The 141,940-nt window shown below is 36.1% G+C and overlaps 14 protein-coding genes and 1 long non-coding RNA gene across 21 annotated transcripts; 8 read left to right on the top strand and 7 right to left on the bottom strand.

Moving 5' to 3' along the window:
• The first annotated feature begins 8,762 nt into the window (after positions 1-8,762).
• Positions 8,763-12,419, top strand: cuedc2 (CUE domain containing 2). Its single transcript, XM_026261532.1, has 9 exons — positions 8,763-8,945; positions 9,523-9,597; positions 9,689-9,832; positions 9,952-10,013; positions 10,216-10,340; positions 10,426-10,596; positions 11,054-11,118; positions 11,229-11,289; positions 11,564-12,419. The coding sequence occupies exons 2-9, from the start codon at positions 9,524-9,526 to the stop codon at positions 11,708-11,710; spliced, it is 849 nt and encodes a 282-aa protein (XP_026117317.1). The 5' UTR covers positions 8,763-8,945; position 9,523; the 3' UTR covers positions 11,711-12,419.
• Positions 12,420-13,955: 1,536 nt separating this feature from the next.
• Positions 13,956-22,534, bottom strand: hif1an (hypoxia inducible factor 1 subunit alpha inhibitor). 2 transcript variants are annotated; one of them, XM_026261529.1, is made up of 8 exons: positions 22,180-22,534; positions 20,490-20,740; positions 19,776-19,924; positions 19,451-19,596; positions 18,776-18,882; positions 17,136-17,199; positions 16,940-17,050; positions 13,956-14,911 (listed from the first exon to the last, which is right to left on the bottom strand). In XM_026261529.1, the coding sequence occupies exons 1-8, from the start codon at positions 22,366-22,368 to the stop codon at positions 14,855-14,857; spliced, it is 1,074 nt and encodes a 357-aa protein (XP_026117314.1). In that variant the 5' UTR covers positions 22,369-22,534; the 3' UTR covers positions 13,956-14,854. The 2 variants fall into 2 exon arrangements, with proteins under 2 accessions (XP_026117314.1, XP_026117316.1); XM_026261531.1 differs by lacking the exon at positions 22,180-22,534 and adding an exon at positions 20,892-21,058.
• A 101-nt stretch (positions 22,535-22,635) lies between these two features.
• Positions 22,636-28,843, top strand: LOC113096120 (uncharacterized). The gene is made up of 3 exons (XR_003288464.1): positions 22,636-22,774; positions 26,190-26,280; positions 28,707-28,843. It is a non-coding gene; the product is annotated as an uncharacterized LOC113096120 (long non-coding RNA).
• Positions 26,308-32,971, bottom strand: wnt8b (wingless-type MMTV integration site family, member 8b). Its single transcript, XM_026261528.1, has 6 exons — positions 32,363-32,971; positions 31,810-31,843; positions 30,444-30,582; positions 29,644-29,769; positions 28,680-28,822; positions 26,308-27,712 (listed from the first exon to the last, which is right to left on the bottom strand). The coding sequence occupies exons 1-6, from the start codon at positions 32,431-32,433 to the stop codon at positions 27,149-27,151; spliced, it is 1,077 nt and encodes a 358-aa protein (XP_026117313.1). The 5' UTR covers positions 32,434-32,971; the 3' UTR covers positions 26,308-27,148.
• Positions 32,972-34,040: 1,069 nt separating this feature from the next.
• On the bottom strand, positions 34,041-44,008 carry scdb (stearoyl-CoA desaturase b). The gene is made up of 6 exons (XM_026261527.1): positions 43,788-44,008; positions 43,421-43,619; positions 41,483-41,613; positions 37,054-37,259; positions 36,092-36,324; positions 34,041-35,847 (listed from the first exon to the last, which is right to left on the bottom strand). The coding sequence occupies exons 1-6, from the start codon at positions 43,953-43,955 to the stop codon at positions 35,648-35,650; spliced, it is 1,137 nt and encodes a 378-aa protein (XP_026117312.1). The 5' UTR covers positions 43,956-44,008; the 3' UTR covers positions 34,041-35,647.
• A 1,548-nt stretch (positions 44,009-45,556) lies between these two features.
• On the bottom strand, positions 45,557-47,258 carry trmt2b (tRNA methyltransferase 2 homolog B). Its single transcript, XM_026261583.1, has one exon. It carries the CDS (start codon positions 47,050-47,052, stop codon positions 45,628-45,630), a length of 1,425 nt encoding a protein of 474 aa, XP_026117368.1. The 5' UTR covers positions 47,053-47,258; the 3' UTR covers positions 45,557-45,627.
• A 927-nt stretch (positions 47,259-48,185) lies between these two features.
• On the top strand, positions 48,186-52,077 carry LOC113096115 (dnaJ homolog subfamily B member 12-like). Its single transcript, XM_026261526.1, has 9 exons — positions 48,186-48,381; positions 48,767-48,938; positions 49,091-49,236; positions 49,341-49,517; positions 49,640-49,719; positions 50,853-50,962; positions 51,255-51,427; positions 51,556-51,690; positions 51,798-52,077. The coding sequence occupies exons 1-8, from the start codon at positions 48,249-48,251 to the stop codon at positions 51,678-51,680; spliced, it is 1,116 nt and encodes a 371-aa protein (XP_026117311.1). The 5' UTR covers positions 48,186-48,248; the 3' UTR covers positions 51,681-51,690; positions 51,798-52,077.
• A 6,494-nt stretch (positions 52,078-58,571) lies between these two features.
• On the top strand, positions 58,572-89,983 carry LOC113096130 (testican-2-like). 2 transcript variants are annotated; one of them, XM_026261572.1, is made up of 11 exons: positions 58,572-58,880; positions 73,129-73,137; positions 73,935-73,980; positions 78,177-78,291; positions 79,028-79,136; positions 80,461-80,575; positions 81,620-81,739; positions 82,355-82,573; positions 85,760-85,822; positions 87,338-87,475; positions 87,867-89,983. In XM_026261572.1, the coding sequence occupies exons 1-11, from the start codon at positions 58,692-58,694 to the stop codon at positions 88,010-88,012; spliced, it is 1,269 nt and encodes a 422-aa protein (XP_026117357.1). In that variant the 5' UTR covers positions 58,572-58,691; the 3' UTR covers positions 88,013-89,983. The 2 variants fall into 2 exon arrangements, with proteins under 2 accessions (XP_026117357.1, XP_026117358.1); XM_026261573.1 differs by lacking the exon at positions 73,129-73,137.
• On the bottom strand, positions 88,654-94,380 carry LOC113096128 (peroxisomal leader peptide-processing protease-like). The gene is made up of 4 exons (XM_026261571.1): positions 92,772-94,380; positions 92,500-92,630; positions 91,351-91,536; positions 88,654-91,055 (listed from the first exon to the last, which is right to left on the bottom strand). The coding sequence occupies exons 1-4, from the start codon at positions 93,827-93,829 to the stop codon at positions 90,853-90,855; spliced, it is 1,578 nt and encodes a 525-aa protein (XP_026117356.1). The 5' UTR covers positions 93,830-94,380; the 3' UTR covers positions 88,654-90,852.
• Positions 94,381-95,513: 1,133 nt separating this feature from the next.
• Positions 95,514-97,825, bottom strand: LOC113096132 (GTP-binding protein SAR1b-like). Its single transcript, XM_026261576.1, has 7 exons — positions 97,670-97,825; positions 96,900-96,973; positions 96,665-96,784; positions 96,482-96,547; positions 96,203-96,306; positions 95,792-95,923; positions 95,514-95,685 (listed from the first exon to the last, which is right to left on the bottom strand). The coding sequence occupies exons 2-7, from the start codon at positions 96,955-96,957 to the stop codon at positions 95,569-95,571; spliced, it is 597 nt and encodes a 198-aa protein (XP_026117361.1). The 5' UTR covers positions 96,958-96,973; positions 97,670-97,825; the 3' UTR covers positions 95,514-95,568.
• A 794-nt stretch (positions 97,826-98,619) lies between these two features.
• Positions 98,620-103,208, bottom strand: LOC113096131 (inorganic pyrophosphatase-like). Its single transcript, XM_026261574.1, has 11 exons — positions 103,054-103,208; positions 102,024-102,088; positions 101,402-101,455; positions 101,034-101,153; positions 100,186-100,272; positions 99,939-100,065; positions 99,733-99,860; positions 99,562-99,647; positions 99,259-99,334; positions 99,101-99,140; positions 98,620-98,946 (listed from the first exon to the last, which is right to left on the bottom strand). Exons 1-11 carry the CDS (start codon positions 103,112-103,114, stop codon positions 98,915-98,917), a joined length of 876 nt encoding a protein of 291 aa, XP_026117359.1. The 5' UTR covers positions 103,115-103,208; the 3' UTR covers positions 98,620-98,914.
• Positions 103,209-103,961: 753 nt separating this feature from the next.
• On the top strand, positions 103,962-107,753 carry LOC113096125 (eukaryotic translation initiation factor 4E-binding protein 2-like). The gene is made up of 3 exons (XM_026261566.1): positions 103,962-104,271; positions 104,989-105,165; positions 105,363-107,753. The coding sequence occupies exons 1-3, from the start codon at positions 104,139-104,141 to the stop codon at positions 105,392-105,394; spliced, it is 342 nt and encodes a 113-aa protein (XP_026117351.1). The 5' UTR covers positions 103,962-104,138; the 3' UTR covers positions 105,395-107,753.
• Positions 107,754-108,430: 677 nt separating this feature from the next.
• Positions 108,431-120,769, top strand: LOC113096113 (paladin-like). Of its 2 annotated transcripts, XM_026261520.1 has the most exons (21): positions 108,431-108,686; positions 110,076-110,359; positions 110,636-110,821; positions 111,198-111,300; positions 111,470-111,649; positions 111,852-112,016; positions 112,141-112,301; positions 112,759-112,834; positions 113,175-113,326; positions 113,478-113,571; positions 113,779-113,883; positions 114,009-114,104; positions 114,212-114,346; positions 115,091-115,207; positions 115,312-115,491; positions 115,886-116,083; positions 116,151-116,291; positions 116,427-116,498; positions 116,729-116,869; positions 118,086-118,241; positions 120,267-120,769. In XM_026261520.1, exons 2-21 carry the CDS (start codon positions 110,313-110,315, stop codon positions 120,414-120,416), a joined length of 2,655 nt encoding a protein of 884 aa, XP_026117305.1. In that variant the 5' UTR covers positions 108,431-108,686; positions 110,076-110,312; the 3' UTR covers positions 120,417-120,769. The 2 variants fall into 2 exon arrangements, with proteins under 2 accessions (XP_026117305.1, XP_026117306.1); XM_026261521.1 differs by lacking the exon at positions 110,076-110,359.
• Positions 120,770-127,746: 6,977 nt separating this feature from the next.
• On the top strand, positions 127,747-132,670 carry LOC113096126 (pyroglutamylated RFamide peptide receptor-like). Of its 2 annotated transcripts, none has more exons than XM_026261568.1 (6): positions 127,747-128,177; positions 129,108-129,266; positions 131,008-131,069; positions 131,431-131,621; positions 132,176-132,273; positions 132,361-132,670. In XM_026261568.1, exons 1-6 carry the CDS (start codon positions 127,838-127,840, stop codon positions 132,636-132,638), a joined length of 1,128 nt encoding a protein of 375 aa, XP_026117353.1. In that variant the 5' UTR covers positions 127,747-127,837; the 3' UTR covers positions 132,639-132,670. The 2 variants fall into 2 exon arrangements, with proteins under 2 accessions (XP_026117353.1, XP_026117352.1); XM_026261567.1 differs by having other exon boundaries at positions 131,386-131,621.
• Positions 132,671-134,103: 1,433 nt separating this feature from the next.
• Positions 134,104-136,699, top strand: rps24 (ribosomal protein S24). Of its 3 annotated transcripts, XM_026261523.1 has the most exons (7): positions 134,104-134,170; positions 134,827-134,892; positions 134,969-135,178; positions 135,549-135,662; positions 135,783-135,785; positions 136,189-136,217; positions 136,622-136,697. In XM_026261523.1, exons 1-6 carry the CDS (start codon positions 134,168-134,170, stop codon positions 136,192-136,194), a joined length of 402 nt encoding a protein of 133 aa, XP_026117308.1. In that variant the 5' UTR covers positions 134,104-134,167; the 3' UTR covers positions 136,195-136,217; positions 136,622-136,697. The 3 variants fall into 3 exon arrangements, with proteins under 3 accessions (XP_026117308.1, XP_026117309.1, XP_026117310.1); XM_026261524.1 differs by lacking the exon at positions 135,783-135,785; XM_026261525.1 differs by lacking the exons at positions 135,783-135,785; positions 136,189-136,217 and having other exon boundaries at positions 136,622-136,699.
• Positions 136,700-141,940: the final 5,241 nt, after the last annotated feature.

Raw genomic sequence — 141,940 nt, 5'->3', positions numbered from 1 at the left:
AGCTTCAATATTAATTATCTTTGAAAAAACAAAAATGGTAACACTGTGACACAAGAAAAGTTTTTGTTTTGTGTGTGTGTGTGTTTTTTGCACCAAATACAATTTTACATTGCTTACACATTTTTATTGACCTTGTAATGTCAATTTTCTTTTTTTAGAAAAGGTCAATTATAAAAATAAACATAAAGAAATATAATTTTATATATATATATATATATATATATATATATATATATATATATATATATATATATATATATATATATATATATATATATATATAAATTTATATAACAATTCTGTAATAAATACATTATTAATGTTATTTTTATTTAATTATCTGAATAAAATCCACCCTAGTATAAACCAGAAAAGTATCCACCCTATCCACCCTAGTATAAACCTGCTAGTAAATTTCCCAATTAATTACAAAGACAAATAGCAAGTAACATGTACTAAACAAAATTTTCAAGTAGAATTTTCTTGTAGAACATACATTGTTTATTAACTTGAAAAATAATTATATACAGTGTATCCCAGATACAAGTGAAAGCTTTAATTTAACAGAAATAACCTTTTAAAATATACAAAATATAATATATACCCTTGACACAAATGCTGCAAGTAGCAATAAAACTGTAAAGGTTATTGTGAGGCTAAAACTATGGCTCTTAAAACAGCTCGCAGGACAAACACACTTTAGCCTTTAAATTAGAGGTGCTTTTGTTAAAGGGGAAGCTCATTTCAGTAACTGCAAGTAACTGGTGTTGTCTCACTGAGAGTAAAGACAACATTTCTGCACTTTATAGCACAGGTGTGGAATCGTACAAAACCTGGAAAGGTGATCTGGTAATTGGCTGTGGGGAAAAGACTGTGTGTCAAGGGATTGTCTGTGTTAGATAAGAGACAGGAACTTGTCATCACTTTATTATTATTATTATTATGTGCCAATCTACAACAATGCACTTCAACATATGTACAAATAAACTTCAAAACATCCCAAATACACAGTATCATCTTCCTGGAACTAAAATAATTCATATATTATATATTTGGATGAGAAAATCCATTACATCGTTAATTATGGGAGTTAGGATTAAAAGTATTAAGGAATATTCTCTTTAGCATCTTTAGCATTTTCTGACACTTTCATAGTACATTAAAAAAAATCGAATTTTCTGCACCTCTGAGAAAATATACAGAGCTCCACAATGAGTGAAAGGCAAATACAAAATAGACAAACGACTACAGTTGTATCAATTGAAAATGAAAACGCTGGGTTTAGAGTAGAAAGCACCCTGCAATTTTTTTGCACAAAGCGCAGAGCCCAGAGACTACCACCCGTATTTCATGCTGCGAATTGCATCTGGTGGCAGCAAAGCGAAACAGCAAGCTTTATTTTCTTCAGACAGTAATGCTAGCGTACCTTTGGCACAGAAAGCCAGCGTCTCTCATAGCTCACTCGGGGCAACTCAGTCAATGGAACAAAGTTAGAAGAATGGAATACAGTCTCTGAACAAAACACACATACTGGCGAGAGAGCGGGCAGACCGGGGCTGGAATTCCACTCGCTGTGCAAGATGAGCAATATGGTGACAGGCAAGAGTGCAGGCAAAGGGCCCTTACGCTGAAGCCAAGCATGTTTTCGTCCTGAAATAACCTGTATTTTCATAAGCAAGTCAATCTTTACAGAGGGCAGGTGAACCCTTTAACCACCTGTGCATCCAACTGCAAAGGTCTGGCTAAGCTTCATCTAATTGTGAACGGTGTATTTTGCTGTGCACTTCTTGTACTGAAAAAAATAGGTCTCGCATTTACAATGACAATAAACAAAGGGAAAAAAATCAAATCCAATTATGGCAACTCAAACTGTGCAGAGATAGCCACGAGCTATTAATAAAGTAACTGTTAAAGTGTCAATAATAGTTGTAACAATGAAATCCTTGTCAATATCTTATTGAAGTGAAAAAATGTCCCCAACAGAAATCAAATGCTTGTTTGAGCTACAATGTACAAAAGGCTCATTAGCGATATCACACAACTTGACAAAGTGTGAAAGCCCAATTTTGTATTTAAAAAGTAAAATGGGTAATAATAAAAAAGTAGAAAAAAAGTCACTTTGTGAAAATAAGGCCACAACTACCATAACCAGTTGCAATGAGTTTAAAAAGTTGAAATATAAACTTACATTTAGAAGAAATAACCTTGAAAATGTAAAATATATAAAAACAATTGTGATATAAACTCACACTTACACTATAAAATAAACTATAAAGCTATAAAGTTGCAATTATGAAGTCACAATTTTGATATAGTCACATTTACAAAAATTAAAGCTACAATTACGAGATATAAAGTTGGAATTACTAAACATAAAATAAAAAAAAGAAATGAATACAAAAATAAATAAATTTTGTTTTTAAAAAATAAAATTTGAAGAAACAAAGTTGCAAAGTTACAAAAGTCACATTTACATTCAATAATTTAGCAACTTTGAGAAATTAAGTTTCTATAACAAACAGTGAGCCACCACATATAAAAGAAAATAATTATTATAATAATTAAATGATGCAGAGGAATAATTCCAATTCCACGGCTAAATTTTCATGAATGAACTATCCCAAAATGTCACATATTTCATTCTTGTCCTTAGACTTGAACGACTTCAGCATACACAATACACATGGCAGAACCTTAGTGTATTAATAAATGCAGATGAATGTTGAGTTTATTGCTCAGAATCCATTTCCACCTTTATTTATGGATTCCTCCAGTGGCACAGACATCATGTTTTGACGCTGCTCTAATGTCAAGATAAGATGAAGAATCACTTCAAGGTGCTCTCTGACACAAGATAAATGACAGTTGACCTGAAGACACCAGGAGGTGAGGAGCCTTGTGGCACTGTTGTGGTGCTGCTCGAAAAACATTTCCTGTCTGTCTTTAGAGACACCACGCCTTTGGGCCATTTTAGACACAGGTATATCTCATCTATGAAAACTTTGAGATAAGGCTGAATAAATGAGCCTGCCTGTCCATACAAATAGCTTAAGCCTATTGCATCTGTTAGTTTAGAAGTTAATTCCACAACATTAAAAAAAAATCACAGTATAAAATGTAACAAAAAGAGGATTTAAGTCAAAGTCATTAAATAAAAATATAAAGTAGAATGTTAAAACTTGTGACAAATATTTCACAATTTAAAATTCTAAGAAAAAAATACATCTTCTACTCTTCAAATTAGGGTTTTGGTGACAACACCGAATCTGAAGGAGAAAAACTGTATATGCTCAGAGTTACTCAACTGCATGAACGCATGCCCAATTCTGCTACATTATTCTCTGAGCCGCGTAAATGATCAAACCTGATGACAGTCTCAGTCTGAGGAAGAGACAGAGCCTACAAAAGGGAAAGTGACAGGCCCTTCTACAACAGATGTTTCTACCGAGGGGAGTCTACTCTCCACTGAGCAGTCTCACACATGAGAGAAACCCAAAAGCTCTGGAAACAGTCCTAAAAATGTATGTTCTCTGGTAAAAACGCCCCCCCCCCCCCCCCTCAATACGGACTACCCACCATTGAATATTCCAGACTTGTTCAAAAACACAGAGGGGTATTAACACATAAAAAGCAAAGTACCGTTGCCAAAGTTTGTACAAAAGGCAAGAAAGAAACCACTGAAGAGCAATCTTAAAGTGATAGTTCACCCAAAAATGACAATTCTGTCATCATCTACGCACCCTCATGTCATACCAAACCTTTCTAACTTTCTTTCTTACATGGAAAACAAAAGATGATTCTTAGAAAGCATTTTTCTTCAGGAACAGGTATGGTCACCACTGGAAAAGAGAAGCTTGAACATTCTTCTAAGTCACTCATTTTGTGTTTCACATACAAAAGAAAGACCTACAGGTTTGCAATTACACGAGGGGAGTAAATAATGACAGAATTTTCACTTTTGGCTGAACTATCCCTTTAAATTGTACCACACAGAGCGTTTGCTTCTATTGACCCACAATCCTGAGAAGAGCCACACTATTGACGGAAAACAAAACGCATTAGAAAGGCCATTTGTCAAAAACGCTGCTCTCCAGATCTATCATGAAAAGAAAAATTTTCCCACTGTAAACGATAACACACGTCTGTTCTTCATTTCCAACAGATCAATGTTAATATGCAGGGGGTCCTGAAGATGGATGGCGGACACACTTTAACCAGTTAAGTGCTGGGGTCACATCACAGACGGGCTTGATAAGAAGTATGAGCCAGAAACAAGGTCTTCATTTGAGATAAAGCGCTTCATAAATCATAAACCATAAGATGTGTCATATATAGACGCTGTAGCATGCATATACACTGTATGCTCGATTTCAGAGGAGATTTTCAGAAGAGAAGATACGAGGACAAGCTGACCTTTTTAATGATTTATATCTGACGACTACTGCTGGTTTAAGATTGGTCACCACAAAACTGCCATTAATAAGATAATTTCATATGAAACCAAACATGGGGATAAAAGGAAAGCTACTTAATAAAACAGAAAATACGCTGAATTACACATGCTACACGGAAGAGACTTAACTAATAAAAATAATTTCAGAATCAACAAATTCATACTTGCTCATTTAACGAGTTTAGTGGTTTATTCAAGCATTTAAACTCATCTACAATAGACAACGTCCACTGCACAAAACCGCATTATGCCTCTTGTTCGCAGTGGGTCTTAGGGAGCAGTGGCCAGTCTGGTGCCTATTTCCTTGAGACAGGATCTAAGCAGGAGCCAGACGGGAAGGCAAGCATTGCCTTGCAGGAGTCCGGATAAGCCAGCTCTGATGGCTTGATACAGCTCCAGACCCCCAAGCCTGATACCCTGGCCACAGAAGCGGCTCTAAATAATGTTTGCCATGCCTGCAGAATGCATGCTACTGTTTGACATTGAGCTTCCTGCTACTAGTCTTTCATAAAGATAAGAGTCGGAGATCACCACCTGGCAACAAACTACTGAAAATGCACAAAAATAATAAAAATAAATATATATGATTATTATTTTTATCATTAAATAAATACCTCAAATTGTAGTGTAGTTTAAATAGTCTCAGACTATTAAATAGTCTTCAGTTAAGTGAAAGTTGCTTTTGAACTTAAAATTAATTTTAAACTGCATGTGTTTCTAAAACATATATTGAACAATTTAAATTATTTTCCTCTCTTAAGTGATGATGGAAAGCCCAGCTTCATGCAGTATGACTGTGTGATTGAATTCTATTCATTTATTTCACCATTTGAGGTCTAGGAGGCAAAATGTGAAAGCTTGAAAAAGCTCATTAATAAAACTCGGTGGCTTCAATTACACAATAGATTTGTTCAATTTTTAACGATATCTGTGAGACGAAAACAAAAATCTGTTGATTTGATTTTGGCACTTGGGTAATTCAATTCAGATCATCTAATATATGAAAGAATGAATATAATAATACACATTCACTTCAAAGTATAATAAAGTTAATAAAAAAAATGTGAAAATCGCTGTACCTGAACTGTGAATCATACATTAATAAAATAATTAGAGATGTGTTCCGACAGACAGCTTCTGGTATTATTGTCTAAAGTTGAGGAAAAGGTAATTAATTTGGCAGTAAATTTATTCGCACCGTGTTTGGCTCCTCTAACGAAGGAGAGGAAATTGCAAAGCTGAGATCAAGTCTTCCTCCATTGTGTCTGATCAAATGGAAATCTCTCTCTTTTAACACAATATGCACATTGTGTATCCTGGCCTTCCATTGCTGAATGACATGCTTGAGCATACCAGTAACTATGAGTGAAAAGCTTTTAATTACTTTTTAATGTTTTAAATACAAAATGTTTTTGAAATAGTTATTCATTTATAACAGACAAATTAAACAGTAAAATTATAACATATATATACAAAAAAACTAGAAGTGATAGGAGTATTTTTAGGAAGACAAGCTAAAATATATTTATCTGATATACAATAAAATACACAAAAATATAGGCGATATCAAAAGACACTACCACCGTCAAAGAAAACTTCTCTTTAAAACACAGTGTGCGATTTTTATGGAGAAATGTAAATTAAACTTCTGTATAACAGATTTCACAATACAGCTGTAAGTTCTTGATTTCTCATCTGGTTTCTGTACACACAGAGCAACAACCAGGTGTGTCTAACAAACATCAGAGCTGTTCAGAACAATTTAACATATGTAAGTGGATTGTGTTTCATACAGTATGTTAAAGCTCTCTTACGGGATGTGCTTCGTGACACTGTGGTCCCTGCAGGTTCAGTAGAGGGTCTCTGTGGCCCACCTTGAGCTCAAGGGTTCTGGCACGCTGGCAGATGGGACACATCATGCCTTCAACTGGAAAATAGTTCTCCTGTGTCAGTAATGGCAAATGCAAGGCAAGAATAAGTAAAAGTGTCAGTGCCTCTGGTAAAAGTATGAAAGTTTGAAAAAATAAAATCAACATACTGTTTTTTCTTTTGCAAAAATTAAATAGTTTTGTATATCTATAGAGCATTTTCAAATAAAATAAAAATAAAATATATTCATCAAAATACATTATGTCCATTCATTTAAGTATTTACGAAAATATAAACTATATTGTATTAAATAAATTCTTAAATTATTTTTCTGTCTGCCAACAGTAACGATGCAGAAGTGTATCATGACTCAATGCAGCCACCTAGTGTCCATACCGTGAATCTCAAAAACCTTTTCAATATATCTCCAAATTTATATCACAACTTAAAAATAGAAACAGCGTGATATTTTTTTGCTGTAGTTGCTGGATAACAGTAGACCACAATAAAACTTGGTAGATTTCAAATTTGACATTAACCGTTCACACATTTTCATTACAGTTCATGGAAATTTCAAATTGAAGTTGTATTATTTTTTTATATTTCATCCGTTAATTGATTATAATTTCATTGTATGTTACCATTTACATGTTTAGTTTTTTATAAAATGCCATTGTGACAACTTACCCCATTTATAGTGACAATATATATATAGCCTCTCTACACTTACAATAAATAAGAACCTTGACTCTCCTTAACCCAGTAAAAAACACAGAAATGTACTGCTTTAATTCACCTCTAAAATTTGTAAAATATGTCACCTCTGACCTTATGATCTTACCCTATAGCCTTTTTTCTTATGAATAAGTCATATGCATTCATAATTAAGAATGCATATTATCTGATACACATTAAAAGCTAGCTACCTTTCATCCAATTAGGCTGAGTTGTTAGTCAACTTCATTATAAGGTCTAAAAGAACACACTGCCATATTCTTATTATATATCCACTGTGTATATAAAGAATAGGGAAGTTTTTTTTCATGCATTCAGTTTGTAAGAGAATTCTACATGCCACTAACCCAAGAGGGTTAAACAGAGTCCAGCCAACATGAGACGTCTTCTCCTAGACTCATTATCAGCCTCATGTACTGTATTTCCCGTGCTAATAATGAAACAGTGCAGCTGGATAAAACACTCACGCGTGATGAAGCATTAATTATGCAGTGCTAAACATCTATGAAACCAATTTGTAATCAGGAGGCGTGACAGCATACACTAGTGTAATAACACTGGAGCTCTCTTTACCCCTTATATGTGCACTAACAGATGCTGACGTATGTGAGGAAGGGCCTTATAAAAGATCAGTAAAACACTACAGACAGCACCAGTTATTGGAGGCAGATCAACAACAGACATTTTGATTTTTATATATATATATTCTTAATGGGTCTAATGATAAGTGGCATCCTTGGCTTGATCAAATCCAACAGAAAACAACTGCGTTTACAGGTAAAGTAACTAGTTCAGTGTATTATTTGCATAAATTTCCCAATTCACATAACAGCTACTCATTCTCAAGTGTGAAACCCATAGAATTTTGGCCTAAAGAGGTCAAAACAGAAAACATAAATAAAAATAATTTGCAATGTACAACCAAAAGAAAAAATCTAATGACATATATAAAATGATTATTATAGTAGCAGTTCTTTGTGCCAGCAATAAAAACCAATGTAAATAAAAATAAACTATTTCTAATAGTTTATGCACAATAATGATCATGAAAATAATATGATTATTAATATTATTATATTAGTAGGTATGGTAGCAAATAAATGAGTGTTTATTTGTAAATAAAATATTTATAATGTATAGGTTTATTGTTAAATGTATTTCTTCATTTAAAATATTTTTTTATTATGTAAGGTATGTAGTATGTTTTATAATTATTATTATTAGGCCTATTATTACAAAAAATATTCATCAAATATATTTATTACTATATTCAATTGTTAAGAGACAAATGTAGAAATAAAACAATGACCATTTTAATTGTTTTCTGATGCTTAACCTAAAATTACTATGTATCCTTATGCAAAATATTGTTCAATCTACTTGCAATTAGTTGACAAAAAATTGTTTGCTATGGGTGCTATACTTTGGTCTTTGTTTGTGAATCAGAAGATGACCTGAAACAAATGTTCTACTAAAATATCACAACTAAGACTCAGTAATCATAGCAGTCATAATCAAGTAAGGCATCATCTGGTAGAGTCACATTAAACATTTGAACTCCAAGCGTAAATCCGCGCTATGGCACAGCTCTATACATTAAATGCTAAATAAACAGAATTATACATCAGAATAGGCAATAAAGGGAGTATAATGCGTTTGCTCAGCTCTGTAAATGCAATCAAAACAGTGACACGAGGGTGTGTTTACATTAAAGCGGACGTGACGTCAAAGGTTTTGAACCTCAGCGACCGCGCGCAGGGCTAATGGATTAGCTATATATTTTACGATTTATTGCCAGCTTGCCAACACAAGTTATCAGTTTTTACGAGCTGATTTTTTTTTTTTTATTCTTCTTTGTATTCTTTTAGCTGTGCGCTTTGATCCAAAGGTGAGACGAACATCTAAAGGCCTTTGCGCATGTTATAGGACTATGCTAGTTAGCCATCGGCTACCCAACTGAGCACAGATAAACAAACCATGATGTCTTTTTAACTAATGCTTTTATTTGACAGCGGATGAATGCATATAATTTGTCCACCGTGTTTGTTTATGTTAAGCATAAGATTGTCTGTGCAACTGTATGATTATACACTAAAACATTTTGTAGAGATCGCGTGCAAATGCTGCCGTTTTGCAAACATGTTTTCAAACACATTAAATAAAATGATTTAGTAATAAAAAATCTGTGCACTCAGTATGCATCCATGTCGAAGCCCGCAAAACGATCTGTTTTTGGACTAATGGGCCTTGCATAATAAAGTAGTTTGTTGCAACTTTTTGCAAAAAATGTGCAGACTCTTGTTTGTTTAACCTTCAATTCGAGGTGTCCAAGTTACTCGCATATTGATCACAATCTCCAACACGCTGCCAAAGTAATGTCGTTTTTGTGTTTTTTTATACCTTAAAACTCGTATGGTTCTCTAACAAGTTGTCGTTGCTTCTTTTTTTGATTCGACTGCATGTAGGATGGATCTTCAAAAAATAATCCACGACGCGCTGTACGACTTCATTTTGTCATATATTCCTCATGCGGATCTGAGGTGAGGGCGTGTCATACCTTTAATTAAGGTTATTTGTTCTCGTCAACCATTAAAATATACCAATGACGTGTTATTTTTTATTTTTTATCAGTACTCTAGATGATGTGATTTTGTCCTACATCACCGGGGTGCTGGAGGATTTGGGATCTCAAGAAAGTGTGGAGGAAAACTTCGATGTCGAGGTGTTCGTTGAAATGTTGGAAGCATACATTCCTGGTTTTTCAGATATTGACAGGTAGCTGTGGGCATATTTCATGCAAGTTTAATATTTCTGAGATTTACTATTATATTAATACTCTGTAATATTTTCATGTTTTTTGACTGCTGGTATAAATGTATATTTTTTTCTTACAGTGTCAAAGTTTGTGAGATGATGTTTAATCTGGCATCAAAGTTGGCCTCAGCCCGAGACACAGGTAATTTTCCTTTAATGACAGATGTTGCATTTTTTATTAGATTATATTGGTTACATTCAGTTTTGTCATAAAAAGAAAATCAACCAAAAAAAAAACCTGGCCCATTGCGAACCTATTAGCAGGTGCATAGCACAAAGGTACTTATGTGAAGAAACAGGAAAATGTCCACTAATCTGAAATGTGATTTGTGTCTGTGTTTAAGAATCTGAAGAGATGAAAATAGAAGAAGGTAACATTTCCCTCTCAGAAAGCCCTTCATTTACCCACGGAGATTCAAGAGAAAAGACACAAAACCTCACATTACAAGCAGAGGGAGCCACAGCTCAGGTATTGGGCTTTCAAGTACATTCACATGTACCAGTTGCTGGCAAGCTGTTTGCAAATGAATATGTGTATGGGAATGTGTTTTCAGGTTAGTGAATCATCGTGGGACACACAGGAGCAACATCTTCTTGAGATGTTTCCTAAATGCAGTGTGACAGAGGCCAGAAGTGCGCTGTCTATTGCTAAAGGAGACATGGAAGAAGCTGTTCGTCTTATTATTGAGGGAGATGTCCAGCTTAAGTGCCCAACGTCTCTCGATGTAAGTTCATTTGTAGCTCCTTTTACTAAAGTTATTTAATTTCTTAAATCTTAATTATAGAAGGGTCTATAATTAGGATTTTTGCCTTTTATTTCTTTAACTGTTATTCAAGATTAATGGTTTTTATATTTTAAAGATAATATAGTGATATTTTGTTGCAGATCAGTTTCGTGTTGGTAAAACTGTTAAAAACAACTTTTGTTAATTGAAATGAAGCTGAAAATTTTTTTTAAATTTAAGATGGAAAATTTTAAAATAAAAAAATCTTTCATATATTTGCAAAAAGTAAAAAAATAAGTAAAAAAATTAATAAATTGAAGCTAAAAAGAAAAAAATGTAAAACTAAAACTACAATAAAAACTGATCATATAAAATATTAGGATACTCAAAATATTAAATAATACTATAATAGTAATACAAAAATTACAATGATGCCCCAAACATTTTATATTTTTAGGCAAACCAAGGGAAGACTGTTTCTGCTGAAGTTGATCAGAAACTTAAAGCAAGCATTTTAGAAAAGTGAGTTGTCATCTTGATCTCAAATTCTTTTCAATTATTTCACAAACTTGTTATGTTGGATGTCACTGAAAGTTGCAAAAAATGTCTAATCAAATGTTTTGAAACCGCAGGTACATGCTGGTTGATAATGAAGAAGACAAGAAAGTGCACAGACCAGTCACTCCAAAAGATGTACGTATTGTATATACATCAATGGATTTATTTGTCAATTCTTTTTCCTATTCTGTCTGTTTTCTTTTAATTTATTATATTATTTAAAAGCCCTTGCTATGTGTACTGCGTTATGATAACTGATACTTGTTATAGCACTTGTATATCATTGTTCTTTTGTTGATTTTGATTGCTTCCATTGTCCTCGTTTGGATAAAAGCGTCTGCTAAATGACTAAATGTAATGTAATTATGTGGATATTAATTCTTTCCACTTCCTGTATGATCCTCTGCAGGCTCCTAAGAAACTGGTGCGCTATCATGGCAGTCAGGTGGTCACCACAAAGGGAGAGCGATACCACCTAGTCAAGAAAGAAGAACCGGATGACATGAAGAAGACTTACGTTAGTCTCAAACCAGCACGCAAATATCGCTTTCATTGATGTCAGGAATCTTCTTGCTGGACCATTCAAAGTCAACCCTCTTTGTTTTTGAAATCTGTGTCTGGTTATCTGACTGGAAACAAATGATTTAGTTTTTATTTGAATGTATCTCAGTCCAAATGTGTGTCCATTTACATACATTGTGCTGGAGGTTTTGTTTCTTGGGAGTTTTGATGTCTTAATTCATTTGCTGTTCTGTGTAATCTCCCAGCAGGTCTCTTTTTTGGAGCCCTTATACGTTACTGTATTTATTTTTTTAACTACTTTTTGAAACATGAAGGTGTTAACAGCCTAACCCTGTTTTACAGATCATTTTACTGAAAGTTGTTGAATTGTTCCGCTAAGTGGTTGTTTTGTTCTAAAATCAATCAATTTAGCTTGTTTTCGGTAGCAGGAAACAGTTGAACATCAGCGTTTGTATTTTGCACTCTGTGTTTATCTGCATATACAGAAGTAAAAAGACTCCATACAGAGAGTAATATTCCTACAGAGACTAAAGAATAGCAGGGTGTGTTTGACAGTTGAGTTTAGTTGCAGTTCACAAACAAGGTCTGCCTGTTAATTTGGGATTCAGCACCTCATATACACTGGACAAGCTTTGAATAGACCAAAACTTCATCTGAATATTAGCTAGAGTTAGTTAGTCTATATTGTGCAGTTGCATAGTTTTCGTAATGGATGTGCGAAATGGATTTGTGTTCACTGTTAACAGTTGTATTGTCATTTCCATATTACACCAGTATTTGACAGAGTTTGTGCTTGATGTATTCAGTTTACATGTAAACCATGTTGTCCTTGTCATAGAATTGCAGTATCAGCTGTCAATTACTCCACAGTGGCCCTAAAACTGAAGTGCAGTGATTAGATTCGAATATATAAACATTATTTTTCAAAAACTGATTGTTTTTTGAGAGTAACCAGTAAAGAATGAATGTTTTATTAATGTTGTGTCTTACTCAGTGAAATACTTTTAAACTTTTTAAAACTGGTTTGAATATGGATTTTCTATATTTATGTACACAAAAGAGCATGATGTTGTGTTTAAAGGTGAAATACCATGAAAATCTGACTTGAGTAACTTAGCAGACTGTTAATGTAACTTGTGTGTTATTTGACAGTTTAAGCGCAATAAGACGTGAAAGAGAACTTAAGTTTAGTACTTACTGTGACAGCCGCTTCTGTGCACGTGCTTCAGATGTGTGCTCTCAGAAATTCATATAATAGAAGTTTAAACTAATATGGTATAAAACGCATGATACATTTGCATTTAAATAGATGCACGAAAACAGCGCATTTAGGCTTTTTCCAAATGTTATGATGAATGATCTGTGGGGTATTTTGAGCTGAAATTTCAAATTCTGGGGACACCAGACACTACCATTACATATTGTAAAAAAAAAAAAAAAAAAGCCATTGAACTAACGTATTGTTCTCTTACACTTTTACACATCATAGTTCATGCTCTGAAGCAACTCTAAAACTCCTGTTAAATAATTCAATATACAAAAGACATGTTTATGAAAGGCCAAACACTTCCAAATATCTTATAAAAATGTTATATTCCTGTGTAATTTTTCTAAGAATTTTAAATGTTTGTAACAAGACAAAATTCCCAGTTATTTATTTCATGTCTGTGATGATACGGTAATATTTTAGCATATAATCCAGCACACATACGAAAGATTTTTTAAGGAGAGATCAACTCAAAATTCCTCAAATGGCATTATACAAGATAAATGACTACTATTATTGTTGGTACACTGTTTGGTATTTTGGCAAAATATAAAATCAGCTGATGTCCATGATATACCAATAGGTTATGTAATGAAGAAAACTTTTAAACATGTATACACTGTATATTTTGTATATATTTAAAAACTTGAAAGTGACCATTTGAGTTTGCTTTCTTCTCAGAAAAAAAAGTGTCAGTGAAAATATTTATGTTACAAAATATCTGTCAAATGGATGCCTTTGAGCTTTCTATTCAAAGAATCCTGAAGAAAAAAAAATGTATCAAGGTTTTGTAATATTACAGATACAATCAAATAAATGCAGCCTTGTCTAACATGATAGAGAACATAATCTTTTTTTTTTTTTTTTTTTTTTTTTTTACTGACCCCAAACAAGTGTAGGTAATCTCAATTTTAACTTTTAGCACACACATTTTTTTTTATCTTAAATGCACACATCTTAACAACAACAAAATTTCATTAACATGATAAAAAAAAAAAGTTTTTTCAAAAGCTTAACTTTAGACCAAACCATTCAAAATCTTTTATTTCCTTTCAATTCATGGAGACAAGAGTAGTTTGTTCTGAATTACAGTCCTTACAGAAACGGTACCAAATAATGTTACACTGTAAAATAACACCAAGAAACTTAAAACAGCTAAGCAAAAAAAAAAAAAAAAATCATAATAATGTTTTCAAATTATTGTAATTACAAATGCATACAAGCCAATTTTAATTCAGTGAGTCACCTACAAAAGGATAATAAATCCTTTCTGTTTTAAAAACATTGTGGCTGACCATTGTATTCTGCATTACCTCTATCCTAACAGAAACACTGTTAACCCATGAGAATTTGAAAGCAAACACAAAACATTGAATCATGATAGTATCAACAGTTTAAAACTGTCAATGAGCCGATGGTAGGTTTCAAGTTGTAAATCATCCTCTGTGGATATGCTCAAGGCACTCTGCCAGTTTCACTGAGTGGACACTGAACCACAGGTGTTTAATCATGACATATGGCACCTTCTTTGTCCCAACATGGGACAAAACCTGAAAACAGGCGCTCTGGGTGGTGTAAAAGTACTTTACAGGCTCTGCTAATGCATTAGTCTATTTTAGCACATAATGCAGCACACATATGAATTTTACACACACATATGAAGACTTTTTTAAGGAGAGATCAACTCAAGATTTCTCATCAGTGGTTTTCTCCTTACACCAACATAGAACGAGCTATAATGGGTCCAGTAAATGAAAGCAGACAAAAGGCAAAAGTCTTTATACTGCCAAAATACTGCCATGCACTGGCATTTCAACAGTCTGAATGTACACACAGGCACATACTCATATCCACACACACGTATAAACAGACCGTCTTAGCAGCACACTAAAGAGGGTTCAGCTCAGGCCATTAACTCAGTCCATGGTCATATCTGCCTTTGATCATCATGTTCAGCAATGGACCAACCTGTGGAAAACATACAACAATCATATTAAATGTATTCTTTCATGGTTTAAGCAGCTTTTATACAGTTGGTTACTATTTTAATTATAGTAAATAAAATTCAAGGAATAAGTTAAAGGAAACACAAACTGTCATCATGCTTTGCTCATAAAAATGTCTCAGGAGAAAACATTGTTTTGTATTAATAGCAACACTGCAAAGTCTGAACAATATAACTCCAAACACATTTTAATTCATTAATCCAAAAAATTGCTTTAAAAAACTCAGTTCCCAACCATTAGAATATGGAAATAACTAAATAACTTATATTTGCTAAAACCTTGTGAGTGTAATTTACTTGGCAGTCAATGGTACAGTCTCAAGCCTCCTGGTTATCATCAAAAATATCTTAAATTGTGTTCCGAAGACAAACAAAGCTTTTACGGGTTTGGAACAACATGGGGGTAAGTGACTGATGAAAAAAAAATCATTTTGGGGTGGAGTAGAGAATATCTGCAAGTAATGACTTCATGAATTAAAAATTATCTGCTCTGATTTAAAGGGGTCATATGATGAGATTTAAATTTTTCCTTTCTCTTTGGAGTGTTACAAGCTCTTGGTGCATAAATAAGATCTATAAAGTTGCAAAGACTAAATTCTCAAATCCAAAGAGATATTGGTTATCAAAGTTAAGACTTTGCCATGCCCTCCTAAAATGGCTCATTCAAACATGCTCCACCATGTCTAAGTTACTATGTGGAAATATTTGTGTAATGCCGCCCAAATGTTCACGCAAGAAAGTCGTGGTTTCAGTAACCGCAGTTAGTGTTGAAGCAGTCATTTCAGGGAGATGCTGTGTGTATCTAGGTGAAAGCAAAAACACTTTATTTGGCCTTTCGAAAGTAGATGCGTTTAGGAATCATTTAGGTTACTTAGATCAAGAACAGCAACTCATTTTATGGACGACCGTTTCGTGAACCTAGGAGAGGAAGTCATTCTAACTTAGCTACAATCTGGTGCTTCTCAATAAGCTACTTTAAGTATGTTTTGTTATTAGTTTATACGGAGCCCCGTACATGACATGCAGGAAAAAACTAAAAAAATTGTAGGCCAAAATTGTGTGACCGATTTACTAATTCATTCCCTCACTGTACTAAAACGTGCACACGATTACTATTGCGTTCCCTCGATTTACTATTTCGTTCACTCGATTTATAAATTATGCACACAATTTACTAATTCGTTCCCTCGATTTTCTAAATCGCGCGCACGATTAAGCAAATCGAGGGAACGCAATAGTACAGTTAGGGACTGGGTCACAGTGGAGTCAGCTGTCTTAACCGTCCATGGCTTGTGTACTGCAAACACATACGAGCTTCATCGTTGTGTCTGTCATGCAACTTTGTTCCCCTTTTGGGCTTAAACTGATGGTAAAACTAAGGACATAATTAACTGTCATTACATTTATTTTGAAAGAAGAAGCCTGCATTTATGGAAAGGGTCATTACATTTCTGACGAGTGCTTGCGATGCTCGGTCAATCACAATGCACTGGATCAGTTGGCCAATCAGAGCAGACTGCGCTTGTCGGAAGGAGGGACTTTTTAGAAAATGACACTTTTGAGAGAGGCGGGGCATAGAGGACCTACACTAATGTACAGTATTTAAAAAAAATATTATTATTTTTTTACATTAAAGCATGTCAACATATTTTGTTACACCAAATAATGATCTTTAAATAAAGCATCATATGACCCCTTTAAGAAATTTGTAAGGCCTTTATTTGTGAAAGGGCGAATAAGGACATATTAAGACCCGCCAATACAAAACAATTATAGTAGAAAGAGGAAAAAGGTTATTCATTTTTGCTCTAGTCACAGTCAAATGTAGGCATGCACAATTTTATTCAGGTTTAAAGCAGGTTAGCCACAAATATACTTGTAATTAGGTTATTGTCAAGGTTAAAATACACAGGGAATTCCTTAATGCATTATTCATATCAGAGGACCTAAAAACGGAAAAGGCTTTGATTGACTGTTCTACTTCTCTGTACCTCATGTGGGTCCCCCAAGGCCTCTCCTAACATTTTCTCTATATTCCTCATTATGGCCACCTTCTGATGAGCTTTCAATGGGTACTCGATCCTCTTTGGAGTGGGTGCCCCCTGGAAATATTTGTACAATACTGGTTGATTTGTGCAAAGTTTATATCATGTTTACAGTGCATGAGATGGTGCTGCAAGAGCATACCTTGTACCAGAAGTTTACTGTGATGGTCACTCCTCCATTTAACAGGGACTCTATGTGATGCCACCTTTATAAAGTAAAAAATAAAACATTTATTATTTATTAAAACATTTATGATCACTAGGGTCAACGTTTAGGGTCACTGTTATTCAGAAGCACACATTAATTGTTCTAATGTGACAGTAAGAGCACCAAATTAGCATATAACTGAAGAATGATTTCTGAAGGATCATGTGACAATGAAGAATGGAGTAATGGCTGCTCAAAATTCAGCATTGCCATCCCAGGAATAAATTACATTTTAATATATATATATATATATATATATATATATATATATATATATATATATATATATATATATATTTTTTTTTTTTTTTTTTTTTTTTTAACTGCTCAAATATTTCAAAGAGCTGTATTGTATTTTAAGATCAAATGAATGCGGCCTTAAAGGAAGTTTTTTTTTTTTTTTTTTTTTTTAAATCAGACCCAAACCTTTAAACATTAGAGTATAAAAATTATTTTATTTATTTAAATAATTGACTTAAAATTTCTGTTCACTCAGTTTTAAAACTATTCTAAAATGAATGAACACACAAAAATAAATTCCCATGAAGCTTTTATATATGATAATATTCAATCAGAATTTATGACACAGACAATTTAGATAAGAGCACCATGCCTGCAGGAAAGTTAAACTGAAAAACATTTAAAATCACCCCCCCCCCCCACACTTCCTTACCACACCTGCCACTATGACTGTTCTCTTAATATAGTCACATGCAGAGCACATGATGTGCACTTTACACACACAAACTGCATTTTGGAAAACCTGTTTGGAAAGTTTTTCAGATACTTGAACAATTATAGTGCAACAAGCTTCATTTTTGTAGCATGATTTCACAAATGTGCACCACTATGTCCATGTGCCAAATTAGAGTTCAGATATTCATACAAGAAATTCTGAGAACATTTGTAAAATAGTACAACACTTTGTGTTTGCTCTCTAATTCAAACTGTGCTGTTCTGTGACACTAGGTTAAAAGAAGATGAGAGATGTTCACACTCAGGCAGCCATGAGGAAAAAGTATGGACTGTAGAATTACACAGCTGGTCGGCATCATTTTGCCCTCCAGTGACTAGGGGGAGCAAGGAGCTGGAAGATGAAGCTTTCATGGCTGAGTCACTCTTACAGGCTTGAAATCAAGTCAGCAGCCCATGGAGGCAGAGGCCTGCCGAACGAGGCACGTAACTGAGAGAGAGCCAACACAAGCTGGGTCACTTCAGGTCTACACTTCACTGACTGATATTTTCAAGCTGTTTAAACATATAACTTAGGAAAGATTTGTGAAACTAAACCACATTTATTAATTTACAAATGTGTATGTACGGTATGTATGTGAAATCAAAGAATTTTTTTTTTTTTTTAAACGGGAACTGAAGAGTACATCTGCACTACTGAACAGGATTACTAAAATATTCCTAACAGGTTTTCCTAAGCAATCCTCCCGTCTCCCATTTTCTGGTCAAACAGATAGTTCTGCCTCAAACTCCACATTTGCTGCAGACTGGCTGAATTACACACTTTATCTTTAAGTAATCATTGTGATCCATCTTTTCTGTGTATTTGAAAGCAATCTTACCAGTACATTGGGATGTATAAGACATCACCTGGTCCCACAACAGCCTCATATCCAACAGCATTTTTTAAATTAGGAAACTTGTCATAATCTGGATTTTCAAAATCAACCTATCAATGCAAAATAAAATTAAAAACTTAAAGAACATTTTATCATTACAGTGGTAAAGAGTATGAAAACAAAGATTTTTAGCCAGTGGTTCTCAAACTTTTCATACCAAGAACAATATTTTTTTTTACATTCAATCTACAATCCATTTCAGTGTACCAGTGCCATGCACAGAAGATTACATTTTTGTGAAATGTTTTGTGCTAAAAATATTTTCTAAGGCCTAGTATAAATCATACTTGGCATGTCTGTTTTTATGTTTAATGTTTTTGTATTCACTGCCGACATTTTGCCACACTGACGGTCATAACCATGGCAAATGAGTAGAAAAAGTAATGTGACTCAAACAGATTAATGTAATATTTTACAGTTTTGTTGTTGTTGTTGATATTTCCAGCATTTGTTTGCATGCTGTTTTGTTCAAGTACAATGTAGACTATGCAATACAGTATTAGAAACCCAATACTGAACATATTTTAAATGTATATTTTTTAGACTGTAAACATCTTGCGCAATTTCACACCAGTATTTGAGAACCACTAGTATAGAGTGTTATCAAACATATAATACCTGACTCTGTCTGTCACATGGATGATGAACTGGGTAAGGATAGAGGCAGTCAAACTGATCCGGAGGAAAGAGGATACATCTCTTATGTCCTTTGATTTGTGCAAAGAAATTCTGCTGCTCATCATAGTGCGCTGGTGTCACATTGCCTGATGTGACATTTTGAATGGATAAACACAAAATATTAGACGATGGTTGCCGCAACAACTCAACAACTTAAATGTAAACAACGAGGGGCAATTTTCAAGAGGGAAAAAGCAATCAAAACTGTATTTTAACTAATAATGACAATAATTTAGATAAAAAGTAAAGTGCACTGAAACTGTACCTTCCATTCCTATGAGCAGCAAATTTGAAGTCAGTGGTCCCCAGTTTCGTTTAGCTTGCTGTTTGTTAATCCAGTTCCAATTGAATCCAAGGAAATCCACCACTATTTTTTGTCCTACTGTATCATTCAGAGTTTGTTGCAAGTACACTCTACAAATTAAACAGCAATGTCATTTTACATGTTAAAATGAATTTTCATATATTATTATGTAAATATCTATCTGAATATCCTTAATATTTATTAATTAAGGTAAACAGTTAAAGGTCTAGAACCAGAAACAAGATGATTGTAAATGATACAGTGATAATGCCACCAAAGCAGAGTATCAAAAGGTCAGAGATGTGGCCTAGACATCAGCTGGCAGAATTAACTGCTTAGTCACACACCGGAGCGATTTTATTTCCTGGATTGGATTTCACGCATCTCAACACTTTTCCACTGCACATCTAACATCCATGTCATTATAGACAGCTCAAAACTTTATAGTCAAGGTAAATTACACTGTACACAAATTACAATTATCTGATACTAAAAGAGTGTTTTAAGTGTGAATGTGGAAAAAACTGAAAGGAACCATCTTTGTTTTAATGCAGGCAAACTTAGAATCATAAATCAATGTCTTCACTTTTTTTTTAATAAAAAATTAAAAATCACCTCAGCCAGCAGTTTAAAATATGTTTATCAGGTACATGAATGCAAATCACACTGACATACCTTTCTTTTCCACCTTGTTCCTCTGTTTGATGCATCTTGTCCACAAATTCAGAAAACTTCATTTCTATTCGATGAGATTTGGGCACAAAGTCTGGAAAGTTTGTCATCTTTTTCTCATCATAATACAAGAATTTATGATTTTCTGCTATGTAAACAGAGAAGTCCCCATTTCCAATGTTCTCTTGCAAGTAGGGTATGTCCCATTTTAGAGCTGGATATACTAAACTGGTATCTGTTAATACAACAGGCTCCTACAAAAGAAACAAATACCAAATTAAGTATTTAGAAGATTAATATTGGAAACAAATAATTTTCAAAAGTTTGCAAAACAACAGATTAGTGTAGTGCTATTCTGGGTGGGTCATCGGTAGTTTCGCTTCATTATTCTGCAAGCACAGTCACCTTTAACTTCATTGTATGTTTCCTGTAGCACCAAACACTTCCACACTCATGTTTGCATTCAGATACAAATATTTAGACTAGAGCTTAAATATTAATCTAAACAGAACTGCAAAGATACGGTGCAAGTCTTGCAGAGACCCCGCCAAGGATCGGTGTTTATTTGACACAGAATTATATTGATGCTGCAGCATGAAAAAAAAATTGACAAGTGCTACGTGACTAGAAGAACGTAGACTGTTCCAGCACGCGCACGGCCAGACTGCTCTCGTGCTCCGTTGAAGCTACACTAGACGACCGCTACAGGAACAAAACGTCAAGCAGCGACAGAGACTTTTAATGTAAATTAGTACTATTTATATATATATATATATATATATATATATATATATATATATATATATATATATATATATATATATATATATATATATAAACATTTATTAAATGATTAATAATACTTTTTAATTCATTCATTCTAAAATAAATCAAACTCGGACTCGTGAACAGCTAGTCCCCCTGCCACTGTTTGCACGAGACAGCCGTCAAAACAACAACGAACAACGTGCTTTGACTGAACTCGTCATAACCCATTACCACAGGAGGTTTTATATTTTGTTTTATTTTATTATTTATTTATTTTATTTTTTGGGCGGGGGGGTGTGGGGGTTTGCAAAGCATTCATTATACTTTCATGTATATGATTTTTTTTTTTTTCATACTTTTCCTTTCTGTTTTGTGCAGGAACCCCTCCCTTGGTCATGTAAAACCACTAAAAAAATGTAATTTTCTAATCTCTCGTTAAACCATATGAATGCATTTTATAAATAATCTAGCTAAAATGCTAATGCACTATTTAGTATTTACATTTACGATATCGTACTGCAATAATGTAAACTCCTCACTTTATGCAGAAATTATATATAACGACCCGCTTACTAATTTCAACATTTAAAACATAACTTAACATTGCAGTAACAAAATAATCTAACGTTATGCTGTAACCGAGGAATAATGTAAAGTTATAACTTATCAGATTTGTCCACTTTTTGGGATCGGATGTACTGAAAGAAACTCCTATCAAAACACATGAAGAAGTTTCAACAATTATTTCAGCACCGTAACTTATGTGATTTTATGTTAGATAAAGGCGTTTAACTGCCTACTGAGTTTGGTTGAATCATCCTTTCAATTCAGTACACCTTGCACCCCTCCGAACAAGCCTCCACTCCCCCATCTGTCTGTCGCACTCTAATGCACTGCAGGATAAATCTGTTATAACATAACTTACCTCGTTATTGATGAGCACCTCCGCACGAGGATCACTATGAGATAGTCGCGGTATCTGTCGGGTTGGAAAACTATATTGCCGAAGCTGCGATTCATTCCAGCCTGGGTCGCGTAGATCCGTGGAGGCGGTGGCGGAGGTAGCTCCATCGGTCTCTGCTGGGTCCGCTCCAGCCACGGTCACGGTTGCCATGTCCTCGGAGTTCGCCAAAGGATTCCTTTTACTTCACAATAAAGTCACAAGAGGGCGAACGGCACAGCCGTTGAGCTGAGAGGGGAGCAGCGAGATCCGCTCCTGGCCTTTCACACACCCCACAGAAACACGAACCGACGAGCGGAGAGACCAGCGCAGTCATAAAAGCAGCGTGAAAACAGAAACACTGCCGATGTTTTCATAATTCATAACACCCACAGGAAGTGGGGTTTTCTTTTCAAAATAAAAGTCAATAAACCGTTGGATGCCGGTGATTATAAATTGATTAGTACTTGAGCAATAAGGAAACTTTTACAAATATGTCAATTGATAATTAAATATAGCCGACAGGGTAATCATTAATAGGAAGTGAAACGGAAGACACTAGCACAGCAAAGATCATCAGGTAAGACAACACAAACATAATAACCTAATAAATATCATCATAATTTCCTTGTTGATTGTTCGCAGTATATTTACGACAGTACTTTTGTATTCCACGTTTATGTTATATATAACATGTTTAATCTCTCCATAAATCACAAAATATCACAGTCTCTTTATTTTTTTGTAAAATAACGTCACAATGTTATTAAGAATAAAATGTTATAGAAATCATGATGATATCCTGTAAAAACAAAAGCCTTTATAAAACTGAAGAGTTTGTTGTATGGCTCAATGTGTATCTTGCATGTTTTCTTTCCATTGGTGTGAAAAAAAGACGTGTTATGGATTGAATTAGCCCAAGATTTCTACACTGACCAGTGTATGACAAAAATGGTTTAGCCTTTTCGGTAATTATGTCCTTTAAAAAAAATAAAGAAAGAAATTAAAATGTCTCACTGTCCCATAGTCCTGGACATCTTAATCGATTAATTACATACCATACCTGTCTTGTTCACACAAACCTATTGGAAAAGAAAAAGCCAGAGTGTGGATTGAACAGTAGATGGGGATATTGGACAACTGGTTGCTTCGTGGTCGGCCATACTTGATTGTGGTATATAGAATCTACTGGAATATTCTTAGCCCCTTTATATAACTAAGAATATTCTAGTAGATTCATTGGAGTTACCTGGTTATGTAGGCTACCGTTTTATATCAATCCTGTATATATTTTTATGTATCTATTTCATCACGAACAAAAACACTTTATTAAACTACAGACAAAATACATCTAAGTGAAAAATATTAGACCATACTATGATGTGGATTATGAAGAACATTAATATAAGCACCAGCAGGCCTAAATATGCTAGCACTCTTGGAAATAAACCCCAAAACTTTGAATCCAGTTAATGTGATTCACAGACTGGATACCTTATAATATAATTAAAAAAAAAAACATGGCGGACGAAATACCTATTAAAGGATATTCATGATCCCTGTTGAACACAAAAGGATATTTTGGAAAATGTCTCAGAGTAAACTATGGCACATTTTATATATATTTAGATGAACTGTACCTTCAGGAATATGGTTAAATATGGTTCTTTGTCGCCTTGAAATGCACGTTTGTTAAATAACAGTTTCTCTTTCTAGTGAGTTTTCCTTGCTTTTGACTCCTTTTGTTTGTATAATCAGTGAGTTATTATACAAACATAGCACGTTGAGTTTAATTTCATGCTTAATATATCGGTTTTGACCTAGCCTGAGTATAGCAACTTGTTTTATAGTAACACAGAGGCTGCACATTCCTGTTGAGATGTAATGTTAACCACTGATCTTATTTAGCTCTTTATAAATATTTTATCGTCAATATAAAAGCACAAAGGAAAATACAGAGGGAAGCCTCAGGCTATAAAAATGCTAATTCTAGTGATCGTGTCAGTGGCAGTAATCACCAGCAGATGGAACTATTGTGCCAAATATTTCTTTAAATGCACCTGTTAATACAAATAAATTTTTTCTTTTTCATTTTCCCCCCAAAAAAACAAAAAAAACCTGTGTTTGTCTTGTCTAAATACCTGACTATTTTAGGAATATGTAAGCCCTAACAAATTCTGCTTTATATTGTTTTAAATATTTTAGGTATGTTTTGGAGTGTATCTTTCATCTGAAAGTCATGTGAATTCGGCTCTGTAAAAAACTAAGAGAATGTCAAAGGAAGAAGACAAATAGTCCTTTCCCACCCACAGCTACACTCACACCCATGCTGACCTTAGTCACCTCTTGGTGTTCTTTCCCTAGATGTCTTAAGTCATAAATCCTATTAGTCAAGGCTTCTCAGAACAATCAAATTTAATTTTCCCAACTTCTGTGGATTGTTTCATCATGTAAGTGTGCTTAGAGAGCACATGGCCATCAGTCACACAAAATAAAAAACTTATAACACTGTATTAGCTGAATATTGTATTTCAATTAAAAAAATACTATACTTTTTTTAACAGATCTTTATTAATAATGGCTTACGAATATACACCATTCAATTTAAAAGAATGTTCGCTGCTGTGAATTCCCATGTATCAGACAACCTAGATGACACGGGACATGCCAAACATGACAAAGTCTAATCTTGTTCTCTTCCCGTGTGTCACCTCACTCTCATGCCCCACTGCAAATCATCCATGGCAAGGCCAACCTTTCATCGCGACCCTGCATTCATGTGAACACACAACAAATGGAAGTTTAGCAGTAGGGTTTAAGGTTGAATCAATCGAGGCTGATTTTTCAACCATGCCTTTGGGGATTTTTGAGATGTATTACCTTATTTGTGTTTGATACCATCGCTAGGAAAGATAAACAACTGAGTTCATGATATGCATGCAGTTTTGTCTCTATACTTTCTAAGGATCCAATCATAAAAAATAATGTTGTCTGAATTGTTTGTAGGGCATTTCTTAAGTTATTTTATGCTGATACCATTTATTTTTATAGATAAAGTAAAATTTGAATGTGAATATGAATTTTTTTTATTTAATATATCTGTAACAATGTGCTGCCTTTATTGGTTATCCTAACAAACTAAATTAGAAAAGTAGGAGGAATTCACTTCATCTCCACATAATTAGCAAGGTGTCAAGGGGAGTTTTTATTTTTGATCTTGATTTCGTAAATAAGATGTCAATGAGGTGCTTCAATGAAACCACAGAGGCTCAGCAGAGCAAGCTATCACCAATAAATAGAGTTTTAATTAGTTTTTCTTTTTTTTAGTCAACATTTAAAGGGCCACAGTTTTGTCACTGTGTTTTACTGCAGGGCTGGCACTTTCACCGATCAGATGGTAGCTGGCAAGTATTTGTTTATAAACCCTACTTGTTTGGGTACAATACTTGAACTAACTTCTATTCAACAAACAGTGTGAATCCATGCAAAGCCTTTTCCCAAAGTCCTTTTGAAGGCGACAGCCCATTGAAGGAGGAGGAGAGGGGGATTAGCATCTTCAGCAGCAGTGCATTTCCGAGGGAGCTGATTAGCTCGCCATTCATTGTTAAATCGAGCAAAGGAAGGCCCTAGAGGACTGAAAAGAGCCAAATAGGTGGGCCTGGAATAAAGCATCCACAGGAAGCCCAACACAGGCTACATGAAGTTTTCCCAACATTTTTTTTTCTCCCGAGATGGCGGCATGAAAAAGGAGATTAGCATACAAAATTAGATGCTAGATGATTTGTGGGGCGACTTGGTTCATGTTTTCTCTCTGTCTCTACAAAGTTAATTAAACTAGCCTTAAACAGTAAAGAAACATCCGAGCGCAAAGCATCGGGAGTGCTTTGAGGATTACTAAGACAGAAAAGGAGGCATTTGTGAAGAAGAAATTGAGAGAGGCGTGAAGGAAGGAAGACTATAATTAAATGCTCTCTCTCATTGTCTCTCTGCCCCAGGGTTATGTGACATCAAGCTGAAGAATACAGAAAGAAAAGGGCTATATATGCCAAAGACAAAGAAATCATTAGGTCTGACCAACGGTCTAAGGTAAATCATTTGGTTTTACACTGTGTGGGACTGGGATTTATGATATGGTCTTTCTGTTCCGTAACACTTAAAATGTCATTATTATAAAGCACATTTACTTTTCCAAGCACAAGACATTAGCAGAGGACGTTTTACTACAAAAAAACTCATTCACATGCATTCAAACTTAAATTAATGAAAGCTTTAAAAGATGATAATATTAGGTGTCTTTAATTACGAAATTGAAAAAAACACATAGAAACATAGAAAGAAACTATCATAGAAAAACAGCACTATAGTATCTGTGCAATAAATTAACAATATACAAAGTGCTTCCTCTTATTTACAGTTCATATACAGTATCAGAGTAAAACTATTGTCAGAATTCTAAAGCGGATGGAAACAGACAAGGAAAAGTAGGCAAGAAATGATTCTTATGGCAGCTGGAGAAGTGGCCTGATAGTGAATTCAAAACCCCTTTAAAAATGATAATTCCAATAAATTATCCATCAAAGTACATCCTTGTTGGTGAATGAAAAGGTTATTTACAGTCTATTGTGCTATATATATCAGTTAGATGCAGTGTTCAGTGCTATCTTACAAATTTATATAGGAATAGCATTCAATGCATTCAAAGTAACAGCTATGGAGATCTACATTCTTAAAAATATATATATATATATTTTTTTAAATGGAATGGAAAGTTTCCATGGATGTTAAAGGTTCTTCATGGAACCATAGATGCCAATTAAGTACCTTTTTAATTTTAAGAGTGTAGGTGTTCATTAAAGCATTCAGATGGACCTTTGACCTCACTTTATTCCCAAGTTCAGGGTGTGTTCTGAGACAAAAATGTCTGGACCACCGTAACAAACAGTTCATACCATTTCTAGTGCTTCTTTTTCAGCCGATAGCTTTTCCTTCGGCTGGCACTATCGTTCTTGACCCGTTTGGTTCTCTTCACACAGTAGTACTTTGTGACAGTTTTGCGGCACTGCTCGCATTTTACAGCGCAACACCAGTGGAATTTACAGTTGCAGCTGGACACAGTCTCAGCCCTGCGTTCCTCCACAGCCAGACCACACTCTCCACAAAGCCGCTTGCAGCTCCGCTTCTCCCATTTGCTCAGATTCTTGCCCTTCCTCAAGCACTCACGGCCCTCTGTTCCCGGCAAGCCCAGAGTGCGGTTCTCCAAGCAGTAGTCGGGGGAATCCTCCAAGTGCACCAACTCTTTGCGTGAGATCGAACTGAACGTCTCGGCGATCGCGCCTCGGCTGGCCGCGCTGTTGCCTGCACCACGCAACAGGTCCACCTTCACGGCTCTGTTATATTTCTCCTTTAGGTAGTTGCCCACCTCTCGAAACTCAGGCAACTGCAGCCAGCAGGTCTGAGTGGTGCAGCTGCCAGACACTCCATGGCACTTGCACGTCCTCTGCATGGTTCCTTTCACTGCCTGGTTGAAGAGAGGATCTCGTGTTAAAGAACTCACTCATTCATGCATTCTAGAGGCAAATGTTCATGTTTCAAAACATTCTAATCAGGACTGAACTCATCAGTCGAAAAATACAATGCGCTCTTATAGGCACCCTATACATCCACTTAAACAAGCAGAAGGAAACTACGAGTTAAGAGGGAGAGGTTCAAGGTTCAAGTCTGGGCTTTCTCTTTTTTTGGTGGCCGTACAATAATTCCTGACTTTGGCTGAAACAAACAGCTGTCTTTTAAAAAGGAACGCCTCTTTTCTCATTCGCTCGCGTAAGACGCAGAATCAGGGTTTCACATCGAGCTAGATTGTTCGGTGCAGGAAAGGGGTGTATTTATTTTGCATAGCCATTGTCGACATGTTTTCTGTCATAGGCAGACCCAGTGGCAAGTCCATTGAGGAGGAAGTGAAAAAGAATTCTTTCACATTTTTTCAGTTACAATGATGCTCCAGGTGCCAATGAATTGACAAAACCTGCAGACGGGGCACAGACAGGATAAACAAAGAGCACTTGAGCCACATGGCTGTGATCCCCGTGGCTCTCTCAAGTACAACAAAGACCAACATAAATGTAAGATCCTTATTGCAAGAATAAAACTAAACACTTATTTGGGAAGCAACAGAATACAGAACCTTTGCAATGCGCGGACCCCTAGGTCGTCTAATTAAGCTTGCACCACTGATCCCAAGAATCTCAAGTTAAGGCCTCGTCATAAAGGACATTCACAGGCTGTAAATAGGCCCTTCTGGTACAGCGCACACTCTATTGGGAGAGCGAGTGGCACCTTGCTTATAGGGCCATGAATGAAACTCTTGGGTGGTAAGCTATCATTAAGAAGCACTGAAAAATGATTCAAAAGCCACTCCGCGAGCTGTTGGTGGCCGATGGACGTGCCTCAATTTTAGGCCCCCGAATAACTTGAATGACTTCATATACCTTGCGTCCTACTTCATTGTTGTGCAGGTTCATGGCGGCTCGTGCGTCCTGTCCAGTTTCCAGTGCATCTACAAACTGCTTGGAGATGGCCTCTCCGAATCCAACATTGTCGCTGCAGCCTCCCCATAGCCATCCCTGACCACCTGAGATGACAAGAATTGTTGCGTATATATATTAGTAAATGTGGCATATACTTTTATAGAAATTACTTTTGTTAAATATTGACAGCATTTATTGAAAAAAAATGATTGTCACAAAAATAATTTGCACTTTTCCTTTTGCCAAAAGCAGGATTGTGGGAAAGGCACTTAAAATAGAGCCAAATATTGGAGTTATTAGACTATACGTTATTATACTTGTACATTGCCATTCAAAAGTTTGATAATAAAATTATTTCCTATTTTATACAAAAAAATTAAATAAAGTTTAAATGTGACTGTAAAGAAAGATAAATGTATCACCATTTCCACAAGAATTTTAAGCGGCACAACTGTTTTCAATATTGATAATAAAAAAGAAATGTTTCTTAAGCACCAAATCAGCATATTAGAATGATTTCTGAAGGATCATGTGACACTGAAGACTGAAATAATGCTGCTGCTGAAAATTCAGCTTTGCCATCCCAGGACTAAATTGCATTTAACATAAAAAATATATATAAATATAACTATTCTAACTGTATTTTTACTGTTATAAATGCAGCCTGAAAGAATATTACTGACACCAAACTTTTGAACTGTATAATGTATAATATAAACATATTTAAATTAATTCTTCTGTTAAAACTGGAAAGCTGGAATGATGTTCTTGTCATTTTAGGGTTTTAGTTTTAGGTTTTAGAGAGTCGTGGGAATAAAGATGTTCAATTGAATATAACTTTACAAAATGCACAAAATATAGTTAACCAAAAATATCCCTTTAATGCTGACCGACTTTCCAACTATGCTGAGATTTAGTTTATCACCTCGTTGGCCGTTCCTGGTGTCATCACATCCACAGTTGTCAAAGTCACCGAGGCTGCAATTCCTGGTGAGGGTATACATGACTCCAGCAGAGCTGATGGCATGGAAAAATGCTGTCTCTCTGTTGGCTGTGATCAGAAACAACACTGAAATGAATATGCTGTGGAAATGCTATTTTATGTATCTTGTCTATAAAATATCAGGTTCTAGGCTACTAAAATACGAACACTCAACACCATTGATTTTCTTCCTCATTAGATAATTTACTCAAATCTTTAACATCAATCTCAGTAATGATGGCTTTTGACTCTTATTCCACTGCATCAAAGTATGCATGGAGTAGTGCTGTTGGTCTGCTCTCATACATTGTCAGTCTGGGGTCGGCACTGGTCTGCGACAGGTCCCCTCTTTGGCACTTCAGGAATGCCTAATGAAAGGAGTCTGAGGCAAACCTTTGACCCACACCCTTTGACTTGAGAGGGCGTCCATTTCACTCACTCACTCTGGTGCACAATATCCCCTTGGTGGCTTTTCTATTTGCCTATTAACAGACCAGGTTTAATTGACTCAAGAATGCAGTGTTTTCAGGCACATTAACATTGGGAGATGCTTCTCTCTGCTTTAAACAGGATCGTTTTAAGTGCTGTATCTGTGATTGATACGGGTGGGCTTTGAGTCACTAAACACACAGTATACATAACACACACTCTGGTACGTTTATTCTATTAAAATATGTGTATTTTGAAAGACTTGAAAGCACAATATAAATAAGACAAGCATCAGCAGAGGTCATAGTTCTCACCGCTTCTGAGTCCACTGTGGGCGGAGAGCTGAAGAGCCCTCTCCGGGCAGTTCCAGCGGTCCCACGCAAACTGATACTTGCACTCTTCAATCCCACTTTGAGCTCCTGCAGCTACACTGCTGGAGTAGATCAAGTAGGCCTGAAACAATGTAAACCACACCGAAAAGATTTGGGATGAAATACACATTCAATATCAAGTGACTAAAATTAAAATCTCACCATGCACAGTTCATATAAAAATGCACCTGTATGTTGATTTTTAAAATGATGATCTTTAAACATTTAAAAAGCAGTAAAATTACCCCATGTCTATAAAAAATGTTTCCCTGTGGTTCTACATTATAAAACGTTTATTTGCTATATATTCATTTAATAAATCATATGTTTTAAAATTGGCTTTTACGGTTAACTAAAACCAAAGAAACACATTTGTTATTTGAATTAACAAAAAAAAATGTATTTTAAAAAACATTGGAGAATTTTTTTTTTTAAATTCATCTAGTTCTAGGAAAATCATTTTCTCATCTTCTCATTTGATGTATCCAAATAACTTAAACGAAAATAAAAATGATACAAACTATGTAGACATCAAAAAACAAAAACTAATAAAAATTATTAAAAAAAACTAAAAATACTAACATCTTAGCAAAAGTTAAAATTGAAAATATATAAAATAAAAACAAATAATGTTATCTTATTGGTACAACAATAATGCTAAAAAGAGTACCAAAATGACACCATTACTTCTATTACAGTAATTTTAGAATTAGAAATATTAGAAATATTAGGTTAAATGTTTCACTATAGTTGCAATGTGGTGTAAAATGTATATTTGCTGTATATTCATTTATTAAATGAAATATTTTTTAGAATTAATATTAAAGTTTTAATTATTAAAATACCAGGGTAAATGTTTTTTTGCTGTTCAACCAGAAGTGCACAGAAAAAGTAACAAAAGGGTCTATGTGGCAGTGAAACTGTGGTTTATACAATCTAATATGTCTCAAGTGGTTTAGAAGAGACAGCACCACAAGTGCTCTCACGGGCGGCTGGGTTGTTAATAATGACCACCCACCAAAGGCCCCTTCCCTTGCCACTCAGTAAAAAGTCCTCACAAATTCACATTGTGAATGAGCTGAAGTGTGTGAAAGCTATATGGTCCAGTCCACCCCAAGCAGCAAGTAATACCTAATCCACAGAAGATACAGCACCTGTGATGCAGCGAGTCTTTTAATTTGCCACTTGCTTGCATTATGATCACAGGGTCAACGTCAAACATTAACTACCCAAATCCATCCATTTTTACTTTTTAAGTTTCTCTCTCCTGATAAAGATCAGCAAAGCAGATCAAAAGATGTTGGCTTACCTTCGGGCCAGTCATCAGGAAATTATTCACTGACCTGGAAGAAAGAGCAGGCTATTAAGTCAGCTGACCTATTACTTGTATTTGTTCCTCTTGAAATTTCAAGTAAAGCATTACATTGATAAAACATAATTTCGTAACATTTTAAAATAATTGTATCTAATTACAAATAAATCACTGACCATTAGGACATTTTTAAATTAAATGTACAGTCTCAAAATGAAAGTTTTGAATGGAGTTTCACATAGGCTTTCTATAGACTATAACATGTAGCCTATATATGCATATAAATTTAAATTTGTAAAAAAAATAATAATAAAATAATAATTTGACCTGTAATGAGAACTGATAAATTTATAATGAGAACATAGCGTTTCGCTCTTCATCAGTTTTTGCAATAGTCTAACCAATGAAACGAGGCTCAAAGCATCCCGACTTTTTAATCCAGATACCCAGAAATAAACACAGAATGTAAAAGCTCGATATAAATACACATATATGCTAAATTTAGCATCAACATCGCCTGCGTAAAGGAAAAATAAAACGCCGAACTCACCAACTGCAGCAAGACCTCATGTGAGCCATTAGGATGAAAGCGTAATAATAAACCTCCAAATGCATGAACATCCTGAGAGAGACGGCTGGCAGACTTTTTCTTCACCTTGGAAAGCAGATGGGTCTGCAAGAGCTCTATATAACCTACATCCAGAATTCAGAGGCTGGGGGTCTCATGTGTGAGCCAAGGGGGTTCTGAAATGGAGCTCCTCTCATCCCAACAAGAGATTATCTGCTTAATTAAAGATTTTCCCTTTTCTTACTCGTTCAGCCAATCAGAACTATTGTACCAGAGAGAGATTGAAATGATCAAAAGGGCACCCTGGGCTCCTCCAGGACAAACAGCTGGGAAGAGCTCCCTGCGTGCTAACAGTTGGAGTGAATTAATATGAAATCAGGATGGCATCTCTAAGGTTGTGCCTTAAAACTCAATTTCAAGAGCAGCATGAAAGGGTTTGATACAGTAGTGGCTGATAAAGCTCAAGGATTGCTGACATTATCTACTGGCTCAAACGACACATGCTATTTAAAGCGTTCAGATTGAGCGTTTTGAATAATTTAGCTACATATTATATTAAATTAAGTAAAAGTATGTTTAAATGCTGTTTAGAAAGGCTAATGAATTAGATTAAAAGAAAATAGGAATAATATTCCAAACTATTGGGGGAAAAAATTGTAGAATGACAAAAATAATGCATATAGCATATAGCTCTTGTCTAATTTCTGCTGATTCCGTTAAAGTTATTACGTTTCCAAGCAATGCGTTACGTTAAATCCATGCTCGTTATAGTTAAATTAAGAGATTCAAATAGCCTTGAACAGCAGGAATTAACAGATAGATCAGATTGTTTTTGCGTTTTTTTCATTACGACTTCATAATTCTTTTCAGAGTGTTATTTTACCTTTAATCTCAGTTTAGTCTTTAGCTGACCCCTCATGACCTTTAGGTTCAGTTTCTGTGACGTCCTCGTATCTTCTCGTGTGCAAATTAGGATTAGTAAAGATATTTGAGAGATTCCAGAGGGATGTTTTTGGATTACGCTCTGAAAGGCTTCCATGAGACCGAAGTAAAACGAATTTGCCACTTGAAAGAGATTTTAAAATTCATTCCTAAATCCGCTGTTTGGTTTATCTGAATGCGAGTATTAGCCTATGCTATCCTACTGTCGTAAAAATCTAACCAATCTAACGTTCCAAAATGAATATAGACCTATCCTTGATTGATATTTTCGATGAGCAATCTCGGTTTTACTTATTTAGGCTTATTACCATGTAGCTTACTCCCCAATTGTTATTCTTACACAGCTGAAATATAAACAAAACTACCAATTAAAAATCAGGAATTTAGTAATTCAGGTAGATTTCCAATAAATAAGATAATCAAACAAACATAAATATTTACTCGTTTGCTTAATTAGGCTACGTTTTGTAATTTAGCTCTCCATAGAAAATCATTAATCAAATAGGACATAAAATGTAAAATCATTAAACAATTTTTTTTTTTTTTTACTAAACTCATGCACCGCTATATCGCGCAGGGGTGAACGCACATTATCGGATAAATAGCACGGAGTAAACCGTTTTCATTTTTGCTTAATAAACTGACATGGTGGTCTCACTCACTCATGATTATATGAATATAATCTGTGGTCTACAAAAGAAAGTTATCTGAGACTACATTTTCAGATATACACACATTTTATTCAGTTATGAAAAGATTAGAATTGATTCATAACAAAACTCACGGTACAAGTCGGTACAATTCCACATTGAGAAATTTTGGTTTATGGTACATGAAACAACATTCCTTGAAAATGTGCCCATTAAGGCTCCCAGACATCAAAGGTCAACACAGTATAAATAATGAAACAGTGTCAGTTTGTGTTTCTTCTTAAAAACAGGTGTATGTTTTAAATATATAAAGCATTTGGAATTTTTTACATTTGAAAAACGCATTCCACTATCAACCTATAAACATTTATGAGAAAAAAATATATATGTTAGGGAGCTACACATGGTCATTCATTAGTCACAGAAGAGCTAAGAAAACAGCTCGCCCTGAATGACTTAAAACTTCATAAGTTTGAAATATGTTTTCTGATGTTATACATCATCTTTGTATTTTCAATTTTGAGTCTAACCCAAAATTTGAATATATAGGCCTATTTTATAAGGCAAAGGGCACAATTCTATCTGATAAAGACATTTAAATATTCCAATCCTCGGATTACATCATAAGGACAAATAAATGTCCTATAATAAATCTGCTAGAATAAGTGTAGACCTTAATGCTTTTATTCTAACAGACACATTTCTTTCAAAATGTTTTTTTTTTTTTGGTTAAATATCCTTTCATAATACTTGAAATAGACCTTTCATACTAATATATTTTTAATTAGAAAAGAGTTCACCATATAGGTTTACCTGGTCATTTAATAGGTCATTTTATGGGACCACAAGAATGAAAACCAGATAAATGCACGATGCAACATGGAAAATAATGATTAAGAAATAAACTTTCTGATAAATTGCTCATTTTACTTGAGGGAATTCCTCATTACAAGCATCACTGATCTGAGGAAATTTGCATTGGCATGTACAATAGAAATAAATTTGATTAAATAATTTATATTTTTATAAACCTATTCTTACCAGAACTAACCATATAAGTCGACATTTAAGCTCAATTGAGAACAATCTTTCTATGGACTTTTCTATGGCACAGTCTTATTTGACTACATATACTGACCTATAAAAAACTATTTTGGTGGTTGTTAAATTTATTTCAGTTTCAAATGGAAATCAGCTTTAATCATCTAAGAAAATATAATATTGTGGCAGTATATAAATAGCATGTCCTCTTAATTTTACAGCTTGTATAGCTCGCTGGAAGGATGTTTTAAAATCATAACAGTAACTGCTTAGCCAGAGAAAACATGGGTCAACCTATTCATGGGAGAAGGCTGTAATGAGGCACATGGCAGTTTAACTATTGAAGTACCATCTCTTGTCTCTTGAGGCAGACTGAGACATAAATATCCTCCTAATCCATGGCCTTTACCATCTCTGAAAATAATCTCCCACAGTCCAATACATGACATGAAAAGGAAAGAATTCTTAAGAACACATTAGTCCAACACACTCTAGTTTCTTATTTCATATGAGAGTGTATATAGATCAATCTTCATTGCACACTAAGAAATGCTGCAAATGCTTTTGTATATGTTGCCTTATAATTTTTTTTTGTTTGTTTTATTTTATTTTTTTGTCATATGTACTAAACATATTAACCACTTTTGTGGCTGCCATCACCAGTGCGTTGGACGCGGGCCATGATGGTCTCATGATTTACCCTCCTGCAATCCTTGGCCAATCCAAAAAAGCACATGAGATCTATAAACGCCTTGGTCAAATTCAGCTGACTGCCAAACTCACTTGCAGCATAATCATGGGGGAATGTGTGATGATAATTGTGAAATCCTTCACCTAAAATTAAACACATGTTTCCAATCAGTACATACCAAATATGTTCATTTCAAATAAATGTAGTTATTTTAAACTTTCTATTCATCAATAATCCTGAAAATGTAAACAGAAACTTTAAACAAAATAAATGCTTTTGTATTTTTAAATATATGTCAATAAATAAATGTGCGAACTAAAATATATATATATTTTCCAACAAAATTGAATTAACATTAATCTGTAAAAGAAAAGACACTGTTCTTACCGATGGCACTGAAGGCAACAAACTTGTTCTCTCTGGGATTGATGTTGTGGTCATAAGGCCTCATTCCCCACATGTGAGCTGCACTGTTGACCAGCCAGGTCGCATTAAGGGACACAGTGTATCTCAACACACAAGGAACTAAGTAACTGATCAAAAGGCTCTCGTCCCAAAAGAACCAAGGTACAAACGTGGGAATGAGAAAGCACATCACCACCACAGATAACTTGTAATGCCTATGGACAGAGAAATGAAAGATTAAAAACAACAATTTCAATAGCCTTTTTATCACTGCTTTACACTTGTTTTTCACATGTTCTTCTATGCATATCATAGATTTTCTGAATTAACATTGGTTGTTAAACCTTAGTTGGAGCACAACATGCAGTTTGAAATGCTGACTAACCAGCTATTCTCCTATTATCTGTTCCAGCAATAAAACATGTTCTTAAACTCTTATCAAAAAGCTCAGGACTTGTGTTGGATGTCATTCAAAGGAAGGGATATTGATTATTCCAAAGTAGCTAGTGCTAAATATAAGGCCTGGTTCAGATGGTAGCTTCCAATGGCGGGGTCACAATGGTGTAATGACAACAGTTTTCTATTGTAATATTTGTTTTCTAATGTAATAATTAATCATTTTTTTATGTCTCATTCCTGTGATGGCAAGTCTGAATTTACAGCAACCATTACTCAAGTCTTCAGTGTCACATGATCTTTCAGAAATTATTCTCAGGTGGTGCTAAAGAACTATTTCTTATTATTATCAATACTGAAAAATCTTGTGCTGCATAATATTTTTAGGGAAAATTGGATTTTCTTTAGGATTATTTGATGAAAAGAAAGCTCAAAATATCAGTATTTATTTGAAACTTAAATATGTTGTTACATAATAAAAGTATTAATTAAATTAATTACATTTTTTTTACAAAGCTGAGTATGAAATACCACAATTTCTCACTGACCTCCTCTGAAACATTACAACCCCATCTGCTTTTAGATCAGCGAGCTCCAGTTTGCGTCCTTTCTCAATAACTTCTGGGTGTTTGCGGACCAGCAGCCAGCCGATGTGAGCGAAGAAGAATCCTCTGCGGGCATTGTGTGGGTCTGCCTGAGTCTCTGAAAACTTGTGATGGACACGATGGTCTCTGGCCCACTCATAGATATCATTCTAAAAAGATATATATTCATTATTATTGTAATTATATATTATATCTGTCATACTCTATGTTGAGTACAAGAGAGTGAAAAGTGAACTAGAAACATCTTGGTTACGTACGTAACTCTCGTTCCCTAATTGAGATGTTATGTTGTGACAACATTTCCTTCAGAGCCCAAATCCACTCTGACTTTCGACAAATGGATTTTGCATACTCCCCCGTGCATACTGGTATAAATAGGCGACAGGTGGATCCACTCATTAAGTTTTATGCTGAGGAGCCAAGAACTTGTCCATGGCAAGCAGCGATGGTCGGAGGTTGTGGCATGGGGACATAATATCTCTGTTCCCTCCATCAGGGAATAAGGGTTATGTATGTTACCAAGACGTTCACTTTTGTAGGTCACTACGAGTTATGTTGTCCATGGAAAGTGCCACAACCTGAACCCCATCACAACCCTGTAACAATGCAAATGTTGACAAGCAGCCCCATGTCAGATAAATGCTACGCAAAGGTTCTAACCTTCCCAATGTCCCAGCACAAATTCGCTAACCTTGGCTCCTACATGAACCAAAAGGTGAGCTGCTGAAGATAGCCAAGCTGCTGTTCCTATGACAGAATTTTTTTCTTAAGAGATGGGATTTTGACCACCATGAAAGGTGCTTCACACGTCTCCTGTCTAGCTTTGCAGTAACAAAGGGGAAGCGAGCCTTTTAGAGAAGGGCACTACGGAGAACACATCCTGCTCATAGGAAGGTAACGTGGAGACACTGATATGTACACAATACTGGGGCAGTACTATGGAATGGTCTCTGAGGCAGGTCCTACCTAGGAGTAGGGAGGAACGGCTGCCAGCAGAAGCTGACAGAGCGGTCTGTCAAAGGGAATACACAGTTCACAGAGAGAGAATCCATTCCATGGAAGAATACACATAGGGGATCGCCTGCAAGGAATCACCGGGTCTGACGTCACACTGCTTACTGGAGGAGGAAAAGACACTTGCATCCCTGGGTGAGGGGGAATGGCGCAGCAAGCGTGACACTGGCCGGCTATTCCTGCCACTTACCTGTTACCCAACACACGGGAAGAAAACGACTCAACGCAGTGACTGTAAATTCTCGTGAAGGTGTTTGGTGTCACCGAACCCACAGCTCTACAGATGTCTGCCAGAGAGGTGCCGTGCGCCAGTGCATAGGAAGAGTGAGCACTCACCCCCAGGGGGCATGGCTTGCCTTGGGAATGGTAGGCCAAGGCGATAGCATCTTCTATCCAATGTGACATCCTCTGCTTGGTGACAGCCTTCCCTTCCTGCTGACCTCTGTAGCAGACAAAGAGCTGCTCAGAGCTTCTGAAGCTTCTGGTGCGGTCCACATATATGCGCAACACTTTTGAGGGACACAGAAACACCAAGGCTGGATATGCCTCCTCCAACCTCTGCTTGGAGACAGCCTTTCCTTTCTGCTGACCTCCGTAGCAGACAAATAGCTGCTCAGAGCTTCTGAAGCTCCCGGTACGGTCCACATATATGCCTGCAGGTTTACCACATGATTGCGAAAGGTCATGGTTGGAACCATCCAGGCTGGGGTTTCAGGACAACGTAGGAGTAGTCTGGCCTGAACACAAGAACACACTTTTCACTCGCTGACCCTCTGGATGGAAGGAGAGCTGTCTTACCAGACAAGAACTTAGGCTCAACGTAATCCAGGGACTCAAAGGGATCCCTCTGAAGGCCAGCCAGGAAAGTAGAGAGATCCCAGAAGGGCACCAGGGGTGGCCTACAAGAATTGAATCTTCTGGTACCCCTCAGGAACCTGACAATGAGATTGTCGAAGGAGCTATAGCCTGACTGATCATGTTTACAATGTGACATGCAACATGATAGTAGACCACCCTGCCAGTTGATGTACGAGACAGCCGCAGTGTAGTGTGTGTGGACCAACAAGTGCTTGTCTTGCAGCAATGGTCGGAACTCCCGCAAAGCCAGATGCATTGCCAACAGATCTAGGCAACTGATGTGCCCCGAGCACCGAGGCTGCCTGCCCGTTGCATGTAGTGCCCCAACCCGTACTGGAGGCATCTGTAGTGACAATGGCATGCCGGGACACTTGTTCTAAGGGAACCCTGGCCTAAAGAAAGGCAAGGTCTGTCCAGGGGCTCGGGAGCATAACCAGTGCTGAAGTGGTCTCATATAAAGCAATTGGAGTGGCGTAACTGCGGCTGAGAATGCCATATGCCCCAGAAGCCTCATGCTATTTTCAGCGATACCACATTCCGGCCTCTGAAGGAACTTCAGGCGTCTGAAGACAGTTGAGATGCATAATCACTGAGTCTAACTCTTTTACATGTGGGAGAGTTTGCTCTTTGGCTGAGGTGCCATAGCACCGGGTCCCTGTGATCGAGCAACTGATCTCGTGACCAGTCTTGATGAACCAGTCATCAAGGTAATTGAGGATCCTGATGCACACTACCCATAATGGAGAAAGGGCGCCCTGCATTACCTTTGTAAAGATACGGGGGGACAGGGACTGCCCGAAGGGGACCCTTAAATGCAAACCGTAGGAATTGCCTGTGTCTAGGAAGAATCCAGACATGAAACTAAGCGTCCTTCAGGTCGACCGCTGTAAACCAATCCTGGGGCTGGATGCATTTGATGATCTCAATCTTTGATCAATCAACACCTTAAATCAGAGATTGTGAAAGGCCCAATTCAAGACACACAGATCCAGGATTGGCCAAAAGCAACTGCCTTTCTTGTGCAAAATTAAGTAAGGGCTGCAAAACCCTGACTTAATCTTGACTGGAGGGACAGGCTCGATTGCTTCCTTCTTCAAGACAAAACTTGACCTGCCACCTAAGTCTTGAGAATGCTGCTGAACCTGGGGGGGTCACCTGGCAAACTAAATCACGTAGCCAAGTTGAACTGTCCGAGTGAGCCATGTGTTGGGCAGTGCGAGCCATGCTTTCAAGCTCCATGCGAGTGGCACCAAAGGGATAATCGACAAATTTGTGGTGGTGCAGCAGTGGGAAGTCATGCTCGATGGTACAGAAGGCATTGCGTCCTGGCTCATCACAGGAGGATTCCGCAATATCTTGGCTGCTGGCAATAGGGGGCACCATGGGCGAGAGTAAGGAGGCAGCACATCGCTCAATGTCAAACCATGTGCCTGATAACATGGAGAAAAATGAAACAGCTCTTTTTTTTCGAAACTGTGGGTACTGCTCCTGGAAAGAGCAGCTTCCTGAGTTGCCCAAGTCAGGGCCGCTTTGTCATATTTTAAGAGGACTTCGAGACACAGGGAGCGCCACTGTCCAGAGGTGGTGATGCACCGGCCTCAACAGTGTCTCAGGATGGGGTGGAGGCGCTCTTGAGGACGCAGGGGGGTCCTCTTGCTGACAAGCGGGCTGAGCCTTGGCCCGCAGCTGAGCTGTGGCAGCTGGAAGATCACGCTGGGGCAAAATGTGCTGGATTGCCTCTGTCTGTCTCTGCACTGCAAAGAACTACTGGGCAAAGTCCTTTTGCTAGTGTCATGAGGGCAGCCGTCAGCTTACAGGCTTTGGACAGGAGACACGGACGATGACTCCATGCTCTTTTAGTTGAAGCACCCATGGGAATAGCTGAATCAACAGGGACACTGCTGTTTGTGCCGTCACGCCAACCATGAACAGCTTCTTGCTTCCAGTCAGATCAGAAAGGCTTTGTGGAGAAGAAATCATTCACCCACTTGGCTCCGAAGCAAAATTCTGAATGAGTGGATGCACCTGTTGCATATTTATACCTTTTATGCATGGTGAGTGGCTCAGGTATACAAAAAAAAAAATACAGAAAATTAATTGGCGTTTTCTCTGAAAGTCAGAGCGGATTGGGGCTCTCAAATAAACCCCTTATGTCTTCACGACATAACTCATAGTAACCAACAGAAAGGGAACTGCAAAATTAAGACATAGTATAAAAAAAAATATATATATATATATATGCACATATAACAAGTGTAAGCAGTCATTTGACAGATACTTTTATGCAAAGTGTCTAACACTACACTATTACAGGGACAATCCCAGGTGGACATCCTGGGGTTAATTGCTTTGTTTAAGGTTGCTTTGTTCATTGCTCGGTTTGAACCTATTATCTCAGATCTTTAACGACTATGCCCTTCTTTAACCACTACGAGATGCATTCAAGTTTACAGCATTATTTAATGTGGAAAATTGTTTCATCCACTTAATAATTTTTTACCTGAAAAGCCATGGAGTTTCCAATTGCTAGGAACATTCGTAGTGGCAATGATGCTTTGTAGGACCTGTGGCTCCAAAGGCGATGGGCGCCGGCGGTTATTCCTAGAGCGCTTAGCATGAAACACACTCCCGCTGTAACATTAATAGAGAAAATAGAACCGAATGTTTAAAAACTAATTAGTCTGAACTACACACAGCTTCTATACTGTGTAACAGTGTGTGCACCCTTGATTTGCTCTATGAGAGGACAAAATTTCTCCCTATGTGTTGTCAGACAAGGCTGCAAGGTATGTGGGATACCAGGCCACAGACTGTGAAGAAGGGCACATTGTTATGACTCAGCTCAATTTACAATGGAGAGCCTATTTCAACAGCAATTGTTCTTTGTTCAACAGGGTGCAATATTATGCAGCACTGTAATGCCAAAAATGTACACAACAGTGGAGCACAGTTATAGATTTTGGTAGGATTTCAAATTATTCACTGGACTCGCTATTACACACACGCATGCTTACAAAACACTTTTAGCATTGGTCTACATAACAAATTTAGCTGAGAAATTTAGCTGGCCTTGACATATTTTCACTTTTGGATAAAAATGTGACAATAATATAGCATATCTGAGAATACATAATCTGTAAGAGAAGAACACCACCACACTTATGAGATGAAATGCCTGCAACACAAGAAAGGGAAACTGGGGAGTTTTGCTGAGTAAAACCAATTATACTACACATGAGCGATAGAGGTTAAATCATAAAAGTTGTAAGTTAGTAAAAAAAAAAAATTATTAAAGAAAAAAAAATAAAAAAAAGAAGAGGAAAAAAATATTTTGAGCTAAGAAAGTTAAATGCCATGTCTGATTTCTAGTTTGATTCATATTCATGCCATGGATGTTAAAAGACAAAACTGATATAATACAAATCAGCAGGTTTTCCTGTTTAATTTGATATATAAAATCCACTAATGACTTGAAGTAAATGTTTACTATATTTACTTTTTTGAGTCCAAATAAAATGAGGGTTATGGTGGGGACGGTTTAGGCTTATAAATATAGCCTATATTCTAAAATAATGTATGTGCATGTGTCTATCGATCTATCTAGTGCTGTATTTTAACAAAGTAATAATACTTTTGGGAGTATCTGTACTTCACTTGAGTTTTTTATATTTCAGCCATATGTCACCAAAATCACACATACAACACGTTTATTTATTAGTCTTTTAAAACTCAAAATGCTTCTGAATGAGTTTTCTATTCATATAATTTAATATAGTTCACTTAATCTATCACACAAAGAGTGATAATACATTTAATAATAATTTTATGCAAGTTCAGTAAAGCAATGTGACTTACTTTTTAGAGGTAATTGCTTGTTTTTGCTCAATTTTGCCAACTAAAATAGTTCCAAACAAAGATCACAAAGCACTGTTTTGCATCTCTGAGCAATGTACAGTGTTTAATTATTGATTGAATCAGCCTTTTGAACGAATCGGTTGATGAAAATGAACACACACACACACACACACACACAGATATATATATATATATATATATATATATATATATATATATATATATATAGGCCTATATTTATTTGCTTCATTTCTATTTTGCATTTAGGCTACTTGTACTTTTACTTTCAATGCTTAAGTATGTTTAAGTCTATTTATTTATTTCGTACTTAAGTACAATGACTTTTACTTAAGTAAAATTCTAAACGGTGACTTCAACTTCTACCAAAGTCATTTTCTGTTAAGATAGCCTATCTGTATGTCTTTCAGGTATACACCACTATGTACACAAAACACGTAGTTGCAGACAATACAACATTATCCAGTCTCGTTATACATTTATATTAGGACATAACAATAAAAACGCAGTAAAAACTAACGTCAGTTCATATAATCAGAATTAACAGTAACATAACGTTACTCACTCCATATCAGCGTTAAAGATGAGACAGATGGAAGAATCATCAGACCATAAAGAGCTCCTAGGTGCAAAAGAGACATTAATATAACGTTTCTCCATACGATTTTCACTGGAGGACTCGGGCCCGGTTTCTCCTCGTAAGCATCATCATAAACATCCTCTGTCGTCGTTTCAGCCATTTCTTTCTTGCTCGTTATTATCTCCTGTAAAGAGAACGATTCGATTATATTTTCACGACCGACGGCAAAGAAATGCCATCTGTCATTTCAGTCATCGTCATTATTATTAAAGACAAAGCCCTCATTCAATGAATACATTACATTCTGCACAAACCGGGTGTGACTTCCGACTCAATAAAGGCACGCGCTTACCTTGTTTGCGATGCAACCATAAAGAATTGTCGCAATTTGCTTGATGCTAGCAGGCAGATTCCCCCGTCGAGTGATTAATTTTTTTTGCGTGTCTAAGCCTCTGATTTCGTTTAAAATTATACAATTGGGCGAGGCTGAGAGGATGCCGTTTAGCCCTACCAGTTTCATTGGTTGCCTTATCTGATGCGTATGTTGTGGATGCCATGTAGCCTACTCTGCTGTTTGATAGCCTACACTCCGATACAGATCAGATAACATCTCTACAAAGCTGTTTTTTTTTTTTTTTTTTTTTTAATAATGTTCTTGTGTAAATTAGAAAATGCAGGTCTTTGCTATTCGAGCCCATATTTCCTGAATAAATGTTTGTTATACACGGTTTGCTTACACGTTTCAGTGTAATACTTTTTCAGCACATATAAATATATCTGTGTGTGTGTGTGTGTGTGTGTATGTATGTATATATATATATATATATATATATATATATATATATATATATATATATATATATATATATATATATATATATATATATAATGGATGTATATGTGTGTTTGTGGTATAGTGAGTTTTATAATGCTATAAATACAAATGCAAACCTTTCAATATTTTCCAAGAATAAGGTTATTTTGTTACTATCTAGGTCTAAAATGGTAGCATTGGATTACTGGAGAACATAAGCCATCTTCCTTATGTAGGCTACTAAAATTACATCAAATCTGTAGTTCTTCAAATAGGAATTAGTTACTATAATTTCCCATAGACTGTTTGTCCAATTTCAAGATGTACTGCTGCACACATTATAGTAATTGAATTGCATTGTATTTGTACACTCGTCAAGGTTTTGTGTTACACTAAATGGCTCAGTGTTTTAACACTGGTCAAGAAGCATTTACTTAATGGTTGCTCAGTCGGTGCACTAACTATAAAGTTTTTGCCTAGTTCTGTAGGTGTTTTGTTGTAAGCTTGCTTCATCCAAATGATCAGCCCTTCTCAGGCACATGTAACTGTGTCATACTGAAGCCTATGATGGTGGTTTTGTGTCCAAACTTAAACAGAAAGACCATATATGGAAATTATACTTGTGTTCATCATGTGTTTATTCTGTGGTGGATTCATATTTTCAAATGTGAACTTGTTGTTAATGCTTAAGAAATCGGTTATATTTTCATAACCAGCTTGCTCAGAAAAGCCAGTGTATTTATTTATACATACAAAATTTGTGAAGTTGTATCAAGAAAACCAGACCGATTCCTTAAAACAAGTTCCTGAAGACCGATTCATCATTAAGCGTTCACATTTGAAAATATCTAACTGCACCACATCTATGCAACACTGCAGAATATAGAGGGATGACGCAATAGCACCCTCTTGTGATTAAAGTAAGAGATCTGCAATAGAATCAAACAAAACATATGGGTTTACAAATGTGTTAAAGTAATTGAGATGCTAGTATATTGTTTAACTAAGATAAAATAGCATGTTCTTGTAAAAAGAAGAAAAAAAAAACATTTTGAATAATTTGTATTTTTTTTTTTCAATTTAATTTCAGCTTAAGTAATTTTGTTGTGGTTTGTCATCTTATTAATTTCTTAACATCTATACAATTTTTATTTTAGTTTGTTATTTTAGCACAGCAAATTAAAACAAAATGGAAATATGAAATGTTTCATTGTCAACTATCCAAAATAAACTAATCAAATACCGTTACCGTTTATTTTAGTTTTTTTTTTAACTGAACTAAATATTTGACAAAAGAGAAACTGTACTGAAAATTTTCCATTGACATTTAATGGCATAAATAAAAAGTCATTTATCAGAATGAATTCCAAAACAACTTTTATCGCTCAAACACAAGCACTAGTTCACAGTGAGTAGTGTGTGGAAACAGGTCCACAGGGACGGCAACAGTTGGTCTGAAGGCTTCTCCAATGATCTTCCTCTCATAGTCTGAACTGCACAGGCCTTTAAAGTTTCTCATTGCCTCCCCATCAGGTTTGCATGAAATATAGACAAGCCTTCTTATGGCTGGTTGGTTCCTCAAGGCTCTGACAACTCGATAATGTAGGCCAGCCCTGGACGGATTCACAACAGCTGTCAGACCACTTTCAGAATTCAAAGTGGCCATCAGATTTGGTAGAACAACTTCCGCTTTGCCTGAGAGAAATTCACAGTTATGAACTCCATTTAGTGCTGCATTAAACTTGGCGTCCTCAACCGCCTGCTCAATGAGCTCGATGCCAATGACTCTCTCCATCTGTGGCGATAACAAAATGCCAATAGCTCCTGTACCACAGCAGACATCCAGCAGAGTGCCTCCAACACAAGCCCGATTCAGCTCTGCTATGGTCTTGTACAAAGCTTCCGCCGCTCCCCGATTCACCTGGAAGAAAGAATCAGCAGAAATGCGGAACCTGAAGCCAAGCACCTCCTCAAAGATATGGGGCTGTCCGTGCAGAAGCTGATAGGGGGATTGTTCATGACTGCAACGGGTCATTGTGGTCTCCTGGAAGTACAGAGAATCTAGTTGACAAACTGCCCCTGGACCTTGTGTGAAGTACTCCACCAGAGCAGCTTTATGGACGGCTATCTCCTCAGGTGTTAGGGTTTGGGGATGGAAGTAAACTATGGCCATCGTGTGACTGGCAGAATTTGTTCTTATCGTGATTTCTCTCCAGTGACCACCATCGTGAAGTAAAATGCACGGTTTGAGCGGCGAGAGGCGTATAAAATCTTCATAGTGCCTTGCTACCATCTTGTGTTTTGAAGGCATGTTCAGGAGATGGTCACCGTGGACACAGACAATGTTGCCTGCTTTACCAGTGCCGATATAAAATCCAACAGTTTTTGGATTCCCATCAACCCCTGTGTTGACAGAGAAAGTTGATTTGTTGCGGTATCCATCACTCACTGGTGAGGCTACTATGGGAAGGAGGGGAAAACGTAAGTCATTTGAAAAAGAGTTCATTGAATCCTGAGCTAGCTGCTTGGTCATCTCAAGTAAGATCTTGTGCTGCTGCTCTTGTTTCCACTGAAGTTGCTCCTCATAACTCATTCTCCACAGAGGAGTCACAGTATCAGCCAGTCTCTCTTCCCAGGAGAGAGTGTGCCAGTGAGCAGGGAGTTTGGGTTTCATTTCCTTTCTTCTCTTTACAGGCTTAAAGCCAGTATTGACAGCACAGCTGCTGGTTATTGAACAGCTGAAGCATGTTTTTGGTATAATGACTGCTTGTTTCAGCAGTGGCCAGGTAAAACATAAGCGCATTGTTTTATAGGCACGCTACGTTCGTGTAGCTTTTGAGGTCACGCGCTCAAAAAACTAACACACACAAAAAAAGTTATGAAATTATCGCGTCAGTGCTCTAGAAATATTTTGCCTCACAACATACACGTTTAAACTGTCAACAGTCCGGTAAAAGAAATATTGTTCCTTGTGCCTTTTTTCCATGTGTCCACAACAACTTGACAGAGATGGCGCTCTAATGACGCTACTTCCTCAACTAGCGCGCGCACTCTGCTTCAGACTGCAACAGCAATTTTCCGGAAGTATAAAGGGTTTTTCATTTGTTTTACTGTTAATATGATCGAAAATGTTTAGATTATTATTATAATCAACGAACAGATGTAATAATAAATGTTAGAAATTATGTTGTACAAACCTTCAGGAAAACAAGACTCACCAACAAGCAGAATAAACAAAATAATCGTCATAAAAATAAATTATTGTAAATAATTGTAGCCTATTTAGTTATTTTAAATATACATTGAATAAAACCCAATGATTGTATAAAAATGTATATGGAAAGCATTCATTTCATAAGTAGATCAAACCTTATCAATCAAACACTTCTTAAATTTAGTGTGTGTGTAAACCTGTTTATGTTGTAAATATGCCTGGCAATAAAAGCTAATCCTATTCTATTCTATTCTAAAACCACCAAATAAATGAAGTAAAAACAAATTAATAAAATAATGAAAGGCCTTGCTAATTCGCAATATCTTATGTGTACTAAATAGATTTTTAAAACTTTTTTGTCTGTACTGTCCTTAATTGTGCATATATACATTTTCTAATTCCTTAAGTACCATGCACGGAGGAAAATAGTTTTCTGATTTCTTAATACTCTTACGGTTCAAATAAAATAAATAAATAATTACATTCTTATATCCTAAAAGAGAATTCCACAACAATTTGTGAATTATACATCTAGAAGCCTCCCACCATAATTTATCTGTATATTGACAAGGCCACAAAATATGAGGTGTGCAGTTTCCCAATGTGATGAACAAATCCAAAGTTAGAGGGACTCTGATAACTACGTTACTACAAAGTTTTTTTTTTTTTTTACTACAAAGTGGACGTTCTATCCATTAGTGAAAACTTCTTGACGTTGTTGTAAACGTCATCAGGCTGCGTCTGGACGGTCAGGAAAGAGATCAGTCATCAGTTCCGCCGTCGCAATGGAATCAAACAAGGACGAAGCGGAGCGCTGCATCGAAATAGCGATCGCAGCGCTGCGAGAGAACGATCCCGACAAAGCCAAGCGGTTCCTCGAGAAGGCGCAGAGACTGTTTCCCACCGACAAGGCGAGATGTGCGTGTAATGTACATAAGTGTATAGCGGAGATCGTAAGAGGTCTGTTAAAAGGCCACCGGAAAACCCGAAGTCTGTAGTTAGACGGTAATAAAGGCCTTGGGATCTCGATCTTTATTATGACTGTGAAATAACAGAATTTTTTACTTAACAGCATATAACTCCATTCTGTCGAACCACATAATTGGAGCTCTTATATTACTTATACTATTTGTTCATATATTTGTTTTATATGTAAGTAATCTTACGTAATCAAAATAAGAATTTCCTCTTAACTATTATCATTTCTAGAAAGATCTAGTGGGTTGATGGATGATGGTTAGATAGACGGATGGACAGACAGGCATCAGTGCTTCTTATTTATATGAAATTGTTCTTGTCTCAGCTTTACTAAAGTCTATTGCTGAGAATGGAGGACCTTCTACAAGTGAAGAAAACATTAGAGAAAACGATGGATTACGAAACCGAAGTCACAACACTGAAGATCACTCCTCTGGACAGGGTGCCACAGAATCAGCCAAGCCATACACATCAGAGCAACTGGATGCCGTCAAAAGGTCTGTTATTTGTTTCAGACTGCTTGGCTAAAAGTCTTGGACATGGTCATTTTTTTATGAGATGAACATTTGGTTTATATGTGTTCATAGTGGTTTCATTGCCTGACTGCTTTCTCTCTTTTCTACTGTGATCTGTCGTTCTCCTGATGCAGAATTAAGAGATGTAAAGACTATTATGAGATTCTTGGAGTCAGTAAAGAAGCCTCTGAGGAGGATTTGAAAAAATCTTACCGAAAGCTAGCTCTAAAGTTTCATCCAGATAAAAACCATGCACCTGGCGCCACTGAAGCATTTAAAGGTAAAATACATGACTTGAACCCGTGCATTAAGCATTTCTGCAATCAATATGGGGAGCGTTTGCATGTGATCATCTCATTTGTTTTGTTTCCTGGTCTTCAACAGCTATAGGTAATGCTTACGCAGTTCTAAGTAACACTGAGAAAAGAAGGCAGTATGATGTTTATGGTGAAGAAAAAGCCAATCCGACTCACAGGCACAGGACCCAACACAGGAATTTCGAGGCAGATATTTCCCCTGAGGACCTTTTCAATATGTTCTTTGGAGGTGGATTTCCTACCAGTGAGTCCTGCCGATGACCTTTTTAAATGTGAATTTAGAAACGTGTCAGTGGCTGTGTTTGAATACATTCAAAACCGTGAAATGTGTCATTGTACCGTTTTTTTTTTTTTTTACGTTTCTAGATAATGTGCATGTGTACAGCAATGGCAGGATGAGGTTTGGTCATCAACAGCGACATGAACGACGAGAACAACAGAGAGAAGTAAGAGCCCAATCATCAAGCAAGATTATTAGGGGTTTTGTGTTGATTTTTTACCTCATCTATGGTGGGGGAAGATATGCATATAAATGTAGCATGTGCAGAATGATCATGCATCAACTGATGTGTTAAGGGGAATAGCACAAAATGTAAACTTATACATTACTTTTCACTTTAGAATATTATAACTCCACAAATCTAAAAACATTCATATGTCCACAAGTCCCTTATTAACGATTCTACACAAGAACCTTTGATATTCAACATTATATAATGTCATAGATCACTATTTTCCAGAGACAACTAAATTAGATCAGTTGATCTCAATACTGTTTCAGCTAACTCTCATTGATATTAAGGTAAAATTACAATTAAGAAAAGCATGGTCATTTATTAAATATGTTATGCGATTGTGTCACAGGGTTTCTGCAGGTCCTAAAAAAGTCTTAAAATCACATATTCAAGGCGTTAAGTGTCACTTGCACTACAAAAAACATAAAGATACAAATTGCTAATTTAATATTTGAAGTCTTATTTTCTGATGAATTGAACAATATTAAGTGTTTAAGAGTATATGTTTAACACAAAAACACACATCTGTCAATGGGGTGAAATTCTGAGCAAAACTTGGCAGAGCCCATTGGCAGATATTTGTTTTGTTTTAATCAAGAACTCACTTCATTTTCTCACTTCAGATCGATTTCTATTAAAACAAGACATCCACTATTACATTATTTCGCTTCTCAAGTAAATGTATCTTGATTTAAACTAGATAAAATTGTGAAGAGGAACATCATTTGTATGTGTAGTGTATTGTAATTAGAAGGTAATTATAAACATTTTCATATTCTTAAGCAATTTTTTTGCTCAATGAAATAATCATATTGTGAAAACTTGATCTTAAAAAGGTCTTGGAAAGTGTTTTATTTACTTTTGTGTAACATACAGAAACCCTGTGTGTCCTCTCTGGTCAAAAGAACAAATCAAAATTGTGTTGTGATATTTTAAATTGCATTATCTGAGCCAGTTGGTATGGATTTAAAAGAAGTTTTCAGGCTGATGAAATATAACTATAGTTTTTTCAATATATGTCATGGTGTGCTGTTTAATATTAATGCATGCTTTTTATCATCCAGGGTGGCCTTGCCTTGTTTGTACAGCTGATGCCAATACTCATTCTGATCATAGTCTCTGCTCTCAGCCAGATGATGGTTTCCAGTCCCCCATACAGCCTCAGCCACAGACCGTGAGACCAACATTTTAAATTATCGTGTGGACTTCATATAGTATTAAAATACACTATTATTTAACCACGGCATGTGTTTGATAGTCATATGAAGCATGTTCTCTATCCCATTGTGCATTTTGAGTTAACTGTCACACTAAGTATTGTTTGTTTTCATATTCTTAAACCTCAGTCTCACAGAAAAATGTTCTGAAAGCAAAAATAGGTTTATCTTGTTAAAGCATGATGCCTGTCACTCACTCAAGTGATGAATATCTGTCTCTGACGTTATCGAACACTGCACCTGCTTTAGATCCATGGGCCACACAATCAGGCGACACACTCCCACTCTGAAGGTGCCTTACTATGTAGGCGACCACTTCTCAGAAGAATACACGGGGATGAATCTTAAGAATGTTGAACAAAGCGTGGAGGAGGACTATATTTCAAACCTGAGAAACAATTGCTGGAAGGAGAAGCAACAGAGTACGTGACGTATATTAAAGCTGCTTAATAATGCATGTTTATAGATGATGTATAAATCAGTGTTTCACAGTGCCTGTCCACATAATGCAAGTGTAATTTAGCATCTAAATCTGTGCTCTTGTTTGCAGAGGAAGGCTTGTTGTATCGGGCACGTTACTTTGGAGACACCGACTTATACCAAAGGGCACAGAAGATGGCAACACCCAGCTGCTCGAAACTTTCAGATATACAGGTTCTGATACACGGCCATTGAGTAGCAGAATGTGAGTTTGCTTTCCTGTTCTGAATTTGAATTGTTTGTCTGGTGGATTATCTAGTGTTTATCTGCGGACATTCATTGACTGTGTTTCATGATTTCGTTCGGTTTCAGGTGGTGTCCTGTTCAGACGTCATTTGAAGATGATAATATACAGAAATGTTCTGTTCTCTTTGCTAAAATAGGACATTGCATTGCACCAGTTCAGGAGAAACAAAGATAGCCCATCCTGGTGCCACATGGGTTCCCTCTCATCTCTCCTTCAAAATCTTAGGAAAATCACAACTCACGGAAGATCGTTTTATATATGGATTTAAATATGTAATAAATTAAAAAGCATTGGATGATTTACTGGTAGAGAGAAAAGTACACAGCTATTAAATGGTAATCAATGCTGCTAGCGTACTGCTTTTCTTTTTTTATTTAGACCCTTTCTTCTCAAAGCATTTTTCAATACCCATGTTTGGGGTTTCTGAGCCAATTCTGAAATTTCTAGTAGTGTTTGATCTGACCACAGGAAGTCAAATGATTACACCGGTGTCATTTTAGCATTCAGTGAATTGTTCACTGTTGTTTTGCCTGTTAGATTTTTAAAAAGAATGTTTAAGATTTATGCAGATGGAAAATTAATATTTGTATTTATTAAATGGTATCATACTATTTTCTTCCATTTTAATTTATTTTTAGAACCTTAGAAGCATTAATTTTAACAGTGTTTTGCAAAGTGTAGATGGAGGGTTCTAAAGCATAATCAAGTGCCTTGCCAGATCCAGTCTTACTGTATACTGTAAGTCTCTGTATAATGTAATGTAGGAAGGAAAAACATCAATGCTTGACATTTGTGCTTAGAACAATTGGCCACTAAAATGTTCTTGGAAATTTTTTTTCTTCTTCCATATTTTATGTTCTTTCATTTGAGTACAACATTTTATTATTTTTTTGTGTGTGTATGTCATGTAACATAGTTACCAAAAAAGAAAGAAATAAGAATAAATGTTCTTTTTAACAAATAGTTGAAACATAATTATGCCTAATTTCACATTCTGAGGAGATGTTAAGCTTTTTACAACAAGCTTTTTCTGATTTATGAGGTAAGCACAATGAGATTTAAATACATATTCAGCCAATGTTTCTTTTAGTTTGCCCTTAAAGGCTGTCTTGAAATGGGAAAATTAAACTACTTTGAAAATTAAAAACGAAGAAAAAGAAGTATTTAGGTTCAAGTCTGTTTGGACATAAATGTCCATACATTTTTTTTATTTTTATTTTTTTAGTTATTGAAAGAAGTCTCTGCATTTATTTGATTAAAAACAATAAAATTGCTGAAAGCTGAAATCTCAGCAACCATTACTCCATTTTTCAGTGTCACGTGATCATTTGGAGAATATTCTAATAAGCTAATTTATTGTTACCGAAAAAGTAAGAATTTCTTTAACAAATAATAATTTAATAATATATATATATACACGCACACGCACATATATAAACGTTTGAAAGGTAGTATAGATTGGTATTTTCAGTAAACAGTGGGTGTTGTAGTTGCACACCAGGGGGCAGTCATGAGCTTCGCTCAGAAATCGAAATGAAGGCTATTATCTTATCAACCCGTGTTCTTTGGACTTCACATTGGAATAACAATGCATAAACATACAAAACAAAAATGCACATTAATATTAAGAATGTTGTTGCCAACCTTCGTAATTTGATGATCAACTCTTCCATTTCATCCCACATTCATAAAGCCTATTCCACATCTGAATATTAGGCCTATGTATGGCAAACAACACAGGCATGTATCTGTTCCCTAATGCTTCAGAAAGCTTTACCTATATATAACTGTCCTTTCAATCCTCATGAAATCCAGGAAGACTAAAGGACACTGCAAGTGTTTTGACTGATGCAGGTGGGCTCAGTGTTGATGGTCAGTTTCATGAAATCATGGACTGGGCTGATTTAATGGGCAGCACAGAGAGGGGAGGAGCACCAGAACCGTCCCTGGACTGATTTGAGTAGTCAGTAACCATAGAAACACCATGCTTTTAGGAAAGAGGACAGACTCCTGTTTTGTCTGTGGTCACTGCCATTTAAAGTCTTTAAACCATTATTATCTCCAGAACTATGAACTAATTGCGACTGTAAATGGCATGACATTATCATATGACTACAAAATACTGGAGGTTTTTTTTTTTAATTGATAGAGAAATGTGTTTGATTGTTACTATCAAGAACATAACCCAGTATAGATGCGCACTGCATCTAAATAATGTCTCTCTGTGTGTCTTCATCCCAAACGCTGTTCCATTTAAGATTTGATTTATTGCAGGGGAGGATGAAAAGGATCCCAGTTCCCAGAGGGCCAGGAGAAACTCTGATGTTGTTGGATAATTCTTGCTGAGATGTGGTGTTCTTTCATGCAGATCCAATACGCAGCACAGCAAGTTTAGGTGTAAAGTTACAGTTAAGGCTAACATAGAGATCCGAGCCACTTATCTATTGGACCATGAGGATGTAGCTTTCCTTAAGTGACATAATTGCACAGATGAGTAATTTATTAAAATGTCATGCCATTTACAATTTGGCCCCCTTTTGGGGGAACCTAACCCTAAAACAATTCTAAAATCCTACTCGCAAAACTGCAAAGATCATATCTGCCACTATATAGACGGAGGGAGGCAATATTAGGCTAAGGCATTGTTTAACACCTTCAGCAAAGATTAATTGAGCCACTTTAAAGATTATGCTGTGTGGTCAAGAGAAAGAGAACGCAGATGCTGACATTTCGAGTGCAGATTTATACTGGTGAGGAAGCAATGAAAAATGACACCTTGCAATGCGGAATTGAGGATTAAATCTAAAAAAACAAACTCTAACTTAAAAAACAAACTCTAATCCAGAGAAAATAGATTATTAGATATTATTGTTACTAAATACTCGATTCTGATTGGTCAGTAGTTGCATCCTGTGATTATTACCTAATATCCACTGTCATCCATGGCAATAGTGTATCAGTCTTCTCATTTTTGCAACTGAAACTGTTGCTTCTGTCATACCTCAGAGTACTTCTACTTCTGTATTAATGTCACTGCAAAGTTCCCTTATAATCAACAAAACTGTCTACACTGCACCATGAATATTTTATTAACATCCTGTCCACTCTTTGTTATAATGAGAGGATTCCCAAGCGAGCAGAATTTAGCACTTTTTAGCAATGAGGGATTCTGATTGGCCATTGCATTCAAGAAAACAGATATGTCTGTGTTCTTCTTAACCTCAAACACAAAAACATACTAGATTGTTGTTTGAGGCACCCTTGAAGAATTAGACCTGTGTTGGGTGTCTGTACGTCATGTTCTGACCAGGATTTCAAAATTGCCTCAAATGTCCGGGTTTCGGCTTTGTTTTCCTATTGTTTTCATACTTGCTGAAGGTAATGACTGAAAAGTAGTCGACCAATAGCCTGCAGGCTTTGTAATCGACCAATCTTGATGTGTAAGAAAGTGAGATCTACAGAGAACAATAAATGCAATAAACATACGTGTATGTATATTATAGTAGGGCAAGAGAGAGGGTATATATAGAACAAAGCCAAAACTCTCACATTTTTGGCAATTTAGAAATCCTGTATGGACGTATGGTCACTTTCATTTTTTACCTTTTTTACCAAAATCATTCTGTGATGGTACACTGACTTCTAAAAAGGTGAATGGACTCTTTTTAGGTCCCACAAAAAACTGGCTCTAAAACCGCAAAAAATACACAACAGCTGCTTTGAATCTGTACTCGGCTACGTGTCTGTTTATTTATTTGATGAGCAGACATTATAGTGTACAGTCTGATATGATCAATGTGATATGGCAGATTTCCTATAACCATGTTAGAATATATATATGTCATGTGTCCAGTTACCTCTGAAAAAAATTGCAACCTTGAATCAGCAAAGCCAAAAATTGAGACTAAAGGTAAAATAACATATCAGTATCACTAAAATCACTAAAGGGAAACATAGAAGAGTGTGACTTGCTGTGCAAGGTAATGAAATCTGGGACTTTTCAGAGTCTCGTTGCAGATGAAAGAGTGAAATGAAGCAGGGTAAGTGTAGGATTTGCCTTCACTGCAGCATATCAGTGGCAGAAGTGACACTGCGATGCAGTGCTGGGAAGTGCTGAGAGCAGGGAAAAACCAACCCTGTTGCCCCCTGTCCTGCTCCGCATGCTACAACATCACCTTTAAACATTGATGTTTCTCTCTTAGTACTTGTGAAAGGAAAAGGAGTAATATATAGTCAAACAGTGCATGGTTCTGGCAATAACAAGACCTTGGGTTTGAGTCCAGGGAACAGATAAAAATTACTTCTGTAGACCTTTGTCGGTGTAGATGCCCTATTAAATCTATCTATCTATCTATCTATCTATCTATCTATCTATCTATCTATCTATCTATCTATCTATCTATCTATCTATCTATCTATCTATCTATCTATCTATCTATCTATCTATCTATCTATCTATCTATCTATCTATCTATCTATCATGAAATAAGCCTCTACAACTTTAAAATTATTACAGAGGCCTTTGATGAAAAATAAACCGCTTTTGTTGAATTTGCATGAATTTGCACAACGGCACAAAGTTACTTTGCATAGGCTTACAATTGTCTGTGTTCTATTCTGATATTTATGTGTTTCATATATATAAAGCTTGACAAAACCCTGTCTTTTATAGAGATGTATGTTCTATGTCAAGTATGTTGAGGTTTGCATTGCTTGCCTGCAGCTTATCTTCTTTCATATGAATCAGGTGTCACATATATTCATACATAAATGTATGTATGAAACTACAGCAAGTTACAACTATAGCCATGGTCAAAAATGACCACTTGAAACCCCCTGTGGGGCTTTCAGGATTGAGTTTCACTATATACTGACATATTCACACACAGCTAAAAGATGTCATGTGTGTTCTGTCAATTGTCCTGTCAATCAGTGCTTTGTATGTAACGTCGTTTTGGTGTCAGTATCAGGGTGCATGTTTCTATCTGATCACTACAAGTTTCGTTGAAATAAAACATGGTATTTTCCTGCTTCCTTTGGTCCATAATAAGAAACCTTATCAAACCTGAGCTGTATTAAATATTACGCTCATAAATGGTTTCAATACAAACACCTATTTATGCTCCTCATTGAACTGGTTGCATTTGGGAAACAGATTACTTAATATCTTGCCATTAGCAATGAAATAATAAGATTCTCCCTTGTGCACACAAAACATCTAATGAAACTGAAGGCCTGCTGTGAATGAAAGGTGTAGCAAACCATTTTATACCCATTGTTCAAGTGAAACCCGCACAGCTCTTTACAAATAGATTCATACTACAGGGCAATTCGCAACAAAATGACATTTTCATCTACTGATTTATGGGTACTACAACAAAACAAGCTATAATAGATTAGTCTATTTAAAGCTAATTTCAATAAACAGAAAGTAGGAAGTGTGTGAATCTAAATATGTGTGTAAATATGTAAATCAACATATAATGTTTACATAAAATGTTGACTTTACAAAATTTAAGATAGTATGTCATACCTGCTTAAAGAAAAAAAACATTTTAGTGGTGGCTAGACATCACTTGTCACAGGGCAAAAAGCGATTTAAGTACCTACGGACTATAAGTCGCACGTTTTTTCATAGTTCGGCTGGTCCTGTGACTTATAGTCAGGTGCGACTTATTTATCAAAATTAATTTGACATGAACCAGGAGAAATGAACCAAGAGAAAACATTACCGTCTAAAGCCGGAAGAGGGCACTCTGTTTTTCTTGGTTCTTAGTTCTAAATGTGACTTATATAGTCCCGTGCGACTTATATAAGTTGTTTTCCTCGTCATGACATATTTTTGGACTGATGCAACTTATACTCAGGTGCGACTTATAGTCCGAAAAATATGGTATTTATGAACAAATCTTTACTAAATGTTTGAGTAAATTGGTTGAGTGAATGATTCAATGATTCACTCATAAAGACAGTGGGTACTACAATTCCTGCAATAAAGTATTGTAGACAAGTCACTTGTTTCCTTAAAAAAGGGAAGCAGGTTTTTTTTTTTTTTTTTTTTTTTTACCAAATAGGTTGAATGATCCGGTCAAGTCAAGTCACTTCACCTTTATTTATATAGCGCTTTAAACAAAATACATTGCGTTAAGCAACTGAACAACATTATTTAGGAAAACACTGTCAACAATGCAAAATGACAGATAAAGGCAGTTCATCATTGATCCAGTGACCCACAAGGACAGTCCCTTATTTAATTTCAGTGTCTTGATAGAATTGTTGAATGAATTAGCAATGAAGCAGTGGAGTATTGATGTAACCTGCATAAAGATCCCCACATCTGTTCATTTTTCTCCGATTGTAAATAAATAGTTTGAGATATTTAGATTCACCTCAATTATTTAGGTCTCAGTATCTCGCATAAATCGAATGCATAAACTACAGAAAGATCATTATAATATATATATATATATATATATATATATATATATATATATATATATATATATATATATAACATTTTATTAATAATTAATATTAATTTTATTAATGTTTTTCTTAATTTACAAAACAGTAGTGACGAACGTAAAGCGACACCTGTAAAATCCAATAAAATCGTTATTGTTAAATAGGCAAAAGTGTGGAGCATGTTTATTTTCCCATGGGTAATTTGTGTTTTAAGTGGTGATCGGCTTATTGACATCTCGAATGATTTTATAGCTATAACGACAGCAGAATTTAATGAAATTCCGAGCGCGTGTTTACTGACGAGCTTAATAGCAACAGCTCTTCGCGTCTCTCTCTCTCTCTCTCTCTCTCTCTCTCTCTCTCTCTCTCTCTCTCTCTCTCTCTCCCTATAGAAGGAAGACACATCCTGCAATCAGGTCACACTTCACTGTAGTCTCAGCATCCGTCTCTCGCCCGTTAAAGCAGAGGAATCGAGACATCAGACAAGCGGAATAATGTTGTGGATGAATGGTCTGGGATGTCTTCTCGTCCCGTTGCTGATGCTCGTACGGTTTTCCGTGCAGGTGGACGTTAAGAGCGGGAAAGAAGCGGAGAAAACGGGGAATTTCATGGAAGATGAACAGTGGCTGTCCACCATTTCCCAGTACAGTCGCAAGATCAAGCACTGGAACCGCTTCAGAGATGTGAGTTATCTTTGAGGCTACCTGGCTCTCTTTGCTTTAACTCGTATCAATACCGATTGTTAGGAAGTGTTAAGAAATGGTAAAGCTGGACAGCCTTATTCCTAAGACACCATTAGTCCTTCAGCATTCCTTTAGAAATCAATCTTCATTTTCGAAGCAGTTGCATCAAAGATAATAAATAACTATTGTGATAGAATATCTTTGAACTCTTAATGCTGTAAATGTACTAAAAGTTTTTAAATATATACAATGATCTATAAAAGACTTTAGACTTTAGACCAGTGTATCTTTAAATCTATCTTGCAAAGGTAAAATGCTCAGATCTTCAGTCAACCCCTAAATATAGCCTACTTGGTAACAATGTACCATCTGTTTTTGTTTGTTTAATTGACAATAGGTTTGATTACAGAGTAAAGCAGATTGCATTAGAGTGTCATTGGCCAGCTGGTTGATGTGATGTAATAATAGGGAACTTTAATAATTGATTAGAACTTCACATGTATTCAGTGGGAGATTTATGGATGGATTTATCTCTCAAAGGTCATGTTGTAGCATATGTCCTTGTACAGGTATGTTATTTGATCCTTTATTCAATGGTATTTCTTTATAAAATCATCCAAGACATGGATGGTAAGGAAAAACATCCTTTGTTAGTAAAAAAATCAATGAATATGCAAAACGATCAAAATTACATATGGTGATGATTACCATTAAGATTTCATGTTTATTTATAGTTTGCAGGTGACCTACTGTTCTTGAAAACGAAAAGGTCCCTGGTTGTTTTCTGTTGAGTTTTGCTGCTCCAAATGAAACATTAAACCGTCCAATAGAAACTGTGATTTATCTCCATCAGTGTTTGGCCGGTAGCTATTTTTAACCTTCTAGAACTGGATTAAGTGTATAACTCCTTAAATGATTACGGTGGAAAAACACATCTACGAGAACCCGGAATTTATCAAAATGTGGGAATGAAAAGATTAAGTGCGAATTAGACTGGGATTATAAATAGATGGGCACAGCATTTCTACATCAGTGGCTTACATTCAAACTAGGCCCTGCAGCAGACTTTATATTCTCCAATCAGTGGCTATTGATCACACCATCTCAAACATATGAATAGCAGAGGAGTGATGCTTGTCCAACACAGAAGACTAAAACAGCTTTGAGAAAACAAGTCTCAGCCCTTTCACTGTCTGACTCAACCATCTAATTAGAATGCAGGTTGTTCTTGCTGCTGTTTCTTGAACTGTACTTGAGGTGACACACTTCAGTAGCACTGAATAGCACTGGCCCATGACATGCTGTCTGCTGTTTTGTTTGGGTTGTCATGTCATTGCACAGATGGGAAGATCCTAAGCGTGAATGATTAATGCAAAACGATATTTTTTCCTTTTTTTCTTTTTCTTTCACAAGCAATATGTGCAGGACACTTTGAATAAAAATATGTACCAAAAAAGTGAACTTGTCTCCCAGCAAAACTAATATAATGCTAGATCTTTAATTATAGCTGACTGCTTTAAAATATTTTATTTGACTGCCAAATTGGTAACTTCTTGTCACCTTGATATATGCCCAACCACACACTTCATGGATTAACATAATTTGCATTGTAATTGGATATTGATTTTAATGCACTCACACAGTTTGTCTCAAACCTAGCTCCTGTCAAAACAAAGAATCAATATTAAAATGCATTTATATGTGGTTTCATATCATGGTAAACCATGCTTATAAATGTATAATATTCTGAGATTGCAATGATTCTGAGACATCAACAGGCTCTCTGACACAGTTCAGTACCTTTTTAACAGTCACCTGTTATCATTGATCAGAGACAGAGATAGAACTGACGTAGACTCTGAAAATTAATCTGTCTCTGAAAACAGCTTATTTCATCTTTAAAGTGTTGCTTGTGACAAAGGCAAATAATCCAAATTGATGCTGGCTTTTAAAGTCCTCTGAGGTTCTCAGAGCAAAATAATGATATAACTCAAGCGAACACTGATGAAAGCAGCAGAACATGAAAGGCTCATGAGCACACGCTGATGCATATATAGATGCGTGTAATGTGACATTAATATTTCATATTCATTGTGTATTCTTGGTTGATTTATAACATTTTTATTTTTTAGATACAGCATGAGATCATTGTAATGAGACTGATGTTGAAGTTTATTTGGGAACTCTGAGGAGGTGTCCTCTCTCTGATTACTTTTTAATCAGAATTATATTTTATATAATTAAGAAAAACATGTTATGGTTTTATATTAAATGTATTTATATATAATATAAATTATATAAATATAAATATATACAGGTAAATCCATGTAAATAATTTCAAAATATATGTTTTTCATGTGAGTGTGTTTATATATTCATAATAAATATACACAGTACACACACACACACACACACACACACACACACACACACACACACACACACACACACACACACACACACATATATATATATATATATATATATATATATATATATATATATATGAGCTCTTTCATATTCTGTATACTCAAGCCGTTTTTTTATGAGTTTATGAATTTGTTTTATTATTACTTGAAATATCACAGCAGCCTAAATGTTTCAAAAAATACATTTGAACTACCAACCTGCTGTCAGGCCTTCTGCAGTTCAAGGATCCTGTTATGGTATGTGGATAGATTTTATTACCTTGTTTGTCAAATCCATGATATCATATGAGATATGATACCTAAAAATGGAAAGTTGACACAAAGATATTTCAGTTAGTCTGTCTACCCTTCTTCCAGATGAAATACATCTAAAAATAGACTTCTTTAAAGTCAAGACATTGGTTTGAAAACATCCTGCCTTTGGAGAATAGTCAGGGCATGTCAGAGCTACACAGCACATCATAATTAGTGAAGCGTGTCTTATTTTAACATATTAAGTGAGGTTCATATAAAAGTCATTCTAAATAAAAGTTTTGGTTGATTGATTTTATAATGCTTATGATGTTTTGAGACTTTCAAAGACTAAAATTTTTCCAATTTACATTGAGTTTTGATTATTTATTTACTTATTTATGCATTTTCAAATTCCACTGACTGGATTAGATTATACTGCATTACATTCTGAACAACTGACTGAATCAGAACCATTTTTGGCACGCTCGCTTATCTATTTCCATACAAGTGGAAAATTAAATCTTATTTCATGGTCAGTATTTAAGATCAAATATACTGCAAAAACGTAATAGAGTGGGTCGTTTAAAATGACAAATCCCTGTTGGACACGATTATATTCACAATTGCCTTTGCAACATTAATTTTGAAGTGAGCTATATATTAGATTTTTCCAACATTATAGTCTATGAGATATGATGAATATAATTCAAGGGAATTAAACAAAAAAATGATAAAATGGATCAATTTAGAACACATTTGCTTGCTTGGACTTTTTTCCTATTATAAATCCTGGGTGAAATGTTCGTGTTCATTATCTGTTAATGCTTATAGAGATGCTGAGGGTAAACGACTTAGTTGATTTTCACCCCACACCTTACCCGGCTGTCAAAGAGAGAAACCAGGAGTGAATCCATTATCTATGCTACTGAAAGTAAACAACCAGCATCTCGGGCCAATTCTCCGGTGGCTGGCAAACGCACCCCCCCACCCCCAACCTCGATGTAGAAGAAGCTCATTAAAAATCAGTGCTTTCCCTTAGCTCCGGAACGCTGTGCCGGCTTGCACCTGTTATTCCTCCACTACATTTTTAATGAGGTAAAAATGTTTCAAGCCTACACTGAAAATGGTCTTCCATTTAACAATTCATTGGCATTTCATTTAAAATTCACATTTTGTTTTTCAGGGTGGGTGGTGGAAGCCTGTTTCCTGTGATTGCTTTAGATGTGTCTTTTTCCTAATTTATGACATTTTCACTATGGCTTAAATATTGAATGCATCTTTTTTTTTATGGGGGCAGAACTCTGTCAAGGGCTTTGTTTGGCATAGATAAGCAAGTATGTGTTGTCACTTATGAATATAGTTTAAAAAATAACCTGGTGGTATGCAAATGCATCAATATTTGGCTATCAAAAGAAGTGATTGATCTCAACTGAGAAGCCAATTGGAAGTGCAGACCTACTGCAGAGAACCTCATCGCTGGCCCTGTCACGGCCTCAGTCCATCAAGATTCCAGTCGCATGCTTGTGGAGGTGGGAATGCCTTCGCAACTGCCAGAGCAGCATAGCATATGGTCCATAATTACGGATAATGCAGTTTAAGATGATACACCAAAATACCCCATTAAGATCTTAGCCATTAGTATTCAGTTCACTCAAATTCAAAACATTATGTTTTTTTGTAACACAGTTGAGTTGATGCATGTTTATGCACATCTGTTTGTCACTCTCAGTCCCATTTGAGAGACTCAACATGCTGGATTGTCCAGAGAAGGAGGTCGCAGACCTGCGGGGCAGGGGAAATTGAGTGCGGTAGGATGGCTGTTGACAAAAGCGAGTGAGGGCATTGCAGCACCACGTCTTGGCTAAAGACCAGGAGTGTAGGTGGGCTTTAATTGAGTGGAGAGAAACTGGCCTTTCATCATTCTGCTCCTGGGGTCTGGGCCTTTCTTGCTGAATTGGACTTTTTATCTGGAGAGTGCAGGTGCTGTGCATGGCATACCCAGGCTAATTTTTGGAGGCTTTGGTCCAGTTCCAGACCTGAAATTGGTCTTACAACTCTTTTAACATGTCTTTCCTTTTCCAATATGTGCAATACTTACTTTTCTGTCACTCTGTTGACTTGTTTCTTGCTACCCCTGGGAGTCTGGGCACAAAACACTGTGCTCTCTGAAGATCAAGCTGACCTACCAAAACTGCCAAATAAAAAGGCTCTTGTTCTGGGCATCCAATTACAAATACAAGCATGACAGTGTTATTTTCACCCCCAAGACTGTACATCCTTGATGAAGGTGGCATTTATTCTCAATTTACTTGAAATAAGATGTGCTTTTTTGAAAATGTCCAATTTAAGTGACTTGTTCTGAACCCCATTAAAGTGCATTTTGCCTCCAGCGTTAATGAGGCTGGATTAAGCCTAAAGAGTTCCATAAAGGTATGCAGGCGGCAAGAACTGTCAAACCTCTCAACCCCCAGCATTTGATTCCTTCACTTATTCCCTTCACAAGCAGAGAATGCCTTATTGACAGCCTCTAGTGTCAGATTTGCCCATTTAAAGGCAGCACTTGCCTGTGCTGCATTGTTCTCTCTCACTTTCAGAGCTGTCAGTTGGTCCCTTAGAGTCTCAGTCGGTGGGAGTGTTATTGACACTGAAGAGGTCGGAATATTGAACCCCTTCTGGGTGTGTTTGAAATAATTTTAATGCTCCAAATCCTATTAAGAAAAGTATAAAATTTATGTTTTTATATTATTTCTGCACAGCTAACGTTGCTAATATGCCATTGGTCCGACTACCATATAGTCAGAACCCAAACTCATGCCATTGGTTGGTACAGTGTTGCTGTTTCGGCTGGTTGGAGCAACATGGCCAGATGAAATAACCACAGCTTCCGCTTATAATAAACAGAATGTTATCGTCCATTGACGGGGATGCCAGTAAAGTTGAATTTGTCTTTATAGTTAAAATTTTTCTTTGGAATTTTTCTTTACTTTATATTAACATTTTATTTGTTAAACTGTTGTATAACACTTGAGCACTTCATTTTGTTCCAACCTGGGGCTCAAGTTGGCAAACTATGATTTATCATTATAAGTCATGTGTCAGGTGCTGAAATTGTTCATCTTTCAATGTGATCTCATTGTCCATCTGTGTGTTGTCCATTATAGCACATTACAGTGCTGTGTATCTGCTAGGCATCTGTGGTAGATGGATCACTTCATCTGTTTACAATGAGTCAGGATTCAAGTCAAGCAATCTCAATTTGTAAAATTTCTCATGCATCAGAGTGCACGTGGTAACCTCTTATGTCTCTAAGAGATAACACTTAAAGTCACCAAAAGGCTTTCACCCTCATATGCTTTCACTTAAAGGCATGAGTCAGTGACAAACGCTCTCAGGGCATTCTCACCGAGAAGTCAGCACTCTCTTTGGAGTTCTGTCCTGGAGGAGCTGCTTGCCACTCTTGGCTCTACATAAACAGAATGGCAGGCCAGAGTTTGCTTTTTACACGAGGAAAGCCAGGATATGTTCACAGTCAAGAGAGTGGGCTGTTAGCAGCGCTTTTTGATGTGCCCATGTGCGGTTAATCTGAAAAGCCCAGTCGGAAAAAGCCCAATGCATAAATAAAGTGGGAGGCTTCTGCTTGCCTGTCAGCTATAGCCGTGGTGTGACAGTGAAAACATAGTTGGGAAGGTCTTCCGAGATATAAAATACAGAATCTGTTTATCCTTTTTGATTTCTTGGCTTGTGGAACACGGCCGATTAGACGCAGAGTCAAAGGGAGAATGGATGTGTGGGTCCTCAGCATCATCCACTGCCTGGGGTGTTTATGAGCTGCGAGGAGCCTGTATGATTGCCGGCAACACAGTGGAGTGATGAATGCGTAGGTGTGAGGCCATTGTGAGGTCATTACCACCAGGGTCCATCCGGCTTTAATCAATTATGGAAGACTGCCTCACTGTGTGCCTCCAACACGAAGTAATTCTGAGCATGCAAAACTTGTCAGAGCAAATCTCTAGAATGTGTGGAAACAAAAAATGTGAAATAGTCACAGCCAAACTTGAATCCCCTCAAGGTTACAAGGCATGACATGTAATTAAAGATATAACAAAGTAGGAGGACATAAGCTGAAAGCAGTGTGTCAGACAAAATAGTGACAAGGGCTGGCTCCTAAAATGAAATATGACAGAATCGCATGGTGTACACTATTGTTTAGTTGTGCATCAGCTGATTAACTTCTTACTTTGGAGTTTTAACAACTCTGCTTTGTACTGAAATACTCTTGTTCTAGTGATCCTGAGTGTATGTGTGCCATTACACATTGTCATATATTAACACCCAGTTAGTTAATAGACTGATGCATGTCTCACAAACCTGAGTCACACATCACGGTTCTGATTTATTTAGAGACTGACAAATCCAAATATTACTCACAGTTCAGTAAGGGTTGTGAACTGATTCACTTTCACTTTCTGAGTGAGTCTGATTGAAACTTAACAGCAAGTTCAAGGCTGAATCTTTTGTGATTGACTCAAGAATCAAATCATGAGAGCAATTTTTCATGATTTGGATATTCAGAAGTGCTTAATGTGGTTTAATGAAGTAAGACAGAGATATCAAAAGTTAAAAAATACAGTTCATCGGTTATGCACACTATATACAGTCAATCAGATGTATATAGTAATATAAATACAGTTTCTTTATGTTGGTTTTCTATGGGAAAGTGCAACTTTGTGAAACTTTTGTGCATTACAATCATACTTTGCGCTCATCTGCTTGCATGTACATCCATAAGTATATGTATACATCATCAATAAGTTGTATTAATTATACAACTTATTATACAACTTATACATTATACAAAAATTAATTTGTCATATATTATCACTGTCTTAGTACATTAGCCTAGTAAAAAAAACAACTGGCTGGCAGGCAGCAGAAGAAAGCCTTGTTTTGACTTCCAAGTGGAAGGATCTGACATTACGTGAAACCTGTGAATTGAATGGTAAAAGCATGTTATATTTTTGTTAAATTCAATAGTTGGTGAGATTCGTACATGTAAATGAACTTCTGCCGTGATCTGACTGTTTTGAAACTGTCACTATCAATAAACCCATATTTTAGTGATTTAAGTTCCCTGATGTCTTTGTGCTGTGTCACTGTCACAGATGTTTTCATAGCAGCAGCAACACAGGAGCACAATGGTACGTTCCAGCATTGTGATAAAACTGTCTAGCTTGAGTGAAAAGACAGATCCAGTTCACTCACCAACTGCTGGTTGAACACAGATGCACACACGTGTGTGTATATCGCTTTTCATCTTTTACTCAGGTGTCAGTCAAATGCTCATATGTCATATAAACATACACAGGTGTTTTCAGGGCCTCTAAATCAAAGCTGAATTTACAGAGTGCATGTTCAGACATGCCCGATTACATTGCAGAGATACGAGGGATAAAAGAGCTGTCAGTCAGCACAGGAGGGGTTGATGTGTTCTGTGGTGTTTCTGATGAGACCAGTGTCCTCTAAGGGATAGTCCTGGCAGCCTTCACTCAAGGCAGGCCAAAGATGAGCTGACTTCGGATACAGGAGACGCTCATCTGTAGATGACTGCTTCCTAGACTGTGTTTTCAAGAGCTGCTGACTCTGAAATGTCTCCATGCTCTTAAATACAAAATGTTGGGATTCCTCATCTATGTGATCATATTTTGGACTGGTGTACTGTATGTTAAAGCGATATGATGATTTATAAAACTGATGTGTCCTTCATTAAAGAAAAAACAATTCTGAGCCACCAGCGGCACCTTATAATTATCAAAAAATAATGATATTTTCCAAACAGGTTTCTTCTGGGTGCCTTCTTCTTCTTCAATTGGTTAGTTAAACAGATATCCCTGGCCAAAACGTCTGCCTTTTGTTGAGCCACAGTTGTTTACTGCCTATAGAGTAATTCAGGTTCCGAAATTTTCCAGAGGGATAATTCGTTTTAATGATAAGTTATATAAACCTTTACAGACAACAAAGACAGACCTTCTATGAGCTTTGAGGCTATTAATCAATGGTATATGCTTTTGTTTAAGTCATCAGCCTACATTATTTCACAGCCAAACTTACTGAAATAAAAATTATAATGAACCTTTATTTGGAGAGTACTACCGTATTTTTCTGAATATAAGTCACACCTGAGTATAAGTCGCATCAGTCCAACAAAAATAATTTTGAGTATAAGTGAGTATAAGTCGCATCAGTCCAAAAATACGTCATGATGAGGAAAAAAACATATATAAGTCGCACTGAACTATAAGTCGCATTTATTTAGAAACAAGAACCGAGAGAAAACATTACCGTTTACAGCCGCGAGAGGACGCACTAAGCAGCATAGAGCGCCCTCTCGTGGCTGGAGAAGGTAATGTTTTCTCTTGGTTCATGTCAAATTAATTTTGATAAATAAGTCGCACCTGACTTATGAAAAAAAGTGCGGCTTATATTCCGGAAAATACGGTACTTGTGCACAATGCACATCTCTGAAGATTAAGCCTATAATGTGTTCTCATTTCACTACTGATGAGGATTGTTTGATTATTGAGTAATATTGCTCTTTAAATGCAAGATATTTAAAGTGTATCAGAAAGTAAACTTGCAATAGTTCCACTTTAGCATAATCAGATATACTTTAGTATATCTTAATTTGGACATCAACACTACTTCAGCACAAATCAAGTGCATTAAGTACAAAATTAGTTGCTTCAGTTTAGCAGACTTTAAGCATACCAGTTTAGTATATGATATACAGGGTATTTTTATTAAGCACATCAATATCTAAATGTATTTGTAGTATGTTTAGCATGAAATAAATGTATTTTAACCCTTGTGCATCCTTGAGGACATTTTTGGCTTTTTCAGTTTTGTTTTTTTGATAACTTTGCCTGTGTTTATGCTAAATGCATAAAATTTGCCACAGGTGTGTATTTTTATTGGAATTTTAATATTTCACCTTCATTTCCTTTAAAAAATCTATTTTCTACTAGGTACACAAAATACTTCCTCTCAGGACCTTTTGGACAAAAATGTCCCCATTGAAACCCATTAAAACTGCAATTTTTAATACCGTCTACATTCAACTATAAAATGATGCAATCTTTGTTAACAGGCTTTCATTCTGTTGGCAAGGCTTCAAAATTTACATTTTTACTATATTTTACCAGATGGTGCCATTTTTTCAGGTTTGGCATATAAAGCAAATTATCGCTTTATTGTTGTTTTCGGATTATGCATATTATAGAGCCAATTAGATATATTATGAAGCTATAATTGTGTGGGTCTGTTGGTATGGATGTGAGAGTGTGGTTTGTGTGTACTGAAAATTTTATGTTTGTGTGTGTGTGAACAGTTTGAATGAAAAATATATATATTGTACTGGAAATCACAAATCCCACGCCATGTAAATTAGTCATACAGAGTTACAGACCCTGTCATGTGGAAACTGAATAAGGTCAAAAAGTTACTGAGCTTTGAAGATTTTTTTCATTCAAACACATTTCTTATTACTTGTTTGCACTTTTTCATTTGTTATTGTTTTTGTTCAAAGAAAAAATGTGAGCTTGATTTTGATGTAGTAGTTCAGAAGCCCCTCAAAACCTTGTTTTTGTTTTCACCTTGAGAAAATGGCGATTGTTTTGTCTGGTAGATTTTAGTTGAGACGGGTGCTTTCACAGCCAAACCTATAAATAGCAGTGGCTCGAGTGCCTTGTCATTTCATAGTTTGCAAGATGAAGAGACGTTTCACAGCAAGGGAAGCTCTGGACCTAGTTGTGGCCACCAACAGTGAGCACCCGGGTACAAGTGAGGATGAAGAATTGACTTCAGAGGATGAAGTCGAGTTTGCATTAGAGTCTGACTCTGATAGCTCTTGTTCCTCTGATGACAGCACTGAGAGTGAGGACACAGAAGAGACTGCAGATCTTCAGTGGAATTCAAAAAATGGGCAGATTCTCTGGTCTTCCACTTACACTGAGACGCTGCGTTACAATCCTGCCAAGGGTATGACCCCGGGTCCCACACACTATGCAACTGCCCGCATCACAACTTTGCAGTCCTGCTTCGACCTCTTCATTACCGAAGAAATCATTTAGCTTCTTCTGGAGAACACTAATTTACACGGGATGCGTTTTGTGATGGATTGGATTGATTTAGATTCCAATGACATTCAGGCATACATCGGGCTGCTGATTCTGGCCGGCATGTACAAGTCCCGATATGAATCAACAAGAAGCCTGTGGAATGTGGAAAACGGACGTTCCATTTTCCGAGCCACCATGTCCCACCATAAATTCAAGCTCCTGAGCTCCACCCTGAGGTTCGATTTCAAAGGCCGATGCAGATTTCCCAGTACATGCTCAGCAAGCCTGCCAAGTATGGCATAAAAATTTGGGTCACCTGTGATGTCACCACATCCTATGCATGGAAGTTGCAAATTTACACGGGGAAGTCTCCTGGAAGTCCTGCGGAGGTGAACCAAGGAAAAAAGGTCATTCTGGAAATGACCGAGGGGCTCCAGGGGAACACTGTGACCGGTGACGATTTTTTCACCTCCTATGGACTGGTGGAGGAGCTTCTAAAGAGGAAGATGGCCCTAGTTGGCACAATTCGCAGGAACAAGCCAGAGCTTCCCCCAAAGCTGCTGCAAATAAAGCATGGAGCACTTCTGTCCTCCCTCTTTGCTTTTACTAAGACGCACACAGCTGTGTCTTACATACCCACGTTTTTGTCCTTTTGGACCTGAGTGGTAGTTTTTATTTTAAATCTGATACTGCATAAAAATATGAAAGCATAAAAGTGAATGTCGTAGTTAACCATTTACATATCCAAGGATGTAATATTTAAAGGAAAAAAAACTGCTTAGCATTTAGTATATGGAAATGTTTTATTATTATTATATTTTTTATAAAAATCAACAGTGGCATTATGTAAAGAAACCAACGTTTAAGGTGTTAAATTTCTGAAAACTAATGAATGTTTGGTTATTATGATTAGAACTGATGCTGGAAAAAAATCTAAGTCAGTGAAAGTGGAAAAAAATATTAATCAATAATATTTTTATGACACTTTTTTGAAAAGGACATTTTTGTCCTTTATGGGCCTGAGTGGTAGTTTTATTTTTAAGCTGACACTGCAAAAATAATATAAATGCATCCAAATTAATATTGTTGTTAATAATTAACACATCAAAGACTCTAATAGTCAAAGAAAAAAAATCTGCTTAGCATTCACTATATGGAAATTAATAATAATAATAATTATTTTTATTTAAAACAAAAGTGGCATTATGTAGAGAAACCAGCATTTAAAGGGTTAAAATTCTGAAAATTAATGAATGTTTGGTAATTATGAATAGAACTGGCGCTAGTAAAAAATCTAAGTCAGTGAAAGTGGAGATAAATATTAATCTATAATATTTTTATGACACTTTTTTGACATGGACATTTTTGTCCTTTATGGACCTGAGAGGTACTTTTATTTGTTATCTGATACTGCATAAAAAATATGAATGCATAAAAATGTATGTTGTTGTTAATCATTGACATATCCAAGGCTGTAATAATCAAAGAAAAAATGATCTGCTTAGAATTTAGTAAATTGAAAATAATTAACATTTTTATTTTTTTCATAAAAAAACAACAGTGGCATTGTGTAAACAAACCAGCATTTAAAGGGTTAAAATTCTGAAAATTAATGAATGTTTGGCTATTATGATTAGAGCTTATTCTGGTTAAAAAAATGGCATCAGTGAAAGTGGAAAAAAATATTAATCTATAATATTTTTATGACACTTTTTGGACATGGACATTTTTGTCCCCTATGAACCTATGTGTAACTTTTTTTAATTGATGCACAAGGGTTAAAAACATTTTAGTATATTAGTATCATGACAACATAATGGATATGAAAGTGTTAATGAATTTGGTCTTGGTGAAATAGATCTGCTATGCTGCCGCTGTTTATTATTAGATTATTGCTTCTGCTGCAAAGTACAGGAACGATACGGTGCTGTGAGTATTTAAGGCATACAGCTGCAGCACAAATAGCATAATAAACTGTAGCAGTTCTATACAGGTGGAGCTAGGGATGGTGGGGGGTTTCAGAGGAACTCTTAAAGTGTGCTGCGAAACTGCTTGAGTGAATGCTAATCAGCCATTTAAATGTGAGGCAGTGAGCTCACTGGCTGAACCAATCAGCTAGTGCCAAGTAGTTTATCACTGCAAATATCAATTTACATTAACGACACATCAGTTTCTTGACAGAACTTGGCATTTATTTTTCACTAAGGTAGTTTGCTTCAAATAAAAATTTGTAAAGTTTATAGTATATATGAACCAATGCTGCTGAAATGTGGCTGGGCACTTTTAATCTCTATTAAGCTTGTAGAAATCTTAAGCTTTTTAAGCTTTTCAGAAATCTTGATGGTGATGTGTTGTGATGATGGTCATATAAAATTAGAAGATGATGATATGTTGTGGCAATATTTCTGTTAGCCATGGCGATATTTCTCTACTCTGACTCATTCTTGCATCTTTTCAGCGAGGGGGAACACATTGATGTGACACAATATTTTCCATATACTTCATGCTTACTGAGTGTACAATCCTCTTCTTAATAAAAGTGCATATCGAAAGAATTTAGGGCTCTGTTTGCATGGGTGGCTGCCACAATTTGCATAAACTAAAAATAAGGGGTTTCACCACTCTGTCCATTCGATGTGTACTGATTTGGACATCTAATGTCTCAGAACACCACACAGTATCTACTTTGCCAAGACAGCAAAAACTGACTTAAATAATGCAGGTATCAAGAAATCAATAAGGTTGTCCAGCAGCAGGAATTGTTGGAGTTAAGCAATGCGGCACTGAATTTTGAGCCACTGGTCTTTCATTTGTTTTGACAGGGATATAACATACCAGGAGCACATATTCACATAGTAAAATAATAGTTTTTTAGCAAGTTTTTTTATTTTAAGTCAGGTCTTAAATAGATTTAACAGTAATGTATCTCATCAAGACCCACAACAGTGGTTGGTATATATTCATGAAGTGGACATGGAAATGTCATTTTTAATGGTCTACATTTCAGGAGTGATAAAGCATATGTATTGCCACTTGACTTGTGATTTAAACATTTGCTGCAGAAAAATAATCATTTATAGCACTGTTGTAGCTGACAAAGCCAAATTCAGTCAATAAGTAATTTCACCTCATGTTTACACCTACATCCGAACAGATCAATGACTGCTGGTGACACTAATAAGCTTGTGAACTTTACAAAAAGGTTGTTATTATTATTATCAGTCATGTACTGAAATATTTGAAGTGTTATGAGCGCCAAGTGTATAATTATCTTAAAGCAACTGTCTCTTTTATAAGGACACATGAGGGAATATCAAGGATATATTCAAAGTTTTACCCAGCAGGCCATTAGATTTTTTTTTATCAGTTGGGAGTCTTTTTTCTTGATAGTTGCTCCTCAGAGATGCATCGCTCTCCTCTAACTGTCTCCTTCTCTTTTGTCTCTGATTCATCCTTCTCACATTTCACCAGGAAGTGGAGGTCAGTAGTGCTGTATCATGACTTTGCTTGTGTTTGATGTCTCTTTTAAAATGCTTGATCTAATATTCGCTATAAATGCTGTAACCCATTTTTTATGCAATCTAAGTTGCTCATGCATCTTCGTTTGACATTTCATTTAAGCGTTTACCTTTTTTGTCGTGTTTGCCTCTCAGAATTTTTTTTAAGTTCCATCCCTCTTTTTTCCATTAGTGCTTTCCAGCTGCTTTTCACAATTTAAGTATCTTAGTATTGTACATTTAAGTTTGGTTAATGATAGATCCACAGTGATAGATGTAATAATCTTAACTAAATTCTTAACATTTATTCTAGGGTGACCATATGAGCCATTTTCCCAGGACGCGTCCTTGCCAGGATTTCTATATTGCGTAAAACATCCAAAGTAGTTTGACTAATAACATGCAGGTATGGTACATAATCAACCAATCGTGGCATGTGAGAAGGTGAGATCTACAGATAATGATCAAAGCAATGCAAATACACGTACATGTTAGGTGTTTGTTCGTTCATTCAACTTGAAGCGTCGCTGCGCTCCGATCATTTTATGACACCTAAGTACCAAGAGAGTGATTTGAATGCATGAGGAGCCGTCTGCTCTGCTCTCTATAGCTCTTATGAATGTCATACAATGATCTGTCTGCACAGCACAAACAGCCAAAATCTGGATATTTTAGGCAATATAAAAATCCTGGCAAGGACACGTCCTGGGAAAATGGCTCATATGGTGACCCTAATTTATTCTGTGCAGCACATTTGACTGTTTCACTTTGTTTTGTCAGGACGATTACATCAGATCATGGGATGAAAGTCAAGGCTCGAATGAAAGTAAGTCATCTTTTTTTATTGGTAATCACATTACATATATTAGAGAGATCTTTTAGCCATTCTATTTAAGTGCCCAAATCGCATGATGTGCGGAACAATGACCTAGTTTATTTTCAAATGGAGCTGGAGTTTACATTAGGTTAAATGACTAATTAGTGCCAGTTTAGATTTTTCTTCTGTGTAATTGAAGCCTTCTTTTATCATGACACTCAACATGCATTTTGTTTTCTGTCAGTTGCACACAAGAGTCAACACAGTTGCAGTGCAGTGTATTCAAGGAAGTCAGGACCAATCAGAGTTCAGTATGCAAATAGATGTAAGAAAGAGTAGTGCTCAGTATGCAAACATTACAGTGATTTGAATAGATTTAAACATTTTCAGCAAGTCAGTGGAAGGTTTTTTCTCTATTAGCTAATCTAATAAAAAAATAATAGTATTGTTTTAAACAAAAATTTAAATAGTCTACAAATAAAGTTTGAACCCCACAGCATGTTGAGCGCTTTAATCTGAATTAATTCTTGAATTAATTTTTTCATAAATGTAACATTTAGTGTTTTAAAACAAGCACTGTAATTATCATTCAGTAGTGCGGTTAGGCTTGACCATGGTCTGCGTATGTTTGTCAAAGCAGACAGCCCTTCTTTTCTTCTTGGCTGCCAAACACTAATTGCTTACACAAGAGATGAGGTCATCTCCTCATTTTGCTAGAGTAAAGAGACTGCCCGGGCACATTTGAAGATTATGTCTTGATTTTTCAGTTGAAGTGAAGTCCTCAGAATGGAGGAGTCCATTAGCAAATATCTCAGGATGTAATTAATGGATAATTGCTAGTTCCACTGAAGGCCCAGTAAGAGCCCCGGAGGCTTGATTTAGCACTGACTGACACTGGCTTTGTTCCTTCAAAGCACAAATCCACTTAAGCTTCATATGTCCAAGAACAGAGGTCCACGAACCCGATGGTCTATTTTTCTCTTTTTTTTTTTTGAGCTGGCACTAAAGCTTCTTGCACGGCCATCACTACTCCCACCACAAATCTTTTGTTTGATACTCATTATTTGAACTGATTCTCTGTGACAATAGGGAATTATAATCAGATCCATTCGTCGCAGTTGTTAGAGAGCAATATTTCACACATCTTAGGGTAAATTTGATATTTAAGAGTTTGTATTTATGCTATTAATAATTTGAACACTTAAGTATTAAAACCAGTATTCATCACATACATAAGGTGGTCATACACTGTAAGAGAGAAAAATGGAAAAAGTACTTGTAATTTTCTTCCAGGACATTTTCCGTGAAGTTTACTTACATTTAACCCTACTGGTTCTTTGAACCCAATGTGTAGTTCAACATACGTGTTAAACACATGTGAAAAATAAATGCTGAAAATGTATTCAGAATAACACACAATACATTTTTAAGGACTCACATTCACACAGAAGGTGTTTTAGCTTTAAAAAAGCAGGAGACACAGGGAATGCAATGGAGGTAACAATGCAAGGTCTCAAGATGAGTTTTAAAAGTTTTTAAACTTCTTTTAACTTGAGCACCACATTTTTAGAAATTGAAATTAGAATTGAAAAATGTGTGTACACAAATATATGCGCAACCTACTTCTTTTTTTTTCAATGTATTAAATAAAACCTATTTGTCTTACCAAATTTAATGCATTTTAATGCATTATCTCTTTAATGAGATAATTCATGAGGCAGTGATAAGAGATTTGTCCCATGATGTTTCCACTTAAAAGGAGACAGTGCAGGCTTCAGTCAAATTCAGATCCTTTTTTCTTTCAAAGAGAAAAACAAGGAACAGCTCACTGATCTTATAGTGTCACAGTCCCTTGTAGTTTGTAAAGAGCTGCACTTTCTGAAGAAGGAATTTCAAAAGTTAAAGGAAATCTATTTGAAATATATTAAAAAGATTGTTCTGGCCGAGAGTTTTAAAATACACCCTTGTTGTGACATGATAGGAATTAAATTAGATAAATCTGCAGTGTAGAAGAAATGTTAAATTGTATCAATTATTTACTTTATGTTGGTGTCTAATTGGCCTTGTAAGACTTTATTTATAGTCTGAAATTTCAAGAGCATCTGCTCTCCATGTTTCGACTTTCAAGCATCAGACAGTTAACAGATACCAAAGCAGCCGAAATTCCCAAAGAGCCTTATTTACAGTGTCTTCCTGGAAGGTAGCACTGGTCCTTACCTTTTTAATGAGGAACAAATTTGCATTTTACAAGTTATCGAAACAGCGGCTGTCACACAACTTCAGGACAAATCTATGATATATCTACTGTGACAGTAGTTTTTTTCTAACCACCAGTCATGATACTTGCTCATGTCTATATAAAAACCTCCTTGCTTAAAACACCCACTTTCACATACACTATAATTCAGTTTGGGGTCGGTAAGTTTAAAAATAATAATAATAATAATGTTTTTGAAAGAAGTCTCTCAGCAAAGCTGGATTTATTTAATTAAAAACAATGTGAAAATTATTACACTGTGAAATATCATTACAATTTAAAATAACTATTTTCTATTTGCATATGTTTTAAAATGTATTTTATTTATTCCTATCTTGTCCAGTCCAGTCGACGTCACATGATGTGCTGATTTGGTGCTCAAGGAAATATCTCTTATTATTATCAGTACTGAAACAGTTTTGTGGAAACATTTGTGGAAGACATTTTTTTTTTTTTTTTTTTTACTTTTGATCAAATTAAGGCATACAATGAATGCATAAATGCATTAGTTTTTTTAAGTACCTACCCTACACTTTTGAGCAGTAGTTCATGTATTTTTTTTTTATTTTGTCCTGAAGGTAAAACTTTCAGAGCAGAACATATTCTTGCATATCTACGGCTAAACAAAGTGTTGCCAGTATGTGGACAAATTTATCATAAGCAGATGTTTTTTTTTTCTTTTTCACATTCCTGGGTGTGTACCTGTGAAAAGAACATCTCAGCAGTCTGTTTAGTCAACCTGTACCATAATTAATCAAGAGGATGCAAAGCTTCAGTTCATTAAAAACAAATGGAGACGTATTTATTCAATCAGCGTCCGTGTTTTACAGTATTTATCAGCGTGATTGTATTTTCTCTTTCCTGTGTAGTGTGTACACAGCATGTATCGGGTCCTTATCTCTGTGAACCCTTCCCTGCGAGTCAATCTGATATGCTCAGCGTTAAGTGGTTCTGGCTGCTGATGTATATTAGCTGCATTAGCTCAGCCACTGGATTTGCTTGATAGAGTCACTAGCTCCTTACTTCTACTCGGCGATTGTACGGATCACATTAAATGCTGCTCTGAGTGTAAACAAAGGATGTGGTGGTGACTGGACGAGATCCCTCGGCCCTCTAAGCCAGACTTGGCATCGCTTACACATGGAGACCTTTTTTATGTATTTTATAGGGACAAGCCCACAAGGGCCTGTTTGTAAGATATATTTAATGTTAACAGGAGTGATGATTATGGATAGATCTAGAGAGAGAGAATTCTTTGTTTCTCTCTTTTTTTTATATTTATATGAGCAGCTAATCAGTCCTCACTCAGGAGTTGGACTGTTGCTATAGCAACATCATTATTCTTGTGTTCTCTTTAATCTGCTTGAGCCTGTTGTGATGAAGTGAGGGTTACCAATCAACCTTGTGCCGTTGTGTATAGACTGTAATAATCTGTCAGGTTTGAGATATAGTTTTTTTTTTTGTTATATGTAGTATGGTGAGATGATGGCTTACTAAAAAAAACATACAGCAAAATAACAGTTTTGCCTCTTAGCTTCTCTAATGCTGTAGCATAGAGAGCACTGAGGATGGATGGGCGCTTTTGAATTTGTGTAATGCTGACTTTTTTGCATTAATTTTATTAAATATGAATCAAAGGGTGTTTGTCATGATATTTTCATCTTTGGTGAAAATAGGAGTTTCCCTAAAGATTCATGATGACATTTTTTAATTGATAAAAAAATTAAAACATTTTAAATTAAGAAAATAAATGTAATATAAATAAAGTGCATAAAAAAACATATCGTAATTTTCCTGCTGTTTATTTATGTTCAGGTCAGAATTTGTTATTGTTAACTAAAACCCATAAAACAAATATAGACAATAATTTTTTTTTTAATAATAACAAAAACCATTAAAAAAACTGAATGCATGGCAGATTATTAGGGTACATCTCTCTTCATTACAGATGTTGACACCACTAAGGATCCTTGCCAGAAGGTCAAATGCAGTCGACATAAGGTGTGTGTCGCTCAGGGTTACCAGCGTGCTGTGTGCGTCAACCGCAAAAAGCTGGAGCAAAGGTGAGCCCTTCAGCTACAGGACTGTCTTTATGCACATAACAGTAATACATGACAGGAGAGTGTTTGATTGTTTAGGGTATATGAATAAAATAAACTGTGTGCCATTCTAAGGCACTGTGCAGAATGTAACTGTCCAATCTGGCTTTTCATTATTCATATGATCATGAAGAATCACATTTCAGAGAGGTTCAGATTATTGGCTGAGTGCGTATGAGTAAAGTTGGATGTTTAGAAAGAAGTCTTAAAGACACAACAGCAAAAAATGAGACAGGGTTGAAAATGTTTTTTAACATTACGGCACAGAGAACCCTGACTAAAATTTTAACTGGACCCCAGGGGAAAAGAAATAAATAAAATGGTTATGATCTGTTTATTTCCACAAGCGTTAGGAAATGTTCATTCACTTGTGAAGAGAAAGTCATATTTTTGTAGAGGTGAAATAAGAGCAATTTATTAAAGCGGGCATGTGTTGTCTGGTGGCTCATTGTGAGCTACACAGATTTAGTCCCTGGATGTTTGTTCTTTTTACAAATTGAACTTGTTCCTGTGGCCGTCCCTAAGGGGCTGGTTATCATTGTAGCATACAAATAACTACGGAGAATGTTTTGTTAACTTTAAATAAAAAAATGGGCCAGTGATTCACTATTCCTGTATTCAATTATGCGTCAGTTTATATCTCACATGGAATATTGACGATATTATTGATGGCATGTTAATACTGATTAATGTGTTTTAGGTTGAAGCAGCAGGTCATTAGACAGCAGCAGGAGAGTAACTGTAAATCTTGCCCAGTATCTTCCTCTGGTCTTGTTTGTGGCTCTGATGGACACAACTATGCCTCTCAGGTACTTCACACTGCATTCAGCTTCCTTTAATTTTATTAAAATAAGCTGAGGTGCAGAGAAATGTATCATATCTATATAATCAATTTCTCTGCAGTTCAGCTTATTTTAACACAATTGGGTATGTTGCACTTTTGTGCCTGTTCAGACTTTTTATTGGGTTTGGGTAACCCAAAAAAGATCATATTCATATTTGCTAAATCAGTAAATTCCAGCCATGGATCGGTTTTGCTTTGCTAAATCTTTAAAACCAAACTGAACTTCTGTGGCTGACAGTAGAATAAAATAATCAGTCATGCATAATAATGTTTTTTTAACTGCATTTAGTTCCTTTACATCCAACCTTTTTGTAAATTGATGATGTATATCTGTCAAAGGTGATATTTCATACGTGTTGAGCTTCTGAATCCCACCACACAAGAAAGACCACATTAATTTTGTTAAACGTCCCATCTGGATTCATTTATAACGAAATTTGCCACTAGGCCTTCCTTGGAGAACGTTTCCCCATGAATGCCCCTAGAACATTTTCCCAAAGAGCACACAACAATTTCTGAAAGACAAATAGGACATGTCTCATTAAAGGGAAGGAAATGTACTTAGTAAATTTGTTGTTTTAGGTGAATTATTGTAATAATGGCCACTTTAATAGTGTTAATAATAATCATAAATAATATCCAGTATAATAGAATTTCAATATAATGCAAAACCTTGATCTAGTCACAAATATTATAACCAAATTAACACTAGCTCAGGTCATTTTTGAAGAGTCAGATCAGGTAAAAATATTTTCTTAGTCCTGTCAACAAACCTGTAGAGAAAATTCATAATCCTTTCACTAGCATACAACTTTGGATAATGACATTATTTCTATTCTTGCTATTCTGTGCCATTCACAATTATTATTATTTTTCTATCTCTGTTATTTTCTGTGTGACTCGTGGATCAGACTGCTTGCGCAGTATGGATAACGATCTCTATTATACCTTATATTCTGGCCCTTGACATCCTTAAAAGTCAGAGAATTGTCTGAAGAGATTCTGGGTACTTGGGGATGAAAGAACCGTTCTGTTGAATTATGTATTATATCTTTTATATCTATTTCTGACCTTGTGAGGGAAGAAATTATGGTTGACATCAGCTTCTTTTAATGGAGATGTCTTGTCTGAACCAGCGATTTTCACTCGTCTGTTGAAATAATGTGCTTTACCCAGGCTTACAATTCATGCCACGGAGCAGGAGCATTTGACACTGGACTAGTGTTTTGGCGGCACTGCTTATTCTTTGGATGTGTTTGTGTGTGTGTGTGTGTTGCACCTGAATTTAGTGCAAACTGGAGCAGCAGGCTTGTCTCACAGGGAAGGAATTGAAAGTAAGATGTCCTGGTCCCTGCCCCTGTACCGCCACCGCGGCTCCTGCTACAGACCTGGACAGCAAACACGGTATTTACCTGCTACATGCTTCCAACAGCTGCAATTTGATCTTGCAAAGCTTGTTAACTGAATAGTTTCACCAAAAATAATTTACCGTATTTTTCGAACTATAAGTCGCACCTGAGTATAAGTCGCATCAGTCCAAAAATACGTCATGATGAGAAAAAAAACATATATAAGTCGCACCGGACTATAAGTCGCATTTATTTAGAACCAAGAACCAATAGAAAACATTACCGTCTACAGCCGCGAGAGGGCGCTCTAGTGGTGGACTACAGGAGCACTGAGCAGCATAGAGCACCCTCTAGCGGCTGTAGACGGTTTCTCTTCTCTTGCCTCATGTCAAATTAATTTTGATAAATAATTCGCACCTGACTATAAGTCGCAGGACCAGGCAAACTATGAAAAAAAGTGCGACTTATAGTCCGGAAAATATATGGCACTCAACCTTGTGTCGATCAAGACCTGGAAAAATCAATTGTTTTGGACCCTCATTAAAGGAATAGTTCTCTCAGAAACTTTCAGAAAATGTACTCAACCTCAGGCCGTCCAAGAAGGAGAAATTTAGTGTTCCTTCAAAAGAAAGTAAGTCATAAAGATTTGAGTAAATGATGACAGAATGTTCATTTTTGCATGAGCTCTTTTAAATAAGCACCTTCTGTCTTGAATGAAGCACAATAGAAGCGCCAGCGTCTAAGTTTATAGGATCATTTTTTGATGATAATAATGAATGGTTTTTTGAGATTGCTTCTGATGCCTTTTGTCTCTTTCACATCCCCTTGAGTAGTCTGCAGCTCTTGCTCTAACAGAGGCTTTTATTGATTTATCAACAGACTATGCTGCTCTCTTTTCTTTCTCTTTGCAGCCTGCTTTGTGAATTTCTGCTGACTTTGATTATGACTGATTTATGTCTGCAGTCTCCGCAGGCTTTTCTTGTCCACTTCAGAAAGGGCAAAAGCAGGACGATTGGTTCTTCACTCTTTAATACTGATGTCTGCCAACACTCCCTTATCTCCTTTCACCGTCTCTGTCTCTCTTCTTTTCTGTCCATAGAGAGTTGCACAGGGCAGGACCTGGCAGATCTGGGAGATCGCCTGCGGGACTGGTTCCAACTGCTCCAAGGCAACGGCAAGCAGAACAGCACGGGGAATCCTGTAGCCAGTTCTGCATCAAGTGAGCCTCTAAAATCTATTTAGCTAGTGCTTTTATATTCAGGAATGACAGCAGCTTCACTACGGATCAGCAGCATACAGTGACTCTAACCTCATTTATTTTGGTTGTATCATTTCAAGTAATGCCACAAATGCTGTTTTCTTTTTAGTATTTTAAACACTGACCTATGATCATTGTGTCCTTTCCCGATGGCTAAAGAACACTAGCAGCATTTTATCCGCTCAAAAAGCAGTTTTGAATTGTGAAATGCAGCTGAATGCTTAAGTACTTCAGTGGCAGAAAAAAAAATGACCAGATCAACCATGTGAGCATCAATTCTCTACATAGCTATGCCTATTTTGTTTGTTACATTTATATTGTTTGCTTCTAATCTGCTTAGAAAAATAGGTCCATGGTTTCCATTAGTGGTTTACTGTCTTGTCAGCAACATTTGAACAGCAGTTTTGTATTAAAAAGGACATAAATTTGTTTACAGGTAATATGATGCAATCATCTATTCTTGGAGAGATGCTCTTGGAATACATTTTAAAAAGCTCACAAAATGCAGAAGTATTACAGTATTTAAGCTAGTATTTATCTTGCGTTAACATGTAACTTGTGATTGTTTGTGCACAGTTGTGGACCGAACTCTTGTTGCGACCTGTAAGGACTCTATTGGCTGGATGTTCTCTAAGCTGGACACGAACAGTGACCTGTATCTGGATCAAGCTGAGCTGTCTGCCATTAATCTGGACAAGTATGAAGTGTGCATACGGCCCTTCTTCAACTCCTGCGACTCCTACCATGATGGCAAAGTCTCAACAGCTGAGTGGTGCCTCTGCTTTTGGAGAGAAAGTGAGTTTTTAGTATCTTTACCCAATTAAAGCAGGTCTTAGTGATTTTTTTAATAATATAATGATGAAATATTCTATATACTACCAAATATTCAGTGCACTACCATTGAAAATTTTACATTTTTGAAAGAAGCCTCGGTATCACTTAGGGACCAGATCTCTCTATTAGCATGCCTGTTATTAAAATACTGGCTGTTTATTAGTACTTATAACCGAATTATATTATGACCGAAGCCTCTTATGAAAAATACAGAAAAACAATGTTGTGAAATATTATTATCATGTAAAATAACAGTTTTCTATTTTAATATATTTTCTTGTTAATTTATTTTCAGCATTATTACTTCAGTGTCACATGATCCTTCAGAAATCATTCTAATATGATGTTCTGGTGCTCTCAATACATTTATTATTATTATTATCAATGTTGTGTTAAAATATATTTTAATAGAAACAATAGATACATAATTTATGTAGCATTATCAATCCTCTACTGTCAATTTTGATCCATTTAATGTGTCCTTAAAAAAATGACTTTCTTAAAAAGCATCTTGCTGACCCCAAACTTTTGTAGTAGTGTGTCATTTAAAAAAATCTGCATCTTGATAATTAACTAAATTTAATTAAAACATACTGTTGATAAAAATCACATGGAAAAAAATATATATTATCAATCAATACATATATTTAAAAAAAGAGAGAGAGAGAAAACATGCTAGTTTCATTCCTGATCAATAGTGTCAACTTTGACAAAAAAAAAAAAGATGGCATTTTAGTGAAATATTTTCATCTGAAGGCAAAGACTCAAAAAAGTAACATTGAAACATCTCACACTTCAGATTTGAAATCAGCTCATACTGGGATCATTGCCTCAGCATTGCACATTTGTGCCCTACAGGATGCTGGTCAGTGCCACAGTCCACAGTTTGTTCTGTTTGGTTATATCAGCATGACAGAAGGGGGACACATGGCCGAACATCAGTGCCAGCACTAGTCTGTGTTTGAGCGTGTTGAATACTGCTTCAGAGAGTTAGGGCTTTCAAATCTGAAATGATGATTCCATTACGAAAGCCTAGAAGACGATATTGCATGCAAAGGCTGGTCTCAGAATGCATTTATTTTACATCAGCACGCACTGTACTGGCGTTGAAGATAAAGAAGACACCAGTCAGAAGAGGCAGGGCTTTAGAAAAATCCATCTGTGTGCTGAGAGTTCTTCAGACTCATGCCACTAACTCATTCAGTTTGCACTGGATTAAGTTTAATTAGTTTTCTAAATATAATCAAACATTAAAGGGGGGAGGGGAACCATATGTTTGGATTATTGTAATCCAAATCTTTCATTTCCTCTACAAACACTCCCTTTGGAGAGAAAATGAGAGATGAGAGGGCTGGAGAAGGCATTCATTGACCTTTAGCTGTTTGTGGCATGTGGAGAGAGTGATTTACAGTATTCATTTTGACGAGATGCATAAGTCGGGAGGAATTGCTATTCAGTGTGTGCTGCTAGGGTGACTGACAGTCAGTGTGTGTGTTTGTCAGTAGGGGAGAGCGTAGGTCTGTTTGCATGTGCATGTGTTTATCGCAACATGCTCTACATATTAATGAGACTCGTAAGTGTGTTCTTTTGTTTGAGGAATTCCTATGTGTGTGTGTGTGTGTGTGTTTACTTAAACCATGGAGCATGGCAAGTTTCTTGACACAAACAGACATATGCTCCACTGTGCATCGCACTGGAGGGGCACAGAGCTGTATCTTAGCAGCGTCTTAACACACATACACACACTAGACCAGCCTAGCTCTTGTTTGATGTGATTCTGCTCACGATATGTGGCTGGGCACTCTCATTTCTCCTGGGTAGGGCACAGTTGCTTTTGGCCTGTCACACTTTGTCTTCCCCTTGTATTTCCCCCGGTGGATAGGAAATGGCCATTGCAGAGGGAAAAACAACATCAGTGTTGGTTGTTGACAGCCTGCTCAGCCTCAAACTCTCTGGGACTAAAACCAGACGGGCAGTCAGACAGAAACCTGCTGCATTTTTTTAGACTTGACCTGTCCGGCCCTAACATAGTGATAGTGTTGAAGCATTGGCGAATATTCCTGTATGTGCTGCACTGATTTATTTATTTAAGGAAACATTCTGTCATCATTTACTAACCTTCATACCATTCCCGAACCTGTATTACTCTCTTTCCTATGTGGAATACACAAGAAGATGTTTGGGGAGAATGTCCAGGCTGCTCTTTTCCTTGAAATGGATGTAAATGGGGACTAGGGCTGTCAAGCTTTAAAAAGGACCATTAAATTGTTTAATTGTTTGAATGAATGATTCACTAACTCATTACTAAAGTCGATTGCTTGTCTTTTGAATAAATAAGCAGCAAAATAAATACATAGAATGAATGAATGATTTACTCATTAAGACAGGGACTTGCCACCTACTGCCAGTTTTAGTTTCATATTATAATATAACAATATCATTTCATTTTTAAAATCACTTTATATTCCAGTATTCGCAATATTTTTTTTAAAAAAGACTATAGTGTAATAAGGTTAGAAAATGTCAGTATTAATGATAGAGTGATATGCTCTGAAAGAATCTCTAAATCTAAAGAAGATACCTTTTTTAAAAAGAGAATTAATATTTAAATTGTTTTAATTATTGGGCATATTGGTCCATCTCAGCCATTTATTTTCATTGAACTGAAAAGAGCATCTTGGACATTATGCTAAATAACTTCTTTTGTGTTCCTCAGAAGAAAGTCAGCAAATGATTACAGGATTTTCCTTTTTAGAATAATATTACTCTAATATATTATAAGAAGGTTGTACATTTCACCTCAGGGCATTTAACAGAAAATTGCAATATAGAAACATTCTATAACGGGTGTTAATTTTGTCCAAAACCTATTTAAACCATGTTCTATAACTACAAATTTAATTGACTCTTTCTTTCATGAATTGTATTGTCGTAAAACTAGAGATTAGAGCTGTCTATTGTGGCACTTTTAAAATGCGGCTGTGTTTGGGTGTGATAGTGTGATCTGATTGTACAGCTGCACGGAGAGCAGCCCTGGTGTAATGCCGCCTCATCTGGGAGTTGGTGGGGGAGCTCGTGTGAAGCGCTTGTCTGGGGGAGATTAGCGCCGACTCTTCCCTAAAGACAGTGATTGTTTTTCTTCCACAGAGCCTCCATGCCTGGCTGAACTAGAGCGAATCCAATTGCAAGAAGGAGCCAAGAAGAAACCAGGTAAGAATGAACGCTCCGCTGAGACTCGCTGTACTATCGCGGGAAGGGCAAATTAAGGTGTGAATGAGAGGAACAAAGGGAGAACAAGAGAAAAAGGTTATATAGAATGTATACAACTTATAGATGAAAGAATGGAAGAAAGAAGGTTGGATAAAAGGAAAACGAGGCAGAAGGGAGGTAAGTGGCTGTGGGCAGTGCTGCATGTTTGGCTGCAGTGCTCTTAGGACTCTCCAAGGACATGCTGCAGATGCTTCAGCCTATCAGAGGCAGCCCATGCAAACAGCCCCCAAAGCCTGAGAACAAATATAGATGTATATAATACAAATAAACAGTTTCATTGTTATTATATTAACCGATGTTTACTCTGAGGTTCATTTATTATTAAATCACAAAGGGAAGAAAATATCCTAATGTAAAATCTAAACCTATAAAATAACCCCCCCCCACCCCCCGTATTATACATGTTAAGAAAGTTACACATCCATGCATTCCAAAAAAAATTATATTAATATTCCATAGTTCATTACCATTTTTGCCAGCCATGTTGAATAAATGTTCAAAAATGGAAAAGATTAAAGTCCTGAGAAAAAGCCCATGTGCAACCCGTTTAACTCTATAATGCATTTACAGTTAAATCACAATAAAAAACATATTTTTACTTATTATATTCTTTTAAAAAAAGAGATATAATCATTTTCTGCCTTTTTTAATTGCATATTTTGAGAGGACTGTAAATCTGTCCATTGCCATGCAAGATTATGATAAATATTCCAGAGCTTCAAGGAGTATCATTATATTTGTCGAGCCTCGTTTAATTTATGTTGCCATAAATGTAAAACACAATTACATAAAAAGAAGACAGTCGTCTAGAATTATGGGTAAGTGTCAAAGCAAAAGCTTAACCCTAAAAAACAAAAAACAATCTGTCTGTAACTCTCTGAGGGATTAATTATTAAATCACAAAGGGAAATGATTCTATATATCTATTTATATATTTTCTTTTACAGTTGCACATGGTCATCACTTGCACCAGCTGCTTAATTTATGTTCTCGTAAATAAAAAGCACACAAAGACATAAATAGGATAGTCAGGTTGAATTATGGGTAAGGGTCAATGGAATCACCCGTGGTGGTGGTGGTTAGGATAAAACATCACATTCTGAATGGTTAAAACTGGCTTTTAAAGAATTGTCCCTTAATACACTCCTGCATTTCATAGATCACAATGATTATGTGGAAATATATGTTTATTACTCTTTGCAGTTGTTTTTTTACCGTGCATAATGATTCGAGACACTGCAGACAGAAACCCAGCCCTCAACCCTCGCCAAGGTTACATTTTATGCATTACAATGAGCGGTGTCGCTTGAGTCTGTCACATGATTTACAGCAATATGCAAACTAGTTTGGAATGTCACCCGTGATGCAACACTCGTTTTGTATGGGATCTGAAAATGAATGTAAAATGTTCTCAAAACGTGCGTGTCTGTGTGTTTCTCTCCCTGCTTGTTTCAGATACATACATTCCCAGCTGTGATGAGGACGGCTTTTACAGGAGACTGCAGTGTGACAAGAGCAGAGGGGAGTGCTGGTGTGTGGACCAGCATGGAGGAGAGTTAATGGGCTCCAGAATCCATGGCAACCCCGACTGTGGTGAGCACGAGCACAACACACACACACACACACACTATACAGAGGACAATGCTCCTTCTGTAGCTACAGGGCTTAGGGCTTAGATCCACAAAATAATCAGTCATCCATCTGACAGAAGACCAAGTGCTACATTCATTAGGCCAGGTTCATTTCCATTCCAAAAGAGCAGTTGTCTCACCCAAATAAAGGTCCTTAAGATTAATTACTACTGGCTGCGACGGACCTGCAGGTGATAAGAACAAATCCCCTGACTGGACATAAAATAACGATTAAAAAGCCCAATTTCAAAGTCACACCTCACAACAATTTTGTCTATTGTTCTCCCACCAAGTGCCTATTGTTTAGTCTAAATCGCTCACAATGTTTTTTTAACAACATTTCCATTTTGCAGATGAGATGGTCACGTACTCGGGCGATTTTGGCAGCGGGCTCGGATGGGAAGATGAGGAAGAAAAGGAGGCGGAGGAGAACGGCGAGGAGGCTGAGGAGGAGGAAGGGGAGGTGGGGGAGGTAGATGACGGCGGATACATTTGGTAAAACGAAATGTGATTCTCGCCTTGTTCGACGTAGCTTTCTGTGGCCCATTTCTACAGAGGCAGCTCTATCTTCTGACATTAAACAGTGGACACTGGAGGGTCTGTCATCTTTATATTGCACACCAAACAGCATTGAATTGGGGAGGGTGGGGGGGTGGCTTGGTTAGTGTTAGTTGTAGTGAGATTATGGTACTGGGAAAGAGTTTTCAATTATTGGGCTCACGGATACTTGTAAAACATCATATTTTTGTTGTAAGTGCAAGAGTTTTCTCCTGAATCAGTCTATAGCATCTGCAAACACGAGTTTCAGAATTAGGCGCTTGATAGGTGTGATGTGATGCATTCTTATGCAAGTCTAATAAATACATACTTTCGTCATTATACATTCAGAAATGATACCTGTTAAGTCTAAAGCGACTTTTTAAAGTATGTATATAACGATAGGCAGGCTTTAGGGTCTAACCTGTTTCATTAGATCTTCTGTCGACCATCAGCAACTGCTTTCTTTGGGAACTGAGACTGCTGGTAATGTTTTGCTGTTAAAGAGTTTCTGTGAATTTTTTAAAAATGTACTCCAAATGATTTAGCGAATATGAATACAGATTACTATAAATACAAAGACACAAAGTCCAAAAACACTAAGAGCTTAGTTAGCTTAGCTTAGCTCAAAAAGCTAAGACTGTTAGCCTACTCTGGCTGAAACAGTCTCTGCATCATTTCTTTGCTTCCTTGAAGTAGATATAGTCGTAAATGTCTTGAGATAAAGTAGCCTTGTCAGTGTATTTGAAGAACTATTTCTCCACGCACACAAACTACAAGAGATTTTAGGCTACTTGCCAGAAATACACAATGCACTTCTACAAGACGATCCTTGTCCTAAAGGCACTATTTTATTCCTGTCTTTTGTGTAATAATCCACTGAAACCAGAGATGGCAAAGCATTATATTTTCATATAAATTACGCCTCAATGCAGTAGCTTTCTCCCTCACCCCGACGTCCAAATCATTGTTTTCTTTTAAATGGACAGTCATAAATCCTGAGATATGTGCGCTCTGGTTTCATATGTCTGTCATAATAGAATTTGCTTATACTCCACTAGGTCAGGCTGTAATACGGTACTTCTGATGCAACACAGCTATTATAACGAGGCAGTGTATGGATGAACACGAGAGGCAGGAATGAGCTTTCGAAAATGCATTCTGACATATTCTCTCTCATATACCCAAAGGGACCAATCTGTCTTTGCAGATGTCTTCTAATCAGATCTTCCCATCATTTGCAGTGAAAGATGTGTTGGCTGTAATGTTCCTAGGTGTAAATCTGGTGCTGCAAGGATTTATATTCAAGATCTGAATCTTAAAATCTACGACTAAAGGTGAAGTACATGAGTCCCGCAGTAAAAAATATCTTAAGCATCCATTTTTAGAGTTAAAATGCTGTAAAACATGTATGAATTACAGCCTCAGCATGGTATGATAATTCACTCAGACGTGATTTCTATCTAAGCTCCACACAGGGAAGAGAAAATGCATTTGATATGGTAACATCCCCAGCGTAAACACATTCATCAATGTACCATGGCATCTACAGAAGAATATAAATCCTCCAAATGTCATTGAGACGAATCTTGTTGATATTTAAATTAGTTGTGGATTATCATCATAGACGACACCACCTTGCTGGTGTGATGGAGTGGAAAGATGGCCTGCTCATTTAAAGTCAATAGTGAATGTCCTGATATCTTACTCAGCAGTGTTCGGGAGTCTGCTAACAGTGACGTTATACCACTTGGACAAGTGTACGATTGTATTGTACTGTACATGCCATTATTATTGTAAATACTTGGATTTACTGATTAGAAAACATTATATTTACGCTGAGTTGCAGTATATTTGCATTTAGTTGCATGTTTCTTTGTCCGAGTGTGTCATCTTTCTTGCCTGAATATGATTAAAGGCACTGGGCCCGAAAGTGCTGTTCCTTTGTTCTCCTAATTACTCCCAAGACTCTGCGACATGCTAATTTTCATGTGATACTGGAGACATGAGAAAACACATCTTTTTAACCCACTTTTTTTTTTGAGATGTGCAATTCATAATAACTACCAAAAATAACCAACAGAAGTTGATAATCAAGGCATACAAGAGTCACCAGAGAGTTCAAAAAGACATTTTAATTTTAATAGAAGGCATGCTGTAAACACATCTTTCAAATATTCACTTATTGTCATTAAGAAAATTAAACCTCATTTAACATTAAGAAGAAAAAATGTGCATGATGAAATTATAATTATCTGCTATTATACTCTATTGATTATACTGCATTGATTCATTATTGACATACATTTCATATTTTAGCAATCCAGTGTAGCTTGCTTGGTATCAATCTAGAATCCTTGGTTTCTAACCATTTCTGGTTTTCATCCCTGGTTTCTAACTATTTTACGAAAAAGCGCATGATGAAGCTCTGCTGTAACACTGCATTGTTTTAGTGTTGGCACACATTCATATATTAGTGATACAGTGCAGCAAACATTCTAAAATTGGAATTAGAAACCAGGGCTGAAAACTTTTTTTACTCAGTTTGTTTTATTTAGTTATAATGTTTAAAAATGTATGATAAATGTATTTTTTAATCCAAAATCGTTACAAATGTAGGGTTATATGACATAGTGCTGAAAATAACATTTTGTATTGACCAGTCCTTAGATTCACTTGCTTGTATCTGATAAAAATTAAAATCAGTTTAAGGGATGCAGGAAAATAAGCAGGATTTTTTGTGTATTCTTAAATAGTCAAGTTCAAAGAATTTTAAAGTTTCACTGAAATGTTGGAGATTGATTAAAGCTTGCTTTGAAGGCTTTGTAGTCTCCATATCTTCCTGACATCGTCCTCTGCACTGTCTAAGACCTTAAACACAGCAGCATCTCCCGTTTGAGCAAAACATCTCAGCAGAGGCTCCAGAACAGTCACTGGGATGCTGAAGTTCAGGTGGGGATATGTCACTTTTGCTGCAAAGTCTCTTGTGTTACTGGACACGATACCTAATTTTGGAATATATAAGATTAAAAACATTTAACTTCAAACTTGCGAAAGAATCTGCCTATGAAAGCAAGATTTAAATAGACATTGTCATCAAAGGAGAGCTAGAATGCTCTATAAGAGAGAATAATATGCTTAATTGGTCATATGGTGCCCCCTTCTGGTTAGAGAAGGTATTGTATATTTCAATCTCCACTTGATACTGCATTTTTACTGAAGCACAACTGGTTGATGTTCTGAAAAACAACACCTTTTCCATTAATTTCTAACTGCTACATATTAAATGTGTGATATTACCTAACAATTCTCCAGTGGCAGAACGAAGCACAGCACCACCACTGGCTCCAGACTGCACAGCACAAGTAGTCTGCAGCATCACAGGACGTGACTGATGGGTAATAACTCGGGATAAGATCCCTGAGGTCAATGAAGGGCCACAGCTGCTCCCTAAAGCTCCATAACCCACAACAAGCACATCCTCACCTAAACAAACACACAACATGAGAATTCCAGGGGCTGCACGGGTACAAAGTACTCACAGTTACAAAATTCATTTAAATGTATTAAATTAGTGTGTGTATATATATATATATATATATATATATATATATATATATATATATATATATATATATATATAGCGATCAATCTGTAAGTGTAATGCATTTAAATGTATCTATGTTCCTTTTCAGGATGATACATAATGCTGAAAAGTCAAATGTTTTGTTTTGACCAGTCATTATGTTCACTTGGTTCTATCTAACAACAATAAAAATCAGTTCAAGGGTTGCAGGAATTTAAGCAGGATTTCTGTGTAATATTAAATAGTCCAGATAAAATAAATTTGAAGTATCAATGAAATTTAATTACACCGATTTTTATGCTGAAATGACACAATAATAATAATTTCACAATTCTGACTTACGGTCATAATTGCTGTCATAATTTTTGCATTTACTTTTATTTTGTCACTTGACTTGCCATAATGCCATAAGTCATAATTATGTAATAGTTCACTTTTTATGTCATAAATATTTATGACTTCTCATAATTTTGACATTTCATGCCATAACCATTTCAACTTTTATCTTAGAATTATATGTGTGTCACAATTTTGCCTGTTTATTTCTATATGATTTATCAAAGCATGATTTATTCTTATTTGACAAAAGTACACTTCCAGTTATATTTTGAATGTAAAAAAATACAGTATCGGATATCACATTAATAATCATTGTACGGTTAAATATAAAAATATAAATGTAGTGTCAAAATTAATACAAAACCACCTGATATTTGGATATGAAATTATCACACACATAAAGTGACACACTGGATAAACAAATGTTATTTTGTCTTATGTTGGTAGCATTAGACATCCACAGAAATCTCGAATCAAACATGGCTAAATATGAGTCTCAATAAAACAGGTTTGCAGCAAATTACCTGGGTGAAGGTATGTGGTAAACTGTGTTTTTACGGAGGCGGCAAGAGGTTCCTGAAGCTCCATTACAGCGATATCATAGGGAGATGATGGTGCTGATGAATACAGCACCTTACCACTTACTGCATGAAATCTGAGGTGGAAAGTTTAGATATTACAAGTCCCACAGTGATTAAAATACAAGTAACATGTAGCATGTTTACCAAAGGTCACCAAACAAAATGACACTTCTTTAGGCCTTATAATTATAAGTAATGAATTCAAAGCAGATTACCTTTCTCCAAAGTTGACTCTGACTGTGAGCTCAGATTTTTCATTCACTACATGCCTGCAGGTCAGAACCAGATTCTGGTTTAGCAGCACACCAGAACCCCACAGATGGCCGCTCTCAATCAGCAGAACTCCAGTGAAAAATTCAGAGCCTGGTTTTCGGTTTGTAGTTAATGGATCTTGAAAAGAGCCAGTAATTAACTGAGATGACTTTTCTATCAGTGACTCCTGGATGGCACCAGCCTTTAGCATGTTTTTCAGAATCAGGTGAACCGAGCACACAAGTGTCAGCCCAATCCATTCATCTGATTTCCAGCAAAGTGGTGAAACGATCAAACCCACAAGGTAAGATCTGTTTCCTTTACTAATAAAAACACCACCTCCTTCGGTGCCAGGCAAGCAGCGGGCATCAGTCAGGACCAGGGCATTCTCATGACCTGCCAGATTACTAATTATACCTTTACTAATTGTGTTCATGAAGAGGTCTGGACAGAGAGCACCAAAAGGAGACCCACATGCGATGACATGACATCCCTTTTTAAGACTGCCACTCTCCACCCATGGAATAGTTTCCTTACAGGTGCATGAGGATGAAGTCGGCACTTTTAAAAGTGCAAACCAACTTAAAAACCTGGAGTCTTCTAGAACTTCTGTATCCAATGTGCCACTACAAAAGCCCCAGTTATCAGCCCCTTTGAAGATCTTCTGAAATGCATCTTGAAACTCCACACAATTGATCATCATTAACAGTTGAGCCTCTTGACGGCTCGTATTGCGTCTGTCCGTTGCACACGATTGGTTGGCACAAAGGTGAATGTAATCTAAACTAACTTGTATCTCTTTAGTGAAACTCTCGGAATGTAAAATTTTCGCGTTTTTCTCCATGCACTGTCTGTCATTGATAAAGCGTGAGAACAAAATGCCACTACAGACTACAATCCCAGCCTGGTAATTCAGAAACACTCCACTACAGCTTAGTTCTTTATTCTGAGATCCAGATGTGAGGTTGAGTGGCTTCTCGGACACTGTGACAACACAACATGTTTCTTCCACATTCTTCATTTTCAAACGTTGGTTACATAGATACAACAGTTTTTAGTTGCTTCAAATTGTCACTTTTTTAAGCTAATAGTAATAACAATAATTCTTGCATCTTGAAATTAGTTCAAGATACAAACGTCAAACGCGGGGCTGCTGGAGGGCAAATTATAAATAAGTGCTAACAAACACAATTTGTCAATAACAACTAGTCAGAGTTACAACGAATACGTCTGACAAATTGGATAATTTAATAATATCTATATTAATTTGTCGCCGACTTAATTTTGTTGCACGCGCTGTCTGCAAGTCTTCCTGGTATGGTTTCATTGGCGTAAAACTAGTCACGTGGTCGATGAATGTTGCAATTTGGAGTTCGACTCTTTTGAACAATTCGTTTCGTAAAACCGGTTCAGTGATTCTTTTACGTCCACGTTAAAAATACGATTGCTACTGTATGTCGAGACGTTTTAGTTAAACAGTTCAAATGATTCATTGAAAAGATCCAACAACAAAGAAAGTTTTCGAATTCAAACCAGACGTCGTTTATTACGTTTTACGAATGTTTTCTTGTGCAACAATGTGCTTGTTCATTCAGATGGTCACGTCACAAGGGTAAGGTTTTTTTTTTTTTACTATAATGTCACAGTTGTTTTAAATGTTTTTACGATTCATAATTTCATATAGGCCTACATATATGTGTGATTTTTTTTAGATCAAAGTACACACGGAAAATTCAAAATATATATATATATATTTATTTATTTATTTATTTAATGCTTTCTTCAGTGCAGAAATGCTACATGTGCATGTCCATAATTAGCTAATTCAAAAGAAAAGCAGCATTGACACTGCCAATCCTTTTACTTAAGCCTATTTACAAGTATGGGTAAAAGTGACCTAGTAATAGGACACATTTTCCATTGCCCATGCATATTTTCTATGAATTAAAAAAGCCTATATACTCTCATGCCATAACTCCAAATAAGTTACAGATGGCAGTCAACAAGTACTCATTACACAGTCGGGTAGTTTAGTGTTGAAACAGGCTAATGTAAACTGAGTGCTACATAACCACAGTCTTAAAAGTATCAAAATACTACATACAAATCAAATATTTGCATTTTTTATATATTAGATAGAAATATTTCATTTTAAATCTCAGGTAATTTTGATAAGCAAGCATGTATCCATTGGCACCGGCATAGCACACTATATCACTTCAGAAGTTTTTTTCCTTTGAACAGGTGGCAAATACAGAACTAGGGGAAAAACACCAACATTAAGGCACTGAGGTAATGTAACATGAAAACAAAAACACTGATTCTATATCTTCTGATGATTTCACATCAGAATTTCACAGCACAAGTGATGTTCACCTGATTAAAATCCTTGATTTAAATGTTCAATGGTATGTTTACCTTTCACTGATGCAAATCCACACTGGATTGAAAAAAAGTGTTCTGTAACTTGACGCCGACTCTTAAAATAACCCAGCTCAGTCAACTGTTAAAGCAAACTATTTCTATCCCTGCTTTTAGAAAAGGGAACAGCATATTGCTAAGGTAAATGTAACTTATGTAAGTAATTTCTACTGTAGCTTGAATTAATGCATATCTCAGATACTTCTCTATCACCACACTGGATTTTATAGGCTCAGATAATATATATAACACCCCTGGTTACTAGTTTCATTAATTCATAAATAATCAATTAATAAATAAGGATACACAGGTTTTTAATTAATAAACACATTAAATAGGTTAATCAATATATTGCGAAAGCCATCGAAAACCTTCACCATATCCTTGTCTCTTCAACACACTGCACATAAAGACTTCCATTGGCCTCAGGTTCAGTTCTTTCAGTGATACATTCCCCTGTGTGAGACAAAAGACCATGTACTGCTCCAGAAAATATCATTCATTGTGTAAAATATACTATACAAGTTATACATATATTAAATTTATTCCCTCAATGACCTACCTTTCCTGTGGTCTGTCCATGAAGACCAAACATTCCTCTCAGCGCATCCTCACTAATTGCTTCTGGACGGTCGATTTTATTCCCCAAAATAAGGATTGGCACATTGGAGATGGTTTCATCAGTTAAGAGGGCCTATGATTAAAAAGCAAGGTGCCCTCATTATTATTCAAATACATGGCTGTTTTTTGATTGGTGGGTCTGGGAAGAAATTGAAATTAGTGCACTGATGTCAGTGCAGTGATATTCCTTTGCACTTTTTAAAAAAAGTACAAAACTTTCACGGAGCAGACAACTTGGTTCCTTTTTTCTGAGAGTTTGGATGTGTTCAAAGATAAACATTCATTAGTAAATAACTGGTCATATACAAACCCATTGATTATATTTCTAAAAGAAAGTAAAATGTAGACTTACATCCAACTCAGTTTTGGCTTCTAGTAGACGTTCATGGTCAGCACAGTCAACAAGATACACAATCCCATTTATCGCTGGAAGATAATTCCTCCAAACCCTTCTTGCTGAGGATTGAGAATAGATCAAATCAATTGTGTTTAAGGTTGTTCTGGAATTTCTAAACAAATTTGTTATATTATTTTTTTTTTTTCAAACAAATCTCCTTTTAACTATATCAGTGATTTTTTGCAATTTAAATTCCATATATATTAATCATTTATTAATAAATGTTATTTTTACCTTGAGCATGTCCACCCAGGTCGAATGTTGTGAAAGTCATCCCAGCAATACTCAGTTCTTCAGATGCTTACAGATAAGACAAGATACGGTACATTTTGTACAATGATTGCTTCAACATATCGATGAAAAATGTATAAAGCTCATATGAAAATGGAAAAACACGCTGCACTTTAGGCAACTTACTAGGGTGAAGTGTTGGAACATGTTGCCCAAGTCGATCATCTTTTAGCATGTGCAATAATGTTGTTTTTCCAGCATTGTCTAATCCAAGAAATACTAATTTCCCAGACTTTTTATAGAGTCCTAAAATGTAATGAGATTATGAAAGCACACACACACACAAAAAAAAACAATAAGAAAAATCAGCTACATTATTATTTGTGTTCATCAGTATTTCAGTATGTGTGTGATACTTTACCTAATAACTGTAACACACTGCTGAATCCTCTGTACAGCCAATCAAATATGAAAGACATTTTTGTAGCCTGTTCCCTGAAATAAATGAGCAGCAGAATGAGAGAATTGTTTAAAAGCAGTACAAGATCCCAGACTTTTCAAGGGGCTCTGCTAACTCCAGAATAAGCTCTTTAGCTAAATCTACTGTAAGCAGGCGAAAAACAGCTGTTATTAAATGACCCAAGTTAACGTCTCCAAGAGTACATTTAAGAAAAGAAATATAAACCCCCTCGTATGTATTAACCAATATCCCGCACACAACATGCGCAAGAAACTATTTCTAGTTGTGAGACCTTGTCATTTGACGCCTTGGATATAGCACACAGACATAGCTGTCACTCAAATGACAGCAACTCGCGTTCAAATTCAAGTACACAGTAATAAGGGTTTGCATTGTAAATTAAGATGCATACATGTCCAAGTGAAAATACTGTTTTCCAACTCTACCTTAAATGTAAACACCGCAGTAGGCTATTCACAGCGCAAATGTTAAGCGCGCGTTTCTAGAAACACGTCCATAGTGCTTTAACACACTCAAAACAACAGATATGCTCAAGTTGAATGAGCAAAGTATGGTATTGTAAGGGTTAAAATGTTAACTGACGTTTTAGATAAAGCCTTAAAACCTTGTTTAATAGAAACATTGTAACAAATGTCTACATTTATTGTCGCGTCATTTGCTAACAGCATAGAACAAAATACGCTGCAATAGGAAAATATTCGTGTAAATACCTGGGAGGATCCTCTTCTGTTGCAGACCCGTCAGTCCGGTCTGTATTCTACTGCTGAAAAACAGCCCGAATTTGACGTTTAACCGGAACTGCGTAGCTGCATAGGGTGGTCTCAGATCGATTGTAGGTTAATGTGTTGGCATCGGGGTGCTAAATGTTGACCGACTTGCGGCTGTTTATTCTGACAGCTAAGACTTTACATTCAAAAGTTCGGGAACCGTAAGATTAAAAAAAAAAAAGTTTTTAAAACAAGTCTTTAATTCTCACTGCAAGGGTGCATTCGTATAAACCACAGTAATATTGTGAAAAAATATTAAAATCTATAAGAACTGTTTTCTATTTTAATATAATTTAAATGGTAATGTATTACTATAAAAAGCATACATTTCTGCAGACATTACTCAAGTGTTACATGATACTTTAGAAATCATAACAATATACTGATTTGATTCTCAAGAAACATTTCTGCTGCGTATTTTATTTTTTATTTAAACTGTAACATTTTAATCAGGATTCTGAATTCAAAAGAACAATTTATAGCATAAATCTTTTGCTATATTATAAATAGTTTTCTTGTCACGTTTGCGTAACATATCATTGCCCAAATAGAGGTATAATTGCATACTAATGGGGTAGTGTAGAATCATAAAATGTTAAACTGTTGTTGAAATTCTAAATTGTAAAGCATTAGATCATCCAAAATAATTTCCATCATTTCTTGTTCCACACTTGTATAACATTGTTTCATGAATGTAAGGTAGAATGGCATCTCCAGTCCCCGCTCACTTACACTGTATGAGAAAAAAAGTAAAGGAGGCTGCCAGCATATTATCCATTGTTGCACAGAACAAAGAAAGTCAAGTGGGTTTGAAACAACAAGTAATCAACATAATATTTCAATAATGTAAAGACAATGGAATACAAAAAAGATATTAATAAAAAAAATGATAGTAGTGTCTTATGAGAAAAGCTTTATTAAAGCATTTGTTCAGAATTTTACAGTACCTGAGTTTGACCAGACTATTAGCTAACTTTAGTATCTGTTACACAGAATATCCAACCATTATCAAATAAAACTTAACTTAGCAAGACATTGGTTAGCTCCCCTAAAATGTTAATGTAATATTCAATCCCCTAAATAAGGTGTTAAGTGCCCCTGTTTTCATAAAATACCATTATTCTATACAGATGATGACATACATATTCAAAACATGATGAGACTGGTCCATTAACAGTGTTATGTTCTTCAGTTCTTTGCATAGTAGAACCATTTTTCAACTGAAAAAGACAGTACAACAAAGTAAATATCATGTCACATCTTGAAAGAAAAAGTGTAAACTCGAATGGATAAGTAACAGTATTTTTTTTGGAGATCTGATGTTTCAATGTAGAAAAAAGAAAAAAAAGAAAAGAGACGAAAACAAAATCAAACCTGAGCTTGGAACTGGACTAGCCTCTCCACATGGGCAAGACTGAAAAATGAAAAGAAAAATTAGTTTTAGTTACTACAATAGTGAAGTCTTACTTAACAAAAGTAACCACTATTTATGCTATTATCAAATTAATTGAAAGCAAAAACAAAGTTCTTACTCCATCAACAACTGCTTTGGCTTCATCTGCCGAACAGCAGAATGGACTGTCTCCCTCTGAGACACACGTGTTCTTGCTGCACAGTAAAAGAGAAAAAAGCAAGTTAGCAAGTTAAAAGAGGGGAAAAGCAAAGAAAATTATTTTATATTTTATATCATGTTGATGTGTTCCAGCAGTAAACCATGTCTACAATAGGTTATATCTGTAGTGACTGAAAATGAAAGTGCAAACAGTCAGAACTGAAATAAAATACCATGCAAACTGAGCAAAAAATTCCGTACCACTGAAGAAAAATTCCCTTACCAGTTTAGTTCTCCAGCATTGGCTTGCTGTGAGATCAGTGCCTTCCAGAAACCATGCGTGGCTTTGATCGTCTCAGTGGCAAAGTCCTGGAATAAATGTAGCATATTTATATGACAAATATGACCAATTGCAAATTAGAGCTTGTTTATTACAATTTTCTGAACTACACACCTTGTCTTTGAACTCTCCATTGAATGCAAACTGGTTTTCAGGTTTACCATCAGGTACCTTGTATCTCCTGAACCAGTCAACTGTGGCCTCGAGGTAGCCAGGCTTGAGTCTCTTCACATCACTAATGTCTATATTTCACACCAGAAAAATGTATCACATATATGTATCTCTTCTAAGTCAAGTTGAAAGCAACGAGTGTAACTTACTATTCAAGTCCTTTGCCTCAGGGTCATCAACGTTGATTGCAATGACTTTCCAATCAGTTTCACCTTCATCGATCATTGCTAAAACACCCAGGACTTTCACTTTGATAACATCTCCACGACAGCACACCTTTGAAGATCCAGCATTGTGGGGTTTGTTTATCTAATCCAACTGTAGCTGCACGTATGACAGCTTGCTTAATAATTTCAGCTTTCTTTCACAGAATAAGACAAACACTGATATCTATACCTTGTTTCCAATTTCACAGACATCGATTGGGTCATTGTCACCACAACACCCTGTGTCATTGTCTTTGTGCCCAGGGTCTTCCCATGTCTGTCAGAAAAGATTTAAAGAAAGTCATTTAAAAATATAGGGGAGGAAACAACACAATGGCACATGCAATTCATATCTACAAGAAAGGTTTTTAATTTCAGTTGAATAATGCTAATCTGTCTCCGCCAAAATCACTGGAATGCAGTGAGATGGAATGTATTTCTCAAGAAATGAAGGAAAATCTGTACAATCATATTTTCATATTGACAAGCCATAATAAAACTATCAAGTACTAAAAGAATATGTTTATAATTGTGTTCATGAAGATGGAACAGATTTAAACTAACATTTAAAATTTTGCTTCAATAAGATTGTTCTAAACAAATTAACACTTTTGTGATCATAACGACATTTATTATGTTATAAAAGATGAATGAAATGTTTCTTGAGCAGCAAATCAGCATATTCGAATGATTTCTAAATGTGAAACTGAAGACTGGAGAAATGGTTTCTGAGAATTCAGCTTTACCAGCACAGAAATAACTATTTTAAAATATGTTAAATAAAAAAAATAAAGAACATTAATATATCATAATATTCTACCTTATTTTTGATCATATAAATGCAACCTTGGTGAGCATAAGAGATTTCTTTCCAAAAAATAATTAAAGAATTAAAAAATATACATTTCTGATCCCAAACATTTGATCTGTAGTATTTTAAACAGTTAACTGATTCCAGAAACTGAAGCAGTTTCTACCTTCTTTCTGTTTTATTGTTTGAGTTTAATGTGTGATGATCAGTGCTGATTTAAAGCTTACTTGAGGGATTGCTCCATAATTCCAAATATAGCCTTTGTGAGGGAAAACATTGGCCACGTAGCGCAAATTGCCCTTCTTCACATCTTGCTTAATGGGGTTCAGTGGGTCTTTTGTAGCAATCTGAGAAGTAAACCATAATGTCATTCATAGAAACACCAACTAGTTGATGAGTCATTATTTAGTTTGAATGTCAATACACAACCCACCACAAAATGTAGGTTAAAAGTCTTTTTCCTTTAACTGTACGTGTAAGTGTGTAACTATATGACCTTGCAAAACAAATAGCCTGTTACAAAGTCCTCTGTTCTATTGTTTTATTCTGTTATACTGCAAGTGGTGTAGTTTTTTTACTGTTGGTCATACTTTACCTCCATTTTTGCATTTGTCCATCGTGGTACCTCAACAACCATGTGGAAAATGTTCTAAAGAGAAAATTAAAGCAATTGATTTTTTATTTTAAAAAAAGGAAAGTAGCCTAAATGTGACATTCCCATAATAATTTAACCTTAATATACCTAAACACAAAAATGTATGTAAAGCCATGAGAATGATTAATCAAAGATTTACACCGGTAAGATATCAGAACAGTCCAAAGTATTGAACAATTTAAGATGACACTAATGAAAGGGGGTAAAGATCACTCCACTTACAGACCAAGTACCTTCACCTGATAAAGAACTGATATACACTGTGCTGGATTGTGAAATGGCCGTTCACTGCCAAAGGGGTCCCATAAGGGAGGGGGATCTACACTGAGACTAGGACAGGAGTAGGCAAGTTCGGTCCTAGAGAGCCGCAGTCCTGCACAGTTCAGCTCCAACCCTGAAAAAAACCCTCACCTGCCTGTACCGGAGTAATCGACTTGTTCAGGTGTGTTTGAGTTTGATTAAGGTTGAAGCTGAACTCTGCGGCTCTCTAGGACCGAACTTGCCTACCCCTGGACTAGGAGAAGAGAAACTAACAATGAACAATTAAATGAACATACTGTACCTGAGCTTCATCTGCATACATAGGTATGTCATGGAATGGTGAAATGTACTTTCCATCTGAGCTCTCTGGTTAAAAATAAATAAATAATAATAATTCTATAAGAGTATATCAGACATTCAGAAATTGTCAAGCCCAGTCACTTAAACTTTATTAAATGGTATGTTTTGGATGCATTTATTGACTTTTATGAAGCATATAAAATAATCCAAAAGATAAATGAATTAATCGCTCCATTATTCATGTACAAAGAAAGCTGAGATATTCTATAACTTTTAACTAGGTGTTCCAAAGAAGAAAGTCTGGTTTGATGGTTTGGTGATTACACAATTTTTATGTTGAAGTGAATTATTGCTTTACACTGCACACGTTAATAACAATGATCTTGCCGTGTGTGCATAGAGCTTGTCAATAATTTTTACTTGTCAGAAGAGAGCAGGTGACGTCATGCTGCTGCTAAGGATGAGATGCACAGCTGGCAACTAAAATAAACAGAGCATACCCAATTTTGTGGAAAATTGTATAGTTATATCTGCTTTAGTAACTTTGTATTTTATTCATCCGAACTCATTTTAAACAATGCAGTCAGTATATATGACTATCTATAAAAGAAACCCTTTATACTTGTCCTTCATTTACACATTTTAATGAGCTTAGGTTATACCAACAATGCAAACAAAAATAACATAGTTTGCGATGTTGCACTGTTGGTAATAATTACATATAATTTTTTTGGGACTCTCGTTTTTTAAATGTAACCGGTTTAACAGGTTTGCTTTCTTCAAACTGAAAATAACTTTACACAGAGCTACAGTTAATCAGAAATTACAAAAAACTTTATGGACCGATTATCATCTAAATTCGTTAAATCGTTAAATTTATTAATTTAATCAGGTTTTAGGTCATAAATGACGCGAGAAAAAGCGACACGTGGGACTTGCGGCCCAGCCCCTTTCATCTTAATTGTACGGTAACTGTCCTTACCGTACAAACTTCTCATCACCAATCCCCGAAGAACAGAATATATACTTACTGAAATAAATCCTATAACTTAAAGTGTTAGGGTTTCCTCTTTCTTCAGTGGAGAAACTCATATTGTGCGCTCTGTGTATTGACTCCGGCAGGATGTGTGTAAAAAGACTGCAGCGATGTGCTAGAGGAAGTTGCGCATGCGCATAGACTGATCTGCGCAAAATACGTAAGCGCATGTTGATTTGTGAATCGGCAGTGATAGTAGACAGTGTTAGATCTTGTAAAAGGAAATAGGAAATAACACACTTTTAATGCGGTTTCTTTCATTTAAAAACCAGCCTAAGCTGTTTTTTTCGCCTGGTTTGAGTTGGTTGTACAGCCTGACCAAGTCTTACCTTTATTTTCTAAACAGTTCTAAACACCTGTTTTAGCTGTCCCTAACCAAGTGCCCAAATGGGGTTGTTGTTGTCTTGAGCAACAAATCATCATATTAGAAAAATGGATCTGAAGGATCATGTGACACTCAAGACTGACTGCTGAAAATCCAGATAACATTTGACACAATAACATTGACATAAATAACATAAAATAACATTTGATATAAATAACTTTGATATAACTTATTTGAAATTATAATAATATTTCACAATATTGCTTTTTTTGGTGAATTTTTGGTGAGCATAAGAGATTTATTTCTAAAACATTTGAAAATTCTCAATTATTAGTAATATAATCTGAAGTGTACGTTGTTTATTCCATAGACTGGTTTAGTCGCTTTGTTATATTCTTACGCTCTCGTAACCTTTCTTTTATAATGAATATTTAAAATTATATTATTTGATTTTATATATAATAGAATATATTCATTCTACCATCTAGTCATCCTCGCTAAATATTAAATAAATAATGACGTTTTGCGGAGTGGGCGTTTGTGAGACGTGATTCTCTGTTGACGTCATATCCTCCTAGTGCTCTTCGCTTCCTGCCTGGCGGAGGGAGGGGTCGGTGCTGACGGCTGGGAGGACGAGCTGAACGTTAAGAAAGCCTTGGGAAAGCGATAAGAAGCGAGGGGAAAGGGCCCGAGGTTTTTACCTTCCGTCGGGAAAAATTGTCGCTCGACTCTGATTAGCACCTGAAGCAAGTGCAATGTCGTCCAGTCGTCAGCTTAGTGAGAGCAGGGCCATCCCGACCAGGACGGTGCTGATCAACGAGTCAACGCAGCTACCTCACGACTATTGCACCACTCCTGGAGGCACTTTATTCTCCACCACCCCGGGAGGTAACAACCCAGATTATATCTGCAGGTGTTCACCTGCTGTTTGTGTGGAGACAGTTTAATGTTTAGAGGGGTGCCTGTGTTGGCCAGGAAGCCGTGACCACATAAAAAGGCTGTGTCTCAAAAACATTGTGTTCTGTAACTTGCTTAGACTTTAAGGGGTTGTAGGAACCTTTAGTTAGTTTGGCTGTAGTGTGATAACGCTCAAACTGTCGAGAAGTTTAAACTGACGATGACCAAAACATGTTGACGAGGAAGGCTGTTTCCTGTGTTTTTGAGACACATCCATGTAGTTCTAAACAAAAACAGCGCCGCCTGTGCGTCTCTCTGATCAACATGATTGATGGACAGAATAGAACAGAACAAAGGAATGTGCCGTTCTCCATATATGTTTAATATAATACATGTAGCAGTAAACATCCTACCCAGTGTCTTGATTGCTTAATTTTATTACCGTTTTTTGCGACCAATGATAGTAAATTAGTCTTTGTGATTTCAAAAGCATTAAAATGTGCCATATTAACGTCTGTTTCACTTTAAGGTGGATGATTATCATCATTTACTCATTCTCATATTGTTTTCAACCAAGTGTGACTTGTTTTCTTGTTTGCAACACTAAAGGAAATATGTCAGATCGCTTTAGGATTATGACATTTTATGCATGCTGGTAGTTATGTAATAAAACCATCTTATGACAGTGTGTTTATTATGACAATGCAGGAACCCGAATAATCTATGATCGCAAGTTCCTGTTAGACCGGCGTAACTCGCCTATCGCCCAGACCCCGCCAGCACATCTGCCGGTTATCCCAGGAGTGACAAGCAAGAACGTCCTGAATGAAAACAAGAGGAATGAGGCTAAAAACATCAACAACCACGATGCCAAGCCAGGGCAAGGTTAGTCTTTTAAACTGACCGAACTGGAACTGTTTCCACTGGAACCTCCCTGATTTGTGCTCAGTCACCTTATGTACACAAACAGTAATGGGTCTGGTTGACAAGGGTTAGACTAGTGCAAACTCATACTATTCTCTTTTAGTGGTCTATTCTCTTTTAGTGGTCATGCATTAAGTTTTTTTTTGTGTTTGCTGCAGGTGAAGATGCTCAGTTTGAGATGGACATCTAAAGGAGAGGAACCAACATGAAGAATGATTAATTACCTGGTACCTGTGTGCCAGTGGCTTGGCTTGTAGAAACCAATGTTGTGAGCCCTCTCCTTTAGCTCTTTCTAGCTGCTGGGTGTTGCATAATCATGGGGATAAATGACTAAAAGTTTGCCCAGTGGGGCTGCTGGAGCCCTGAAAGTTAACCTGGGAGCCTGTTGAGCTCTTTTTGTTTAGGTTTCAGGGCAGCCATCAGCTGTACTTGCTTAAGTCACAGAGCAAAGGACAAATTCTGTATTCTAAGTGCCCGGATATGTTACCAATTTACCATAAACAAATCAGCCATCAGAGATTCACTGCTGATACATCAGAGTACATTGTTCTAGTTGATACTCTTAATGCAGTCTTCTTGTTTCATATGTAAACTGATTTGCACCCAAGTCAGGAAATGCAGTTATCTGTATGTACATGTCCTCCTAAATGTAAGATCTTTTTTTTTTTTCGAAAAGGGACAGCACGATAATCATCATACTTTTGATTAAAAAAAAGAAAGGATTCCGTATTCATTCCAAGTATTTTATATCAGTTAAAACAGGTGACTTTTGTTCTAGATTTTTATTTTCAGGTACTTATTCAACTCAGAAAAATAGTTTTATAGAATTGTCCAAAAACAGACCACGGACCTTAATTACTTGGTTGAATTTATATAGGATTACAATGCCAAACCAATTTTCTACTTTTATTTAGAACTACCCCAGAATAAGAATTTCAGTCCATAGTCTTCTAATTACCTTTTGCCCTTATAGCTGGTTAATTTTAAGTAATAACGAAAGACCAAACTGTTACTTTAGGTCATAGAGAATGTTTCTGTTCAGATTTGTCATGCTATCAGTGTGATTTGTACCTACCTTTGCATGGCGAGACACTTGAAATGTCAATATCAGATCTTAATTTACATTGTCTAGTTAAAGGTATACAATGCCAAGTACCATTGGACTGATCAAGGGTTTAATATACTTTATGAAACAATGACAAATAAAAATAGTTGGTCTCAGGAAGCACTTGCATTATGTACCTAACAAGTACACATCTTATGGCTCTGTTCATGGGAGAAATAGCACGGTGAATATTTAACATTAACATCAGCTGTGACATCTACTGTCACTTTCCAATTATTACAATCCTTACGAACCTTGATAATCAAATCAAAGGTTTGAAAGCACTGAAGTGTTTTTTTTGTTCATTTCACTATTGTCTGTCTCACAGCCACACAATGTGAACGATCCTTTGAAAGATGGATAGTTTTGTAGTGACCAGACATTCATATTTTGGTTTAAATCTAACCTCTTGAAAACTTGAACTGAATCTTTCCGATGCTCCTCTATGCATGTTCTTTTGGTCTGCTTTTTAGTCTTATGTTCACTGATCATTTAAATGTTGAGGTTTTTTTTTGGGATGCCAAATCTTGTGGAAGACGAGAAGGTTAGATTAATATTGAAATAGAATTAAGCAAAGAGATTATCCAAACAAAGTGACTTAAAGAGGATAAGACTTATTCTCAAGACTTTGTCTCGTTCTGTGCTCTGGTCAGTCTCTGAAGCACAGAATTTCTCTCTCTCTCTCTCTCTCTCTCACACACACAGACACACACACACACACACACACACAAACAGAGTGATCTCTTGTGCTTAGCCTCTGTATCCATGCCTTACTGTACTAAGCTGAGAAGCTGTCAAAAACAGTTCCCTTTCATACCTTAAATACAGGATCAGTTATTTTCTGTTTGATTTCTTTCCAACTTTCAAGTTGAGGATAAGATCAAGATATTGCTGTGTTTTACTTGGAAACATTATATTTTTGGAAACATGTTTGTTATAATTTACTTTCTTACAGAGATGGAAAGATACAGCAGTATAATATTTGTAATAGTAATGGACTGGTTAAAAAATAAACACGGTTTAGGTTCGAGTTTGATCGGTTGCAGTTAACTTTTTAGAAAATATTCAATATTGGTGAAATCCTTGCCATTTAGAGGCACATTTTCATTTCTGGTTTGATTTATAGAATTTATTATAGTCATTTTCAAGTAATAATGATTTGCAGTAAAGGGAAGTTGATATACTGTCCTTCTGTAATAGATTTGTCAAATCCCAGCTTGTTTAAGAATCACTGCTTACTTTTTCCTTCATACTTTCCCCAGTTCTCTGAAACTTTCAGAAATGCATTTAGCTCTCTGTTAGGATGAAAGTTTTATCTAATGTGACAGAAATTGGAAACTGTATTTTCTCTCTTCTTTGAGACCCTGTTCAATTTAATTTGAATGAAATGCCAGTGCCAGTGGACACTGTTACAGCAAGATCAATAAAAGTTCCTTGTTATCAACTTGTCTGTTTGTCTTCTTTGCCAAATGCTTGTGCATTTCAATATGCTTGAATGTCATGTAAACAATCTGTTTGAAATACTAGGGCTTGCCTCTAGACGGAGCAGTAGGATATTTGAGAAAAAAAAAATATTCTGGGCCTCTGTAAGTTAGTTTTGGCTCTGGTTTTTGTAGATGCTAAATTGTTTTATTCCAAAGTGGGAGTTCTCTGTTTATTTTCTTGTCTTTAGCTAGAAGCCCTTATTACAGTAGATGAATGCATGTGAAGAGAGCTTGGTTGCTTGGAAACTCATGGCAATACAAAGTGTCCACTTCACACCAGCGGTTCAAGCAGAGGCTGTTTTCAATGCATCGAAAGACACTAGACGAAGTGGCAGTGGAGAAAAATAAGAACTTGGCCAACAGTGAGCAAAATTACCCTCTGCGATATGCAGCAGCTTGAGGTTTATAACCATCACCAATGCAAGAAAATCAAGTGAAACCCAGAATATTATTAAGATCATACTGTTTAAAGTTATAAGTGTCAGCTTATTCATTCTCTGCCCCCTGCATCGCAGGCTTTTCGACATTTCACTCATGTCTGCAGCACCGTTGCTGGGAGATGGAGCTGTTAGTGACTGGTGAAAAGATGAGAATCCACCCACCGACATCCTCCTCTCCCATAACATATATATATATATTGCCAGTGAAAGAAGCAGCTGAAGAAGGAGGCCGTTCTCTCCTCCTCCTCTCCTCTCCTCCCCCTGTGTTATCCATCTGCACTGCTGTCTGTTGAGACTTGCTCTGCTGGATTGACACCATGACTGATTGTCTTTGGACCTGTGAGGGACATTAATTGACAGGACTCAAGATGAGTGTGACATGGACTTGGTCTTCTTCTACCTTTAATTGTTTCTCTCAAGTCCTGACAGGTGTCTGAGAGAGCAGGTAACCAGGTGAGGAAACTTTTATGATATTTGCTATCCTATTACCTTGTCTTTGATTCAGAGTAGAAATATGTGCTCTATTAAGTGTTCAATTTTGTCTTAAACTGTGCTTGGCATTAATAAGTTTGAGTCTCTTATCAGTCAGCATCCTGCGAAATGCTGGTGGGCAAGTGTACTTACTAAGTACTACAGGAGAGTTGATATACATTAACTCTCAGAACATTGTAAAACAAAATAAATAGAGAATGGGATAGTGTTTTATACAAGTTTAATAAAATTAAAGTAACTTGTATTTTAGATACTATATTGGCAGTTAGTTAGTTTTATGTTTTTGTTTGTTTGTTTTTACTCCGAAAAAAAAAAAGAAGCCACAGATTAATAGTGGAGTGTTTAAATGAATCAGTGTCAATGCATTTGTCGCTAGCCACCCCAGGCATATCAATATAACGTGCATAAGAAGTCGCTGAAAAATATCTAAAATATTCTTGATTTCCAAGGATTAATTTTATTAATGGCCAAAGTAAGAAACAAATGAAGACATCATTTGACTAATAACGTTACAACAGAAGCCTAAATTCATTAATAAAGAAATGAAAACTTAAAATTTAGTATTTATTTAGTATAACAAAATAAAAATGTTTTATTGTTATCAAAGGTTATTAGTAGTTCAGGGAAAATCTTGATTGATTTATTTTATTTTAGAGCCTAGTTTTACTCACCATGCATTTGTTAAAATCGTGTTGCAGTGTGTGTATGTGTTACCTCTTGTCATCATTGTTTCAGTATTTTCACATATTTTTTAACTCATTTCTTAGCAAAACGAGGATGTGTCAATCACTGGTCACTCCCACTCACTGCATATCTGCACTGATCTGTGAAGCATTGTACGAATGCATCCTTTCCCATCCATATTTAGAGATTTTTGTTGTTGTTGTTTTTTTGTTCTGTGACCGTGTTACTCGGACACAAATGGAATTTAAATCAAGCCCCTGAAAAGGGCAGCATTGCTCTTGGTGCCAGCAACTCAGTATCCCAAACTTTCAATAGACCAGCCAGTTATATAAACATAAGGCAAGAATGTCCTAATGACATTCACAGACCTATCATATATTTCCCAGTGATATCTCTCTGGCACAAACTTGATCTTATGAGAAAGGAGGGGAGAAACAGAATTTCTTTAATTAACTGCATTATTGCTGCAGTACAAGCAGGAAATTCGTTTGGCTTCATGATTCTGACATCAAACACTTTCAGATTCCGGTAGCTGTAAAGGCATCAGAAATCTTTCATCTTGCACTTTCTCTTACTTTTGGCTTTCTGTAATGTCTCCGTCATGGCCTTTGCATGGGCTGTCCCTGTGAATGTCTGGAGCCGCCCACACTGCCGTCTGGTTGCCAGATGTACTGTATTTCTTCGTGGCCCCCAGAAGGATTGGAACGGCTATCCTGTCACTGAGAAGAGAACCAGAGAGGCACTGAACGAGAAAGAGAAGAAAAAAGATTAGCAAAACATCGGTGGTTGCTGGAGTTGAAATAAAAGGCTTTTTAGGTTAAGATTCTGCTAGCAACAGGAAACTGAGTTCGTGTTGGCAGGATTTGCATTTAAAGACAGACCTGAACCCTTGCTGAAACTAAGATGCAAAAACCAAAGGATGTGAACACACGCGGCACAGCTGTGAGACCGTAAGCCATTCATTTAACAATCAAATACGACAGAGATGGTATGCACATGCAAATTTGATAGTCTGACTTACTTTTAGGACTGTAGAACACATTCAAAGCTTCAGTAATGTGTTTTATTAGGGGTTTTTGTTGCGCATTACATGTGTTGGGGTTCCAGGAAATTGAAGATTGTCTGGCTCTTTAAAAAGTGAAAATGTTAGAAATAACCCCATGTAAAATGACTTACATGTCTGCCTGTTTACTTTATATTAGTCACAGCATAAATCCTTATTCCAGCTCTGTGCAGATTATGGGTACGAGTGCCAGTGCAACTTCCCAGGCTGCTCCGTTTGCACCTACACACCAGGCTGATCACCAAGGGAACGGCATGGCTAAGCACAGACGCTCACTACATTCGGTTCACATTCGCAACAGCAAGGCCAAATCCATCATCACAAACAAGGTGGCCCCTGTTGTCATCACGTAAGTGACAAGTGCAGCATGATGATTTTTAAAACTGTCCGTAAGGGCCCTCATATGCACAAAATGTCACACCCATGTGCTACTCTTTGAGCAAAAACAATTGTAGATACCATCAACAGCTTCACTTTGACTTAAAGGGACGGTTTACCCAATAAACATTTCTGTCATCGTTTACTCACCATCCTGTTGTTCCAAACCTGTATGAGTTTCTTTCTTCTGTTGAACACAAAAATTTAGTGTAGTTATATAATTTGTAGAGGGTAAGTAAATAATGACAGAATTGTCATTTTAGGGTGAACTGTCCCTTTAAAGGAAAAGACAAACATGTATTATCAGTTGTGGGTTTTTAAATATATGACAATGTTCCTCTATACAGAAAAAACTGCAGGGAAGAGTTTCAGATTCATGACAAGATCCAATCTGCCAACTACTCGATGGGAAGGATATCTGACCTGCTGCCAGAGCACTACCTAGTGCTGGTATGTTTCACTTTTTGAGATTTAAACTAAATATTTAGAGCCTAACACTTTAAAAAGCCTGGAGGTGTAATGGAAAATGCAGTAATGAGCAGGAAATGTAGATCAATGATGGAAATGTCTTGTCATTTACGATTAAATAAGTTTTATGACTTGCTTTTATATTGTCCAGGGGGAGTTTTTTATGATACAGGATGTATACAATAGAGCTGATGTCTTAAATACTACAAAAAGCCACGGGTCCCCCAACTTCCGCAAGGTCAAGGGAAACTACCCCCTTTTTGGAATGGGCCAACCCAGCCTGAGTGGTTTCAAACAGGTCCTCCAGAGATTGCAGATTGACGGCTGTGAGGTCAGTGAGTGCTCCTTGTCCCCGTCCAGGATGAAAAGCAGGGAGGCACTTTCAATGAACACAGTTCACTTTGGGCATACAATTGAGGATTTACCTAAAAAAAATTGAGGTTTTAACCATCTTGACTAGCATATGTTCTGCAGATAGAAGTTCAAATATTGATCAGCTTAATTGCTGTTTGTCCCAAAAAATATGTGAACAGGAGGTGATTTTCATCTGTTTGAGAGAGGAACCAGTGGTCTTCTTCCGCTCAGATGGAGACTTTATTCCGTATACTCCCAGAGGAAGAGAGAACCTCCATGAGAACCTGCATGACCTAGACAGAGAGCTCAGCGCAGAGCAAATAGAGCTCTCCATCCGGAAAGAGGTCTGTTATAGAGCAGAACAAGTTATATGAGGAGGATCGCTTGCCATCCTTTTATGGTGAAATGTTGACAGAGGTCATAGTGTCTGCTCAGTGTCAGGTTTTAATACTCTGATATTTTCTCCAGTTGTGTGACTTTGCCAAGCTGAGTGAAAATATGTTCTATGTCTATAATGACATTGAGCATTTTAAAGATGAACCTCAGCAGGTACAGATTCTGTCAGAGGAGGACGTTCATGTCACTGAGGAGGTCTACAAAAGACCACTTTTCAGTCAGCCACAGCACAGGTAATTGCTCATATTTTATGACAGAATAAAATCTATACTGTTCAAAAGCTTGGGATTGCTATGTTTTTAAAGTTGCATTTATTTGATCAAAAATAAATACAATGAATTGTTACATATTGTTACACATTTTTACATCTTATTAGCAATGTTGCTTACAGCTGTTACATTATAAACGTTTTTACTGTTGCTTTTGATAAATGAATGCATACTTGCTGAATCAAAGTATTTTATTGACCCCAAACATAAAGGCATTTGAACAGTATCCAAAACGAATGATGATGCCATGGGAAAAACTTTTTTTTGATCCTTGTTTAAAAATAGCAGAAATCTGTTTTAAATGAAAGCCTGGCCAAAAGTAGTGCCCATAGATGCACAAAGACATGCAAATGTGAATCAAAACTAATCTTACTTTTTAGATTATTCTCTATTGTTTAATGATAATATCTGATGAATTTAGATATTACAGATTGCCGCTTCCTATGGAAGGGGCACCACTGGAGGAGACATTTGATGCCTTAGTAAATATACTCAGGGTAAGATCTCCATTTATATATATATATATATATATATATATATATATATATATATATATATATATATATATATATATATATATATACTTTTTTTTTTTTTTTTTTTTTTTCTACTTTCTAAGTTTAATATAACTCCATGTGAGCTCTGGTTTATTTATATCTGATGATTTGTGTCACTGAATTCATCCCAAGAACCCAGAACTTTAAACCTAGAGCTTGCCAGCAAACCATGTTTATATTTCACAGTCACCAGTAACATCAATCTCTGCAAGCCGTATTAACACAGACAAAAATCTGGACAATGTGCTTTTACAATTTCATGTACCCTTGTGTCCTCCAGGAGACCCCAAACCTCTCTTTGATGCGGGACGGCTCTAGACCTCTGCCTGCACTACTCTTCAGCTGCCAGGTGGGGGTGGGACGCACCAATCTTGGCTTAATTCTGGGAGCGTTAGTCTTCCATCACCTGCAGGGGGCATCAAAGAGCCCCAGGTACCTATAGGTCACTGTCAGTACAATTTAAATAACGGTTTACTTTCTCAAAGAAGTGCATTGCTTAATTAATAACACTTTGCTGTGGTAATATTGTGTTTTAAGGTCCATTCTATGTTTTAGTTCTATTTGCTCTTCATCTCTTTCACAGGCAAGAAATACAAAAGAGTGAACACAAATTGGATTTCCAAGTGATTCAGTTGCTAATCAGTCGCCTACCTAAAGGTCAACAAGTCCTTGATGAGGTTAGAGTGTATTAATGATGTTTGTAAAACTCTTAGTTCATGAAGTATTCCAGTTGCTTTCAAGGGTGTATTCAATTGCAAAAGTAGTAGAAGTAAACAGAAACTGAGCCTTTTATGTCTTATAAAACATATGACGCATTAGGATTTATTGAATGAATGGTTTTACATAACTCTTTTTGAGTGTATTTTTATGTATATGTACCATAGGTTGATGATGCTGTTGCCATGTGCTCTGAGATGCATAACATAAAAAATGCTGTGTATGAAAACAAACTAAAGCTCGAAGGCATTGGCGAAGATTACCAGATTCAAGTATGTTTCAACTAAAACGTTCTTGTGTCCGTGTAGTTAAACTGCTATAAAACGGTTTCTTATTTGCTTTTTTCTTTAAATAAAGGGCACAGTTGTGTCGTTTTACAGGTTTTTTTTTTCTACAGGGAAGCAGCACAAAAGACTATTTCCTGCAAAGAACACTTCAAAGTCTTGAACGCTATTTGTACCTATTAATATTCAATGCATATCTTCATGATCAGGTATTGCTAAACTAAATGCTACCATATTTAAATCATTTATTTCTGTCAGTATATGGCATTATTTGTATCATTTTTCTATTATCTGCTGTCTCTCTCGAACTATGTAGTATCCACAGGCATTTCCTCAGAACTTCAGTCAGTGGCTGTGTATGAACGCTTGGATCTACAGACTGCTGGCCAGCATGGATGGCTCTGAACTCTCAGCACCAGCCAGCCTTATAACTGATGGGATTCGAGTTCTGGTAAGGGCAAACAATTTTTGATTCACAGAACTTACTAAGAACATTAGTTTATGGTTATAGAAAACCTAAAACATAGCCAAAGGGAAATCATATGCTAACTTTACAGGAGCATTCTGTGTTTGCTGTGATGATGTAGAGATTATATATTATAACAGATAAAAATACACATATAGTAAAATATTTATTTGTAAAGCACATTTAAAATCAACAAAAATTGACCAAAGTGCTGTACAGAATAGAATACAATAAAAAAAGACTATAAAATTTTAAACACAACAATAACAAAACAAGAACTGAACCAATGATCAAGGGGTATTGAGGCAAGAGAGGATAGATATGTCTTTAGAGCAAACTTAAAAGTAGAAATCTGCACAGCAAACATGAATGTTAAAATAACCCAACAGCGGTATTTTTTCATGCCTGGTATCCAAATCCCACATTAATACATTAAGTTCACTTAAAAAGTAATATGTAATAACAATTACATAGTTATACTAAAGTATATTCATATGCACAGTTACAGTTTTTTTTTTTTACTTTATTCTTGAATAGTCCTTTTCTTGCTTGATATGCCAGTCTTTCTAAAAACAAATACTGACAGTATAGACTGAATCTCATTAACATGTGATTTTCTAGCCCTGCTCTTATCAGAGGCGAACTATGACCTCTTCCTCCTGTAGCTCAGCAGATTCTCCCTGAAACATAGGCATGTGCATTATACACATAACATCTTCATTTTGAAAGGTGTCCAGTGAGTTTTTAGCAACGGATTTGCTCAGTACATCCAAGGAGATGAAAGTGGCCAATTTCAGACGAGTTTCCAAAATGGCTCTATATGGGATGGCCCAGCCAAACTCTGAGGTAAATCCATTCTAAAGCTCATTTCAGCAGCCCAGGCTTCTAATCTGTGGCTGTCTGCTTAAGTCTACTAAAAAATAATCAAAGCTTGTTTGGGCCCATTTCAGGCTTTGGCTGTCGTGATGTCCTACCTGACAGACCAGAGGAGAGGACACTCTACAGTTCTCTGGCTGAATCTGCAGGAGGAGCTTGTGCTGGAGGCAAATGGACAAATGTTCACCCCACGAGAGCCAGGCTGTCTGGAACAGCCTATTCCAGTCTGTGTTCAACATCCACATCAGCTCCAGGTACAATTCTGTTCAGGGTTGTAGTAGTATGTATTAAATGGAATTGAAGAGTGTAGTTGTGGCTTTATGTAACGGGGCTGAACAGATATTTGTAGGTACAGCATACATGCTATGAGCGATGTAATACAGTGCAGTTTATTAAGCATTCAAAAACTGCCACGTTGTGATGTAACCATTGTATTTTAGTCTATATTTTATTCTTATTTTATTGCATGAGTATTTGATCCATTTATAGTCTTTAAAAATGTTTTTTCAGCTTTACAGGTGCAATAGCTTTTGATTTCATTATTAATTAAGAAGAAATTGAGCTGAATTTTGTTCAGTTTGTACCCACAAGAGCTGCTGCTGCGATCTAACAAACTAAGGAGCTTTAGCAATATGACCATCTCCACAGGAAATGGAACTGGCACTGAAGCAGGACGTCCTGGGGTGTGAGAAGTGGCTTGAGGTGATAACAGAGCAGGATAAACAGATGAGGATGTTTAAGACTTGTCACACCTTAGAGGAGCTCTTTGTCCATCAGAAGAGCATTCACCCAGGCCTCAGCTACCAGAGGATTCCCATGTCTGACTGCTGTGCACCTAAAGAAGAGGCAAGTGAATACACTATGAGCATGGTATAGATTTTACATTTTAGTTGAAATGTTTGCTCTCCCTCAGGTTTTTGACCACTTATTGGAGGCCTTGAAGAGCAGTCTGGCAGTAGACCCCAAATGTGCTTTTATCTTCAACTGTCATAATGGGAAAGACCGAACGACTGCAGCCATGGTGATCGCCACTCTCACCCTGTGGCACATTAATGTAGGTCATTTTCAGCCATCAGCTGTTTAAGTGGAAGGAGGAAATGAGAAATAAATGATAAATCTCATGGACATTGATTAGAAGAGGAAAAGTTTTTAAACTGAGCTTCGTAAACCTGGCTCTGTTTTCCTTCAGGGCTTTCCTGAGTGTGAAGAAGATGAGATTGTTAGTGTTCCAGACGCCAAGTACACCAAAGGAGAGTTTGAGGTACTTTGAGGTTGTGTTTCTTTCAACAGCTGCCAGTGCCAGCATTAAAATAAAAATTTTGTTAATTTTGAACATATAAATTCTATGATTAATATACCTAACCATACAAAGTAAATGAATGTGTTTAGTACATTAAATATAAAATTTTTCTATTATAGAAATAGATAAAAAAAAACATTTGATTTGATTGAATTGTGACCCATGCATGCATGTGTGCGCGTACTGTACAGGTGGTGATGCAGGTGGTAAGGTTGTTACCTGATGGCCATCGGGTGAAGAGAGAAGTGGACGTCGCTCTGGATGTTGTTAGTGAGACGATGACCCCCATGCATTACCATTTGCGGGAAATCATCATATCCACTTACAGACAGGTAAAATGTGATATGAAGAAACTTTTATGTTGTTCATTTGACTATTTTTATGTGTTTTGCATGCAAAAACCTCAGCAGGAAAAGTCAACTAAAAAAGGTCAGGACAGTCAGTGCTTTTAGGAGCCATGTTGAATAATAGATTGCTTCCAAAGCAATTATTTTTGTACCTAACATAGCCTTGTAAAGGCTGTATAGGTACAATTTTCTCATTTGTGCTGATCTGCTGAAAAGGACCAAGAGATTAGTAATGCCCATTGCAGTGCATCAGCTTAGAGCACTCTGAATGCATTTAATTTAAGGCTGAAAAACATGTTTTTATTTGAAAGTGAAGACCTTGAAAAACAGCAGCGTAATAAATGAGCAGATAGCTGTCCAAAAGACTGCTTTGAAAAGGTCTGCAAATACTTTGTTAGGGTCCAAGACTTTATATTTTTATCTTTTTAAATATATTCTGAGATACTAGTGCAACTCATTTGTGTCCCAAATATACATTATGAGTTATATTGTTATCAACAGTTGTTACAGAAGCTCACAAATCTGGTGAAACGTATTTCTTCTGTGTGATACACAGGAATGTAATTCAAGTGCTTATCTAAGATGAAGTATCATGTTTGTATTTGTATTTGCACTAGTTGATCAATATTTATGTCTTAATTCATTTACACCAAACTTTGGGTTTAAAAAAAGTCTTTTGGCATATTTATTTAAACATATTCCAACTGCTAATAGAGGTGACGCAAATACCTGATCCTGCTCTCCACCTCATGTCCTTTCTTGTCATCTCCTTTACTGTCTCTGTTAATAAAACATGGAAAAGATGAAAAATTCTTATTTTCTGATGGGTAAATCATTTGCATGTAACATTATTCTGGCATTTTTTCACACATTTTTGTAAATTATCTAATCAAAAGATAGAGGTTCAGTAGATTTTTAAGGAAATTAATGTCAAGAACAGAAGTTTTAATACGAATATCAGTCAACCAAGCAATGTGCACCTCGATGTAAACACTGATGTAATCACTTGTGTAGATGTCAGAGGCTGTTTAAACCACATGAAACAAACATACCAAAGTGAATGGACATTGAAATGAATAATTGTATAATTTTAATAAGAATGATTGAACAGCTGATTATGTGATGCCATCAGCATTTTGTCACAAATAGCAAGGAAACTAGAGGAATAACAATCAGTTCACCGGCACTTCTTCCCCCTCAGATTAAGATGGCTAAATCAGAGGCTGACGCTCAGTGGTTGCGGTTAAGGAGCTTGCAGTACCTTGAGCGTTACATTTATCTTATCCTGTTCAACTGCTACCTCCATCTGGAGAAGAAAGACTCCTGGAGGCGATCCTTCAGCCAGTGGATGTACCAGGTGAAGTCTGAACAAAACATTTGTAATATATTCAAACTTACATGATATATTTTTTATTGCAGTGACCTAGTAAGAGTGCAGAATCTTAAATTTCTTGTTCAGTTTATCTCATAGTTTTTTTTTGGTTTGTTTTTTTCGTTTACAAAACACACAAAAAATATTTTGAGGTTTACTCGGCGGCCATCTTTGAAACGCCTCTCGTGCATCCAAGTGCAGCTCCTATCTCTTTCCATGGGGAAACATCAAATTCTCCAAAACTGTTCACTAAGCTTAGGATAAAATTATATATTTGAAATCAGCAAATAATTCTGATAACAACTGTTTAATAAATGTTGTTACTTTTGCTCAGATAGTGTTATAAAAAGCTTATTTCTCAGGCTAGATCAGCCAGTGCGCATACGCAGACCTAAAAGCGTGTCTCAGATCGCTGACTGTTTCTATAGCAACCGGGACTAATAACGGCAGCAACAATGAATGCGCTGATCTTACTGATAAGTGATTGTCTCTTTCAATCAGAAGGTGTTGCATTTTTCCCCATTTAAAACTATACGAGTGACATGTTTTGGGTATTCTATAGTCTTTGGTACAAATGACCCTGTTTTTGTTTTAAAAATCAAGTTAAAAGTATAAAAGTGTGCTGTTTTGAAGATATCTTTTCGAAAAAATTTACAATGGAAGTTCACTTTCAGTTTTAAGAAAGATGCAGGTATAACTTGCCACTTATACTCGACACACAAGCCTATCTTGAGAAGCTGATGGGAGGACACCCATGGTGCAGCAGGCCAGTGCCTTGTGGAAAGATGAATGGCTGATCGCTTATCTGGCTCACTGTGCTCCAGCTAAACATAGAGTTCCATGAAACATTCATGGGAAAATGTCAGTCTGTCAATATGAAGTTGTAAATGTATTCAGTCTAATTCTGAGGTTTCCTGAGTCAAACCTGAGGTTATAGCCACATCTGTTATCCCCGGATTGAAGGGGTCTGAGAATTGGAAGCCTGTTAGGCACCTAGTGTTTTCTTACTTTTTACATTTGGAAATTGTCCAATAACACAGATGAATTTTAAGTTTTCAGTGTAACATGATCAGAAATCCTTCTAAAATTCTGATTTGATGCTCAAGAAACATTTCTTATTATAATTAATATTAAAAACACTGATTAATATTGTGTATAAACCATGTTCCTTTTTTTGGGGGGTGGGGTGTTCTTTGAATAGAGGGTTCACAAGAACATCCTCAATTTAAAATAGAAATATTTTGTACCATTCTAAATGTCTTTTCTGTCCGTGCTGAATAAAGGTATTTAAAATGGTAGTGTATTTATTGGATAACACACTCGTTTAACCTGTTAACTGTCACTCACGTTTTTGAAGATAGACTTGAATGTGCATGATACAAACCTAAATATTTCTAATTCATGATTTCTGAGGGTGCACTCGTGTCATAAATTAATCTATTACTTTTCCTACATAATTTTTAACAAAAAATATTGGTATAATATATATTTTCTATATCTTAGTCTTAGACCTTTCCAACGATATATATAGTTTGTCAAGATTAGATTAAATTTGATTGTAATATAGTATAGTCAACGTAGGCGTCCCGTATACGGGACGGGGTGACATTTAACAGGTTAAAGAACCCTGCTCTAACAGATATCGTTAAACTAGAACTGTTTAGCAAGAGGTTATCACCTCATTTGACCACTGAACAGTCTGTCCTCTTGTCTACAACGAAAAGCATCCCAATTGTTCTTGAGGTAGATTTAGCTGGTCAAGCACTTTGTAGGTTTTTATGAAAGCTGAGCTCTGTGTTTTTCTATCATGAAGTACATTGAAAATGCATCAGTTTAATATTCTGTCAAGGCAAAAGCATTTTACTGTCCTCCTGCCATCCTTTAAGGACAAGTGAGCAGCTGCGCCACTTATGAACATAAGTGTAGGTCTTGCAGTAAGCCCCACTTACCCACACACACACGCAAAGACGTGAATATAGATATGCATTTATAAGTTGTGCTGGTTTGCAGGTGGCAGCTAGAGCTGGTGTCTATGCCATCCTCAACCATCTGGGCTTTTCTGAGTTTGAGAACCCTGACGACTCTCCGATGGCCAGGCTCCGTTTCCGCTGGCTCCCACACAGTGTCCAGTCTATTCCCATGCGAGGGCAACTTATTTAGAAAGGCACAGTATGTTGAAATGACTAAATACTGACTCACATTTCATGAATATGTTTTTATTACAATTTCTGTCAGACTCATTAAATCAAGAAATGATTTCATGCATACTCTTACCTTATATCTTTTGGCTTGACAGTGTTGTTTTGTCACACAGAAGATGGTTAACCTAATAAACCATACATTAATGCTAATAAAAAATGTTAATGCTGACCTTATATGCACACTGTTTATGAAAAATATCACCTCATTTGTATACGAAACATTTAATTAATTGAAATTTTACTTAATGTGACAGTCTTGCTGGATGATCATTTGTATTCATGTACATTGTTATTAAATTATACATATTTCTAGAACAATTTGCTTCATTAAGTCATTATATAAAAAGGTTAAGTGTGTTATTTGTCCATTTGGGTCCTTTAGGGATCATTTAATAATTCCATTCAGTTAACTGAACTAAAGGGGGAAAATAGCACAGCTCGAATGTTTGAATAGTTTGAAGTTTTAGAATGAACAATCTGATGATTGACATAATTCCTAACCTTCTTGTCCTTAAGACGTGAATTGTACATAAAAACCGGCTGTTCCTTGTCTACACTTCAGTTTAAAAATAATGTCAATTTTGAAATTGGTTTTAAGGCCGATTCACTTTACGATTTCTTACAGGTTCTAGGTTTGCTATAATCATTGCCTGACTGTACATTATATGGATGAGATTGTCCAATCAGAATCAAGTATTCAAAAAATAATAATAATTATAATTAATTTAAGACATAGCCAGTTCAAATGCAAGCTGTGTAACGTTTTAAACAAGTTAAATTCATTTTGATTACCTTTTTTGTATAGTAGGGAGAAATAACTCATGCAGTCTTAGGCACAAGATGGCTTGTTTGTCTCTGATCTGTCTGTGGGTAGAAGGTGAAATGAACCCTGCTTGGCACTCAAGATCAGTGAAGAGCCATGTGCTTTGGAGAAACTGTATCTCATACATACTTTAACCTGCCATCTGTAGTCCTCCCAGCATTCTCTTGTTATTCTTAGCTCTGTCTCATATCATGATTATAAACAGCCCTGTAGCTTGTGTCAGGAGACCTGTGCTACACTGTGGAGACTGAACACTTTGTTGGTTTCATTCTTGGATTCTCTTATCTTCCTCGGACTCAGCTTATTCCAATACTCAGTTTTTTGAATGTCTTTTATTTTGGGAGATATTGTAAGATATTTTGAGATATCATTTAAAAAAATTTTTTTGCTGATATTCCATAAATTTGGGGGCACAAGCACTTTCTCGCCTTCTCAGCTAAACCATATATCATCCTTTTATATAAGGCAGTGACAGCTGTTGAGAAATGTTTCCAGATATATCCTGCGTATACGATAAAAATACATTCTACATCACTGATCCAAATCTACAAGCATCCTGACATTCATAAGTCATAGTGGATTGTGTCTGTATATCATTACACAGACAGAAAAAAAAACATTTTTAGGCAATTCTTGTCATAATAGTCATCGTTGTTGTTGCTGGGCTTCATAGTTTAGTTTCATAGAAAAATTTACACAAACATTTTTTTTTTTTGACTCATTTAGCATTGCATCACTTGCTGGCCTATGGATTATCCGCAGTTAATAGGTGCTGTCAGAATGAGAGATTAAACAGCTAAGAAAATCCTCACAATAATCAACAAGTAAATCAATTAATGTCTTGTGAAGTGAAAAAGCTGTTAAAAAAAACATTGAGGCATCTTAACTTCAAAGCATTGCTTTAGTCCATAATCCATAATAATGCTTCCTCCAATGAAAAATTAAATCCCCCGTTTTCCTCTCACATCAAAATCCACTGATTTGTTTGTTTAGAATTGGTTTGGACTTGTAAACAGTGTTTGATCTTGCCATATTTCTTGCTCTGTGCATATTAGATGACTTTTTCGCTTGAAGCAATATTATATGACTACACTAGAGGAAGGAACAGTTTGAAGATAAAACTGTTTTATGTATTTATTTATTACAAACATGCAGCTTTTTGATTCATAAGATAGAGTGGAGTTGTCAGTTACTTGTGGATCATTGTGAAGTTTTTATCTGTTGTTTGAACGCATTCTGATGGCACCCATTCACTGAAGAGGCTGCCTTGTTGGGCAAGTGATGTAATGCTAAATGTCTCTGTTTTTTTTCCAATTAAGAAACAAACCAATCAACATATTGAAAGACCTGGGAGTAGAACTAGTCTTTAAAAACTTTGTCCATCGTTCCTCCATGTCATGTCATGTCTAAAATACAACTATATTCCACTGACCTGTGTTTACATATTATTTCAGGCCAAGGTGTTATTGGGAACAGTGACAGTAGAAGCGCTCAGCTCTGAATTCAGATTTCATTTCATTGCTTGAAGCAAGAACTGGAGCTATGGCTGTATTTGGGTTTAATAGACAGTACAGTATAATGAGGACAGGACTGTCAAGGAGCATTTATTAGAATAATGCTGAGGATAATTTTTTTTACAACCATTGCCATACCGGCAAGATGATAGAGAGGTAATAACTTAATCTTCTGCATATTAATAATAATGTTTTAATATAATACAGCATTTCCTGCAAATATTCCATTCAGTCAAAAAAAATCACTTAACACTTAGTTGAGTCAGTTTATTTATTTTGTTTTATCACTGCCGTGGTATTCATCACTGAATCCTTAAGCATTAGTTAGTTGAGGATGTATTTGGATTTGATATATTGTATAAGGACAGGGATCATTACACATATTAATACAGAAAAATACATATTCTCATATTTTCGATTACACAAAAATTGATGCAATGAACACAGAATAATTTTTTCCCTGGAATATAAATAAAGTTTTGTTGAAATGTAAGTTTAGAAAAAAAAATACAAGAAATAATGTTCAATCAGTAGCAGTCTATAGAGGCTTCTCGGTCTAATCCAGTTCTTTCAGAAGACTGAAACTGTTGAGAGAGCCTTTCTTTAGATGAATAATTTCATCTAATAAAAGTCTTCACTCCTCTGCAGTCAACTAATTAAACACCTACTTCCTTCTCTGATTTTCCTTTGCTGATTATACTCAAACAGTAATGATCCTCATCTATGTTAAACAATGAGATGCACTTTCAGATCCAAACCCACAAGAGCACTTTGATCACTCATTTATTCTAATTTATTCTAATCCCTTGAAGGCTCATCAGAATACTATAGCATAATTAATACAAGTACAAATGCGCTGCAACCTCAAATTAAATGAATCTGAACACATTGCTTCATACAGAATAGAAAGTGATTTAATGATCTGCTCTTGTAGCATCCATTGAGGTTTAGTAATACCCATCTCATGATCCCATGCTCCCTCAGACAGCAGAGCAGGACCTGAACACACTCCCACAGAAGACTTCTCATTAGTGCTACAGTTTGTTGTTGCCCTCAAACTGCTCTGTAGCAATTTACAATGGAGAGATGCTTTCAGCCATAATACAGTGTTGTGCTCTGATATAATGTTTAAAGGAGCCATATGCAAAAATTTAGGTAAAAATATTCCATAACATGACCTACACGCATTAAAAGAATGAGAAGAAATAAGGGCGATGATGTCATTAAAAAAATGTCAAGTTATAGTGCTGCAGAGATATCAACCTTAATTAGCATTAGCATTACTAGCCCCGGCCCGACAGGTGTCGTAATACCAGTTTATATATGAAGAGTTCAGATGCAAAAACCTCTAAATGCCATCTGAAATTTTCATCTAAAATTAGGATTTTTATCAGGCTCCTATATTTATATTCAGTTATTTCACTTTACTAGCCTGGAAAAGGACCTGCACATCACAATTAAAGTAAAATGACTCAACCTAAGCATAGGACCTTGATAAAAATCCTAATTTTAGATGAAAATTTCAGATGGCATTTAGAGGTTTTTGCATCTGAACTCTTCATATATAAACATATATATATATATATATATATATATATATATATATATATATATATATATATATATATATATATATATATATATATATATATATTAACTTTTTATGAATAGAATGTTCCAATGAATAGCACTGTTTGAAATATATATGAATCTATTATAACATATCAAATGTTTTTACTTTCACTTTTGATGTACCAACCCAATTCCAAAAAAGTTGGGACACTACAAATTGTGAATAAAAGCAGAATGCAATGATGTGGAAGTTTCAAATTTCAATATTTTATTTAGAATACTACATAGATGACATATCAAATGTTTAAACTGAGAAAATGTATAATTTCAAGGGGAAAATAAGTTGATTTTAAATTTCATGGCATTAACACATCTCAAAAAAGTTGGGACAAGGCCATGTTTACCACTGTGTGGCATCCCCCTTTCTTTTTATAACAGTCTGCAAACGTCTGGGGACTGAGAAGACAAGCTGCTCAAGTTTAGGAATAGGAATGTTGTCCCATTCTTGTCTAATACAGGCTTCTAATTGCTCAACTGTCTTAGGTCTTATTTGTTGCATCTTCCTCTTTATGATGTGCCAAATGTTTTCTATGGGTGAAAGATCTGGACTGCAGGCTTGCCATTTCAGTACCCGGATCCTTCTTCTACGCAGCCATGATATTGGAATTGATGCAGTATGTGGTCTGGCATTGTCATGTTGGAAAATGCAAGGTCTTCCATGAAAGAGATGACGTCTGGATGGGAGCATATGTTGTTCTAAAACTTGGATATACCTTACAGCATTGATGGTGCCTTTCCAGATGTGTAAGCTGCCCATGCCACACACACTCATGCAACCCCATACTATCAGAGATGCAGGCTTCTGAACTGAGCGCTGATAACAGCTTTGGTTGTCCTTGTCCTCTTTAGTCCAGATGACATGACGTCCCAGTTTTCCCAGAACTTCAAATTTTGATTCGTCTGACCACAGAACAGTTTTCCACTTTGCCACAGTCCATTTTAAATGAGCCTTGGCCCAGAGAAAACGCCTGCCCTTCTGGATCATGTTTAGATATGGCTTCTTTTTTTTAGCCGGCAACAGTGAATGGCATGGTGGATTTTGTTCACCGACAATGTTTTCTGGAAGTGTTCCTGAGCCCATGTTGTGATTTCCATTACAGTAGCATTCCTGTATGTGATGAGGTGCCATCTAAGGGCCCGAAGATCACAGGCATCCAGTATGGTTTTCTGGCCTTGACCCTTACGCACAGAGATAGTTCCAGATTCTCTGAATCTTTGGATGATACCTTTATTGATACCTGTCCCAACTTTTTTGGAATGTGTAGCTCTCATGAAATCCAAAATGAGCCAATTTTTGGCGTGACATTTCAAAATGTCGCGCTTTCAACATTTGATATGTTATCTATATTCTATTGTGAATAAAATATAAGTTTATGATATTTGTAAAATATTCCATTGCTTTTTACTCACAATTTGTACAGTGTCCCAACTTTTTTTTAAATCAGGTTTGTATTTAATGTGTTCTTGCTAAATAAAAGTAAAAAAATAATAAAAATAATATTTTTTGTAAATGTGTGGTGCTTGCTATTACTGCCATATTTTTTTATCCACTTTAACCCAAATTCAGTTGGCTTCTGCCACTGATAATGAGCTATATAATATCAAAAGAAATGTTTCATAAACATTTCACCATGTATATTATGGTTGATTACAACTACATGTAGCTGAGTTCAGCAGTGTCATCTTTTCATGTTTGAATAGAATACACAAGAAATGGCTGTTGATACAGTACTTATCAAGTGCCCTTTAGAGGATGTCATCTTTTTTTTGTAAAGCTCTCAGAGTTCCACTCAGTGCCCTGCCTAATAAAGATTCTGCTATAATACAAAGAACCACTAATGATGCGCTGAATGAAGCTGCTCTTGGTGGTTGTCAAGGTTCCACTGTGAAAGTCTGACATGAGTTGACTGATTCCATGGTAATACTCACCTCAGCACAGACCCCAGAGATAAAAGCCACTCAATATATTTGTCTTCATTCAAGACCTCAACCTGCATAGGTTCACCAAGTGCTGATGAAACATGAAGATCTTTGCCTTGATTTATAATGGATTCATTCTCATTTGTATCTTAAATGATGCATTTACATTCTCACAGCTATTGTCTTAAAATTGTCCTAAGTATTTATTTCATACATTTAAATTTGTTCAAATACAATAAAAGCACAATGGCCTATTCATCAAGTTAACATTTATATAAAGTAAGAAAAACAATCCGTAAAAATATGTGGTTGGTTTTTAGATTAAAAAATAACTATTGTCTGACTCATTACTATAGTCAGTTGTAAATATAAGATTGAGACTGGAGTGTTGGGTGAGGATACATGTAAAAATAAGTGGAGCAAAATAGATGCATATATAAGAAAAAACATCTTTCTGTGAGCTGCCAGATCAAACAGACATTAATTCAAATTGATTATGGAGCACCAGCATGTGTCAACATCTGTGTCCCCTCTGGAGTTCTCCACTTGTATCTTGAGCCAAATGTCTTGATACGTTTGCTTAATTTCATCTTTCGTGGAAACAGTAATGATTTGGACAGGTTCTTGAGCCAAATCTCTATTGAATATTGATTGCATTGCCAAACAACCACAAGTTAAAGAAATTAAAAAAGTGAACTTGTATGAAGTTACATTTAGGTTAAGCTGTCCTATCAGCACATGGATTGATGCCTCTAGTTTAAACAATTGAATTGATTCTAATTCTTACAATATGAGATATAACAGACTAATTGAATAAATAAATACCACATTCCTGAGTTAATCTTTCACTGATTTACAAATAAAAATGTAGCTTTCTCTTTCTTTCTTTCTTTCTTTCTTTCATTCTTTCTTTCTTTCAAAGTAAAGCATTGTCCCATGTCTCAAGAATCATATGGAATGACAATATACAATTCGCAATGAAGGTAAATATGACAAAAATAAATCTATTCAGAATTGTTATCCTACAACAATAATAAACAATAATAATATTTTATTTATAAATCTAATATTTTTAGTAGTTTTATTTACCACATTTATTCTTTGTTCATCATTATACAGTATGTTTCATATATGTTTTATATATTTTTTCTGCAGAGGTTAAAAAGTGTTTGTTTTTTTGTTTTTGTTTAAGATCATATTGTGCAAGTGATCAGGTATTGTATACGATGTGTATATTTTGGATTCTAATGAGCACAAACTTAGTGATCCGCCTTCACACACATTCATGAGAGTTAAAGCAGGCGCCTCACTATAGGTTCTGTGACAGTCGAAGGTGTGTCATATAAAATCCTCCTCATCAAGGGAGCTGCTGCTGCTGACTGCTTCTGTGAAGAGAGAGACGCGAAACAGCAGCAGAGCAGCACTGACTTCTCAGTCTACCCTGTAAAACTTTGATTTCTGTCGTCCCATTTTTGAAGACAAGTTTTATACATGGGTGAAACGAAGATTACTCCTGAGGTGTTGGAGCAACTACTGCAATTTTACAATCTTACTCGTCAGGAGTTTATTGAGACGTATCATATTCAGCCGTTGGTTTACATCCCTGAGTTACCGGCCAGCGCCAAAACGGCCTTTGTTATTTTGTACACGGTGATTTTCCTAATGGCTCTCATTGGCAATAGTCTGGTTGTCTATATTGTCTTAAGAAAGCGCGGGATCCAGACTGCCACGAATATTTTCATCTGCTCTCTAGCCGTCAGCGACCTTCTGATATCTTTCTTCTGCATCCCATTCACTCTGCTGCAAAACATCTCCTCTGAATGGTTCGGGGGTGAGTGTAAATTATAAAGCATTGTTATATTATAAAAAAAAGTTTGTAATGCATGTAATATACAAGTTTAGTGCGCTTGCAATATGTTCTGCAAGTTTCAGTTTTCTGTTGACAACCAGTGAATCTGCTGATGATAAATCCATTCAAGAGCCAAATGTATCGTAAGGATTTCTTTTAAGAGAGAAAGGTTTTCTAGTTTGTAGTAACCTAGTTTAAACACATGTGCCAAGCACTTCGAAACGTAATCTTTGGTTACATGTTGTCTTATCTTCAGAAAAAACAATGATGTTTTGATTTAATGACTCTGAAATTCCAGCCATTTTTTTTTTATTTTTTTATCCATCACAGGACAACAAAATATATTCTTGCATGTTGATTAAGTCTCACTGTCTTTGAATTGGCTGACATATATATTTTTTAATATTAATCACCTATATTAAAACTTTTTTTGGCCCTTTAAAGAGGCTTAATTTTTAACAATTTCCAAATAGTTACACCATCTAGAAATTATTGACAATAAACCCCACAATAACTCAGAGACTAAAAATCTCAACGTATTTTTTAAATAATGCAATATATCTTAACAAATCACGTTGTCACCTTTATGTAGTGTTTTTAAAAATACAGATTGTTACAGTGTCAATAATGCAAAATGACAATAGTAAACACTCAATTTTCAGATAAAGGCAGTTCATCATTGAATTCAGTGATGTCATCATCCAGCTCAGTTTAGTTTAAATAGTATCAAGCTGACGATATCGCTGGATAGTGTCCCCATCTAAGCAAGCCACAAATATGAAGGGATGTAGGCTCTAGTTGGCTTCTCTTTCAACTCGTCAGTCAAAAACTTTGATGGGTTGTAATTAAAGTTTGCTAAAGCAAAAGACTCAGCAAGTAAACTCTCTAATTATAACATTTAATCATTTGTAGGTGCGTTGGTGTGCAAGACAGTTCCCTTTGTTCAGACCACTGCGATTGTGACTGGCATTCTCACAATGACCTGCATCGCTGTGGAGAGGTATCAGGGGATTGTACACCCTCTGAAAATAAAAAGACAGTGCACACCACAAAGAGCATACAGAATGCTGGGTGAGTAGTTTCTGACAACCATTATCCTTCACACACACATGCACAAATATATATATATATATATATATATATATATATATATATATATATATATATATATATATATAATTCACCAATTCACTATCTCAACAAATTAGAATACTTCATAAGACCAATAAGAATTTTTTTTTTTTTTGTGAATTGTGGGCCTTTCAGGATAGTATGTTAATTTAGTGTACATACTTGGTAGGGGCTCCTTTTGCTTTAATTACTGCCTCAATTCTGCGTGGCATGGAGGTGATCAGTTTGTGGCACTGCTGACGTGCTATGGAAGCCTAGGTTTCTTTGACAGTGGCCTTCAGCTCATCTGCATTTTTTGGTCTTTTGTTTCTCATTTTCCTCTTGACAATAATCCATAGATTCTCTCTGGGGTTCAGGTCTGGTGAGTTTGCTGGCCAGTCAAGCACACCAACACCATGGTCATTTGATCAACTTTTGGTGCTTTTGGCAGTGTGGGCAGGTGTCAAATACTGCTGGAAAATGAAATCAACATCTTCAAAAAGCTGGTCAGCTGAAGGAAGCATGAAGTGCTCCAAAATTTCTTTTCCTTTTCAAAAAAGACAAATTTTCTTTTCATTTTCAAAAAGCACAATGGACCAACACCAGCAGATGACTGTCTGTGGAAACTTAATACTTGACTTCAAGCAACTTGGGCTATGAGCTTCTCCACCCTTCCTCCGGACTCTAGGACCTTGGTTTCCAAATGAAATACAAAACTTGCTGTCATCTGAAAAGAGGACTTTGGGCCACCGGGCAACATTCCAGTTTTTCTCCTTAGCCCAGGTAAGATGCCTCTGACGTTGTCTGTGGTTCAGGAAATTCCTTGAAACATCTGTGTGTGGTGGCTCTTGATGCCTTGACCCCAGCTTCAGTCCATTCCTTGTGAAGTTCACTCTAATTCTTGAATCGATTTTGCTTGACGATCCTCATAATGCTGCAGTTCCACGCTTTTTCCTTCCACTCAACTTTCTGTTAACATGCTTGGATACAGCACTCTGTGAACAGCCAGCTTCTTTGGCAATGAATGTTTGTGGCTTACCCTCCTTGTGAAGGGTGTCAATGATTGTCTTCTGGAACTATCAGAGCAACAGTCTTCCTCATGATTGTGTAGCCTAGTGAATCAAGCTGAGAGACCATTTTGAAGGCTCAGGAAACCTTTGCAGGTGTTTTGAGTTGATTAGCTGATTGGCATGTCAACATATTCTAATTTGTTGAGATTAGTGTGCATTGAATTTAATAAATACATGAGTTTCAAAATTTTCCACCACATTCTAATTTATTGAGATGCACCTGTATAATATATATATACAAAATTATAAACGCAACACTTTTGTTTTTGCCCCCATTTTTCATGAGCTGAACTCAGATCTAAGACGTTTTCTATCAACAGATCTGTCCAAATCTGTGTTAGTGAGCACTTCTCCTTTGTCAAGATAATCCATCCACCTCACAGTTGTGGCATATCAAGATGCTGATTAGACAGCATGATTATTGCACAGGTGTGCTTTAGGCTGGCCTTTTGTGTACATAGAAAAAGTCTTCAAACTTTGAGTTCAGCACATGAAAAATGGGGGCAAAAACAAAAGTGTTATGTGTGTGTGTATACAGTAGATATTATTTTTGAAGTATTAGATCATGCATAATTTACTTTCCACTTCTAAGCATAAAGCATCTGCATAACTGAGTTTTCATTCTCTCTTAGGGGTTGTCTGGATTGCAGCCATGATGGTTGGATCTCCAATGCTCTTTGTTCAACAATTAGAGGTACTGATCAGATTTTTTTGCAGCTATATTTAATTTGAAGCTTTCAGAACATTCAAAACATCCCCATCCAACTTGCTGAAACATTACTAAGCATGCAGTCTGTGGGTGTATTACCATTAAAAAATTATACTTCAGGATTTCCCCAGGGATTAACTTGTTAGAAGCTGTCAGGTGACTTCTGGTCCAAGGCAAAAAGTATATATATTTTAGATTATTCACATAATAAAACTGGTCCATTTTATATGCTATTTTGATAATGGTTTCCATATTCTAATTAGTTATTTCAAATCTCTCTGTTATTTTCCTCTGTGTTCAGGTGAAATATGATTTTTTATATGATCTCCATCATGTGTGCTGTCAGGAGTGCTGGAGCTCGAGTGCCCATAGGAAGCAGTATGCAACCTTCATTCTAGTGTTTCTCTTCCTCCTGCCTCTTGCAGCCATGCTGCTACTCTACACCAGAATTGGTATTGAGCTCTGGATTCGGAAACAAGTTGGAGACTCTTCAGTCCTCAATACCATGAACCAAAGAGAGGTCTGCAAAATATCCAGGTCATTTTATTTTTATTTTTTTATGTTTCTCAGCGCATGCTGTATTTGACTGACTCTATTTCTTGTTTTATAGTGTTTTCTTTATAATATACACTACCGGTATAAGTTTGGAATAGTTCCGATTTTGTAACGTTTTTTTAAAGATATCACTTACGCTCACCAATCAGTGAAAACGTGAAATGTTATTTTAATTTAAATTAACTGTTTGATATTAATGTAATTTATAATGTAATTTGTTTCTGTGATGGCAAAGCTGAATTTCTTCAGTGTCAACTTGATGATTTGGTGCTCAAGAAGATTTCTTAATATTATCAATGCTGAAAGCCATTTTTGTTACCTAATAATTTTAATTGTAAACTGTGATTACTACCATTCAAAAGTTTGGAGTAAATGAGATTTAAAAAATAATAATAATATTTTTTGCACAAGAGACTTTTAAAAAAAACAAACAATAGTTATTCCAACTACCTTTTGACTGGTAGTGTATAAGGGATTGAATATCTAAAAACTGCTCATGATTACTCATTATGCAATCCTCTCTCTTTATGCAACAGAAAGAAACGAAGAGCCATCAAGATGATGGTCACCATTGTTGTGCTGTTTACTGTCTGCTGGGCACCTTTTCATACAGTTCATATGCTGTTTGAATACAGTAAGAAAACCAAAGTGTCCAGTAATATATCTGTGCACATTACAGTGTGTTTTCTTTGAAAATTCAGCTTTATTTTCTTGTTTCCAGATTACCTGAACAAAACATATGATGACATCACAGTCAATACGCTTATTGCTGTTGCACAGGCCATAGGATTTTCTAATTCTTTCAACAATCCTATTATTTATGCTTTTATGAATGAGAACTTCCAGAAGAACTGCATGTCCATGTCCACCTTTTCCTTTTGCATTAGGCGGTCCAGTCAACGTGTCGATGTTATGGACAAATCGACTAAGGACAAGGTACTTTTTTGTAAGTCTGCCAGACAAGAAGAAGACATCTCTGTCGTGAATACATATAGTTGATCAAGTACAATCTGCAAGAACAAACATGCAAACATCACTGTCTTTTCTGGAGTATCTATCTATCTATCTATCTATCTATCTATCTATCTATCTATCTATCTATCTATCTATCTATCTATCTATCTATCTATCTATCTATCTATCATCAAATATATACTGTTCAAAAGTAAGATCTTTTATGTCTTTTATGCTCACCAATGCCATATTTATTTATTCAAAATACCGGATAAACATTAATATTGATAAATATTATTACAATTATTCTATTGTAATTTATTCTATTGTAATTTATCAAATAAATGTAATTTATTCCTGTGATGGCAAAACTGAATTAGCAGCATACATTATTGCAGTCAAATGATCCTTCAGAAATAATTACAGTATCCTTAGTGTTCAAGTATGATTTTTTTTTATGTATGTCTATGTATGTATGTATATATGCATGCATTTATTTATTTATCAGTGGTGAACAGTTGTGCTCCTTAAAGGAGTAGTTCACTTTCATAATAAAAATTCTGTCATAATTTACTAACTTCCCACTTGTTCCAAAACTGAGTTTCTTTCTTCTATTGAACACAAAAGAAGATATTTTATAAAAATGTTGGGATCCTAACAGTTGATGAGGACCATTGACTTCCATAGTAGGAAAAAAACTCATACAGGTTTGGAACAAGTGGGGTGTTAGTAAATTATGACAGGATTTTTATTCTGAAAGTGAACTACTTTAATATTATTGTGCACAGGAAACTTTCATTAATAGAAAGTTCAGAAAAAAACATAATTTAAAAGAAGAAAAAAAATAGAAATCATTCAGGATTTTTTTTGTCTCCAAGACAATGACAGACCATTACATTTCTGCAAAGGTTTTTATTTATTTTAAATAAACTGTACTCACTGGTTTCATTATCCCGTCTGTGTGGTTTGTGTCAGTAAATGTCAAATCAATCAATAGGGTAAAAGTGTGATAGTAAGTGACAATGTGACATTGATTTAAATCCTGTAAAAATGTTAAATAAATTGACAGATTAAAACAGAACAGTACTGTTAGCATAAATAAGTTTCAGCTTCAGGTGTATGGGTAAATTTAAATGAATATTTTATCTTGAGCTCATTAAAAGATGCGCGACTGACTCCTAGCTGTAGGAAGTCGGAATTTTATCAAATCAATCAAATTACAACTGTTTACTTAAACGTTTAGAAATATTAACAAATTGTTTAATTCACATCGACTTGATTCAGATCATTAAAACACTTTCGTTCAAAGCAGCCAGTCGTGACTTACGATTAATAAATGTGAATTTATTGATCTGTGTTTATTTAACTTTTTCACTTCTAAATATTTAAAACATTCTATTTATATAAAAAAATGTTTTAAACATTTTCTGAAATCTGTTTTTAAACACACATTTTATTTATCATCGATTTTCAGTAAGGCAGTACCTCAATATACTGTAACGCCGCTCAGGCATATTCTCGGACACCTACGGGTCCTTCTTTCTTTTCCTCGTCCCTGAGCGAACAACGCTAAGATGGTGAGTCGACTGTGGACAAATGATTGTGAAAATCCGATTTAATCTTCTCCATCCAGCGATATTATATTGACATTGTTGCCATAAAGCACGCTTCATGTATATTATAACCAATATATAGCTACATTTAGAGAATATAATGAGTAAGACCTCTTCGGGAGACTGTAAAATGTTGGCGTCTCGCTTCATACCATCGTGCTACTCTTAGCAGTGGCTAGGAGGTTTAAAATGTTACATTGCGGATATATATGTGTATCCGTAGACCAGGAATGGGAACTATACAACATTGGACAATTAATATTGATCCCAGTATTTTGTATTTAGCCCATTTAGCTAAAGTGCTAACTGTGGTAGCATGCAAGAGTGTCTAAACACAGGTTTCGCTCTGCATCTATACAAGATGTTCACGTTTCCCTTTGAATACCGTTAATACGACTAATAAACACTTTTAGTACATGGCTGTCAAGTAAGTTAACTGGTTGGGGTAAGAAATGTGCCTGCCATGACAATAATAATCACTTCTGCTCTTTGTGAAATGGCTTCATCCAAGTTAAAAATCAGCAGAGATCATAGATTAAACCTAAATATATATATTTAAACCGTTTCATACTGTTTTTATTTTTTCTTTAAAGTTCCTAACAAATATCTCCTAATTGCAGAACGAGACAGTCACCGTCAGGACCAGAAAGTTCATGACAAACCGGCTGCTTCAAAGGAAGCAAATGGTAAGTGTGAAGCAATTTTTGTCTGCTGGCTTAATGTAACTTAGTTGGCTTATTCACGTTTTCATTATTGTTTCAGGTTGTAGATGTCCTGCATCCAGGCAAAGCAACAGTCCCCAAGACAGAGATCAGGGAGAAGCTTGCAAAAATGTACAAAACCACCCCAGATGTAGTGTTTGTCTTCGGCTTCAAAACTCAGTTTGGCGGTGGCAAGACAACAGGGTTCGGCATGATCTATGACTCGTTGGACTACGCCAAGAAAAACGAGCCAAAATACAGGCTGCAAAGGGTATGCTACTTGATGCATGTAGGATTGCATGATCAGTTTAATTTAAATAGAAAGGCTGTGACTTAAATATGCATGCGTGTTTCGGAGTGAAGTGCGGTATTAATCAGAAATGAAAACGCATAGTTTAATGTTTAAGAAGGAATAAAGATATCTGTAGATCTAAATATTGTATTTTTGCAGTTGTAATGTAAAATATAACATTAGTTATAGCATATGTTATAGTTCTATAACTTTATTTTATATATATATATATATATATATATATATATATATATATATATATATATATATATATATAGAGGGAGAGATATGAGTAACCGAGTGGCATTAGTAAAAGTGAACATTGTGTTTTATTAATTCTTTTCCTCAGCATGGCCTTTATGAGAAGAAAAAGACATCTAGGAAGCAGCGCAAGGAACGCAAGAACAGAATGAAGAAAGTTAGAGGCACCAAGAAAGCCTCTGTTGGTGCTTCTGGCAAGAAGGTAATGTTAATTTTATTGTTTTGAGTTTTCCAGAGGATTCGGTTTACTTATTTCTGTCTTGGGTTTTGATGTGTAACTTGTCATCTTTCCTCCTTTATCAAATGTCCATCTGGATTATAGAAGGTAAACACTTTCACAAGTAGACTAACTGCTGTGGAAGGAGAGTCTGGAGTGATCTGTAAAGTTAACTCCAAACATTTAGCTGCTATGTTAATGGCTAATGCTATTGACCAGTATGTGATTGGAAGTAATTCTTACAGGCAACTCGGTTTAATCCCACTCGAATAGTGCAACTAGTGTGCTCACTAATAGTGAAGTGCTGGATTATGTAGTAAAGTAGAATAAAGCTATATTTGTAATCGCTCTCTGAAATGGTTTACAAATTCATGTTTTTGTGGGGCTTAGTTTACATACCCACCATGAAAGTCTATTTCAGAGAGACACTCTAGAACGTGATAGTGTTAGTTAAAAGTTCTCATCTTTGTCCAATCTTTTGCCCTCTTTTGCCTCCCTGGGATGTATACAGAAGTGAAAGGCTTGAGGTTTCAGGAGAAGGTAGAATGGAAATCGGCATGGTGTGCTGATGTGATCCACTTTTTACCCCTTACTTGAAGTGCCTTGCATGTTAAGACCCAATGCCTCACCTCACTTGCAGATATTTTAAGGATCCTGTGTTTCTAACAAAGATAAAAAGATCTGTTTGAATTTATGTATTTGAATTGTTCCAGTCATCATATTTGACTGTTATAAATCACTACTAATTTGTAGCATGTTGTGTGTGATTAGCATTCACTCATTTGATGTAAACTAGTTTTCAGAAACAATCCCTCCCTCAGTTCTATCTTCCCTTGAAGTGAGAACTTGTCCTTGATGTACATACTTGGGGTTTTTGTTCGGGTAGTTTGAGTGTTGAAATGTTATAGAAAACTCATTGGAATGTTTTGTCTTTCCTTTCACAGTAAGACCTTCAGGGAAGACCATCGGCCTGAAAATGTTCTTGTACATTATCAACAAATAAATTCTTTAAAAAAAGTGGATCACAATGTCTTTGAGTCCTCAATCAGAAATGCAAAGTTTGTTTTTGCTTTAATGCTTAGTAGCACGGGACTGTAATGATTGATACAGATGTTAAATATAATATCTAAGTCTGTATGGATTTCATTACACTTTACAGCAGTGCTTCTCAGCTGGGGGCCTGGGGAGCCACTGCTCTGCACTTTTTGTATGTCTCCCTTATCTGACACATCAAGTCCAGCTGGTAGCCTCAGCTAATTAGCTGATCTGAATAGTAAGAACACTCTTGTTTATTGAAATGTTAACCTAATGCTGCATATCAGACAACTCGGATATAATAATTATATATTAGATTTATATGTATAATATTATGCTTTACATAATATATACAAAGATGTTTATTCTAGTATAACTATATAGAGACGTTATTTCCAGATCCAGTACATCGGTTCTCGTGCACGTCAGTAAGTCATTGATGGATTTGTATCCACCCAGTTTTTTTTTAATTTAGATTCGCATTTCTATTTTTTCTGCCCTTTTTAATTATTTAATTTATATATTCATAAACAGTATAATAAACTATAACAAAGCAATCAGAACTTTATAATATAATATTGTATTTGAATAAAGTTGAAGGTGTAATCTGCGGGTGGCTGCATAAGTCTGTCTTCTCACGATGCATTTAGGGCTGTGCAATTACTCCAGAGCACTCGAAGATCTACGATGATTTTCAAGTGCTACAAAAGTTACATTGCTTTTGGAAAACGGACCGTAATAGAAGGATCACACTTAAAGTCGTTTTTTATTAACTGCATAGGCTTACGAAGCTTTTGGAGAATCACAGCCCCAGAACTTGTGACAACCATTGCTTTACAACAGTCAGCTATACCTGCAGAGTAAAACCTTATAACCTGATACCACTATATCTGATTTCTGTGGCATCTTCTGATATCTTCAGCTCAAATATATTATTACAATATAATAAGTTGTGTTAAATTGTAATATAACACATTACTTATTTTACTTTGAGCATAAAATACTTTGAATTAAAGTAAACTTAAAACTTTTGACAAAAAGAAATATTTTAAACCTTTTATGCCCTATAATGTGTTGTATTTATGTATAATAATCAGTGCAGCTTTTATTGGGCAGACAGTTTGATATTATTTGAAACGTGGATGAATGAGAAATTAAAGAGCAGGATGTGTTTGATATAAAACTAAATATCAAAATAACAGTATGGAGTGAAAGAAAAAAATGAATTCTGATTTGATTTTTTTGCGCAGTGTCCTAGCTGAACACAGAACCGTATTTTCCGGACTATAAGTGGCACTTTTTTTTCATAGTTTGGCTGGTCCTGCGAGTCAGGTGCGACTTATTTATCAAAATTAATTTGACATGAACCAAGAGAAAACATTACCGTCTACAGCCGCGAGAGGGCGCTCTAAGCTGCTTAGTGATCCTGTAGTATACACTGAAAACATAGACCCTCTCGCGGCTGTAGACGGTAATGCTTTCTCTTGGTTCTAAATAAATGCGACTTAAATATGTTTCTTATTTATGTTTGATGCAGAAGTAAAAAATCAGCCTTAAGTATACCAGTTTAGTGTGCTAAAAGTACAATTGCAGTGAATTTTTTATTAACCACATAAATGTATTTACCTACGCTAAACGTAATTCCCGTGAAGAACTTGGCGGTTATTGGCACGGACTGGCACCTGTCCATTTTCACTAACTGAGATGAGGCGCTAGAATGATGCTGACAACACCCATGTGAAGCCTTTACTGTCTATGATGTGAAGCCGGCCCCTTCTGGATCGAGGGAGGGAGCATTTTGTTTTCGTAGGGGGGCACACTGTTTATAATCTGAGAAACAGACATTAACCAAAATAATTACAACCAGCTCGTATTATAACTGAAAAAGACCAGTTCTATATTATATTGTATATTAGGCTACAATAGCTCACCAATAAAAGATCATTCAACCTAGAACAATTCAGATAAATTTGAATTATGCTGACACACTTCATAAACCATGTGCGGTTTTATTGAGGTGCTAGAGGGCCAAATGAAAGCAAGTCAAGCCTAAGTGAAGCATCATAGGTTTCTATTTATTGTTAAGCATTATAGCCAATTACAGACTTTTCTGTGGATTTCCTTAAGGCAAAGAACAATAAGATGTTCAAGTTAAAATCCACTCACCGTTCAGATGTTACCTGCTCGCGAATCTACCCATAACAAAACAATGACACGATGTAAATAAGAGATATACTATGACAGAAATAAGACAAAATACCCGCGTTGATGAGTAGTCACATAAAAGCAGTCGATGTAAGTAAGCCTTATGTGCGTTGTTATGCAGAATTCATTCAATCTTGTTATGCTATCACAACTTGTTATGTATTGGGGGTTTTTTTCTATTGGGGAAAAACATGTTTTTTTTTTAATAATATTATATTATTTTTACTGTGGCTCTTTTGGGAAAATGCAATAACCAAAAAATGAACTTATGGGAACTGGGTCTGGCAGAACAATTAGGAAACAATTTGGGTGTGTTCTTTATTACAGTGTAATTAGTTTCAATTAAAATCTGTGTAGATATTATGTTAGATAGATATTATTAGGTTTTTGTACAGTTGATCAGCAGCAAATATGGCACCGACCTGTTCAAGGTCTTCTGATGTGAGGGGGGGGGGGGCAGGCTCTGACAGTCTTGTGCAAATGATGTCTTCAGGGTTCCCATGTAACCAGAGTAACCCAGGTCTCCTGTCTGCTGAGAGCTGTGTTGGCCTACTGATTTGTGATTCATAAAAACAGTGAACCGGAGGGGGAAATCTGAGAATTTTATGCCTCTATGTGTTCCTTCCTCAGGGCATTGCACTTCTCCAAGGAATATTGTATTGACAACATGCACAGGTGCATTGCAAAGCACGTACTAAGTATGCACTGTGCTCAGATACATATGAATATTGTGCATTATGTGACCTTTCTTTCCACTAATTGGTCTCATTACATTACAGAGATCTACTACAGTTGATTTTAGGGTTCTTTGGCATTTAGACTAAATTGACCCCCCCCCCCCCCCCCCCCCACATCGTTGATCGGAGGTTTGAATGCTGGCATTTATTTAACTTTATGGATATTATGCAACACGCGTGCAAGACCTGTTCAACATTTTCTAAAGAGTATTTCTTTGGCATGCCTGTAAAAAGCTATTAAATATGAACATAATCACAGTGGATAGCAATAGTGTTTCCCCAAAGGATCTCGGAGGGTTTTCATTGCATTATAAAATTTATTTGCCTGGCAGATGTGTTCACCTTTGGCAATATGCAGTAATTATATTTTGACACAGCTTACGGCTGCTTTCAGAGCTATATGATTTCTGTATGAGGCAGATCATTTGTGATACATCAGTCAGATTCAACAACAGTACATCAGAAAACTGAAATTAATAGTTGATCTAAAAATTTGAATTAGAGTTCTAGAAATATTAGCCTAATAAATACATAGGTTAAATTACTAAAGTTACTATTATTATGTTTTATCATTATACGATTTTTACAATGCATGAAGCATGAAACGAAATACAGCTTACGTTTAAAAAATGTTAAGCATATATTCAAAATATATTTTGGCCAGAAATATATATATGAAGGGGTTGGAGACTAAATGTTGACAAAATACTCATGTTTTGTCTGAACGATCTCTTAACATTTTTAAGAGCGTCCACTGAGCGGCGCTGTTTGCCTGGTTTTGCGCGTTGACTCTTCGTAATAATCAGTCACACATACCACACACAAAAACACATTCCCTGTGGTGAGGCTGATTCAATATTCCGCCAGCTGATTTATGCAGAACAATTCTCCACAGGAATGGCTGGAGCCAGAGAGAGGAGGGGGTAAAAACATCTCAAAAAAGACTGTGGTAAAAAATAATTATCTCTGGTGTCACTGTAGCAACAATCTTTGAGGCTGATGTCAATGAAATATTGAACAGCACAATCACTTTGAATGTGATCTGAGGAGGGCTGGCGGTGGGTCAGGCAGAGCCACAGGAACGCGCGCAGAATGTTCCGGAAACGTGGGCTGAATGCAGAGCGGGGAGCGCACCACTGTCTGCAGTCATTTAATATGTCAAAACACTCCTGCTTCTCCTCGTCTGCGAACCTGGCGTCTGCCAGTTTGCTTTTTCTAAACGAATGTCACGTCTGAACGTATATATAATTAATATCACATTTAATTATTTCTCGTTTTTCTGTTGTATCCCATGTTCTTGTATGTTTCTTTGTATGTGGCAATAGCGGCGTTTCCTTTAGCTTTGTGTTCTGTACACACTCGCACGTAGAGTTAGTCATGGTTTTGCTGCCACGTGTGAAAGCCACTCGTTCTCGTGCATCCGTAGAAGTCTGATTTCATCGGGGTGCTGTTTAATTTGCTTAACCGCTCAAAGCAAACGGTCAGCAAAAAGTTGCAATTTAGCATCGTCATCACATTGTCCACGACCTTTTAAAGAGATTTGCATAGAAACAGAAGGTCCTTGATGACAAAAGATGCATGCTGATGGTTGTCTTTGAGGTCGCAGATTTAATAATGGGTACAGCGATGGCTGATCCTGAGGAAAAGCTCATTGTATATGCTGAGATGTGACCATTGCAGTAAGAATATGATAGCAGATCTTTATCGCCTGCATTTAACAAGCCGAAAAGTTAAACTGAGCTTATGACACACTTTACTTTGACCAACTCTTAAGTAGGTCGAATGAGTTGAGGCGTCCTTGGTGTCTGTCTCCGTACGCTCTGAAGAACAAAACATGAAGTCTCCTTGACTTTCCTATACTGTGTTTTCAGTCACCAGCCTCTTTGCACCTTTGATAATTGGTACATTTTTACTATTCAGTCAGGTACATATCAGCAGGTATCATAATAGATTGGTTGGTTATTTTCTTAATATACATACAGTCATCATGGGGTCGCTTCTCAAGGCCAGACTAGTTAGAAACTATTAGTGAGAGACACTTTGCAAGATTAGAACTTTTTGTTTAAGATGAGGATCCAAATAATTGTGAACTAATGTAATTTTAGGTAAACTGGGTCATTTTTGACATTGAGAAGTGTATACATGTTCAAAAGTTGATGTCTCTTCTTCCCACGGATACTGCCTTTATTTGATTATATTGCAGTAAAACTAATATATTAAATTGTAATATAATTACAGTTTAAGATTACTATTTTTACTTTGAATATTTAAAATATAATATATTCC

This window comes from Carassius auratus, unplaced genomic scaffold (assembly GCF_003368295.1).
Source record: "Carassius auratus strain Wakin unplaced genomic scaffold, ASM336829v1 scaf_tig00215878, whole genome shotgun sequence".
In the NCBI taxonomy this organism is placed as follows: domain Eukaryota; kingdom Metazoa; phylum Chordata; class Actinopteri; order Cypriniformes; family Cyprinidae; genus Carassius; species Carassius auratus.
Note: the sequence above shows the minus strand (reverse complement) of the source record. Positions and strands in the feature narration are given on the sequence as shown.

Coding starts and splice junctions, on each gene's coding strand:
- cuedc2 (XM_026261532.1), top strand. CDS start 9,524: ATGGATCTTCAAAAAATAATCCACGACGCGCTGTACGACTTCATTTTG. Junction 10,341..10,425: donor CAGAGGGAGCCACAGCTCAG/GTATTGGGCTTT, acceptor ATGTGTTTTCAG/GTTAGTGAATCATCGTGGGA. Junction 10,597..11,053: donor AGTGCCCAACGTCTCTCGAT/GTAAGTTCATTT, acceptor TTATATTTTTAG/GCAAACCAAGGGAAGACTGT.
- hif1an (XM_026261529.1), bottom strand. CDS start 22,368: ATGGCAACCGTGACCGTGGCTGGAGCGGACCCAGCAGAGACCGATGGA. Junction 19,925..20,489: donor GAACAAGGTGGAAAAGAAAG/GTATGTCAGTGT, acceptor TTTAATTTGTAG/AGTGTACTTGCAACAAACTC. Junction 14,912..16,939: donor CCTTGGGGGACCCACATGAG/GTACAGAGAAGT, acceptor TGTTTTCCACAG/GTTGGTCCATTGCTGAACAT.
- wnt8b (XM_026261528.1), bottom strand. CDS start 32,433: ATGTTCATGCATTTGGAGGTTTATTATTACGCTTTCATCCTAATGGCT. Junction 31,844..32,362: donor ATGAGGTCTTGCTGCAGTTG/GTGAGTTCGGCG, acceptor TCTTTCTTCCAG/GTCAGTGAATAATTTCCTGA. Junction 27,713..28,679: donor ACAATGAAGTAGGACGCAAG/GTATATGAAGTC, acceptor CTCTTCAACCAG/GCAGTGAAAGGAACCATGCA.
- scdb (XM_026261527.1), bottom strand. CDS start 43,955: ATGAAACTGGTAGGGCTAAACGGCATCCTCTCAGCCTCGCCCAATTGT. Junction 43,620..43,787: donor ATGGTTGCATCGCAAACAAG/GTAAGCGCGTGC, acceptor TTCTCTTTACAG/GAGATAATAACGAGCAAGAA. Junction 41,614..43,420: donor ATCTTTAACGCTGATATGGA/GTGAGTAACGTT, acceptor TTAATGTTACAG/CGGGAGTGTGTTTCATGCTA.
- trmt2b (XM_026261583.1), bottom strand. CDS start 47,052: ATGCGCTTATGTTTTACCTGGCCACTGCTGAAACAAGCAGTCATTATA.
- LOC113096115 (XM_026261526.1), top strand. CDS start 48,249: ATGGAATCAAACAAGGACGAAGCGGAGCGCTGCATCGAAATAGCGATC. Junction 49,237..49,340: donor CGCCACTGAAGCATTTAAAG/GTAAAATACATG, acceptor GGTCTTCAACAG/CTATAGGTAATGCTTACGCA. Junction 49,518..49,639: donor TGGAGGTGGATTTCCTACCA/GTGAGTCCTGCC, acceptor TTACGTTTCTAG/ATAATGTGCATGTGTACAGC.
- LOC113096130 (XM_026261572.1), top strand. CDS start 58,692: ATGTTGTGGATGAATGGTCTGGGATGTCTTCTCGTCCCGTTGCTGATG. Junction 80,576..81,619: donor AGACCTGGACAGCAAACACG/GTATTTACCTGC, acceptor TTCTGTCCATAG/AGAGTTGCACAGGGCAGGAC. Junction 85,823..87,337: donor AGGAGCCAAGAAGAAACCAG/GTAAGAATGAAC, acceptor TGCTTGTTTCAG/ATACATACATTCCCAGCTGT.
- LOC113096128 (XM_026261571.1), bottom strand. CDS start 93,829: ATGAAGAATGTGGAAGAAACATGTTGTGTTGTCACAGTGTCCGAGAAG. Junction 92,631..92,771: donor AGAGTCAACTTTGGAGAAAG/GTAATCTGCTTT, acceptor TTTCCACCTCAG/ATTTCATGCAGTAAGTGGTA. Junction 91,056..91,350: donor TGCCACTGGAGAATTGTTAG/GTAATATCACAC, acceptor TTCCAAAATTAG/GTATCGTGTCCAGTAACACA.
- LOC113096132 (XM_026261576.1), bottom strand. CDS start 96,957: ATGTCTTTCATATTTGATTGGCTGTACAGAGGATTCAGCAGTGTGTTA. Junction 96,307..96,481: donor CCTGGGTGGACATGCTCAAG/GTAAAAATAACA, acceptor CTCAATCCTCAG/CAAGAAGGGTTTGGAGGAAT. Junction 95,686..95,791: donor ATGGACAGACCACAGGAAAG/GTAGGTCATTGA, acceptor TGTCTCACACAG/GGGAATGTATCACTGAAAGA.
- LOC113096131 (XM_026261574.1), bottom strand. CDS start 103,114: ATGAGTTTCTCCACTGAAGAAAGAGGAAACCCTAACACTTTAAGTTAT. Junction 100,066..100,185: donor TCTGTGAAATTGGAAACAAG/GTATAGATATCA, acceptor GGATCTTCAAAG/GTGTGCTGTCGTGGAGATGT. Junction 99,335..99,561: donor AATGCTGGAGAACTAAACTG/GTAAGGGAATTT, acceptor TTTACTGTGCAG/CAAGAACACGTGTGTCTCAG.
- LOC113096125 (XM_026261566.1), top strand. CDS start 104,139: ATGTCGTCCAGTCGTCAGCTTAGTGAGAGCAGGGCCATCCCGACCAGG. Junction 104,272..104,988: donor ATTCTCCACCACCCCGGGAG/GTAACAACCCAG, acceptor ATGACAATGCAG/GAACCCGAATAATCTATGAT. Junction 105,166..105,362: donor CGATGCCAAGCCAGGGCAAG/GTTAGTCTTTTA, acceptor TGTTTGCTGCAG/GTGAAGATGCTCAGTTTGAG.
- LOC113096113 (XM_026261520.1), top strand. CDS start 110,313: ATGCAAAAACCAAAGGATGTGAACACACGCGGCACAGCTGTGAGACC. Junction 116,084..116,150: donor GCTGTGCACCTAAAGAAGAG/GCAAGTGAATAC, acceptor GCTCTCCCTCAG/GTTTTTGACCACTTATTGGA. Junction 116,292..116,426: donor TCACCCTGTGGCACATTAAT/GTAGGTCATTTT, acceptor GTTTTCCTTCAG/GGCTTTCCTGAGTGTGAAGA.
- LOC113096126 (XM_026261567.1), top strand. CDS start 127,838: ATGGGTGAAACGAAGATTACTCCTGAGGTGTTGGAGCAACTACTGCAA. Junction 131,622..132,175: donor GAGGTCTGCAAAATATCCAG/GTCATTTTATTT, acceptor TTTATGCAACAG/AAAGAAACGAAGAGCCATCA. Junction 132,274..132,360: donor TCATATGCTGTTTGAATACA/GTAAGAAAACCA, acceptor TCTTGTTTCCAG/ATTACCTGAACAAAACATAT.
- rps24 (XM_026261523.1), top strand. Junction 134,893..134,968: donor TGCTTCAAAGGAAGCAAATG/GTAAGTGTGAAG, acceptor TTATTGTTTCAG/GTTGTAGATGTCCTGCATCC. Junction 135,179..135,548: donor CAAAATACAGGCTGCAAAGG/GTATGCTACTTG, acceptor TCTTTTCCTCAG/CATGGCCTTTATGAGAAGAA.